Source organism: Diadema antillarum, unplaced genomic scaffold, assembly GCF_040938485.1.
Source record: "Diadema antillarum isolate AM-2024a unplaced genomic scaffold, OU_Dant_1.0 scf00000101, whole genome shotgun sequence".
In the NCBI taxonomy this organism is placed as follows: domain Eukaryota; kingdom Metazoa; phylum Echinodermata; class Echinoidea; order Diadematoida; family Diadematidae; genus Diadema; species Diadema antillarum.
This window is the reverse complement of record NW_027270990.1, coordinates 1,531,850-1,667,437: the sequence shown is the minus strand read 5'-3', so window position 1 is coordinate 1,667,437 and position 135,588 is coordinate 1,531,850. Positions and strand designations below refer to the sequence as shown.

The 135,588-nt window shown below is 37.5% G+C and overlaps 2 protein-coding genes across 2 annotated transcripts; both read left to right on the top strand.

The window, feature by feature from the left end:
* Nucleotides 1–4,235: 4,235 nt before the first annotated feature.
* On the top strand, nt 4,236–13,579 carry LOC139718890 (tetraspanin-4-like). Its single transcript, XM_071630333.1, has 6 exons — nt 4,236–4,298; nt 5,355–5,546; nt 7,165–7,344; nt 10,656–10,796; nt 12,297–12,380; nt 13,511–13,579. Exons 1-6 carry the CDS (start codon nt 4,236–4,238, stop codon nt 13,577–13,579), a joined length of 729 nt encoding a protein of 242 aa, XP_071486434.1.
* A 27,112-nt stretch (nt 13,580–40,691) lies between these two features.
* On the top strand, nt 40,692–59,131 carry LOC139718899 (uncharacterized). Its single transcript, XM_071630348.1, has 3 exons — nt 40,692–40,815; nt 56,022–56,165; nt 57,735–59,131. Exons 1-3 carry the CDS (start codon nt 40,764–40,766, stop codon nt 57,923–57,925), a joined length of 387 nt encoding a protein of 128 aa, XP_071486449.1. The 5' UTR covers nt 40,692–40,763; the 3' UTR covers nt 57,926–59,131.
* The last annotated feature ends 76,457 nt before the right edge of the window (nt 59,132–135,588 follow it).

Sequence of the window (135,588 nt, the reverse complement as noted above, 5' to 3'; positions counted from 1 at the left end):
CGGCTCTGGTAATAATAAAGTGCTTCCCTTGAAACAAACGAAATATTACCGCACACTTTTTTATATATTTCTTTGAACGCTAATAGTGTGTTCCGGATGAGCCATTATTGATCTCGAGCATGTCACGTTTTTCGATGAACCCGAAAAAACTACAATGGAATGTAAAACCTTTTTACGATGTTTTGTCAGGACCACTGGACACGTTAGGTGATAGTAAAGATACCAAAATCTAAAGAAATATCAGATATCTCATATGTTTTTATACTTCTTTTTTTCTCAATGTTCTCTCCATTTTGCCATTTTCGCTATAAAATGAAGCAATACACTGTATCACAAATGTTTTAGCAGTGATGAATGCAAAGGTTACGTCATTTCTCACAACATGGCCAATATCGTAATTCGATGCCTGCGCAATTCCATATGTGTGTGTGGTGTGTGTGTGTGTGTGTGTGTGTGTTGTGCATGCGTGTGTGTCCTTGTAACCATAGAAAAGGACACAATCCACCAATTTGCATATTAATATAAATGCAAAGCTCTCTCTCTCTCTCTCTCTCTCTCTCTGTATTCTAACCAGATCAGAGCGGTATACTCTATTACGTTGGCTAGAAATGGTCGATTTAAGTCATTTCAAAATGTTCATGAGTTCGATTGATAACATTATCTTGGTTTGATATCTTCTAAGTTAGCGTACGACTTTTCGTTTTCTATTTCTTTTTCCTTGTGATTGTTTTACGCATGCTTTTATATTATATCATATTTGTTTCACTTCTTGCTGGATGGGAAAAATAAAATTGAATTGAATTGAATTGAATTGAATTGAATTGAATTGAATTGAATTGAATTGAATTGAAAAAGTTGCACTTTTAAAGGTCGATACTGGTCTGAAAGGTGCAAAATTGCACCCGTAAAGGTGCTCTCAGTGTGACACTGGCAAAGGTCCAAAGGAGAACTTCTTATTTTTTTTTCAGAGTGTACCAGAACGGATGCCAGTATTATAGCATCACTATTAATTGTTTCAACCCTATACATGAAAGACAGGAAAACCTCATCATGCTCATGGTTTACCAAAGTCAGGGATTGATAAGGTTTAGACATGATTTTAAAGAAAATTAGTGGGCATTGTAGGGAAAAATATTGTAGTGTTTTATTCGAATAAAAGCATAACTAAGAAGCACACAGAACATGCAGAAGTGTCCATAATACGCACAAACATGCCGGTGGGGGAAGGGTATAATCATATTTCACAACTTCAGAATTAATGCTCTTGTGAAATCATTCACTTAACAAACTTTCAATTTAATTTTTCTTCTTCACTTCAGAAGCATAAATAACATAAATGTATTCACATCATTACAATTATATTTCACTTAAAGATAAGATTTTCTGCATGGAAGATTCATAGACTCAGTAAATTTTGTTCAGTTCAGAAGCATATAGACCGCATATTCACACCATCATACTTCACTTACAGATAAGAATTCTTATTTCTATACCATGTACACGTCAACAAATTCGAAGTTTGAAGAAAGAATGTATACGAACGTCCCTATATAAACCCCCAATACATCGAGCTGACGCCAGAAGCGGGATACATAAAGCTCGTTATAGCGGTAGCGGGAGATTTAGTTAGGCAGTCTATCACTTCCCACCCGGTGAGTCATAGGGTAGGGTTGGGTCCCGCTAACGTCGAAAACACAGCCCCCAGAGGAAGTTCGTCTCAAATCGAACTTCCCCCAACAAACAAGGCAGAACAAAAATTAAACAGTACAAAACAAAAACAAGAACAACATTAGGATTTCGCTAGTCGCTGAAATGTCAAGTTCATGCGCGATGAGTAACATTTTCAGTTCCGTGATGCGCCGTTTTTCTGGACTTTATTCATGTTTACATTTTTTTGCATTCTCCTTAGTGTATAAGTGTTCATAGATGTTCTCAATAGAACTGCAGGTACGCGCAAACGTTATCGTCATGATTATTTCACTACATATGGCAGCTATATATGTCAGTATGTAATATAGTTATAGTAGTATAGTATGTATGTATATATATAGTAGCAGGTTGTTGTTGTTGTTGTTGTTGTTGTTGTTGTTGTTGTTGTACCGGTCATAATTTTGTTGAAATCAATGATGCTTTGTCGATATCTTTTTGTCTGCGTATTACTTTATCATTATTGCCATGTCGTGATTTGATTGATTTGAGTTGATTTCATTTTTGCATTCGTTTTTCATAAGAATATAACAGAAAGCCAGTTGACAAAGTGTACATTGTTTCTTTTTCTATGACATCTTGTGCATATACTTTATATTGTATTCGAAAAAAAACCCCAAAAACTGTCCTTATCAGATGGATGAAAGACAAATCGACAACTTGTATCGCTTTGAATCGTGTTTTCTTTTTCTTTTTGGCGATGGAAATAAACTATTAAATTGAATTGAATTGAATTTCTTATACCATATTTGAAGAGTTAGTTACAGTTGTACATTGATACAGGTTGATGATTAACACAAATGAACAACACATTTTTTTTTATACGAAATGATTACGTGCGGGTGCCTTTTACGCATCAATTGAAAATAAAATGTCATGATCATCACCGTCATCGTTATCCTCAGCAATGTCGACATTCATAATAACATTGTCATCGTCGATAGCACTGCGAGCGTGCCTGTATAGCAACACTGAATTTGTCTCGACGTATAGGATGTAGACACTTAAGTTCTCATGACTTTACTTCTCAAACTTATGTCATAGGATAGCTGCTGACTGACACATGCGCTATTTGCACATTTTCCTGAAAGAGGTCATTAGTTTGTTATATCGTCCGTGTAATACAAGTTACACAACGGTCCTTAATGTGTGCGAAATGATATCTGTCAAATTATACTCATTTTGATCCCATGATAGTCATGTTTTACGGCTTTGTTGGCAGGAAGCGCAGAGAAAAAAATAAAACAATTAAATATGAAATGAGGCAAACGTATCTTGTGCAGAGATAGAAATATTGAGCCGGGTAGCCCTTGTATAACATGCATAACAAATCGCTACAATAGCCACCACTTCCCCCTCCCCCATGCAATATAAAGGACAAGTCCACCTTCCTAGACATGTGGATTGAGTGAATGCCGTAATACTAGTAGAACGCAACAGTGAGAGTTTGAGGAAAATCGTACAATCCATTCAAAAGTTCTGAATTTTTAAGTTTTTGCTCAGTCACTGCTGGACGACAAGACTACTATAGCTTGTGATGTCACGTGTGTACAACTATACTAAAGAAAACATAAGGAAATTCTGTCACTTTTCTCGGATAATAAAAGAACGCTGGACTTTCCTCCTTCAGAAGGCAGGGGGGGGGGGGGAATAATACCCATAACGTACGTCAGTGACAAGTCGAGGAAATGTGAACTTTTTTTTCAAAAAATAAAATTTTGTAAAATTCTCTTTATTTTTTCCTTTATATCGTTCTAACATCATACACTGCAGTAGTCTTCTCACCAAGCAGTGACTGCGCAGATACTTTAAAAATTCATAACTTTTGAACGGATTGTACGATTTTCCCCAAACTTCAGTGATGACCTGTGTTCTACTAAGTTTGCTGCATTCACTCAATTCACATGTGTATGAAGGTGAACTTATCCTTAATTACATTTCGTCATAATCATCATGGAGTACAGTTCTCAATCAGGCCTTCTCAGATGACTTTATCCGAATGGCTTCGTACAAGAGTTGTTTTAAACAGTTACTGTTGTTTGTCCTTAAAAAAAGACAAAAGAGAAAAAGAAAGAATGGAATAATATATAGATATTATTATATTCTTTCTTTTTTCTCTTTTTTCTTTTTTTTAAGAACATCAACTCCTGTTCTTAGGTTTTATCATTTGTTTTCATTTGCCTATTTCGATGTATGACCTGATTAAAAAGAGGGCACAAAATAAAGCAATGTTTTATCCTGTGACTGTAGGCTAGTGGCTGATTGGTCCTGCGCAAATCATACCAATATTTCAAACTCGAGCATTCATTGCATATCCGCTTTGGATGCTAAAAAGTTAGTTTTTTTGTGCAATGTTTTGTTTCCTTTTTTGTTTTTGTTTTTGTTTTCTGCTGCTGTTGCGTTTACACTTGTTGTTGTTGTTGTTGTCGTCATTGTTATGTTTTTGCTGTCAAATAAATGTTATTTTAATCCATCCTTTATTCTTACTGTATCGTATAGATTGTTGGAATTGAGGCAGAGAAACCAATATGGTGAGCGGGGACGGACAGTGTACGAAGTATCTACTCGTCGCCTTTAATGTCCTTTTCTTCGTAAGTAGACTTGGTTTAGTTAGTTAGTTAGTTAGTTAGTTAGCTCTGATCAGGACCATTAAGAGCTGTGTGTATTGGGTTCCTTTTTGAAGCAGATATTATGTTAAGAATGTTTCCATGTCTATTCAAAAACTTGCCAAAGAAATTGCTCCTGTAAGGATTTTCACAGATGTTTCAGGAAGCTCCCAAAAATGTGTCTGTTTCAATGAATACATGTGTTTGACGTACGTGGTACACGTGTATTTTTCTTTGTCATTAATACACTTTAAAGGGATCATATAGATTTGGTTAGACTTAACTTCAGGTTTTATCATTTTTTGGTGAAATAGTGAGAAACCTCTTATGAAAATATGAAAGAGCATGTAATTCCATGAGGATTTCAATGTTTATTTGATGAAATTTGATTTTGAAATGGCTGAAATATCCGAAACAGAGTGATCCTTATAAAGTGTGGGACCCACATTTTATTACAATTGTTTTGTTTAACTTTTTTTTTGGATGTTTCAGCTATTCCAAACCCAATTTCCATCAAATAAACTTTGAATTCCTCTTAAAATGGTATGCTCTGTACTATTTCATAAGTGTTTTCTTGGTATCTCGCAAAAAAAAGTTAAAGTCCAATTTTCCATCTCCACCAATACTGTACCATCCCTTTAAAGTACGATTATGTCAGATTTTGTTTTTTGTTTACATTGATGGTAGTTGCGTTCCAGATATTTGTGATCTGTCTTACATAACAGTAAAACTTTCTGTCTTTTCTTTCCGGGGTTTTTCCCTCTTCATTTTTAACCGTCACACCTTATTTCACCCTCTGAGGCAACCCTGAATTGTCGATGTAATGATATTCATCATAAAGAATAGCAGGATGATACATGTATGTGTCTGTGTATATGTGTGTGTGTTTGTGTGTGTTTGTGTGTGTGTGTGTGTGTGTGTGTGTGTGTGTGTGTGTGTGTGTTTATGCTTGTGAGCATGTGCATGATGATTATGATTGAAAGAATGACTATGTAATGTTCACATTGTGTATCATAATCTGCTTCGTTTTGATTTCGACAGCTGTGTGGAGCGGTGCTGTTGGGTACTGGGGCACACCTGCACATTAAGGAGGGGCCCTTCATGACCCTCCTTCCCAGCATGCCTTTCATGAACGCCGCCAACATACTCATCATCGTCGGAGTCATTGTCCTGGTCGTGTCTTTCGTCGGGGCCTACGGCGCGATCAAGGAGCACTCAAGTCTTCTTTTAGCGGTATAACACGCTACAAAAAAGAAACCTTCAAAACAAAGCTACACAAAAGCTCAACAGAACAAGATACACACTCGACCTCATGCAAACAACCGTGTACATAAGAAAAACACGCACAAAATACACTTCAACAGTATAGATGGACAATTAAAAGATGAATTAAAGACATGCTTGGCAATAAGAAGGAAGGAGAAAAAACAGAAAAATTAAGTTAAGTAGAGTATCTTGTATGGATCACGATGTTAACTATACAATCAAGACTGAGACATAATGACGTCTTAAGGAATGTTTCACGTATGCGTCTCGCAAACGATGTCGTCAGTGAAGTTGAGTGTGTTAATAATAATAATAATAATAATAATGATAATAATAATAGTAGTAGTAGTAATAATAATGATAATGTTAATAATAATAATGATGATGATAATAATGATAACGATAATAATAATGATAATAATAATAATAATAGTAATAATAATAATGATAACAATAATAATAACAATAATACGTTAAATTAGGTCTTATTTACCCAGGGTAGCCTCTTCAGTGTTGCCACTGCTCTACCAGTGGGCCCTGCCATTATTATTACCCTGGCATTGCTAGGAACCCATTTATACACCTGGGTCGAGAGGAACATGGAGGGTAAAAACATTTTGCACTGGGCGGGATTCGAATTCGAATCCTCCGATTGGGAGTCTAGAGTCTTATCCACTATGCCACAGTTAATAATAATAATGATAATAATAACAATGATAATAATGATTAATGATAGTATAGTAATAATAATAATATTACTACTAATAATAACAATAATAATAGTAATAGTAATGATGATAATAATAATAATAATAATAATAATAATAATAATATGAAATATTTATATAGCGCTTAATACAAACATGTTTCGAAGTGCTTTTTAGCCGCCATTTAGTTTACAGTACGAATTATGGGAGCACCACGCAAGCATGACGTGATATTCTGAAGTTTGAAACTTTTTAAATAAATTCCCAATGTAAAGTGCAATCACAACAGCCTCGAAACATGTTGCATGTATTTTGGAATAAAAAAAACACCACATATCGTATAAGCTAGAACGTGCACTGGCTGGATGACAAAACAGCTTTGGGATAAGATTGTGAAAATTATCTAGATCTATTGTCTGATAGAGGGGTTTTTTTTTTAAATAACTGTAATACACGAACGTCAGCTTGTCGACAGGGAGAAATTTCCCTTTAACAAGGGTCGAAAGTGTCAAGGTAAGGCAGACCGATACGAAACGTGAAAATAGGAAAAAGTCGAAGGATATAACACTTTGGTTTGCTCTTGTTGCAAACAAATGGTCTGAACTGAATTTTATATCGCATCACTGGAAGTTTCTCTAACCCGTTGCCCACGAAATCTTGAAATTTCTACAGGCTTTGAACAACACATATTCAGTTTCTATAGATAATGAATACATATAGGGGATGAAACATACAATAATGATACACAAACTGATAGGAAATAGCGTGATTAAAACTTTTTCAATCTGATAAGACATGTAAGAGAATGAGAAAGTATAATTAAGACGAATGCACAATCTAAATATTCCTTTTTGTGTTCCTTTTTTTTTTTCTCACAGTATTTCGTTGTCATGGTTGGGGTGTTCATCCTGGGGGTCACAGCTGGCGGTCTCGGCTTCGCTTACCGATGGCAGGTAGCTAAGTACGTGGCTAACGAGCTCCGAGCAGGCGGACTGAACAAGTACAACTCCCCGGGAGAGGCCGGTCTGACCAAGGCTTGGGATAGGATGCAGTCCACGGTAAGACGTACTGCAATCAGCAGTTCAGGATTTCAAGTATTCTATTCATCAAAACAAACTAACACTTAAAACTGAAACTGAAGAAAAGAGTCCAACCAAAGTCAAATCTAGGTTGTTAAAGGGATCGAATAGTTTTGGTCGAGACCTAACATCAGGTTTATAACATTTTTTTTTTTTGGTGAGATAAAGAGAAACATCTTATGAAATATGAAATAGCATGTAATTTTAAGAAGGATTCAACGTTTATTTAATGAAAATTGGTCTTGAAATGGCTGAGATATCCAAAAAAGGAATCCTAATTAAATTGACAGGCCACGACTTTTATGAGGATCTCTTTGTTTTACCTTGTTTTTAGATATCTCAGTCATTTCAAAACCGAAATTCATCAAATAAATTTTTGATTCCCCCTAGAATTGTATACTCTTTAACATTTCATAGAGTGTTTTTTACATATCTCGCAAAACGTTACAAGCTGAATCCTCACCTCAACCAGTACTGTACAGTCCCTATAAAGGGAGAACGAGATGTTGCACAGACTCACGCTGGCTGTTACGGTGTCATCCAATCCAATTGACACACATCTTTGAATTTACTAAATTACGCATTTTTCATGTTTTGAGCGTCCCGATAGAAGCGTTTCCGGTACGCCGAAAATGGTTAAAATAAAATCTTAGCCCGTCTCTTGAATAGGCCGGAATGTGAACTACGAATAATGAGGGAATTGTGAACGACCATTGAACCTATAAAAAAAAAGATCGTACGCACTATGGAATACGACCTTTGCAGACTTTGACTGACGGTTATCAAGTACTCGTATATCAGCTTTAATTACATCTTTGGTCTTTGTAAATGGAGATGGCACATTATGCAACAGCGCCCTCTTCAATCGCTAGTCCACGTTTTGTGCCATGGACTTTCGACAGTGTAGATAATCCATGGTAGTCCGCCATACACTCTACAACTCACGACTATACGACTGACAGACTTTGGATCCAAACTAAACAAGCACGTTAATTCTGAAGCCACTGTGATTCATTTCGGATCCAAAGCCTGCCAGTCGTACAGTCGTCCATGAAAGCGTGTTACCAAGACGCTTCGGTTACTCTCTACGAAAAAATAACTATCTTTGGTGTTACCGTTAGCTGGTTAGTGCGCAGCGGGCTTTACGTTCATCATGCGATCACCTCACCATCCGATACGTTTCTATGTCAGGGACTAAAAATGCACAAAGCAATGTTTTGTTCTTGTTGCTGTTGTTTTCTATAGGCCTACCAATTGGCACTGTAAGAACTCAAAGCATTAATCCAATTAAAGTATAGTGTCAAATGTATTGACAACACGATGAATAACCTTTCCACATAGATCAATTAATTTGTGAAATACATTCATAATAAAATGCGGAGTTATAAATTGCACCCGACTAGAAACAAATATAAAAGGATCTCCATTTTAAAGGACATTGCTTAGTCTTGATAGAAGCCTCTTCTGATGGAGAAGTTTTTACTTGAATATTTGAGTTTTACTCTTTTCGTATCACCTGGACCAAACACAGAAAGGAACGAGCAACAATATGTAGACAAATGGACCTATACATAGCATACTTTCAACATTAAATGCTTTTATAGGCTAATAAACGTGTACAAACTTTTTGCACAAGAGATTTGCAAACTACTTGTTTTGCGATATATTCTGTACAACTTCTCGTTGTATTCCGTTAACTTTACAAAAATCAAGCGGTTGGTTTGGCTGGCATTACTTGTGCAAAGTATTTGATCTATAACTAAACGGTTGTTGGTTTTAACATACAGATAAAACGTCAAGTGCATGTTGTCTACAATGACCAGTTAAGAAAAATGACGTAATTATGATTTATTTTACACTTGACAGGTGGTCATTAGAGCAGGTTTTACTGCATGTCTTTTTTTAGTCAAAACGTGATTAATTCAGGAGGCTAGTGCGTGACATTTTTAAAAAGTACGCAGTTGCAAACACGTTATCAAAAATACGGAACAAAGTCTCCATAAAATTATCATCCTACGTTCATTTCATTTTTTGCCTGTTTTCTCTTTCTGAAATGTCTTTCAAGGAAATGCACTTCGACTTTTATAGTTTCCACTCAAAACTTCAAGTAAAACAAAACCAAAAGTTGATGGTGGTTAATGTCTTTCTCCTTCAGTAACCTACACAATCCCCGAAAAAAAGTTTTAGCTAGCAATGTGACAAATCATACTTTCTTTTCTCTTTTTTTTTTGTCTTCATTTATCTGATTTATCACGGGACCTGCGGCTGTACAAGCTTGCTTTCACGCAGGCCCCATCATATTTCTCGCATTATGACCGTAGTTCAACTCTTATGTTTACAGACCTTGTGTTCATATCACCTCAAGACTTTTGTACATTCCAGTGAATTTTCATCTAATCTATGGTTTATATAATTTTCGTAGTAATATACTTTATTCCCTTCCCAACAATATTACAACAGCTCAATCTCTGAATTCCTTCAAGAATAAATTAAAATCATTTTTATTGAAATTTTATAATATCCAACCGAGTTAGTTTCCCTTTATATCTCAGTCAAGTCATCATTCTTTTTTACATAAGTCCTCCTTCTAATCAAGTCCCTGTCTGTGTTCTAAATATAACGATGTGTTAATTCTCTTTTTCTCCTGCATTCTTATCAACATAATTACGTAAAATAAAAAATGTTTTGCATTACATTAAATCCAGCTTGTATTTCATCACTTATTTTGAATTATGGAATCTAGATTGCCTGCGTCCACGATGGCACGTGCTGTAGTTTTTCCCCTTTCCCCTTTTTTTTCTCTTTTTGTTTCCCTTTTCTTTCTTTTTCCCTTCCCAATCATCTTGATGTCAGTTGACATCGGTTCGTTTATTTTGTTTTACATTGCTGTCTTGTGTATTTTCTGAGGGTCCCATATCGTAAAAGCTCTGCTTCTTAGTGGGACCCTCCACTTCCATCCTCATCCTTAGTTGACTTGTATAATACGCTTTATGTATATCAACAAAGATGTAATCGCATCTACTTCTCATTTTCATATTAATGTACCTTGTCAAATTATGTTCTGCAAGTATTACAAATATCCTGTACATATGCAATGTATATAGTTTCTTTGTTTATTTGATGGAAGTGAAAATGAAGTTGAATTGAATTGAATTGTAATATATGTGAGAAATACTAAAATAAATTGAAATGAAGTAAAATTGATATTATTTGATGTGGTTCTCAATAAAAAAAAAAAAGTGCCATAACTACCATGAACGTCTTTCTCCATTTTTCCATCAATGTTGCAGCTGGGATGCTGCGGCGTGTTCAACCACACGGACTGGTGGACGTCGACCGCAAACTACCGGCCGCAGCAGACCCCGGACTCTTGTTGTCTCTTCTACGCCCCAGAGTGCGGCCGAGACCTGGCGTCAGAGAAATTCGTCCGAGTAGGTTGCTCCCGTCTTTAGATCTCTGGATTCCCTCTATCTTCGTTTCCTTTTCTTCTGCCGTCCTCTTGTATGAAAACAGTCTCATGAAATCTACAAAAAGTCCATCAAGTTGGTTTACTGCAAGCCTTCATCTCCGCCTCATAAAGCCTATAGCCTAGTCGAGAGTTATTGAATTTATATTTTGTCAGTGAAAGGTGTCCTGGGTGTTACCAGTGCCGTATATTAATATACGGCACTGGGTGTTACTTGTCCTTGTGGTGATTGCATCCCAGGCAAGATTGTCCGGGCTTGACGGCGTAAACACAATTCCCTTTTCACTTAGCATATTGCGAAGATTATTCGTAACGTGAATTATAATCAATTATTGAATACGAAATGTCAGATCTCCCTCTCCCCCCCACCGAGTATCCCCTTTAATTAGGACTGGTTACTCACTTGTCTGCCCCCTCTTGTCGATGGTTGTAGTCTTTTTACGTCTTCTTTGTTCTCCTTGCTATTTTTCTTCTTCATTATTATTCTCTCTCCTCTCGATCTCTCGATCTCTTCATTTTCTTCTTTTTTAATCTGATCATATATCTTTTCTTTTTTGTGTGTGTCTTATGTCAAATTTTCTTTTGCCGCATTTTCTTCCATCTTCTTTTCCATTTTCAATGTTCTTGTCCGTGTTCTTTTCCTTTTGTTGCGTTCTTAGGCATCAGATTCTTCTTTATTGTAAACTAAGTCCTTGCGCTTTTAATCTTCCACTTCCTCTATCTATTTTTTCCTCATATTCCTTTCCAGCTTACAGTTTTCTAAATATTTGTCCTTCTTTTGGATTCTTTGGATTTCATCATTATCACCATCATCACCATCAACGATCATCATCACCATCATTATCACCACCACCACCATCACCATCATCACCATCACCATCACCACCACCATCACCATCAACGATCATCATCACCATCATCACCACCACCACCACCATCACCATCATCACCATCATCACCACCACCATCACCATCACCATCACCATCACCATCACCATCACCATCACCATCACCATCACCATCACCATCACCATCACCATCACCATCACCATCACCATCACCATCACCATCACCATCACCATCACCATCACCGTCACCATCACCGTCACCATTATCATCATTATCGTCACCATCATCATCACCATCACCATCATCATCATCATCGTCATCATCATCATCATCGTCGTCATCATCATCGCCATCACCATCACCATCACCATCACCATCATCATCATCGTCATCGTCATCATCATCATCATCATCATCATCGTCATCATCATCATCATATTATATAATTTTTTTCTTCAGCTATTCTATCTCCCCTCTTTCTTCTTTCTTTCTTCTCGTTCCTCCTCCTCAAATCCTGATAACATGCATGGGTTCATTAATGTTTTTATGCCAATCCATGAAATGAAAGGCACGTACCTACCGACATGATTATTTTGTGATTATCGTTTTTCTCAAGGGATGCAAAGGGGCGGTGATTATGGAGCTGGAATCCAAGGCACACATCATGGGCATCGTTGCCATCATCGTCGCTATTTTCCAGGTGAGACCAGAGGACTAGGGGTGGAATTAGCCATGTGGCTAAAGCACCATTTTAGCGGGTGCTGTTCGTTATTCCGAAGATTCGTTATTCCGAAGGTTCGTTAATCCGAAACACACATATTTCCTATACCTAGAGGTTCGTTAATCCGAAAATGAAAAAGGGTTCGTTAATAAGAACATTTGTGGCGTTATTCCGAAGGTTCGTTATTCCGAAGGTTCGTTAATCCGAAAATGAAATAGGGTTGTGTTCTCCGGACGTTGTCGCGACGTTGCCGCGGTAAGGTCCGTTGAAACGGGATTCTAGTCTCACAATGTGACTGACAGGCCAAGGGTGACAAGGGGTAAGAGCGTGGGAGCACCCGGTGGACGGTTCACCCGGGGAACCGTGATTTAAACTCTGCACACTGTGGGAACCCCTTCACTATCTTTATACAGAATTCACTGATGATGAGAATAATCATCAGCGCAAAATATACACGGACTATACTATTCTCTTCTTCTCCGCAAGTGCTTCTGATATACTTGATTTTCAAAAAGCTACTTGATATCTGAAACGGTGATCAGTAACAATGTTATTTGAAATATACTTTATTTATGGCAAACGTGCGATCTTCTGATTATACCTTTATTATGTGATGGGGTCTGTAGTAGCAGAAGTAACGCGTGTTGCGACCTACGGAGATCCTGAAGACCTTGAATACGGAGTATGAAGTAAATGGCTATATTTTATTATGATGATTTAGTAACAGCAATAGCTACACCAAGGGTAAATAACAATAGCGACGGCACTACCACTATGACTGCTACATTACTACCTCAGCAACTACTAGTAGTGGTAATGGTTATAAGAAGAATGATCATAACCTATAACAAGTACATGACTTCTTGTTGTTTTGACAACCACATTTTGCTCATTGATGTATCATTTTTGTTTTTGTTGTTGTAGCATTGTATTCAAGGACTCTATGAAAAACAGCCCTACTTAGATGATCGAAAACATTAATGTCCCGTGATCGCATAGAGTAGAATGAAACAAAAACAAAACAAAAAACAAAGAAATACATGAGGTATCATGTAAATTCTTTGTGGTCAGTTGAAATGATAACTCCTTTCTTTTTTATTGTATTTCAGCTTTTCGGCATTGGTCTAGCCTACTCGATGTGGAAGAGAACAAGTCAGGCAGGAGGGAACTTTGTCTAATACGCCTATATGTTTTCCTTTTTTACGAAAATGTACATAGAATATATTATATATGTCTTCACCCCTTGGCCATCGAGAATGATCAGCTTGTAGCACAGTTAGCAGCAATGATAGTAAATGGCGCCTTCTCTCACCCACTCCTTGTGAAGTTGGCGAAAGATTGCGAAATCGGTTTTATCGTCCACTATAGATTGTTCAGAAAAAATGATATACCGATATACCCACTTTGTAACCAGACAATGGTACGATTATCCTCCTTTCCAATAAAAGGGATGCGAATAGAAATGGTAGACGGTATTTCATGTACAATGTGTATACATATTTTCAATTTGTAGACCTTCCTTTAAAAAAAAATAATTTTAAGTTCCATCTATAATCGATAAATATGAACAGATATTGATTTGCTATTTTAATAGCAGGAACTATCGAGTGTTGCGTAAAACCTAGGTTTACAATCATAAGTCATCATAAAGTTGATTTAGTGCGAATTTGTTTCTAACTACATATTGTAGCGTGTTCTATGTATAAACCTGGATTTAGTTGATCGGTGGCATTGAAGTCACCCAGTTGTAACTTTGTCTAATAGTTCGACGTGTTGAAAAAATAGTGTCAGCTGTATTGGCAAAACGATTACATTATGAAAAGAATTAGATCAAGTTAATGTTAATCCATGGATAGGAGAAAGCAATGGTGGTGTGATAGAGCAAGCAACAGTGAAGTTTCCTGAAAAAAAAAACAATCATAGCGAAATAGTTATATAATACAATGTGGATTTTATCTAAAAGATAAAGTTTATCTAAATATCAGTCGCAGTGACATGCAAGAGGTAATAATGTTATGGCCTCGTATCTAAGTGTTGCGTTCACTTACATTCAGTCATTCATTTTACAATACGCTTCGTAAGAAACGAGAATCGAAATGAGATGATTGGCATTAGTATATCCCCCAACAGTTTTGAATGATTAATTTTGTCAATGATGATATACAGTGAAGGCTATGGACGGTGTAATGTCATGTTTTGGCGAACAAACCAGTGGTTGCGTCGAAAATGTGGGCGATCTATAAATGATATGGATCATTTTATGAAACAGTCATAAATTATTATGTATCATATCGGATGTCGTACATAATATGACTGTTTTCGTGAAAACATTTCAAGTTTAAAACACTACACCTTTTCCTTTTTTTGTGTGTGTCGTGTCTTAATATTTGATTTATGTCGTTTTCAATGTCCTGCTCCCTGCTAAAAGTACGCCTTTACTCTAACGATATCATATCAACCACGTACGTCCGTTTAAAAGGAGAGCGGATGCTTTAATTCACCACACTTTGCATGTCGTTGCTCATAAGCTGCATTGTTTGCAAGTTACTCAGACAGCCCGTTTATAAAATCGTGTAGATCATAATCTCAGTCAGTAATGAATAAAATTATTAAAAACACATCCGATGTGTTTCTCTTGTAAAGATAATTATGGTTCTGGTAATGACTGTGCTTGAACAATGGCATGTAATGTTTCAATTACGATCGCAACCAATATCGAACTGTGGTTTATTGTTTTATACTCAATGCATGTAGTTTGTTGATGTTAACACTGTTTCAGGTACCATACAAATTACCTGCCCACACGAACTGTTGACTTTGCTATTATTTCATCGCATTACTACTATGTTCTTACTACGATTTCCTTCGGATAAAGGAATATTTTGTTGGGCGATTGATTTGCATACTGTTGTTGTTGTTTTTTCCCCTCCTATTTATGTGGACGATCTTTTTCTGCAACCATTAATTGGCATGAATACAACAATTGAGTCATACAGACAACAGAGTTGGTTTCTTTCGTGTTGAAGTGCGGACGAATATGAAAGAAAGAAAGATGGCATATTCTATAATTCAGCGTGTCATATTCGTATGTAACAACATCGGCCGCCAATTATTATTCAGGTGTCATCGCGTCTCGACTTTCCTATTCGCTTTTGCACCTGCCTAGAACATTACAAATACGCCTCTTTCTGTCGATAATCGTCAGGAACCAGGACTTCTCTCCCAAACTATACCCGCTGGATCGTATACTAACACTTCCAACTGTCCAATGTAGGCCTATATTGTAAGCCCTTTTTACACTTGTGTTTCTTAACCCCGGACTTTCTCTGACCCAGGACTATCGTTAGTCCCGTACCAATTTTTCAGCTTTTTACACTGGCCAATTAGTCCCGTACTATCTCTTGTCCGGGGCTAAGGAGAAAACTGACCTTTTTTACACTCGTATTTCTTAGCTTCGGACTTTCCAAACCACATGAATATTCATGATTACGCTGTGTACTGTACACGTACACTCACGCACCGGCAGCACTTGATTACCTCGTTTCTGATTGGTCAGTGAGGGTGGGACTTCGTCTCCGTCGCTTAGCCCAGGATTATTGTATCCCCCGAACAGAGTTCGGAGGATACTATGGATTTGGCCTCGTCGCGCCGCGTCCGCGTCCGCCGCCGCCGCAGAGATTTCCTTATGAGCGCTCTACCAGCTGCATTTCTTTTCCGATCATCTTCAAAGTTGGCATGAAGGTGTATTATGGTTAGACGAAGTGTTTTTGGTGATGGCGCCCTCGCTGGTTCCGTCGTTATACATGAAAAGGTAAATCCAATAGGGTCTGCTTGTGAGCGCTCTACTGGCTGCAGTTCTTCTTCGATCATCTTCAAACTTGGCATGAAGGTGTATTATGGTTAGACGAAGACGCCTATCGTTTTTGGTGATGGCGCCCTCGCTTGTTCCGTCTTTATACATGTAAAGGTAAATCCAATAGGGTCTGCTTGTGAGCACTCTACTGGCTGCAGTTCTTCTTCGATCATCTTCAAATTTTGACATGAAGATGTATCATGGTAAGATGAAGAGGACTATTGTTTTTGGTGATGGCGCCCTCGCTTGTTCCGTCTTTATACATGAAAAGGTAAATCCAATAGCGTCTGCTTGTGAGCGCTCTACTGGCTGCAGTTCTTCTTCGATCATAGAGTGAGTGAGTGAGTGAGCGCCTAGGCAGCTCCTCATACTGCTCCATCTCTTTTTGCTTCTAAGTACTGTCCAGTGGATTTTTGTGGTATATGTTCATGACCAAGTTGTTGTGTATCGCGTCAGGATCCATCAAGACCGTCCTGAAGCTGTTAAATGGTCAAATATATGACTAAGTTGACCATATATTTTTCCCATGATGTGGCTCTACACACTTGACTGGGGTGCCATTTCTAAGAGACCTACTTGACTGAGCAACCATTGGGTCTTTTGAGAAACCACAAAGTCTATTCAGCTACCAAGTACAGTGCTCTTCAATGTATTGTCCGGGACAATAGTTGCAAGCCTCAGCAATGGAATTCCCTAATGCCTGCACAATTGCCCTGACACTGCTACTATTCTTTGGATCAACCCAAGCTTACAGGGAGCCATGCATGCTGTGTGCAAGAAGTACCTGCATGTACAGAAGCTATTGGAAATCTACAGATGGATGGAAATATGCATATACAAGGACCCCATACTATGCAAACTCAGTGTCTACGTTCCAGCTTTTACTTAAAGCAGGAGATGTGGATCCCAACCCTGGACCGGAATGAGAAAAAACACCTATGAGACCGAAAAATGTCATCCAAAAGGATGGTACACCACCCTACGTATCACAGCTGCCTAACTCGAGGATTATTCGTTATGACGCAACGTTTCTTCATAGTCTGAGCCCCCCTCAATATGTGTCACAGTCCCGGAGGCTGCCGTTGAGCATTTGGGAAACAATATCTACCCTTGGAATTGCAAAAACAAAAAAGACAAGACGAGGCAAAAAGAAAACCGGACGGTTATCTTCATCATCCATAAATTTGACTCATGAGTATATAAATCAGCCAGGTGAGCTATTACACATCGATAGGAAAGGATTAAAAGTGTCACATCTGAACATCTGCAGCTTACCAGCAAAATTAGATTATCTGAAAGATTTGCTTAAGAATCATGTTCTTGATATATTTACAATGTCTGAAACCCATCTGGATAATACAATTCTGGATTCTGAGTTAAATATAGATGGGTACAAGATAGAAAGAATTGACAGAAACCGAAGAGGAGGTGGGGTGGGAGTGTACATTGTCGACAGTGTCACATATGTGCGTAGATGTGATTTAGAATCATGTGAGTTAGAGGCTTTGTGGATAGAAGTCAAATGCACCAATGCTAAGCCCATTCTAATAGGAACGTTTTATCGTCCTCCAAGAGCTAATGTCGATTATCAAAATCATATTGATGAATGTGTATCCAGAGTAACAGAACTGAACTGTGAAGTCATTGTACTTGGCGATTTCAATTACAATATGTATTGTAAGAATGAGTCAAGGTCTGTTGATAAATTGTGCAGGGAAAATAATTTGAAGCAAATGATAAAAGATCCAACCCGTGTTACTGAGACCAGCAGAACTTTGATTGATATTGTAATGACAAACTTCCCAAACAATATTTGTCAGAACAGAGTTGTGACCCTTGGTGTCAGTGACCACAACCTGATATATGTTGTACGGAAATTGTATAGACCCAAGTTACCTCCCAAATTAATTACGTACCGATCAATGAAAAGGTTTGACCCGAATTCTTTTGTAACAGACTTGAATGCAAAGGATTGGGGTAACTGTCTAGTCCCAAGTGATCCTGATCAAGCGTGGTCAATCTGGAAACATTTGTTTTTGGATGAATGTGACAAACATGCCCCTCTCGTAACTCATAGAGTCAAAGGTAATCAAACACAGTGGGTCACTGAGGAATATGTATCTTTATCTTATTTGAGGGATAGGCTGAAGAAGAAAGCAGAAAACCAAGACCAAACGCAAAACTCATGTGTAATTTGGAGACAATACCGCAAAGTACGGAATCATCTGAATAATCTACGTAACACACTGAAACGTGATTATTATCGAATGAGTGTTGCACAAAACAGAAGAAATCACAGACAACTGTGGAATGTTTTAAGAGAGCTAACTCCAAGTAGAAAGTCAGTTGCTGAAAAGATCACAGGGTTGCAGATAAATGATACTCTTGATCATGACATTGGGAATATTGTAAATGAATTAAACAGTCATTTTGTGTCAATTGGTACAAATGTTTGTTGTAATGAAAAGTCCTTACGTACCCATGTCACATATAGCCGCGTACCCTATGTTGATTTCAAATTTGTTGAAATTACGGAACATTTTGTGTTAAACGCGCTACAGAAACTACAGACAAACAAAGCAACTGGTCTGGATATGATAGGAGCACAGCTGTTGAAAAGTGCTGCCCCGGCCATATACACACAGCTTACTCACTTATTTAATCTGACACTAAGAGCTGGTAAAGTACCTCGTGAGTGGAAAGAAGCTACATATGTAAAGTCTCCCCTATCTACAAAAGCGGGGATAGAACAGACAAAAATAACTACAGACCGATTTCTGTTATACCAATTGTTATGAAAATTCTGGAGCGTGCAGTACACGATCAACTGCAATCTTACCTGATAGAGCATGACTTACTTGCACCGCAACAATCTGGTTTCCGTAGGGGCCACAGCACTCATACAGTACTCACGTATTTTTCTGATTATTTGTTGAAACAGACGGATCAAGGGAAGTTAACGGGAGTAGTGTTTTTGGACTTTCGCAAGGCCATTGATTCCGTCAATCACAGCCTTCTCTTAGAAAAATTACATACGTATGGAGTGCAAGGTATTGAATTGGCCTGGTTTACTAACTACTTAGAGAATAGGAGACAGAAAACAGTGATTGGTAAAGTAGAATCCAGCTGGGGTGAACTTGACTCAGGTGTTCCCCAGGGTTCCATACTGGGACCCCTCCTTTTCTCTATTATGATAAATGACTTACCCAAGGTTACAACAAAATGTCAAATTATGCTGTATGCCGATGATGCTGTTCTCTTCTATAGCAGCTCAAATCCACAAGAAATAGAAGAGACTCTGAACTCAGCACTGCGATCAATACATGACTGGGTGACTGAAAATAAGCTGGCCCTGAACTTACAAAAAACCCAGTACATGATATTTGGTTCGCCACATAATTTGTCCAAAGTGTCTCACGGTATTTGCATCAGTGTAAATGAACATCAGCTTTCACAGGCTGACACTTTCAAATATCTTGGAGTCTGGTTAGACCCATCGCTCACATGGAAGGAACACATTCAAAATACCAGCAAAAAGATTGGCGCAAGAATTGCTCAACTGTGCCGCGTCAAAAAATACCTACCACGAAGTAGTTTGAAACTTCTTGCAAATTCACTCATTATGCCCCTCTTTGAATACTGCTGCAATGCCTGGTCAAATTGTACACAAAATACAAAGGATGTAATAATCAAACAGCACAAAAAGATGGCTAGAGTTATTACAGGAGCTGATGTTCGAACGCCGACTCAGGCAGTATTAGACGAATTGAGATGGGTACACATTGAAGAAAGGTGGAAGTTTCACAAATGCAAAATGGTATACCATGCTCTAAGTACTGAATCACCGTGCTATTTGTCAAACATGTTTGTCCAGTCTCAATCATTGCATAGTCACAGAACTAGAAGTGCTGTAAATTTGGGTCTAATCTTGCCAAAAACTCGTACACAGATGGGAAGACGCAGATTCTCCCATGAAGCAACAATAATCCGGAACCAACTCCCAAATCATATTAAACAGGCATCCTCAAAACAAGCTTTTACAAATCTGTACTGGAGGAGATGGTGAGACATACTTGAGAATGAGCGAAATAGCTGGGTTACTAAGTTATCATTTTTTGTAATATTATTATTATTTGACTTTCTCCTTTTCATTTTATTTTTTCATATGATATTAGTTTGTGTGCCAAATGTTTTGTAGTGAAACATTTTTTTTTCTAAAAGACAAGAGTAACAGGAATACTGTGTTATTCAAGTGTAAGAGACAAATAGTATGTTTTGTATAGTATTTTTTTTTGTGTGTTAAAACGGTGTTATTGAGAGTGATATATGGAATGATAGTAATTCCGACTGCAGATGTAATATTGAGAGTATTTCTTTATTCTTTTCTTCATATGAATTCTGTGATCTCTAGTGTTGTATTTCATATCATGTTGTACGTTTCATTATGCATAGATTGTGTACAAAATGATATCCAGTAATATATATATATATTTTTTTTTTTTGTTCAGAATAATGTGTGTATGAAATGATTTTTTGTTTATTTGTTTGACAGTGTTTCAATATACTTCTTTATTTCCTCAAACAATGTTACATATGGTTGGATATTACGAATTCTACACCATCAGATATGATACTGATCGAAACAGGATTTTTTTTTTTCTCTCTCTCTCTCATATGCTATAGTATTTCAGTAATTATATATAATGGATAATGAAAGAAAGGTTCTGTGAGCAGGAAATTTGTGTTAATTTAGCTAGCCTGTTTTTAAAGGCCCTGTTATCATATAATAATAAAGATAAATACATTTGTGTGTTGATTGTTTCCGAAAAAGATTACAATTATGTAATCCGAAGTGATATGAAGAATTTATGGATTATGCAATATATACATGTGCTGTAACCTAGACATTTTGATTTTTCTTAGATATGTCTCGGCATATCACTTTTCAGTGAACTGTAATGATAAAAATGATGTTATTTATTTATTTTCTACCATCCTCCGCAATGCTCAATTATTTGGCCATGTTGTAAGTGTACCGTAATTGTACATTATGTTATTTTTCTTGGTAAATGTGTCTACAATGTATTTCGTGATGTACGTTATTATATGTGTAGGGCCTCTGAGAATAACAGTGTTAAGCCACTGACAGAGCTACCCTACTGAAACAAAACAAATAAATAAAATAAAAATAAATCATCTTCATACTTGGCATGAAGGTGTATTATGGTTAGACGAAGACGCATATTGTTTTGGTGGTGGCGCCCTCGCTTGTTCCGTCTTTATACATGAAAAGGTAAATCCAATAGGGTCTGCTTGTGAGCGCTCTACTGGCTGCAGTTCTTCTTCGATCATTTTCAAATTTTGACATGAAGGTGTATTATGGTAAGATGAAGAGGACTATTGTTTTTGGTGATGGCGCCCTCGCTTGTTCCGTCTTTATACATGAAAAGGTAAATCCAATAGGGTCTGCTTGTGAGCGCTCTACTGGCTGCAGTTCTTCTTCGATCATCTTCAAACTTGGCATGAAGGTGTATTATGGTTAGACGAAGACGCATATTGTTTTTGGTGATGGCGCCTTTGCTTGTTCCGTCTCATATGAAAAGGTAAATTCAATAGGGTCTGTTTGTGAGCGCTCTACTGGCTGCAGTTCTTCGATCATCTTCAAACTTGGCATGAAGGTGTATTATGATAAGACAAAGATGCCTATGGTTTTTGGTGATGGCGCCCTCGCTTGTTCCGTCTTTATACATGAAAAGGTAAATCCAATAGGGTCTGCTTGTGAGCGCTCTACTGGCTGCAGTTCTTCTTCGCTCATCTTCAAATTTGGCGTGAATGTGTATTATGATAAGACAAAGATGCCTATGGTTTTTGGTGATGGCGCCCTCGCTTGTTCCGTCTTTATACATAAAAAAGTTAAATACAATAGGGTATGCTTCTTGATGCTGTGGGTTCGGGGGATACATGTGCTCGGCTGCGCGATCCGCCGAGCACGAAAATTTCTAGTTTTTTCGTTCTGTTTACACTCACTTGCTTGGCACCGCAATTGCGGTGCTAACCCTGCTATTTTGCAGGGCCAGATACTCGTAGTACCGGACTATCGGTGGGGCTAGCCCACTTTGGCAAAAACGAGTGTAAACAGAAAGTGGGCTAAGGATAGTCCCGTGCCAACGGTGGGGCTAAGGCCCGGCATATTTGGAATGAATATTTTTTGAATAAAAAAAGTTTGGCAAGGGCATTTTTCACACTTACGTAAATCGACTACTGTAAAATATAATTATTTTCGCGCGACTAATTTTTCTCGCTCAGCCGGGTAAGAAGAGTTTGGCGTGTTTTTAATTCCGTGGAATCAAGACATCAACTACTGGAACATAATATTATATAGCAAGCAGAAATATTTGCATGCTTTCATTTTCGCGCTCCTTTTGCGTTACGGATATTGGGTTTACGGTTCACCATGTGGTAGTCCTGAAAAGTACTGATTGGAAGAGGAGATAGTAGATAGTTGATGATGGAGAAGCGATAAAGAGAGTGAATGAGAGTAGAAATATATTCTTTCTTGGAAATGTGAGAGTCCTGAAACCATAAGTGAGAGGAAGAAGCGGAATACCACTTGTATGGTGAACCGCAAACCCAATATCCGTTATCGCACCACCATGCAAACTTCCTCTTTCTTTTGGGTTGCGCGAAATGCGCGAAAATTTCTACTTTTACAGTAACTACTTCCGTGTAAAATAAGAGTGGTATGCCGAATCATACATGAGTGAGCATACATTAAAGTAAAAAAACATGGTCACTCTTCAATACATCAAAAGAAGTCTTTTTTTGGGGGGGGGGGGGGTTGTGAAACATTGCTTGTCTGGCGAATGTTTAGGTGCTCTTGTTTTTTACGCCATACCAACATGAAAAATTGAGCGTGCTTACTCAACCACAGCACAAGGGTGACGAGCTCCCTCTGACGTTCAAACAGCGTGTAGTGTAACATGTTGGTAACAGTATTCCGATGTTTCTTTCAATAGACTGAATGGGTTTTGCAGTTATAAGAGTGTTGTACATGGCCATTTCTCCCAAAGAGTGTGTTGGACTATAAATCTCAAAAAATAAATAAATAAATGAATAAATAAGAGGGTTGCGATAGTTGTGATGGAGTCAAAGGATGGATGATAAAACAACAACAAGAGCACTTCAATTATCACCAGAAACAGAATGTTTCACAGACCCCCCCCCCAAAAAAAAAGGACTTTCTTCTTTAATTGTGAAAAGTGACCATTTGTCTTTATTAAAGTGTGTGTTCACTCATGCTTGCTCGGACTTAGAACATTCTCATATTCACACTGAAACCAGTCCCGACATATAGAAATAGCGCTGCAAACTTATTTTCGCTCAAAACGTATTCCTTCAAAAGTCACACCATTTTGTTTTAAGGGGGGTACGGGAGTAACTGTTTGTTGTGTATATTCTCATGGATAGATACATATATATAGAGAGGGGGGGGGGTAGAGAGACAGACAGATAGACACACGCAGAGACTCCAACCCCAACCACCTTCTGATCTGGAGATTCTCCCGCCCGAAACGGCCCCTAGCAAACGGGAGACTCCAAGTTGATGTGTGCGAAGCGCGAAGTTCCTAGGATTCTGTATGTTCTCTGGTGCTATCTAAGGCTTATGTTTTCAACATACGATAGAAATAAGTAAGAAATCCTTTCCACCGGGAGACACAGAGCCAGGGCGGGAGAAATCAAATCTCAAACGGGAGAACGGGAGATTGTGCAAAAATGGGCTTTCGGCGGGAGATCTCCCGTCGAAAACGGGAGAGTTGGAGTCTCTGCACACGTACACACAGACAGACAGACAACGAAAGAAAGAGAGTGAGAGTGAGAGGTTTTTAGGGGGCGACATGGGATGACAAGATTGCAGCTTAAAAAATATCGATGAAAATGGATTTTTCATGTTGTCTTGTGTTGCCAAACTCAGCAGAGAGTTTGAAGTTGCTGACATACAAGTTGTGAGATGATAATCAATATTGTCGTGATAATAAACTTTAAGAGATCCCACTTATTTATGTGTGTGTGAGAGAGAGAGAGAGAGAGAGTGATGGATTTATAACTACATACACGCACACACACACACACACACACACACACACGATAGATACCATCATTATAATTATCATAATTATTTTTTTTTTTTAGGCTTGTCACATGGACCTTGGATTGATCGTGGTGTCACTGCGCAACTGCTTTGCGCCGTTTGACCCGGGAAGTAAAGGTCAACTGCATACCACCAAACATGCCTCATCAGTCACACACAAATAATGGGCAGAGAGCACAACCGCAAACAGCTGGGATTTGACCTTGAGATAATTATAAACGCGTTTCAAAACGCCATTGCGTTTATCTACTCACAGAACGGCGATCGTGGTCTCAAACGTGTTTCAAAACGCCCTTTGAATGGCGTTTCAAAACGGCGTTTCAAAACGCGTTTGAAAACACAGTTGCGTTTATCTAACCCAAGAAAATGCCTCAAACGCGTTTAGGATCGTGATTATGCCTCAGAAAATTTTTAGATAAACGCAAGACCCATCACATTTTCTTGACGAACAAAATCTGGAGCAAATCGGAGAGAGTGATGGGGAGGGGGGGGGGGGGGTCATCGACACTTACCTATACAAGCCAGAAAAAAAAAGAGAAAAAGATATTACGTGTGTTTGTTGATGGCGAATCCCTGTCCAAAGTAAATCTCACTTGGAGGCTGAATAATAGAGGGACTAATAGTTGTTATGGCGTGGCTTCAAAATATAGATGGCAATTTTCTGTGGTTCAAAGTTCGAAGTTCAAGGTTCGAATTTATTTTTCCAGAATCACCAAAGAAAGAAAAAAATCATACAATGTATAAGCAGAATACATTTGTAATAATTGCAAAACGCAAAATAACAAAATACATATGACATGTTAAAATGTGTAACAAAAATTAAGAAAACATATGTTTTTTTTTTCAGTATAGGGCTACTTATCATATTCATTTTAAGAATTAAATAAGGATGAGACTTGAATTGATGAATCTTTCTTGAAGGACGTACAGCGCCGAGGAATTCGAGAAGAAGAAGAGGAAGAAGAAGGGGGGAAAACCTTCACAAATTTCAGAAATTTAGTGAAATGAATTGGTTCAGATAAATAATGCACGAAAGGAACTGCGTCTAAGTATTTCTAAGCAAATGTACAGATATTAAAACATGTAGCACATGTGTCTGTAAAACAAGGACAAAAAAACCCCCAAAGAATTCTCATTATTTACAAGTGCGATACAGTCACCTTGACGACTGATGGAAAGCACTGACTGCCTTTGAAGGACAAGTTCACCTTCATAGACATGCGGGTTGAGTGAATGCAGCAATATTAGTGGAACACATCAATGAGAGTTTGATGAAAATCGGACAATCCGTTCAAAGTTATGAATTTTTGAAGTTTCTGCTCACTCACGGCTGGATGAGAAGAATACTATAGCTTGTGATGTCATATGAGTGCAACTATATAAAACAAGTATAAAGAAAATTCAAGATATTCGCACTTTTCTCACATAATAAAAGATCACTCGACTTCTCTCTTTTAGAAGTCAGGGGGAATAATATTACAGTAGTAGTTTATAGTAGTCTATTCTTTAAAAATCACACCCGTCACACGGACGGCCGGCCTAAAAAGGCCATATTGCACGTTACATAAGTCACAAGTCGAGGAAATGTGCACTTTATTCAAAAGTCAAGTTTTGTGAAATTTTCTGTTTATTTTCCTTATATCGTTGTACGCATGTGACATCATACACTGTAGTAGTCTTCTCCTCCAGCAATGATTGCACATAATATTTCAAAAATTCATAATTTTTGAACGGATTGTTGGATTTTCCCCAAACTTTTACAGATGTGTTTTACTAACATTGCTGCCTTCCCTCAATCCACGAGTATTAGAAGGTGAACTTGTCCTTTAAAGACCGCATGGGGAGTGTAACAATACACCAAGACCAACACAGTGATGTCTCCATCTCGCCCAAGCAATCCCACAGTGCTGTTTACACATACAATATTACATACTGTACCGAGCCATACGTCATGGGTACGTGGCAAACGCCTCCAAGGTCTTGTAACCCTCATGTGCTTGATCTTTGCCCCCACCTCACCCTTCGGGTAACACGATCTTTCTTTGGTTTTCCCCAACAATTCCCTTACGTTATGTTTTAACGAACTTTCTGCTTTTTGTGTATATGTATGTTTTTGTATATATATATATATATATATATATATATATATATATATATATATATATATAATTATGTATATGCGTGTTTTGTTGCCTTGTGAAATCGCCACAGCGAGAAACCGTAGCCGGTAGCAGACAAGGCACCAAAACACAGGTACGCCTAATACGCTGCTCTGCTTTACAGCATTGTGCACTTTTTATCAATCGTCAACAAACTACATTGTATATTCCCGACGGATATACACCCTACGGATACATACAGACATGTGTGTTTGTGTGTGTGTGTGTGTGAGCACATACATACATACACGCATAATTATCTATGGACCCAGCTTTAGGAAGACATTATATTCATGATTACTATATGGATACACTCGAAGTTAGGGAGACAATTTGTGTTTCCTTAACATTTTTAACTAGGCCTACATGTGTAATCTGTTCTCCCGGTGTATAGGAAATGTGTGCTTAATAAGTACCTACACACTGTGGGAACTGACTACATGTATAGCTTTATTTGATAAAGCATCATGTTAATACAGCCACACTGTAAGTTGAATGCTTCAATCTTCTCCATTACCGTTAATACGCTTTTACTTCATCAACTAAGTTGCGACATCCACTCGTTTGTTTGCAATATATATATATATATATATATATATATATATATATATATATATATATATATAATTATTATTATCATTATTTTATTTTTTTTTTTTGGGGGGGGGGAGGGAGGAAGGGTCCCACGTCTCCTGCAAATGAATTACCGATGTGAATAGTTGTCAATTGAAACGGTTGATGTGCCTGTGACATCAATGTTAGTAGTCTACTGCATTGGCAGCGAAGTCATAAAAATTATTACCTTCTATACACTGTACTTTCTGCAATTGGTATCTCGCAGGAGCGAGGAAAGGAACATCTGTCTGGAGTTATTTTTCTTCTTTTTTCCCCCTTCTTTCGCAGACTTTGACTAGAGACCCTTCAGCCTAGACAAAAGCCACAAACCATTACAGAACGATGGAAGCTAATGCATGACATAATTTACTTTTCTGGAGTTTTTTCCTAGCTGTTACTGTGTTTGATGATTTTTTTTTTCTTTTCATTTCAGTTGGCTGTTCCGCGATCTTTGGGATAACATTGAAAGAGAAGTGGCAACGAGACTGTATTTTGATGGGGATTTCCAGACCTGATGAATGGATTTGTGTATAACAAGGGGGGGGGGGGGAGGGGGAGAGTAAAATCAATACTTTTCACAATTATACAATTCTATCGTGTGAATGCAGGAGAAACGGGCGTGCCATGATAGATAGGGTAGTTTGAATCGATATCCATGTGTCCTGGGTTTTCCCCACAGCTAAATCACTCTATATTCATCCATATAATGTGTGGTTTCTCAGTTATGGTGGTATACAGTTTCTTCATGTCTTTTTGAAGCCCTGGGCTAAATGGAAGTGATGTTCAGAACACAAAAAAACGCTGGCAAAAAGAACACACACACACAATAGCACACACACACACACACACACAAATAAGACACAAAAGATAATATCAACAAATTAATATTAGCTGTTAAATGGTACGCGTGTGCTCTTTTTGAGGTGTTACAGCACCAAACGAGACACGATATCATTTCTTTCTGTGCGTGTGTGTATTAAGCATGCTCTATGAAAAAAAAAAAACAAGTTTGAGGAACCTACTCGTGAAAAATTGACCTCATTGTGTTCTGTGCACAATTTAGCTAAAGCTGGAAAGGAGGTCTTTAGATAAGTACACAACAGTCTAAGTGTAAGCACTATTTTGACATTTCAGTTGTAAAAACTGTGCGGTAGCAAGTTATCACTTTGTATTGTTAGGTTTTGTTCCGTTTTGTCCCTACAGCTAAAAGGAAAAAAAAAACACCCTATTACAATGACATGTGATGAAATTATAGTCCTTTAGATTCGTTATATTCTTTTTTCAATCATTCAGTGTCGTACTACGGTCATCTATGAAAGAATTTCAGTTCAGTTGACCCATTTTATCTTTATATTTCCATCTGTTTTAAAGAAATTACAAAACCATTGGCAGTAATACAACAAGTGAGAATACAAAATGTATACAACCATGTATTTTGATATAAATATATGCCGAACACAACCAAATCGTGATATAAGGTGTCGCAAGGAAGAAACAGAAATACGAAGGGGCTTAACTATATACAAAAATGCTAGCTTGTGAAACTGTAAGTGCTAATTTAATTTAACATTTACATCATCGGAATACCAAATCAAGAGCATTCTCTATTGTCGGATTGAGTGGAAGAATCTTCTTAAGCATTCAACTTGACTCGTCATCATCTCAGTTCGGAGTAAGTTCATTGAATTTAGCGTTAATCATTGTAAATATCTTAAGTGTGTTTTTGCTTTTTGTTTTGTCGTGCCAGTTTAGCTATACATTTTCATTTCATTTCATTTCATTTCATTTTCATATTTCTCACATATATCACAATAAAGTATATTGATACGAAAATTATACAGAACATAATTCAAAATAGAACTTCACCGGAATATTCAAAAGTTTGTCTTGGTATAAACACAAGGTCTGTATTCATGCGAGTTAAACTGAGATCATATAAATGCGAAAAATGATGGGGCCTGCGAAAAAGCAAGCTTGCATAGAGCCGCAGGTCCCGTGATAAAATCAGATTAGGGGAAGTATAAGTGCAGATATTTTTTTTTTTGCCACACTATAACTGGGGGATCTGATTAAAACGAACAAAGATCAGATCAAATAAGACATTATCTCTATTATGGATGAAATAAACTACGTGATGGTTTTACCCACAAGAGTCTTTTTTTATCGCACCATTCATTGACTCGTCTGTATTAGTTTCATTTTGCATACCTTTCTCTAGAATACACAAGATTGTAATCATGGAACGACACTAAATTTAAGACATACATATGTATAGATATCGGACAAAGAATATAGGGCGAAGCTAATTGACTCCTTTAAAGGGGGTCATCTCACTAGACCGACACTCACGAGTTATACAGCCCACGAGTTCGGCATTGAAAACAGGTTCATGAGTCATACAGCTCACGAGTCTTACAGCCCATGAGTTCGACACTAGGCAAATAACCCCCATGAGTTCGACACTAGGCAAATAAACCCCATGAGTTCGACGGTAGGTAAAAACAGCCCACGAGTTCGCCAGATTCAACACGGGACGTAATGTGTCGGTCTCATGGGCCTAGTTGGCTTAGTGTCGAACTCATGCTCATGGGCTGTATGACTCGTGAGCTGTATAACTCATGGGCTGTATGACTTGTGAACTGTTTGACTCGTGATCTGTATTATGACTCGTGGGTGTCGGTCTCATGTCGTGCACCCCTTTAAAGAGCATCGAGCATGTTGGCTGCTATTAACACACATACTTGTCCTTCGCAATATAGGACTGCTCGACCCAGAGTATAGAAACCTCGCAGTTCTCAAACAAAAACAAGGAAAAAAAAAATATTCAGCTCCCTGCCTAATTTCATCGGCGTTGCTTTCGAATTCGTGCATATGTGTTCACTTTCAAAATGTTGTCGAACACACCTTCTCATTTTGAAAGGTAGAATTTTAAATAGCGTAAATGATATTTCTTTTAATTCTATGCTTTTCTCGTCGCATTTGCTGTGTTATCTCATATTCCAATTTTGCATTACTCTTTACTATGATATTTGTTTAATTAAGTGGTTGATTAGTGATATTCTATAGGATTTTTTTTTCATTGTCAGAGTTTCCATTTGAAAGTTCATCTTTGCCATATATTTCTAAATATTTCTTTTCATTTTAACATTTCCTGCAAATGTCACTTTATACTGGTAAAACACTTGCAGAACGGTTAAAACATTTCTGAAACCACCCCTTTATTGCTTATCGACCCCCCCCCCCATGTCCGCATTCGTTTCTATAATATCAACTTAGGCCTGTTCATTCCTATAATGTATAGAGCGTCGTCAGATCTCCTATAGACCGGTCTTGCTGTATATGATGAATGACTGTTTCATCCAACCTTGCTATGTCTATTTGCCATGGTTGCGAGATCAATATTCACATTAAAATCTCCCGGGGCCGCTCCGTAGTCGTGCATTTCCATAAATGAATATATTTTGTATGAAAGTTGGGTTAAACGGGGCCTTTCACAAGATCGAAACCCACAAGTCATAATATATGGTCTACGAGTTCGACATCGAAAAATGGTCCATCTCTCACGATATACAGCCCACGAATCATACAGCCAATGAGCTCAACACACGGTCAAGAACAATATTGTCAACAGCTGTAGACAAACAAGGCCCCCGAGTTCGACACCAGGCAAGAGAGGACCAGGAGTTCGACATTAAAATAAATCATAACTCTTCCGCAACAGAGTGTACAACATAATGCTATTCCTATGTTATAACGACTTCTAAATAATGAACAATCAAACTTATTAAGATTTCAGACTGGGGTATATGGTTATGTTTATACTCCCTAAAACTGGACATTTCAAAATGTTGTGTACGCCTACAAGCTATAAAAACTAGTTTTTGAAGCGATGTCATTCTGAACTCATTATTTGGATGTTCCTATCGACTGTCAAGAACTATTAATTTGTGAAAATTAGAGAAACCTATCACTTCCCACTACATTGATTCGATTTGATAATTTTTTTAGATATAGTGCTATAAAGATTTTACTCTTTTTCTTTCCAGACTAGGTTTTAATTGCTCAAAATTTTCTCCTTAATGGATACACAACGCTCTCTCATTTGCATATCGGAACTTTTTGACCGATTCAGCTAATTCTTGATGGCATGTGACCTCAAAATTCATAACAGCTAGATTTCGTTATATGTGTCAAATAAAACATTCACCATGCAATTCTTTAATGAGATTTCTCCACTTATCAATGTCGACTATTAAACATGGAGATTCTTAAAAGATTTCACAAAACTCTCCACTAAGATATGACAAGTAATAAAAACACACAACATCACTTTACATCGTACATAATTATGTTATCTAGGATAAACTAAATGTAATCTATAAACGTCGATTGCTTATACATATTGGACTACAATTCACAAACTATATTGTGTTTCTCAACCGCTATATACATGGAGTGTTCAATAGCTTCGCCGTTAAATAGCCAGATTAAACTTCTCTTTCGCGGACACGCAATTTCAGTTTCCATCTTATCTTGTCCTTACAATTTATTTTGGTCTCATAAAATTATGTGTCTGATTAATTGCTCGATATTTTTATACATTGAAGTACCATTAATCTGGTTCCAAATCTGATCTTTTTTTTTTTTGGTCCACTGTATTAGTTTTACTTTTCATTTCATTTCATCATATTCCTTGCAGGACTGAGGTGTCTTGTAGTGAACGTATCAAGGAATCATGTTGCAATGTGACCACAGAATGTCTTCTCAGAGACGTCTCTGTCATAGTCTGTCGCATGTTCTGTATTTTGAGGTTTTTGTTTGTAAAACACGGTTGAAAACAGTCAATTAAAGGGTATAACCATTCATGTTTGTTTTGAAAGTTCGAGAAAATTCACATACAAACTGAAAGCTTCTACTGTCTCACAGAATTTTTCGGATGTACAAAGCAGTCACAATTCAGCGACCGTTGGCGGGATTTCTTTGATGTAATGATCGTCGCCGACACATGATTATGCTGTGCATCTTAATGAGTACATTCAGGTGTCTGGACAATAACGATTGTGTGATCATGTATCGTCACTAACAAAAGAATCGTTTCCCTCATTTCAGTCTTGTTTCGCTGATGTGCCTTTTTTAGACGGAAATGTTTTTGAATAAATACAGATGATGAGGAGCAGCAAACCTGAAATCATGACAAATTTTATGTCAAACGATGGGTAATTGTTGATTCGCACATTTTCGCACACGCATAAGACCTTCAGTTGCCTAACACTCATGGCAAGATATACCTGTTCTCTACCATTACCGTCCATTTTTGCTCTGGAATAAGCTGCTTTATTGCTTATCGACCCCCCCCCCCCATGTCCGCATTCGTTTCTATAATATCAACTTAGGCCTGTTCATTCCTATAATGTATAGAGCGTCGTCAGATCTCCTATAGACCGGTCTTGCTGTATATGATGAATGACTGTTTCATCCAACCTTGCTATGTCTATTTGCCATGGTTGCGAGATCAATATTCACATTAAAATCTCCCGGGGCCGCTCCGTAGTCGTGCATTTCCATAAATGAATATATTTTGTATGAAAGTTGGGTTAAACGGGGCCTTTCACAAGATCGAAACCCACAAGTCATAATATATGGTCTACTAGTTCGACATCGAAAAATGGTCCATCTCTCACGATATACAGCCCACGAATCATACAGCCAATGAGCTCAACACACGGTCAAGAACAATATTGTCAACAGCTGTAGACAAACAAGGCCCCCGAGTTCGACACCAGGCAAGAGAGGACCAGGAGTTCGACATTAAAATAAATCATAACTCTTCCGCAACAGAGTGTACAACATAATGCTATTCCTATGCTATAACGACTTCTAAATAATGAACAATCAAACTTATTAAGATTTCAGACTGGGGTATATGGTTATGTTTATACTCCCTAAAACTGGACATTTCAAAATGTTGTGTACGCCTACAAGCTATAAAAACTAGTTTTTGAAGCGATGTCATTCTGAACTCATTATTTGGATGTTCCTATCGACTGTCAAGAACTATTAATTTGTGAAAATTAGAGAAACCTATCACTTCCCACTACATTGATTCGATTTGATAATTCTTTTAGATATAGTGCTATAAAGATTTTACTCTTTTTCTTTCCAGACTAGGTCTTAATTGCTCAAAATTTTCTCCTTAACGCTCTCTCATTTGCATATCGGAACTTTTTGACCGATTCAGCTAATTCTTGATGGCATGTGACCTCAAAATTCATAACAGCTAGATTTCGTTATATGTGTCAAATAAAACATTCACCATGCAATTCTTTAATGAGATTTCTCCACTTATCAATGTCGACTATTAAACATGGAGATTCTTAAAAGATTTCACAAAACTCACTACTAAGATATGACAAGTAATAAAAACACACAACATCACTTTACATCGTACATAATTATGTTATCTAGAATAAACTAAATGTAATCTATAAACGTCGATTGCTTATACATATTGGACTACAATTCACAAACTATATTGTGTTTCTCAACCGCTATATACATGGAGTGTTCAATAGCTTCGCCGTTAAATAGCCAGATTAAACGTCTCTTTCGCGGACACGCAATTTCAGTTTCCATCTTATCTTGTCCTTACAATTTATTTTGGTATCATAAAATTATGTGTCTGATTAATTGCTCGATATTTTTATACATTGAAGTACCATTAATCCGGTTCCAAATCTGATTTTTTTTTTGTCCAATGTATTAGTTTTACTTTTCATTTATTCATCATATTCCTTGCAGGACTGAGGTGTCTTGTAGTGAACGTATCAAGGAATCATGTTGCAATGTGACCACAGAATGTCTTCTCAGAGACGTCTCTGTCATAGTCTGTCGCATGTTCAGTATTTTGAGGTTTTTGTTTGTAAAACACGGTTGAAAACAGTCAATTAAAGGGTAAACCATTCATGTTTGTTTTGAAAGTTCGAGAAAATTCACATACAAACTGAAAGCTTCTACTGTCTCACAGAATTTTTTCGGATGTACAAAGCAGTCACAATTCAGCGACCGTTGGCGGGATTTCTTTGATGTAATGATCGTCGCCGACACATGATTATGCTGTGCATCTTAATGAGTACATTCAGGTGTCTGGACAATAACGATTGTGTGATCATGTATCGTCACTAACAAAAGAATCGTTTCCCTCATTTCAGTCTTGTTTCGCTGATGTGCCTTTTTTAGACGGAAATGTTTTTGAATAAATACAGATGATGAGGAGCAGCAAACCTGAAATCATTACAAATTTTATGTCAAACGATGGGTAATTGTTGATTCGCACATTTTCGCACACGCATAAGACCTTCAGTTGCCTAACACTCATGGCAAGATATACCTGTTCTCTACCATTACCGTCCATTTTTGCTCTGGAATAAGCTGCTTTATTGCTTATCGACCCCCCCCCCCCCCCCCCATGTCCGCATTCGTTTCTATAATATCAACTTAGGCCTGTTCATTCCTATAATGTATAGAGCGTCGTCAGATCTCCTATAGACCGGTCTTGCTGTATATGATGAATGACTGTTTCATCCAACCTTGCTATGTCTATTTGCCATGGTTGCGAGATCAATATTCACATTAAAATCTCCCGGGGCCGCTCCGTAGTCGTGCATTTCCATAAATGAATATATTTTGTATGAAAGTTGGGTTAAACGGGGCCTTTCACAAGATCGAAACCCACAAGTCATAATATATAGTCTACGAGTTCGACATCGAAAAATGGTCCATCTCTCACGATATACAGCCCACGAATCATACAGCCAATGAGCTCAACACACGGTCAAGAACAATATTGTCAACAGCTGTAGACAAACAAGGCCCCCGAGTTCGACACCAGGCAAGAGAGGACCAGGAGTTCGACATTAAAATAAATCATAACTCTTCCGCAACAGAGTGTACAACATAATGCTATTCCTATGCTATAACGACTTCTAAATAATGAACAATCAAACTTATTAAGATTTCAGACTGGGGTATATGGTTATGTTTATACTCCCTAAAACTGGACATTTCAAAATGTTGTGTACGCCTACAAGCTATAAAAACTAGTTTTTGAAGCGATGTCATTCTGAACTCATTATTTGGATGTTCCTATCGACTGTCAAGAACTATTAATTTGTGAAAATTAGAGAAACCTATCACTTCCCACTACATTGATTCGATTTGATAATTCTTTTAGATATAGTGCTATAAAGATTTTACTCTTTTTCTTTCCAGACTAGGTCTTAATTGCTCAAAATTTTCTCCTTAACGCTCTCTCATTTGCATATCGGAACTTTTTGACCGATTCAGCTAATTCTTGATGGCATGTGACCTCAAAATTCATAACAGCTAGATTTCGTTATATGTGTCAAATAAAACATTCACCATGCAATTCTTTAATGAGATTTCTCCACTTATCAATGTCGACTATTAAACATGGAGATTCTTAAAAGATTTCACAAAACTCACTACTAAGATATGACAAGTAATAAAAACACACAACATCACTTTACATCGTACATAATTATGTTATCTAGAATAAACTAAATGTAATCTATAAACGTCGATTGCTTATACATATTGGACTACAATTCACAAACTATATTGTGTTTCTCAACCGCTATATACATGGAGTGTTCAATAGCTTCGCCGTTAAATAGCCAGATTAAACGTCTCTTTCGCGGACACGCAATTTCAGTTTCCATCTTATCTTGTCCTTACAATTTATTTTGGTATCATAAAATTATGTGTCTGATTAATTGCTCGATATTTTTATACATTGAAGTACCATTAATCCGGTTCCAAATCTGATTTTTTTTTTTGTCCAATGTATTAGTTTTACTTTTCATTTATTCATCATATTCCTTGCAGGACTGAGGTGTCTTGTAGTGAACGTATCAAGGAATCATGTTGCAATGTGACCACAGAATGTCTTCTCAGAGACGTCTCTGTCATAGTCTGTCGCATGTTCAGTATTTTGAGGTTTTTGTTTGTAAAACACGGTTGAAAACAGTCAATTAAAGGGTAAACCATTCATGTTTGTTTTGAAAGTTCGAGAAAATTCACATACAAACTGAAAGCTTCTACTGTCTCACAGAATTTTTTCGGATGTACAAAGCAGTCACAATTCAGCGACCGTTGGCGGGATTTCTTTGATGTAATGATCGTCGCCGACACATGATTATGCTGTGCATCTTAATGAGTACATTCAGGTGTCTGGACAATAACGATTGTGTGATCATGTATCGTCACTAACAAAAGAATCGTTTCCCTCATTTCAGTCTTGTTTCGCTGATGTGCCTTTTTTAGACGGAAATGTTTTTGAATAAATACAGATGATGAGGAGCAGCAAACCTGAAATCATGACAAATTTTATGTCAAACGATGGGTAATTGTTGATTCGCACATTTTCGCACACGCATAAGACCTTCAGTTGCCTAACACTCATGGCAAGATATACCTGTTCTCTACCATTACCGTCCATTTTTGCTCTGGAATAAGCTGCTTTATTGCTTATCGACCCCCCCCCCCCCCATGTCCGCATTCGTTTCTATAATATCAACTTAGGCCTGTTCATTCCTATAATGTATAGAGCGTCGTCAGATCTCCTATAGACCGGTCTTGCTGTATATGATGAATGACTGTTTCATCCAACCTTGCTATGTCTATTTGCCATGGTTGCGAGATCAATATTCACATTAAAATCTCCCGGGGCCGCTCCGTAGTCGTGCATTTCCATAAATGAATATATTTTGTATGAAAGTTGGGTTAAACGGGGCCTTTCACAAGATCGAAACCCACAAGTCATAATATATAGTCTACGAGTTCGACATCGAAAAATGGTCCATCTCTCACGATATACAGCCCACGAATCATACAGCCAATGAGCTCAACACACGGTCAAGAACAATATTGTCAACAGCTGTAGACAAACAAGGCCCCCGAGTTCGACACCAGGCAAGAGAGGACCAGGAGTTCGACATTAAAATAAATCATAACTCTTCCGCAACAGAGTGTACAACATAATGCTATTCCTATGCTATAACGACTTCTAAATAATGAACAATCAAACTTATTAAGATTTCAGACTGGGGTATATGGTTATGTTTATACTCCCTAAAACTGGACATTTCAAAATGTTGTGTACGCCTACAAGCTATAAAAACTAGTTTTTGAAGCGATGTCATTCTGAACTCACTATTTGGATGTTCCTATCGACTGTCAAGAACTATTAATTTGTGAAAATTAGAGAAACCTATCACTTCCCACTACATTGATTCGATTTGATAATTTTTTTTAGATATAGTGCTATAAAGATTTTACTCTTTTTCTTTCCAGACTAGGTTTTAATTGCTCAAAATTTTCTCCTTAATGGATACACAACGCTCTCTCATTTGCATATCGGAACTTTTTGACCGATTCAGCTAATTCTTGATGGCATGTGACCTCAAAATTCATAACAGCTAGATTTCGTTATATGTGTCAAATAAAACATTCACCATGCAATTCTTTAATGAGATTTCTCCACTTATCAATGTCGACTATTAAACATGGAGATTCTTAAAAGATTTCACAAAACTCTCCACTAAGATATGACAAGTAATAAAAACACACAACATCACTTTACATCGTACATAATTATGTTATCTAGAATAAACTAGTAATCTATAAACGTCGATTGCTTATACATATTGGACTACAATTCACAAACTATATTGTGTTTCTCAACCGCTATATACATGGAGTGTTCAATAGCTTCGCCGTTAAATTAATAGCCAAATTAAACTTCTCTTTCGCGAACACGCAATTTCAGTTTCCATCTTATCTTGTCCTTACAATTTATTTTGGTATCATAAAATTATGTGTCTGATTAATTGCTCGATATTTTTATACATTGAAGTACCACCAATCTGGTTCCAAATCTGATCTTTTTTTTTTTTGGTCCAATGTATTAGTTTTACTTTTCATTTATTCATCATATTCCTTGCAGGACTGAGGTGTCTTGTAGTGAACGTATCAAGGAATCATGTTGCAATGTGACCACAGAATGTCTTCTCAGAGACGTCTCTGTCATAGTCTGTCGCATGTTCAGTATTTTGAGGTTTTTGTTTGTAAAACACGGTTGAAAACAGTCAATTAAAGGGTATAACCATTCATGTTTGTTTTGAAAGTTCGAGAAAATTCACATACAAACTGAAAGCTTCTACTGTCTCACAGAATTTTTCGGATGTACAAAGCAGTCACAATTCAGCGACCGTTGGCGGGATTTCTTTGATGTAATGATCGTCGCCGACACATGATTATGCTGTGCATCTTAATGAGTACATTCAGGTGTCTGGACAATAACGATTGTGTGATCATGTATCGTCACTAACAAAAGAATCGTTTCCCTCATTTCAGTCTTGTTTCGCTGATGTGCCTTTTTCAGACGGAAATGTCTTTGAATAAATACAGATGATGAGGAGCAGCAAACCTGAGATCATGACAAATTTTATGTCAAACGATGGGTAATTGTTGATTCGCACATTTTCGCACACGCATAAGACCTTGCCTAACACTCATGGCAAGATATACCTGTTCTCTATACCATTCCCGTCCCTTTTTGTTCTGGAATAAGCTGCGGAAAAGTGAAATATTGAGATCACAACTGACAATCATTCTGCCAAAATATTAGCTTTCTTCTAAAAACTGCCTGCTTCTCCCAAGCGAAATTGTTTGAGGTATGATTTCCTAACATAGACCACAACTGCACATTCACTTTACTTGATTTTGGTGAGTTATTTTCTTCTGCGCATAATAATTTTAGATTTCTCGAATCTCCGTCTTGTTCTTTTCCCCGGCTTGCTGGCGGTGACGATCATAGGTTCAAAGCAGTGAAGCATGCTAAAAATATCTTTGTGGCGCTTGAGATGTACCAGTGCATGAATTAATTAACGATACGATGAATGTCCATGTGCATTAGGTCCATATATCCGCCGAGTGGCCCGGGATTCCCCACACCCCCACTGACACACCCCACACTTTCCAGCAATAGACCGATTCTGCAATGTATTCAAATTTTATGCGTACAAGCTTTGTTCACAAAAGTTTTCCCTAACAACAACAAAGCTTGCCCGAGGATTCACTAGCAACAACTAAAGCGAATTCCTCCCTATGGAACTTAATGGAAGGGAGAAGGTGAATGAAAGGTTTCGTTACTATATAGCAGTGACTAAGCTGTTTAGGAAAAGACACATCCATTATCAATGGATGACAGATTTATTCTGTTTATGTCCTAACATTAACAAGAGTTCCAATCTGACAATCGCTAATTCCGATGCGTGGAACCCCAATACTCAAGCCAATGGTTCAAGCTAATGATCAATACAACTATGAGTTATCGGTTTTAATACAGATGTTGCTTTTTTATACAAATACCGTGAAATGAAGTGAAAATTTAAAGGGACTGTACAGTACTGGTTGAGGTGGGGATTCATGTTTTCAACATTCCTAAGTGAGATCATGGGAAACCTCTTATGAAATATGAAAGAGCATGTAATTTCAAAAAGGATCGAACGTTTATATGATGAAAATTGGTTTTCAAATGGCTGAGATATCCCAAAAAGTGCTAATAATAAAAGGCGACATGCCACAACTTTATTAGGATCTCTTTGTTTCACCTTGTTTTTGGATATCTCAGCCATTTCAAGACCGATTTTCATCAAATAAACTTTTGATACCCCTTAGAATTGCATGCTCTTTGACATCTCATAGAGTGGTTTCTGAATATCTTGCAAAACGTTAAATGCTAAATCTTCACCTCGACCAGAACTGTACACACCCTTTAATTTGCCTGAATGTACAAAAACATCCCGATATCAAAAATAACTGTAAGGGTCAATTTACAGTAGTATTGGCAAGGAGGCGGGTGAGGCACCTCTATAGCAGCTGTTGCCTGGTATTAGTAACTAAAATGCTGCCTACAAAATCAAGTCCCAATAATGATTAAAAAAAAAAATGGGTGAATGGAAATGCTGTATGGAGAATGGCGAACCATTTAGACATAGAGCTATAGATCCATGTTACATTACACCGGATCGAAAATTGAACGAAAAAAAAAGCACAGTAACGTGAGGTCTTGAAACCATGCAGCCAAATGAAAAAAAAAAAAAAATGTCGTTGAAATGGGGCAGAAATACTAAAGTTGTGAAATTCCAGAGTGTGACCTTTTAACACGATGCTGGGACAGTTATCAATCACTTTTTGACAATCATGGATTGCATAAAATCCCACTACGAATGTGACAAGGTGACTTGTCCCTTTAAATCGATGTACGAGTACAATGTACATGTATTATAGTACACAGTCTGGTTCTTCGCCTATAGTTCCAGACTGGGCAGTGCACAGCGGGAACGACAAATCCGCGCCGAATCAATCCTGAATGGACCGACAAAAGGAGCACGCATTACACCAGCGGGATTTCAGAGCACTTGCGCAGTATCGCCCTTGCCCACGACCGAGGAAGGTACGCACTAATAAAAGTCATAAGCTACGTCGACCATCAACGTCTCGCCATGGCTTCATACATCTCATTTATCGCCATTTTCTTGTCTCTGTGCCTTACAGGTAAGTGTAGGCCTTGTTTTTGACACGCCAGAGTCCATTTTACAGGTACTTTCAATTCTGTAGAGGTGAATTTGTTATATCTCGCGGGAGAACTGTAATCATTCATAGATGCGTCGTTACTACGTTTGTCCCCACGTACAGTACACCTGACACAATACATGGGTGCTTTGCGTTCGTCTCTTATTATATAATGTGCGCACTTTCTCCGGATGGTCAGGTGCTTGCAGTTTTGATCTGCTACAGCACTGTGTCGTGATAGAGAGTGTATTTTATCACTTTTTTGAAGGGTTGGGCCCCCGAGCCTAAGCATCTGCTAAGCTGTCCAATGTGGTGTACTATTCTGTTATTTTTGATCGTATAGACATCGTAAGCATGAACCACAGTCCCGTAGATCAAGTGGGATTGATATGAAATACAGAGCAGATGCCTGAGGAGGATATTAAAGGTGTTGGGTGCATGCAGGCTGTTCCATATTACGTTTTAGTTGTGTTGTGGTTGCACCTGTGTGATGGGTTTGTTTACAATCGGTCTACCAATACCATGTGCACCATGGCCATGTGAGCGAGCGAGCCCACTCTACGTACGTATCGTCAGCCACACCCCACGGCCCATTATATTAATGACGTCACTCGATCGAAAAAGCACGCGAGTGCCTTCATCTGGCCCCTGAGCTGCTGCGTTGAGCGATTGATATAATATCCAGCAGCTTCATCATGACATTACAATCCATCACTCATTTGGAGTTTGCGAGAAAGAAAATTCCGATTCAATATTTGTTAAGAGTATAAATTACCATGCCGGAAAAAAAGAAGCTTCCTTTAGTCTAAAGTACAAAAGGAAAACAGGATCGAGTGACAGAAAGTCACTGACCTCATCAGCATTTTTTTCTATGTTCCTGTTCCGCTTTTGCGACCTTTTGATTTTACACAGGCATCATCGTGCATACGCATGGATTTGCATTCAATTATACCAAGCTGTATTGTGACGTCACTTCCGCTGCAGTCACAACAGCCAGAGATATTGTTATCGCATTGCTAACATGAACAATGAAAGGTTGTGGATGAAAAGAATACCAAGCATTTTATGTATACCTCCATGTATTCCACAGTCTACCCGGGCGTAGTATACGAGTTGGAGATGGGGGGGGGGGGGGGGGAGTGACATTCCTATGAATGTTTAAGGTGATGAGCTTTGATGAATAGAATAACATCTGATAAACAGTAGTAGAAGTTTCATCACAATCGAGGAGAAACTGAGAATTCTAATGGAATTTCACGTTTTTATAAAACGTTTGATGATCAGATAGACCCTCCTTTTTCCTGTCTAGTTCATTTCAGCAATGTTCAGCGAGAGAGAAATTGAGTGACTACTTCTGTAGGATCCTATACACAGGTTAGTGAGGACAGTTGAATTGGGGTGATATTTATTATCGGCACTTACTTTCCCTCTACATGCCCTACGTGCATTTGTCTCTTAACATGACTGAAGGCCGCTGAAGGAATAAACGCGAACGTCGAGCGACTTTCGTAAAATCTGTGTCGGTCTACGATTCTGTTTGTCTTCAAAGTGGAGGGCATGATAACCTTGAACGTGTGAGAGTTGCCTTCTTTCATTGTATCCTTAGACAAGCATTGTTCTAGACCTGCAATACGGAATAAAAAAAAAAAGATGTCAAGTTTGTGTGTATGTATAGCCTACACTGTGTGTGTGTGTGTGTGTGTATGTGTGTATTATGTGTGTGTGTGTGTATGTTTCCGTTTATATCCATGAAACCACGCTATACATCCGCACAATGGGTACCACACCGGATAATAAAGGTCCTTTATACTGTGAAAGAAAGAAAAACTTTCGTTAACGATACAGAGCTGTACGCATTTGAACTTTGCGACACACACATCAAGCCTAAGTGTATAGTCTATTGACAATGACATGTAAGAATTTCGAGACACATGTACAACGTAAATGAGATACAAGTGAAGAGTTTGTTCGCAAAAACCGATAAGTCCATATTTGAAGATTTTGAAGTACGGTCTCTGTCATAAAGTACAAAATAATACCTTTTAAATGATTTATTGGTCACTACATATAAAGGTACATTTTTGAAGTTATGGTCAAAAGAAGCAAAAATTTTCTTATTATTCTCTTTATTTTTGTTGACCTTTAATCGCAAATATCTCCATTTGGCAAATGTGGATTTATCGGTTTTTGCAAACAAACTCTTCAAGTGGAATGTTAATTGAATAGGTTAATATCAACACCAAGGAGCTTTTATAAGGGTTCTCTTTGATCAACACCCATGGAACGAATTAGCTTGAGTTGATGAATGTTATTTTTTGTTTATTCATTGTTCAAAGGAAATTTTTGCCATTTGGTGGCTTGACTCGATTTTCTTTTAATTCTTCAATGGGGCTTTATTAAACCGTCGTCAGTGGTGGATGGGCGGGGGGCACACAAGCCAAGCCCCCCCCCCCCCCCTTTTTTTTTTTTTCTTGTCAGCTGATCAAACCAGGAAGTGGCACGAGAAACGAGGAAAAAAAAAGAAAATGCACCGGAGCCGTTTTGTTTGTTTTGTTTTGTTTTTGCTTTTGCTTTTTGCTTGTCAACTGATTAAACCCGAAAGTGGCACCAGAAATATTATTTGCCCCCCCCCCTTTCACAGAATTCCTGGATCCGCTCCTGACCGTAGATTTGCAAGGACTATTCACTTATACCTGCAATTAAAGGAAGTAATTAATTACCCATCCTACATACCCGCATCACCTTTCTATACACAGAATAATCATTTACGGGTCATCAAAGAAAACCAGCAGTGCTCGCTATGTGACAGTGAAATCCGCCTCTAACGGAGGAGGGATACGCTATCATTGAAATCTTCAGGGACTTGTGTTTGTCTTTTTTTTTCGCTGTAGATTAAAAAAAAAAAACACATGATTCTTGGGAGATGTGAAAACGTAGGCTTACATAATTACAGTCAGCCTCCCCTAAGTCGATGTCGCACAAGTCTAAGGATTAGCTAAGTCGTGGTTGTAAACAATCGTCATGTGCTAATTCTATTGGATGTAAGTCGAAAGTTACGTTAGTGGAAGGAATTTCTGCGGTTCCTTTGGATCCGACGTATAGGCGGGGTTGACTGTATATTTAAGAGTAGTACCAGCAACCACCCCCCCCCCCTCCCCCGCCATGTGAACATTATTTTAATCACTTGAACATATTTCAGGACTTAAATTCAGGACTTAGACGAAACAGTTTCCTTTACCGAAAAAAAAAGACACAGTGACAAAAGACATTGATCTTTCATGTATCAATTCCTTTGCGTTGTTCTTGATCTGGACTGTCATTGCGTAGCTATGGACAATTATTTGCTTTTTGTACTCCAGGGAGGCATTTCATGAAATGTTTTGGTCGGATATTTTTCTGACAAACTGTTACAAGCTACAGAAATTCTTGCATCTGATTGGCTGAGAGCAAATTTGTCCGACAACATTGTCGGACAAAATGCTTCATGAAATGCTCCCCCCCCCCCCGACCTATGCGCGAGCGCCCCCCCCCCCCCCCCCCCCCCCCTTCACGGAAATGTCAGGTGACGCAGGTAGACGTCATGTGATTGCTGTTTTGGCCACCTGCAGTGAGAGAGATATGAACTAGTCTTTACACAATGCTCCGTCGTGATTTATTCAGCCCTCGATTCTATTCCTTTCCATTTTAAAGGAAAAGCCCACCTTAATATATAGGTATGTGGATTGAGTGAATGCAGCAATATTAGTAGAACACATCAGTGAAAGTTTGGGGAAAATCGGACAATCCGTTCAAAAGTTGATTATTTACCCCCATGAGGATGTGGTGAAAAAAAAATAATTGAATCAATAAATAGTGTATCTTGTAGACACACGAACATTAGGTAAACGATCCTCAACATAATTGATTCCCACACTCTGGAATTCGCTGCTCCTGAGGGGAGTACCCCCTGAATTCTTTTATGAAGACTCTGAAAACTTCCCTGTTGAGACATTAATTATAGTATGTTTAAATGTCAAGCGCATAGTATACTAAAGATCATTATGATGCGCTTGTATAGTTGTGAATACGAAATTAAATTATCAGTATGCAATGATGACGTACAGTTGCGAATATAGAATTTGGTGAAAATTTTTGTAAACCCCCTCTTATTCGTGCGAAAACTTCCATGTGGAAGTACTATCGAAGTCAGCTTAAGCCTCGAGTAGATTTCACGTAAAAAGTTCCAAAGAAAAAACAACAAACCGAAAGAAAATAAAATCAAAGCCTGTTTCTTATAAACCAATGAATTTGTTTTCTCTCTCATTTTTTTTTTGGATGAACTAAATGAATAACTTTGTCGAAAATATTTGCAGATGTGAGACCTTCCAGTAAGAATCGTCCCAATCACCTATTATACCTCTCTGAGTCATACGCTCAGTTGGCACTGATTTATAGGTTGCTTAGCAGCAGCATAATATTGACGCAGTTATCATTATAATTATCAGTTTCAGAATCATTTTATTCCCCCTTCGAAAATGTTGAGGGAGTGGGGTAACACAATGATAGACTTGGCAAGAGCTTTGAAAGTACACGTGAAATTTCATGCGTTGCGGGACAGAGGAATTACATTGTATATAGTTCATCGAGTTCCGAGCCATAAACCGCGAGTGAAATGCGCTTGCTTCTCATAGCGATTTTTTTTTTTTGTTGTTGCTAAGAGGGTCTTTGATTGAAGACTAACATGAAAGAAGCTGTCATAACACTGTTCTCTCCACCCCCCCCCCCCCCAATATGTGTGTGGGTGTGTGTGTGTGTGGGGGGGGGGGAAGGGTCAGATAAGTATATGATAGAAATGTGCTCAGTATGGCAGGGGCCCTTTGTCAGAATTTATCCATTTATTATGTACAATAACATGTCCTCGGGGAAGAGTGGCTTATTTGAAGTATGATTCATGCCTACCCAACTGATGAGAAACAATTTATTTTTGTATTTATGTGTTTGATCTTTATAACGAATAGTGATTTTTATTTTCGTACGCCGCGGATCAAATTAAAGTTGGAAAAGTTAACGAATCCAAACGAAAAGCAAGTACGTTTTACTGAGACGGAGCCCAATCAACCTGTGTGGACAGTGATCTCTATGGCTCTAGTACAGGAATAAATGCATAATCATGTATACAAGTGCACATAAAAGAAAAGAAATGTTACTTTGACACGTCAATGTTAAAATCGGTAAATTCTGCCGATTTACTCATAGCAGAGGATGGAGAAATGTTCAAGCTTTAAAAAAAAAAGATGCAAGTTATGCTGACACCATTAGGATTGTAAATGAAAAGTAATATCACCATGAGATTAAGTAAAACCAGTTTTGAAATGTTCCCTTTCATGGGATTTACAGATTTTTTTATATCTTCACAATAATCACATTACTATCAGCTTTATGTATAGAACCATGTAGCTCAGTTTTGTTTTGTTTTGTTTTTTGTCATACAGTGGTACAATGGTAAATTCAACATTTGCAGTGTCACTCAAACTTATGTAAATGATGAATTTAAACACGCAATATGTTGGATTCAGCATTTCGTTTTTTAGAGTGCAGCTTGAAACATTATGAGGCGATCCTTTTAGATACTCTTGTGTTAGTACCGACTGATTAAATTCGACTGCTGAAACGTCGGCATCACTCCATCGTATCTGCCTCACCTTATAATGAATACTAGTACTGCAATATAAACGCGTCTGATTAATCAGTCGACATGTCGCCGCAAGGGAAAATGATGTGTTGTGTCGAGTGTACAGAAAGGAGCCCTGGTTCCAACAACGTTAAAGGGTTCTGACGCCAACTCACAGCACCCCCTCCCCCTTTTTTATATGTACAATGTTAATGTATAATGTTAAACTGGAAAGTGCGATGACCTATCCTGGCTTTAGACATGTTAGTCAGCAGATTTTTCCATTCGCGTTTAAGTGGTAAAGACAAAAAGATCGACTATTGATAAAATCTCAAGTAGAACTTGTCTGGACTTAAACATCCAACGGGGCAGACAATAATATCAAAACACACCACAGGTAAACAAAACCTCACCGAATATTTACGGAGATTCGATCCGTCACGCCTTTGGCACACATTCTCCATCCTTTTTCCTTTCTTCCTCTTCTTCTTCTTCTTCTCCCTCTTCTTCTTCTTCTTCTTCTTCTTCTTCTTGTTTTAGTTGTTATTTCGAGAACCATTGGATGTTTCACTTACCCATGTTTCACTTTAACGCAGTGCAAAACATAACTCTACGAACCTTACAGCAAAACTGGTATTCAGCAAAATCAACAGAAGAAAAAAATGATTGTAAATACTGTACATTCAATTAAAAAAGAAATGAAATTGATGCTTTCCAAAGTTTTGATTGATGGACCATTCTGGTCATCTGTTATTAACAAGTTCATCTTTTGCTTGACATGCGTGAACAATCCCATGATTGATAAATTCCATTATTATGTCGGACAAGCTTATATGCACTTTGTCGTTTTGGAAACTAGTGAAGTACGCGTGAGTACCATTAATTCGACTGTTGAAACTTCGACATCACACCCTCATATCGTCTGTTGAGAATGAGAAGGGCTTTAAGTCTTCTCGAACACTATGGGTTTTGTGGTCACTTAACGCCCTTATCATTCTCAACCGACGATATATGCCTTATAATCCTAATGAATACGAATATCATATAATATGACAATTACAGCCAAAATTTGTGCACATGATCTATTAAACTCCGAACTGCATGGCTTTATATACTAGTCATTCGCAGCGAATTCAGTTTGTATTAGTGACATCCAACACTGATGATGTAAATTTACCAGCAGAATTTATGTCGTAAATATTTTTACTCTCCCGGGTATACCCGTCCATATCTGAGACATCTGTATCCGAATTGCCAGTCTTTATCAATATGCATATCTTGTTACTAGTGCTCGAAATCGATCCCGACCTGAACATGCGCGGTACGTGTATGTCATGGGCAATTCCGCGAAAAATGTTACTTTTCCTAAAAATCCTAAATCTGCAATACTTTGAAAAATATATGAGCTACAGGGACAAATTTAGTATCAAATGCTAGAACTTGTCAAGTTCTTTCATTTAAGTGGTAATTTGATACAACTGAAGTGCATTTAGGCATTCTTTTCTTTAAAAAACCCATTTTGGGGCAAAATTTTTCATAATTTTTGTAAAAACACACAATCTTTGACTGTCATTATTCCATATTCAGCAACACTTCAGCATTTGTGTCAAAGTGGTTTATGGTTAAGAATGAACCAAAAAACACTATTAGCCTTGTATGAGATACGAACTGTGTTAGAATATGAATATTGGGACTTAAAAAAGTGGACAAAGTTGTAATGTCCGTAACGCTACATTTGTGAACCTGTTACCGCTAGAGTGAATGCTGAATGTGTTGTACACAATTACCAATCTACAACTTAAACAGGACCTGAGCATTCATTTCAGAAGAAAATTCCTTTCACTTGATGCTCTGATTCATAAATTTCTCAACATATCCACATGGAGGTAAATAATCGTGTCCGAAAAATGTAATGTCCGTAACGGCAAACATATTGTGTAATATCTACCGAATGATTTATAGTAACTGATCAAAACTTGGACTGTTAACATTTCAGGATGAATGGGTTAGAATAAACCATGAATGGATAAAGAATGATTATGCTGAGTTGTTGAAATAAGCCCACAAAGTCACAAAAAATTCTCTAAATGTAATGTACGTAACGCTGGAATTGCCCTTATGTTTCATAATAAGTGTATACTAGGTTTGAGTGCAACGTCGCGCGTCGGACTGAAATGCCGAGTCTTGCCCATTCTCAAACCTAATTTCTTTCCCATTTTTAATGTATAATTTGTGTGTGTGTGTGTGTGTGTGTGTGTGTGTGTGTGTTCGTTTGTGAGTATATCTTGATGTGCGAAATGCCAGGCATCTGCATTTTGAGCCCGATTTCATTTTCATGGAAGCAAATGTCGCAGGAGCAAATGTCATGGAATCTCAGAAAGCGGAATTCTTGTCATTACCATGACACTTTAAGGAATGGCATAGTATTTGTCGAGGTTAAAGGATTTAGCTTTTTTTAAAATCTTGTAATATAGGGTCCATGGTTTAACTGTTTGCGAGACACTTAGAAATTGCTGTATGAAATGATAAAGAGCATTTTATTACAATTCTACGATGACTTCCAAGTTTATTTGATGAAGATCAGTTTTAAAGTGGCTATGAAATAAAAAAACAAACAAAGTAAAACAAAGCAGTCCAGGGGGTGTTTCATAAAGCTGTTCGTAAAGTTGCGAACGACTTACGAGCAACTGGTGATCAGTTCTTGTGCTGAATTACTGAAATTCGGATAAGTGTAGCACTTCAGAACTGATCACCAGTCGCTCGTAAGTTGTTCGTCACTTTACGAACAGCTTTATGAAACAGGGCCCTGATTTTATTATAATCTTTTATTACTATCACTATGTCTTGGATATCTCAGCCATTTCAAAACCAATTTCCATCATAAACTTTGAATTCCTCTTTGAATTATATGCTTTTCCATACTTCGTAAGAGGTTTTTCATTAAATAAAAAAAAAGTCATCATAAAAAACGGAAACTGAACCCCCTTCTCAACATAAACTGTAAATCATCCCAAGGAGCTGCTATTAAATCGACAATTTATGATTCATGTGTGTCAGAAACTAAAATGTGCCGTCAAAACACTATACAGTTCCATGTTATTGTTCACGTACACCCATTGTAATTCCACGGAGACACTGCCAAAGACACACCCGTAAGCTCTATAGTCCATGGGCCAAGACCCGAAAAATGGGCTATTGGTACCACCTGAGGTGGCAAAACCTTTTTGGTGTCATTTTGTTTGTCGGACATAGATACGCTTATCAAGCTATGATAGCATTTCCATATGAGTAGCTTAGTCAGAATAAATGAATTTTTAACCAAGTTGGTCTCGTTTTATATCCCTATACTTTTGAATCGAAACTAACCGCTATACAAAGACGAGCACTGCCTTCTGTATGTCCACAGGTGTTCTGTTGTAAACGCGGTGCGCTTAGTCTTTATTGAAGGCAGCGAAGGGAATATCCAACGAGTTATGATGTCCACAGCTGTCACGCGGTGCGCTTAGTCTTTATCTAGAACAATGTACCGTTATCATATCTAAAGTTTCTAGTAAAAGGGATTATCTATACTGTTTTTATACCACCCTCTCAACAAATACATCAGTTTTAAACAAATATCACTCTGTTCATTTACAACATTATTAATTATAATGTATTGTAGTGTACCGGTACATTGTTTTTGCATAATCTTTCATTGTTGGATGGAAATAAAGCGACTTTGGCATGGTATTAGCGTTTTCACCGTAGCGTTTTCACCGGAAAATGATAAATAACTGAAAAATACTGTAAAACTCACGAGGAATTGCTTTGTTGTTGTTGTTTTTAGATAAAGGGATATACACTGTATTATAAGCTTTGGAGATTCCCTTCGCCGTCTTGAATATTAGACTAAGCGCTGTGGACATCATAACCCTTGGATATTCCCTTCGCTGCCTTAAATAAAGACTAAGCGCACCGCGTTTACAACAGAACACCTGTGAACATACAGAAGACAGTGCTCTTCTGTGTATAGCGGTTGGTCTCGATTCAGATGTACAGGGATATAACAACGAGACCAAATTGGTTTAAAATTGATTTATTATGACTAAGCTACTCATTTGGAAATGCTATCATAGCTTGATAAGCATATCTATGCCCGACAAACAAAATGACACCAAAAAGGTATTGCCACCTCATGTGGTACCAATATCTGGCCTGGCCTGTGGACTATCATGCTCCTAACTTGAAAGCCAACCTCTAGTTTGTTTGCAGAAGGGGAGGAACCACACAATACAATTTTCGCGATCCCCGAATGTTTTTCTTTTCTCTTCTTTCTGCTATACGGCATGACAATTCGATTTTACGCACAATGAACCAGTCTTTGTGTCAGGCGAACAAATGGAATTTCTAGACTATTGTGGCATATCGCTCCAGCATAATCTAAAAAGTCCCTCTGACATGAAAGCAAGGGTGCCCAGCCCCATACAGTGTAAGCTGCATTTCGTAGAAGGCAATTCACATTGATAACCACTAACCTTAAAGGGATGTACAGTATTGGTGGAGATGAGAATTTGGCTTTTAACTTTTTGCGAGATACCAAGAAAACACTTATGATAAAGTACAGAGCGTACCATTTTAAAAGGAATTTTAAGTTTATTTGATGAAAGTCGGGTTTGGAATTACTGAAACATCCAAAAACAAAGTAAAACAAAGCGATCGTAATAAAGTGTGGGTCCCACACTTTATTAGAATCGCTCTTTCTTTGATATCTCGGCCATTTCAAAACCAATTTTCGTAAAACGTGGAATTCCTCATAGAATTACTTACATGCTCTTTCATATTTCATAAGAGGTTTCTCATTATTTCACCAAAAATGTTAGAAACCTGAAATTAGATCTCAACCAAAACTGTACGATCCCTTTAAGCTCTTTTCTCACTGGTATTGTACTTTTTTTTGGGGGGGGGGGGGGTGAGGGTGGGGGAGGGGTCATGAAGGTTTCCTCTCAAGGATGTGGGTACGATAATAAGCCAGTTTACTGTTCCACTTTGCGCATGAGCAGAAAAAGGTCATTTGTACAATCAGGCACGTTGGTTTTTTAATTCACTGAGATGAGCATCCCTGATGTAATGATTATTCATGCAATCCTCATGAATGGCGCTTACTAGTACATCCACCTGACAGCAAGGCTGGTATTTAGCAATGTTGGCAGAAAGAGTTTATTTATGCATTCAACACAAAACGATCAAATGCATGCCTGCCGAAGGGACAATTGACAGACCATTCTTGTCTGCCGCTCTGCGTAATTTCATTCTTTGTTTAAACGTGAATTCCATAAGATTGTGGGCATGCTTATGCATCATGCTGCTTTGAAAACAAGTGAAGTGCCTAACCAAATGAGGAAAAAAAAGGTCATTTGTACAAATGTGCCCATGAGCTTTTATTTTTCATTGTATTGGGCCAGGCCAGATATTGGTACCACCTGAGGTGGCAAAACCTTTTTAGTGCCATTTTGTTTATCGGGCATAGATATGCTTATTAAGCTATGATAGCATTTCCAAATGAGTAGCTTAGTCATAATAAATGAATTTTGAACCAATTTGGTCTCGTTGTTATATCCCTATACTTCTGAATCGAAACTAACCGCTATACAGAGTAGAGCACTGTTTTCTGTATGTTCACAGGTGTTCTGTTGTAAACGCGGTGCGCTAAGTCTTTATTCAAGGCAGCGAAGGGAATATCCAAAGGTTATTATGTCCACAGCGCTTAGTCTTTATTCAAGACGGCGAAGGGAATATCCAAAGCTTATGATACAGTGTACAGTTGTATATCCTTTTATTTAAAAACAACAACAACAACAAAACAATTTCTGGTAAATTTTACCGTATTTTTCAATTATTTTTCATTTTCCGGCGAAAACGCTACGGTGAAAACGCTAACACCACGCCAATGTCGCTTTATTTCCATCCAACAATAAAAGATAATGCAAAAATAATGCACCGGTACACTACAATACATTATAATGAATAATATTGTAAATATACAGAGTGATTTTTGGTTAAAACTGATGTATTTGTTGAGAGGGTAGTATAAAATCAGTATAGATAATCCCTTTTTTGAGGAACTTTAGATATGATAACGGTACATGGGTCTAGATAAAGACTAAGCGCACCGCGTGACAGCCGTGGACATCATATCCCTTTGGATATTCCCTTCGCTGCCTTGAATAAAGACTTAGCGCACCGCGTTTACAACAGAACACCTGTGGACATATATACTAAAGTCACTGGGGAAAATCTCTTTGGGACATACGGAAGACAGTGCTCTTCTTTGTATAGCGGTTTAGTTTCGATTCAGAAGTATAGGGATAAAAAAATCGAGACCAAATTGGTTTAAAAAAAAAATCATTTATTATGACTAAGCTACTCATTTGGAAATGCTATCATAGCTTGATAAGTATATCTATGTCCGACAAACAAAATGACACCAAAAAGGTTTTGCCACCTCAGGTGGTACCAACAACCCATTTTTCGGGTCTTGGCCCATGGACTGTAAAGTGTGATATCCTCAAGGATGACCCATTCTAGTTACATGCGTGCAGAAACCGCCAATGCCATGACGTCACCAAGCTTCTCTATTGTTTGCCTTGTTTACGCCACTTTATAAACCAATCGGACCAGTCCTGGCAAAACACTCTCCATTAATTGCGTTGTCCCACGCGTATGCTAAATGCGTTTTGTTTGTGTCATCATTCTCGTTCATTTATGGTTGATCATGAATTTCTAAGACGTTCCTACGTGTTATCCCACACACACATAAATTCTGACACTCTGTCAAGCACTGTGTATAACCACTTTGTGAGTGTTTAATTTGAAAATCATCCGGAAGTCCCCTTTAAATGTAACCTCTGACTGCTTAGCTGGAATGAGGTCCCATTGATTATTTGCGATCTTGGTGTGTAAATACCCAGGCGTTTCGGATGTCTTGGGCATGGATAATTCCCCTTTTACAGATGCTATGTTTCAAAGCTATTTGAATAAAGTGCCCTTCTTTCTCCAAATTTGCCCGGTTGTATAATTTTGAAATGGGAGAAAATTCCATATTGATGAATCATGTTATCATATTCACCTCTTAAAAAAATGTCAAATACATTGCTTGCAGGCTGTTTCAGATTATCCATGGAGCTTGTAATGGCAGAGCTGATCGATTTTACATATACCACTCTTCATAGGTGTAGCAATATCTTTACAGATGATATTCCTGTACATTGCAATAATATCCTTCCCCTTCGTGATTTGAGTCATTTTTAATAATAGTAATAATAATAGTAATAATAATAGTAATAATAATAATAATAATAATAATAATAATAATAATAATAATAAAAATGATAATGGGGTACTTATAATGCGCCAATTCCACGTAACTAATGTGCTCAAGGCGCAGTAGAAAAAGTGAGTATAACGCAAACATGCACATGAAAATGAATGCCACAATGATGACGATGGAAAAAAATCATAACATTATTATAACAATAATTCTTCTGGAAAACGGTGACGTACAAATGAGTCTTGAGGGCAACTTTAAAGGAGTCAACATTCGAAATGTAACGGATAGCTTGAGGCAACTGATTCCACAGGTAAGGTCCAGCCTGTGCAAATGACCGATCCCCCATGATTTCTTCGTTTTTTGAACAACAAGCAATCTACAATCGGATGACCTTAAACATCTGGGAGGATTATAAAATGTCAGCAAATTAACATTATACACTGTACTCTGGGGCAGTTCCGTGTATGCAATGAAAAACAAGCAATAATGATTTAAATACAATTTTTATAATAAATAAATATAATTTTTAATTATTTCGTTTTGTTTTTGATTTTGTTTTTGTTTTTGTTTTGTTTTTTTGAATTTCTCAATAACATGAGGTAACACAGCTTGGTAGAGAGGATTTATCTGTCATATTTTCTCAATGCTCGGATGGTCAGAAGCTATAGCAGTGTGTTTGTGTGTGACACACACCCACACACTTAAACCTGGCATAAACCCGAAGGATAATTTGACTTGGGGATAAATGCGAGGGATCACCGAAGTGATGCAGCTTTTTGAGTATGTAACAGATAAAGACAGAATAAACTGACCAGAAAGAATATAAATTATTAGTGTTAAAAAAATGTTCAAATTATAAATGTTAAAAAACATACAATTCTATGAGGAATTCAAAGTTTATTTGCCAGAAGTCGGTTTTCAAATGGCTAGCATATCCAAAAACAATGAGGATTACTTTGTTTTACGTATCTCAGCCATTTTAAAACCATTTTTCATCAAATTAGCTTTTAATTCCTCTGTTATGTATACTCTCTTATATCTTATAAGAGGATTCTCATTATCTGAATATGTAGAATACGTACCATTAATCAAATTTTGCAAACCTCAAACCACATCTCAACCGAAACTGTACCATCCCTTTAACTCAAGCTTAACTGATGACCTGTGTTCGTCATGAACTGTTGACATTCTGCGATGGTGGTAGTGAAAAGTTAAAAATTGATATTTTTTTGAAGGATTTTCCGATTTAATTCATGCTTCACTGACCTGTTAATAACATTCTTTCAATCCCCATGCGTTGTGGGCACACTTGCTCTTTAAGCAGTGGCTGTGTAGTAAAATCTTGACAACACAGTGCCAGTCGCAAAGATGCTTTCATTGTGTATGCAGCGTGATATATTATGGTAGCTTACTCTGCATGCGTTCTTTTTCAGTGTATAGAGTGTAAAGGCATAAATGATTAAGATTTTCATGAGAACAAAACAAAATATAGCTTTTGTGTGACATGACGGGAAGGCACGATGGTAGCTTCAATCTATAGTGTGCCTCGACACTGCGTTTGTATTTACGGCAAAAGCTTGTTTTCATTGTCGGCGTTTATGTTGTTGGGAAAGAAACATGAACAGCAACAACTTCAGCAGCAGCAGTAATAATAACGACAACAGCAAGAACAATAAAATGAATACCATGAAGAAGTTTTGCACGTCGCCTCTATAATCTGCACCTCGCAGGCACCCCAACTTGTATGTTCCAATACAGTTACCACTACAACGTCTGTACAACGCTTTTCCCTGATATGTATTTGGATATTTATATCTGGGTATAGACCATGTTCCCTGTATAAGAGATTAATTCGTCTCCAGAGCACAAATTACTGTAACTTATTGCGCGGTTTCAAGGGGTTATGCAATGGACTTGGGTGCGTTGCTTTGTCAGTGCATAGTCCCCCCCCCCCCCCCCGTTAGAAAATAACCATAAAACTAGCACCCAAACGAAATTGATGTGTACAGCATGTTTACTTATTAATCTATTTTGTTCAATGTAGTACTTCTTCATTAACATGATGTAGAAATATATATATATATATATATATATAATATATATATATATATATATATATATATATATATAATATATATATATATATATATATATATATATGTTTCAGGTTTCAAGTTTATGTATGAATTATACATATTTATTATATTTCTCCTCTCTATATATTTCACGCAGTGTCTGCCCTGGACTGCTATCTCTGCAACGACTGTCGCAGTGCCACATCTTTCCTGTTTAACAGCGAAACGTGTCCGACCTCTATTCTGAACATCGGAGGGGCGAACGAAAACCGATGTAGCAAGCGGATTGAAGTAGATGGCAGTAAGTTTTAAAGAGAAACAAAATGGAAAGGCAGTCTTTCTAATATCAAGGTACACACTGGTCTGGCCGGGGTCATTCAGCGAAACCAACACCCACGAGTCATACGGCCCACGAACTCGATATTGGAAAATGGAAAGACCGTCTCTCTAAAAATGTCCTGATACGCTGGACCACGAGCTTGGCATCCAATGGTCCATGAGACATCATATGGGAAACGAGAAATTCAGCCCATAAGCTTGACACTTCGCAAATAAGGCCCACGAGTCCGATACTAGGCAAAAAAGGCCCACGAGCTTTCACCCCGTGCAGTACGACCTAAGCCCCGTGATGAAATGTCGATCTTGCGGACTTGTTTGCCTATAGAGTCAATCTCATCGGCCGTATTTTCCTAGTGTCGAGCTAATGGACCATAATTATATAGCTCATGGGCCTATTTGAGTTGATACTGAGCTTATCAATTTTTAAGCGCAAAACCTATGGACATAATTATAGTCTTCTGCGCTGGAAAAGCTTCTGATGGGCTTGATGATAATGAACAGTTATATGAAAAGATGTGTTTTGAGTCGTGATTTAAAGGGAAGGTAAACCCAAAGAGCAATGTGGATTGAGTGAAAGCGGCAAAATTAGTAGAACACATCAGTGAAAGTTTGAGGAAAATCGGACAATCGATGCAAAAGTTATGAATTTTTAAAGTTTTGGTGTTGGAACCGCTGGATGAGGAGACTACTAGAGGATATGACGTATGAGTGGACAACAATACAAAGAAAATAGAAAGGAAATTCAACAAAAATTCACTTTTCTAGAACTATGAAAGAGCAATGGACCAACCGCTTTCAGAAAGCAGGGGGAATAATTGCTACCCTTAACATATGTAAATATCAAGTTGATGGAATTTGTAATTTTCATGAAAAATGGATTTTTGTAGTATTTTCTTTATATTTTCTTGGTATTGTTGTCCACTCATACGTCATAACCTCTAGTAGTCTCCTCATCCAGCGGTCCTAACACCAAAACTTTAAAAATTCATAACTTTTGCATCGATTGTCCGATTTTGTTCAAACTTTCACTGATGTGTTCTACTAATGCTGCTGCTTTCACTCAATCCACATTGCTCTTGGGGTTCATCTTCCCTTTAAAGACTGTTATACAGTGGGGGATTTCCTGACTTCTAATGGTAAATCATTATCCAGAGTTTGGGAGCTGCACAGGCAAACTTGCTCTCTCTCTCTCCCAATGTTACTTTGGCTTACGTGTTTAAATTTGTAAGAGAAGAGTGTGTCCTTAAAACTGCGCAAATTATGCCTACTAGGTATGTCTATGAGATTTAAGTACTAATAATTCAGATATTGTAACTGGGGGCTTGACGGATGAGTGACGTATGTACAATCAACAAAATCTTAAACAATATTCGTTTACGAATCGGAAGCCAGTGTAGGTCTTTCAGAAGAAGAGTAATCCTTGGGAACTTGCCTTGGTTACACATAAGCCTTGCGCAGGAGTTTTTTTTTTTACTATTTATATTTCTTTTTCTTTTTTCTAACAACAACAACAACAACAACTACAAAATAGCGGTCAACCGAGGTTGCATGACCCAAGCCGAGTGCGTTGTCCAGGAGGGGATTAACAGGTGCCAAGATAGCGAAGTCGGTTGTACCATCTGTTGTAACGGCAACGACTGCAACGGTGCATCCATGACGACCGTCTCCATGGTTACTCTGCTCATCGCCGCATGTCACGCCCTCTACCGGCTGTTGCAATAAACAGAGCGAACTGTACTATGGTTTTGCCTTCTGGTGTTGTTGCTATGACTGTTGTTGTTCTTCCGTTACACTTTCATCACTTGTGGGTCTAGAGGTTAGAAGATGAACTGTAACCATGACGATATTTGCAAGGAAGTAGAGGTGATTTTAGACAATTTAAGTTCCTTTTCCTGGATACATTTTGTAAAACAATACTAAGATTTTTCATACAGTGAATATTGTGTAAATACGTTTACTTAGTGTACAGCCTTTGATTCCACGCTGATAACCTGTCAATGTGTGATTGTGCACTTTCTTCTTTATTTTTTTTTTCATTTACAGACGATGTCCCGGTAATTGTGGGTAGAAGAACACTGACACTTGCCCGTCATACCATATTATAAGAAGTCAACCAATAATTTCAATGATTTAGTACAATTACATTTGTAGAGCAATACCATTTCAGAAAAAACGGTTTTCGTAGAAGAGTTCCACGCATTGTTTATTGGTTTTCCCTTGAAATATCTGATGTCATCATTTATATATTGCCAAGGAATCGTAGAGGCTGCTTGTAAATAAGTTACTTCAACAAAGTGTACCTGTAAGCATGGCTGAAAACTATTTGGCGAGTTTCTACATGATAATCTTTACATCATTGTACAGTTCTTAGGCGTCGATTTTTAGGAAGGACAAATTACCACCTACTATGCACGTGTAACGTTCATGGACTACTTTGCCGCCATAACTGTATAGTGCACGGTGTTCAGTAGCTAAAGGGCAGTAGCAGGTATGATATTGCATGGGATATTGGTGCATACTATGTACTCAAATTTTGATACAACTAAATTTTGTAACTGTTTGTACTCATTATGGTTCCTGTTTTTATCGCTGTTAATTTTGAAAATGGAAAGGATTTCTATCTGTTTTGCCTTCACAAAGTTGCTTCCCTTCCTTGCAAACGTTGATGTATCATTGATAAAATGATTGACCTTGATGGATTTTTGTTTTTGTTTTTTCGGTATAGCTTCACATTTTTTTTAAAGGAAAGTTTGTGCATCATAGAATAGAGCATAGATGTGAGTGAAAATACTCTGACATGTTTTCAAGACTTAAGCCTGATAGCCACAGCACAGGGGAAACATGCACACCGCTACTTGTATAAATTGCAGTCGACTGAAATTGAGAAGGGATTTAAATTAAAAAGACTTGATTTCTATTAAACAATGATGGTTCTGTAATGCGTTTCTTTTGTGAAGTGAGGAGTACTGTAGTTAAGGAAGGATTTTAGGAAGTTGGATAAGAAGAATGATGTACATGTATGTATACATGTGTATAATATATATACATGTATACATAACAGAAACCAAGTTCAGCTGTTACTACCAACAATTTATTTCGGCCAACAAATTTTGGAGAGATTCGCCCATTCTCAAGTGTTCTTGAATCAAGAACACTAGCAACAAAAGCAAGTACAATGTATAATTATCTTTCCCGGTCACGTGATATGACATTTTATTCCGAAACAGTCAATAATATTTTTATATGACATGTTTCGTCTTGTGTGTGTATCATCTGAGCAGTGTAAGCGAGGGCATGGAGAATTGGGTATTGACTCACAGTGTACACTCTTCCTGTGACTCATAGATCGCATTTTTTTTTTAGTCGTTTTCTGTTTACTGGTTCGATGTTGTTGTTTGTTTGGTCGTGCGCGGAAGCGACAAGATCCGTTCCCGCGAATAAGTTGCGTGCGGATACTACTTCTGCGCCAACACTTGTTATGGTCGTCTGTTAAACTTTATGCGCAGTACCATTTTGCGCAGATATTACTGCGCACTTCATGTCGGCTGCCTGCTGAAATGGAGAAGCACGTGTTTGCTTCGGTAGGATATGTTGGGGGGGAGGGGGTGGTATATGAAGGAAACTGGGAGATAGGGTCAAGGTTTTCCATTTCTTGAATTTCTTTGAACATTGAATTTTACACTTCTACACGTTTTCAAAGTACAGCGACTATCGGTCATTGTTACAAATGCAAACTTGATTAAGTGATTTATGCCATTGCCATATAACTCCCTTTGTTTTTTTGACTGAATATGAATACACGTGTTAACAACGTTTGCACGTAGAAGAAATAACATCCCTTACGTTCTACTGTTGCGAAGTTGTAGCATTTTACCTACAGCCATCTTGTATGGTTTAAATTGGTTTGAAAGCCTTTCAAAATACCTCTGCTTTTTTTAATTTATAGTATACAATTTATAGGCCACCACGACGTCTAATTCGCATTTAGTGACAATGACTCATTCGCTTAATAGCAAGATAAACTGAAATTCGTTTCCCCCATGTGTTTCTAATTTTGTGTGAAATTGTCATTAAAATAATAATTGCCTGTGTTGCTGGGTTTTTTTTTTCTCTATGTAGAAATATGGCTGATGTATAAGAATTGTGAAATATGTGACTCATCGAAGAGATTTATATGACAGAATTTCATCTATAGAAACAATATATATATATATATATATATATATATATATATATATATAAACATATATGATAGTATATATATATATATATATATATATATATATATATACAAGTTTGTACAACCAGTTGAAAAAAAAAAATCGTTTTGATGATCTACCAGAGGACCCTGCTATTATTATACCCTGGCGTTGCCAGGTACCCATTTATGCACCTGCATCGAAAGGGACATAGTGGGTAACAACATTTTGTCCAAAGGCGTAAGCACTGGAGGGGATTCGTGCTCTGGTCCTCAGAATGGGAGTCGGGAGTCTAATATCCACCATGCCACAGCGCCCCCACGTAAGAGGATTGGTAGCATTTCCATGACACGGAAATACGGACACCATTAGTGGATGGGAATGCTATTAGCACAGGATGCTACCAAATCTACGAAGACAAAGCTTGGAAGTATTCTTGTACAGTTTTCCCTTTCACAATGGTAAAGTTACACCGAAAAGAGAATTCCACTAGCACAAACAACCAAGTTGTTGAGAAATTGTTTCCTCTATAAGCGAAAGTCCACTTATTTCTCGTTAATAGTAGAATCAACTTCACAAAACCGTTAAAGTACTCATAGCTATAAGATACGGGAGTATGGAGTTTCAAAGAGTGTCAAATGTCCTTACAAAACAGTCGTGCCAGTTCCGAAAAACAAAATATGTGCTCAGATCAGGAAACGGTGCCCTCGACCGACGACTTTCCGGTAGATATTAATTTTTATATCAAAAATTTGGTAATGATGATCGTGACACTTCATGCAACTGCGAGATATTTCCCTGAGAAGACTACGTCCACGAGAAGTTGTTGTTGATTAGTATATCGAATTTAATTTCTAGAAGAAGAAACTGAAGATCCTTTAAACAGACATGGTTCAGTTGTGTCTCTTCCTCTACTAATTCGGAGAAAACGTGTGACCGACTAAACCTGAAAATCACTTTCGCGAAACCACAAAGGATATCAAAATCCCAGGCTTTGCTTCGTTTCTTGTGTTGTAATGTTTTCATAAAAAGAATCATCCGCTTTGCTTAATCTTTTTATTTGTTATTTTAGTACACTTGAACATGGAGACAGATTCGCCTTGCTTTTCCGAGAACAATGTGATTTACAGCCTTTCCTGTAAGTTACTCTATTATCTTTTCAGCGACAGTTTACATTTTTGTTAACATCAGCGTCAGGTACACGCTCTTGATTTTATAGAAGTATCTCAGCAACATAGCTGATCATACACACACACACACACACACACACACACACACAAAATACCTCTACCTATTTTCAAGATCATAACAGAATGTTAATACAAACAAGACTCTCAAAATGTGCAGGGGCGATATATTTTGTTGATGCGCCATATTCTATTTCTACCCGTCAAGAACGTTTTCCCGTTTAGTCCAGTCAAAATACGACAAAGAGTGGGTTAACCCACAACTAATTGCAACAGAAACGATTCCACTTGCATTTGACCCGGAAGAGCTATTAAAATAACGTATTAAAAGTTCCCTAAAATTCGAGTGGTGGATCAGTGTCTAATTTGCATAAATTCAAAATGGCCGCCATACAACCTGTTTATGCCTATATCTCGGGATACGTAACTAATAGAAAGTAAATTCCGGTTTCTAAACCTATGTTTTTTAGGTCAAGGAATATAATTATGTTATCTGTAGCAACTTTCAAGCATCCCTTTATATAGTTTTTGCATATATTTGCATATAATTATATGCAAAATGGCCGCCATATTGCCTGTGCAAGCCCGTATCTTCGTATACCATTAATGAAGTACACTCAGGAATAAGTCGCTATATATCTGGACCTAAAACCCACAAAAAAATATATTCTAGTGTCTAAACCTATGTTTTTTTTAGGTCAGGGAATACAATTATGATATTAGCAGTAACTTTCAAGCTTCCCTCTATACATTTTTTGCATATATTTGCATTTAATAAATGCAAAATTGCCGCCATAATTCCTCTACAGGCTTATATCTCTATCTGTAAAAGGTACCCAGTGGTGGTGTCTATGGTCTTAATTTTGCTGCTGAAAGTCACTGTTGTAGAAAATGTTCCAATCAGGAATAATTACCTATATTTCACTAAAAATTTGCATATATTTATTCATAAATCTATTCAAATTAAGAGTAGCTTATATCCATAAGCTACTCTACAAAAGTTTCATGAGTTTGGACATTTGTTTAGAGAATGTTCTTGTCATATCAGGGTACCATGTCACTCACTCACTTTCTGAATAAAAGACCCAGGGGTCCAGCCCTCACTGAGTATCTCAAGTTCACCTTCCATCCATTCTTACAGACTTTTACTTGGGAGAGAGGAAATTGGAAGACTTTGGGAACCTCTAGGGCCATATCTACAAGCCTTTAGGGACCTCCATGGTCCAGGGAGGCATGATGTTCATATATTCATGACACTAGCAATAAATGCACCTACAGTACTAAGTTTGTTGAAAATTTGACCATATATGTTTTCAAAAAGAGGATCAAAAATCAAAAGTGGCCCCCAATAATTTGGTCTCAGCCCCAAGGCGTGCGCACCTATAAGTAATATTTAAGGTGCCTTTGGGCATCCTGTGGCCTGGGGTGGAGGGGGGGGGGGGGGTTGGAGTATATATATATATATATATATATATATATATATATATACAATAGATGACGAAGTATGGTGGTAATGCATTTCAGTTCAACAGTGCTATTTATTCAGACCAAATTTTCGACGGATACATTCGTCTTCCTCAGGATCGACAATGACAATTGTGAAGAAAGACGAATGTTTTCGTCGAAAATTTGGTCTGAATAAATAGCACTGTTGGACTGAAATGCATTACCACCCTAATTCGTCATCTTTTCTGTACTGGTACTAACACATGGATTACAAGTATCATATATATATATATATATATATATATATATATATATATATATATATATACATATATACAATGTGTAATATTTCGAAAACAAGTTAAACTGCGAAAGTAAACTTAAATCTATATGCAATCTCCAAGATATTCAACTTTGTACATTATACCTAGCTCTGTTACACTTGGTTCTACTTTTGTGTGTGTGTGTGCGTGTGTGTGTGTGAGGGTGTATGTGTGAGGGGAGTTTTTTTTATAATAGATTCCTTAATTTCGGGGTTCTGGGACCTTTTGGACATGGTGTCTATTTGAACACCTCGAAAGTCTATCATCCTTGGGATGCTACTTGCCTAGTCTGTTGAAAATCTGTCATTACATGGGTTTTTTAAAGAGAACCTGGAAATGGTTTTTGAAAATGTATGCATGACCGACGACCGGACAGTAGAATATAAATGATGGCTATTTCCAATATTAGCTTGAACCTTTTTTGCTGTCTTGAACCTTTGGCTAAGATGAGTTTAAAATCTAATGGATCAAAGTCACTTGATTTCAAGAAAACTTTCTTTCGTTTCCTGTACATTATTTTCATTTTCTAGCTTGTGATAATACAGATACTAAGGTATGTAATGTGATCTCTCAAAATAGAGATCAATGATAAAAGTGAAAAACGAGTATAGCTTACACTCACAGTGTTTTATGTGTTTACCACAAATTCTGGACTAGGATGGTGTGAAATTGCAGTTGATTAATTTAAAGCAAACAGGATCTCGGCTCCATTTCATACTGAAGCGAGGTAAGTCTCACGTTTGTTGCACACTGTGTCGATGTCTTTCGAGAATGCTTCTTATTCCTAGTCACCAATTAGAACAGCATAATCTCACTCCTCACATATTTTAGAAATACAACATTACAAGTGTCTGATATATGGCCCGCATCTGACACTGGTATGGGTTGTGTGCAGTCAAATCTGCTTGCCCTGCAACTATACACTGCCAGTTGCTAACATCCTGTCTTGCAGTTGCATCAGACTTTCTTCAGGAGTTCCTTAATAGCTGCAGCTTTGTCTGTAGTGATCAGAACATATTTGATTTTTTGATTAAACATCTTCCTCAAATCGTCCCAATTCCAATGATTGCATGTCATTTCCCTTCCACTGTTTAACTTGAAGAAAAGCTGCTACCGAGGTGGAGGGAAGGGACCTTTTGGAAGGGTTAGGAACAGAAAATGATGTTATGTATTTTCTTTTTTATCTGACTTAAGACTGCTTTTTCGCCAGCAAAACTGAATTCAGCCTTCATGCTGCTCGCATTTCTGAAAAACAACAACTGTGTGTTGGTGAAAATGTTATTAGTGCGAAGCCTCAATGCAATAGGAAACATTTCTTTTAATAAAGCTGCAGATACAACACGAAAAATGGTAAAAGTAAGACTTATAAGAATTTATATGTGTTGTATGAGCTTGAAGCCAATGAGAAGGATGCTGTTTGTATTGATCGACTGATGAATCCAGAGTACTAGTAATAGAACTGTTAAAGGGACATTCCAGACGATTTTCATAATTTCACATCATGTAGTACATAAATCGACAACTCCATGTATAGATTTGTGGAATTTATTGTGGTTCTTGATCAGAGAAACAAGACCTTAAATAAATTACACTGAACAAGGATGATGACATTGGAGGTTCACATATTTCAGAAATGTAGCAGTGTAATTCCATTACAATACCACCTGCTTGCGAGTTCACCTGTGTATAATCTATGCATGCCTTCTTCTTTTGTTCTGCTTCCTTGAGTCCCAATTAAAGCATTCTTATGGTGACTCTGCCATGTCATCATCCTTGTTCATTTCAATTTGTTCTAAATTTTGAAAATATTCTTATTCTTCAACCCAGTTATCATAAATTCTGAAACTCTGTCCTCTGTATAACTAATAGTTATTCAAATGTAAAAATCTGAAAGTCATCCGGAGGTCTCCTTTAAGGCATTTCCTTTTTTTTTTTCTTTTTCTTTGTATCTGGCTGTAAATCACAATGTTTTACATTTTCAGTGAGTCACTGGGTGAAACCGTGCAAGAATATGACAAAATCCACTTCCATACAAATTATCACGGTCATATGTTGCTCATTGATAAACATGCCTTTACCAAAAGTTTTGCAACAAAGGACACAAGTATCAACTAAACATGGATGTAAATCATCGCAGGTAAGAAAAAAGATGTTTGAAAAAAACCCTGCTGAATGATTTAAGACCAATTTTTGTGTACCGTAAGCACACTTTGAAAGCTATATGAGATATGTCCAAACTCATGAAACTTTTGTAGAGTAGCTTATGGATAATCATGAACTTGATGATATGCCCCCCCCCCCCCCCCCCCCCCTTTGGCAAAAAAAAAAAAAGAGAGAAGAAATAAAGAATTGCAACATAGACAAAAGTAATAAGCAGTAGACATGAGGGCAAATTACAAAACATAATACATTAAATATCATGCAATCATGAAATATTTTAACGATTCCTACTACATAATTTCAGACTTTAATATTTGTGTACCTATTGAGCACACTTTGGAAGATAAGTTGAATTTACAGTTAAATAAAGGTATGTTCTATTCGATGCTACTTACAGTTGTTTTCTGTTTTGAGGCTGTATCTCAAGAAAATGTGAGTACAATGTAATACAATACTTTTGATAAATGCAAGAATATACACACTAGGAGTAGGATAATCATCAAGGTTTTAAATGGTATTATAACAATTTTCCCTTGATATCTTGGATGAGACATTACAGTACAATTAACGTTCTGCAGCTTGTATTCGTATATCTGAAATCATATTCACAGTAGTAATTTGAATAGATTTATGTATAAACATATGCAAATTTTTAGTGAAATATAGGTAACTATTCCTGAGTGGAACGTATTCTACATCAGTGATTCTCAACAGTAAAATTAAGACCACAGACACCATCACTAGGTACCTTTTACAGATAGAAATATAAGCCTGTAGTGGCACTACGGCGGTCATTTTGCATTTAAGGGCAAGTCCAAGATAAGGTCCCCTCAGAAGGCAAAATGTTATCTTCGCTCAATATTGACATGTTTGGTATCATTTTGAAGCTTATGAGTTGAAGTTTTGATTTCCATGGAGGAAAAAAATGATATTATGTAAATTTATGCAAATTTCAAGGGCTTCATTTGCATAAATGTGAAACACAGCGTTACGTATGGGACATTTATAAAAATTCCTATCAATTCAAAGGAAAGCAAATGATATTTGATTTATATGTAGACATAAGAAGTTCATCACATAGTTTAACTTGGTATGAAAATTTAGGGATTATGCAAATGATAATGCAAATTAGCTCGTGTCCTATCATGAGATGTCCCATACGTAACAAAATGAGGTCATTTTTTTAGGTTTTTCCTGAAATTGCTAAGGTTATTTTAATGCCCTTTTGGAAAGTTCTAATTTATTGGTTAGAGAAATTAAATACCAGAGAAAAAAGAAAAAAAAAAGTAAAAGAAACATTTTTTATTAGGCATTGAAAAAATGTTACGTATTGGACAAATGCGTTACGTATGGGACATCCTCATACATATTGCATGTGAATGCATGTAGCTAGCTGGGAAGGTCTCTCAGTACACAAATGGTCAATCATCCCGAAGAAAGCATCCCAACATTGTAGCTACTTTTTGAGTTATAGACACTTGAAACAATACATGAACTTGACTGAACAATTTTCAGAAAGAGGGAGGGGAAAATGGCAAAATACACAATGAAAAATTAGCATTAAAGGGATGGTATAGTTTTTTGTAGAAATGAGGATTCAGTTTTCAACATTTAATGAGATGATTGGAAACCAATTATATGAATTACTTAAGAGCATACAATCTTAAGACTAGAGGAATTCAAAGTTTATGTATAGAGTTCCAATTTGAAATGGTTGTGATATAAAAAAAATAAAGTAAAATGATTTTTTATTTATTGCAAGTGATACACAAATTGTCCTTATTCAGTTTTCAATAGTAGCAACAACAAAATTCATGTCTGGGTATACATACTGAGGTGTGACTCGAATCAATGACCCGACTGCTAGACAGACATCATATATCTACTCGATCACTGGGGTTTCATGCAGCAGGTATTGCTTATTTATTAAACTAGATATTTCTTGTGTCAAGTTGATTTTTATTGAAACTGAATGGCAAACTGCCCTTCATCATAGGAAGTAAACACTTTAAATTATTCAATTTTTCAGTAGTAACTATCCTGATAAAAATAGGGCATACATACTAAGGTTGGTCATAAAAATATAGAATATGATTAAATGTGATTATGATGGTAAATATCTGGGGAATATTATTCCCAGTATTTGAGTAATTTCAACTGATTCCACCTCAATAATTATGCAAAAAAAATTTTATGGGTATTTTGCAAAATTATTTTGCAAAATACTCATAAACATGGTTCTCCACACACTAAACGAATGGGGGACAAAGGGCATGCATACCCAGGTTGGTCATAAATATATAAAAATATGATTGAATATGATTATGATGGTGAATATTTGGGGAATATTGTTTCCTTGACAATCTGGATCAGTATTTGAGTAGTTTCAACTGATTTTACTTCAATAATTATGCAAAATACCCATAAACATGGTTCTTCACACACTAAATGAATGGGGGACAAACTGTCCCATACGTAACGCGTCATGTCTGTCTTTAATTAGAACCTGTAATTAGAGCTTATTGCCTAATGACATGAAACTTACCTGTGATAATCTCGAGTGTTGTGACTTTCATCACAGTGAGTTACAAGTTGTAGAATGATATACTTTCAGAGAGTTTTGAGGTTGAAAAAAATGTTCAAAAAAACAAAATTTTTCTGGTCCCATACGTAACGGCACATATTTTCTCTTCTAGCATATAATTGTCAAGGTCGTTTTTCTCAATTTTTTACATGATTATACTTCTCCTAGATATCAATCACCATGATGAAGTTCAATATGATCAAAGGCCATTAACACTATTTTTCAGGTCATAAAAGTCTCTGAATGTCCCATACGTAACGTGCGCGTTATCTTGGACTTGCCCTTAATTGAATGCAAATATATGCAAAAACTGTATAAAGGGAAGTTTGAAAGTTACTGCTTATATCATAATTGTATTCCCTGACCTAAAAAAACAGCTATAGGTTTAGACACCAGAATCTATTTTCTGCGGGTTTTATGTCCAGATAGCGACTTATTCCTGAGTGTACTACATTAATGATATACGAAGATACGGGCTTGCGCAGGCAATATGGCGGCCATTTTGCATGTAATTATATGCAAATATATGCAAAAACTATATAAAAGGATGTTTGAAAGTTGCTATACATAACATAATTGTATTCCTTGACCTAAAAAACATAGGATTAGACATCGGAATTTACTTTCTGTGGGTTATATATCCCCAGATATAGGCATAAATAGGTTGTATGGCGGCCATTTTGAATTTATGCAAATTAGACACTGATCCACCACTCGAATTTTAGGGAACTTTTAATATGTTATTTTGATAGCTCTTCCGGGTCAAATGCAAGTGGAATCGTTTCTGTTGCAATTAGTTGTGGGTCATTTCATATTTTGACTGGACTAGTTGCAGCACGCTCTCTTTAATCTTCCCTACTCAGACGTCACAAGAGTTCGTCACCCTCAATGTTTCGGAAACTCAACTATGGGAAATGAGAGCGCTTTAACTGACTCACAACTTGGACAGCGTCCAGACCGCTTGTTAGTCTCAGTCCTGGATTTTTGGTCGTACATGTACTATCATATTCGTATTTCCGTCGTAACAGTGTGACATGCACGATATATTACGTCAAGCAGCGTCATGTCGGAGCGGCATCAGATTGTCTGGATTGCGCAGTCCCACTGATCGTCCCATTTTCCTTAAAGCAGAATACTAAAGGAAACGCATATTTTGTTGGATTATTCCCCCATTTCAAGCATAGAGCATGTTAAACACAGCGGCCTTTAATTCATCCATTTAGAAAATTGCGTTTTGGAGAACGGCTGCTTAGAAAAATTGTATCCTGAATCATGCTCAATCGGAAGATCCGTGGTTATTTTGGGGCGTGTCCATGACGTCATGGGATGAAAGGTAAATCCGGAAGTATCATACAACAGCCTAAGCTTACCTATGTATGCTCTCGATGAGAGCGTGATGTCGAGGCTCATACCCCGAAACCTCTCCGGGCATCCCCGCGACTCACCCGGAAAAAGTTTTGGTCATGCTCAAAACTTGGCTGCGGTTAAATCGGACTTGCGTTAGCACCTCCGGGCAACTACAGGCGAGATACGCGCTAGGTACTGTCAGGTGCGGACCAACTGCGGAGAGCTCCGGGTAGCAAATTTGTTTCCCCGCAAGTCAAGCCGCGAAACTTCCCCAGATACGGTATGACTTGTTCCGAGTGAGTCGTGGGGGTTCGCTCGCAGAGGTACACGCAGAACACCAGTAGGACACCCTTACCAGCAGCACCTCGCAGGCAACTCCAACGCAGGTACTTCTCAGTACCTATAAGTCGCTCGTAACAGAAAACGGATCGGTTTCAAAGTTCTCACGCAGGTCACACGGAATGCACGCAAGTAGAAGCTAAGTAGCACGTGTCTGCTAGGTAAAAAACAAGTGCGAAAATTGCAAACATTCTTGTTCGCCCGCGGAAAATCTTCTACGTGCTGGAAACTACCTTCTCGCCACAAGCCCGCTTAGCTTGCCCGGAAAGGTGTGACACGGCCTTTAGTCGGAACCCTGCTTAAGTTGATGGATATTAGAACGGAAAGCTATCCTGATACTGGAGCATTGATTCCCATAACCTTGCAGGAATGGAATCTGAAGAACGTAGGAGCTTTTGCTTTTCTTTCCTGATATTTGAAGACTTATTTTAAACGCTAATTTGTGAGATGTAGTAAAACGTTTAAATTCATGAGTTAAAACACTTCCCTGTTCAAAAGTCTCTTCGATAGCGTATCACTGAGTATTTGGAAATATTATGTTGTAATTATATATCTTTGGAAATGAAATAAATGAAATTGGTTCGGGGTTTCTTTCACTTTCGTGCATGCAAGTAAAAAAAAAAAAAATGAATAAACAAACCAAAGAGCGCACACGTGGCGCTCCTGACTGGCTACATTTTCCAGCTCTTTTTGGACCCATTTTACGATTCAATTCTTCATTTGTCAAAGTAATGGTGTTTGGGAATCGTCCATTATTTTTTCAGGTATGAGGCCTTCATTATCAATTTACCAATGTAAGCAAAACTCTGGAGGCTAATTTCCAGAATCACGACGACTGTTATCACATTATTTAAGCCTTTTCTTGTATTAAATTCTGATGTTCATAGCCATAGGCTCTACAAAGGGCCAACCACGTTTCCATCGACAATGGTTTATACCAGTTATTACAGGCGTAGCGCTACTTTCAATGTGCATCAAATTACCGATACATTATCCACTTGGCTTTAAGTACATAGCTTATTAAAAGTCAAACTATCAGAATGGAATACGGTACACAATTGAGTATATGAATATAAGAACGACCCAAGTCCATGGAAGACCATTTCGAGTAAACTGAAAAAAAAAAAAAAACTTCATATCTTTTTTATTTGTCCAGTAATATTCTATTTAACTGTGATGGGAAGGCAACATTGTGTATACAAATTAGAACATATAATATTATTATGACAATTAACATTTACATTAATTGTGCAGAGACTATTTTGTGTGGTGGACTTGGGTCGTTCTTTGATTCATATACAACTGTACATGTTATTCTGCTATAGAGATGAGAGAAGGATGAGAGAGGGCGCTATCATATGAATGTAAGAATGACCCAAGTCCTTCATTCTTACATTGATATAAGATTTAACTCATTCATTTCAGGCACTTCCGGGGGTAATTAGGATTTATCATTTATACACAAGATGAGTCCATGCATAAGCTACAATTTCCCATGTCAAACTGAATTTGGCCAAAAATTGGACTTGGGTCGTTCTTATATTCAGGTCTTCAATTTCCTTAATCAATTTACATGTATGTATATGCTGGGTTACGCCAGGAAAGATTCTCTTCCTTGCTCTGAGCTAATGCGCGGAGGAATAAAGACAACACCCTCGTGCAAAACGGTAGACATATAAAGCAGCGAGATTACAGTTTAGTGACATTATTGCCCTTGTCCACGAAGTAAGGACATAGTACAGATACCGGGGCAGTACCACAGAACTCTTACACATAGAAGAATCACACCCATTCACAACCCGCTGAGCTCGGTGTCGCCACCGCGCACCCCGGATGTGACGCCTCAGTGCACACGCCGCCATGTTGCTTAGCGGAACCTCCGCAGCTCCTCGATCGGACAGTATGACAGCCGCTATAGCCCTTGATATTTACTTGAACTTGTAAACTGTCAAATTGGTACTTCTCAATCCAGCGTTGACCACAGATTCATGTACTCATTTCTGTTATTTATTTCACACTCTTCCCTGAAAGCTGTTTGTATTGAAACAGGTGTTTTTTTTCCCCTTTTGGATAGATCTATTTGACTTCGGAGACGTGATCTGCTTTGGTATAAAATAATCTAAGACGCGCGCCTGTCCTTGTCTGTGTCCTGCCATTTTTCTGATACCCCTCTCAACCCTATGTCTTTCATTTTTTTTCCCTCCAATGATATTGTAAGAAGATGTGTGTTCGTGCTTTTGATTTTTCTCCCATTAAACAGGTCAAATTAAATTTCCAGTCAGTCCAGTTGTAAACATCAATGATTTGTGGATATGATCATGAATACATCTTCCCCATCTGACAATACTCGTTCAACATATTAGAAATTTGGAAGACAACATCACCTTAATTATCTATATTCCTGCTGTTATCATTATCATTAGTAGTGTGTAGTACAATGTAGTTATCACTATTGCACATATTGGAATAGGAAGCAATATGCCTATAGGCATATATACACTGTATATCTGTATACATGAAATAAAACAGAAATCGAGTTCATGCTAATCACTGACAATTTATTTCACCACACCAATTTTTGAGCGATTTGCAACAACACTTGAGAAAGAGCGAATCGCTCAAATATTTGTGTGCTGTAAATCAATTGTTGGTGATCAACATGAACTTGGTTCCTGTTTTACTTTCGATATCATGATATTGCTGCACCAACATGTAGACTACCCGGTACTCAATCAATCAATATATATATATATATATATATATATATATATATATATATATATAATTATCTATGTATATATATATATATATATATATAATTATCTATGTATAATTATCTATGTGCGTATATATATATATATATTATATATATATATATATGTATATATATATATTCACACACTCACACACACACACACACATTACAAGCATGAACTCCTTTCAAGATTGTCTTCCCACAAAAAAAAACATTAAGTGAAGTTGGACAGAGTTAATTTTCCTGATTTTTTACAATTTATTTGACATTTATCAAGGTCAAAGTTGATTGCTGAGAATCAACCACAGTACAGCGATATACCATTTGCCTGAAGTACACGTACCATTATCATACCTAATACGGCGGCTATAATCACAGGCAGGACATGCGTCGGGAACATATTATGCAAATGATAGGCAAGACCACCAGTGTCGCAAATTTGTGACAACTATTGTAATCACAAAAGCAAATGCATATACATCTATAATGGACATGCAATAGGGCAACAACATAAAATTCATGAATAATGAACACTGTCTGGCAAGATTATCTAAGGCAATACATCAATATAGTGCACAATTTCACTTGCCCTTGATAGCTTCAAGCGTGCTTCAAAAAGAAAATCCTAATGAGTGTAAAAACGCACTATGGTATAGTATGAAAGCATATTGTGTTGATCCGCATGCACTATGGCAATATAAATCTACAAATTATGGACACTGAAAAGGACACCAAAGGCATTCCTGGCAACAGTATTAAAGGCAATACATTTGTAAATGTAAGATTTCACTTGTACTTGTTAGCTCAGCATGATTCAAAATTAAATCCTTAGTAATGAGTTTAACAAAAACTATCCCATACACTGTGTAGTATGAAAACATAATTTGGTAACAACATGTAAGCAAAACAAGTATCACAGATATACAACAAATGTTGTATATCACGAAAGCAAATGCCTGTATAATCAACTATCATGCAATATAGCAACAACATAAAATCCATAAATAATGAACACTGTCGGGCAAGAATATCAAATGCATTCTTGGCATAACAATATCAACTAAAGGCAATACATGAACATCTGTATAATGCAAGATTTCACACGCACCCGTTTGCTTCAAACGAAATTCAAAGTGAAATCTAAAGAGTGTGAAAACATACTACACTGTATCTCAAAGTATGTACATGTAGGCAAAACAAGTGTCACAAATATGACAACTACATGTATTGTATATCATGAAAGCAAATGCATGTACAATCACTTAGCATACAATATGGCAGCAAAATAAAACCATGAATAATGGACACTGGCAAGAATATAAAAAAAAATATCAAAGGCAATACTGTATAATCCAAGATTTCACTTGCACTTGTTTGCTTCAAGCACAATTCAAAATGAAATCCTTATGAGTGTGAAAACATACTATGGTATAGTACGAAATGTTAACGTGGCAACAATATGTAGGCAAGACAAGTCTTGCAAATACATGTATGACAAATATTGCATATTGCGAAAGCAATGTTTCATGAACATGCATTAAATTGGCAATGTGGCAACAACATAAAAATAAATGGTCCATGGAAAGCTCCTGATAAGATTAATAACAAGGCACTGGCAGCTGACAGTTTATATCCAATAATTACCCCTAACTTTGCTGTAAGAAGAGACTTACATGTCAGCGCAATAACAGTTAGTGAGTTACGCATCAGTCAGGTCTAGCTAATTCAGACAGAAGTAAAAATAAACAGATAAAGGTTACCAGAAATTGGGCAGAAACTAGAATCTACAGACTCCGTACTGACGTGACACTGACATTACCTAGTATAAAGTAAGTAGTTTGAGTAATATACTAGAATAGTTGAATTTATTCAGTATTATCAATATCATTGGAACTTCAGTCTACCCTACAACTGTTTGTACACTGTACTACTAGCTAGACAAGAACAAATCTACGTGTGAAGTTTACACCTGAGCTCAAATTTACATAAATAGATAGTACTTTTTTCATGTACAAAGCTGTTTGCTCCAACACACAACGTACAGAGTGTAATATAGCCCCAGGGCCTAAATTAGGCCTACTTGATCTTTTTTTATTTTGCATAGACACTTAGTAGTACAGTAGTTGGTGGTAAACAGATATGTCGACGGCAAACACAAAATCCAGTGCCTGGGACTACCTTTGCTACTGCGCTCACAAGAAAGCCAACATACGACCGATCCGCCTAATTGTAACGTTACTTGGGGAATTAATTACTTGTTATTCTCATCATGCCTTGGTGTCAAACTTACCTGTTTCCAAATTCTTTTGTCGAGTGATTTGTGCAGTTTACAGCCGCACAATACGGCATTTTAATGCCTCGCTCAGGGTCTCGGAACGTCAGAAAAACACGGTACTACATGCAGTCACTGTATGTGGATAGCGTCTGCTGGGATTTGCACGCAAAAAAGTTCCGCCAAGCAAAATGGCGGACGTCACGTGACAATGAGTCGAGCGACGGCGACAAAACGGGTTGCGAGTGATTCTTCTATGTGTAAGAGTTCTGTGGGCAGTACTTACGTCCAGCAGTCTTCGCCCAGCCATGGCGTCTCGCATCTCGACCCTCGTTATTGTCTTGTCTGTATGCCTTACAGGTAAGTGTCGGCGTTTTTCACACATCAGCTGCGTCCATCAGCGCTTAGATAGTTTAAACTCAGTCGCGATACCCTTCGTTATCTGAAAAAATATATATAATTATCATCATACACATCTACCAGTATTATACAAATATATTGACGAATAGTTATCTGTGGATCCAACACAAAATTTCAACGCACCTACTTCTGTACACGTACAACACTCACTCACATCTTTTCCCCCTCTGAAGCGTAATATTGCAAAGAAAAAAAAAACTACTTTTCGTGAGAGGCAATTAAACCTGAGATATATTCCCAATGAGGCCATTAGCCCAGTCAAGCTGTGATCATGCTGATGGTCTCCTGCTTTCTTATTGAATCAATATGCTGCTGCCAATACCATTTGTACAAATATAGATTGTCATGGTGTATGTGATCTTACTTCCTTATAAAATCTATATCTGGTTTTCGCCCCAAAACTTCAGGATGAATCGTATCCATTTTAACATTGGTTCCCTCACAATAAAGGAGGCTTGGATCACATTAGAATTCGAGGAGCAAACGGGAAGTGGTTGAGGTGATTTATCAAACCGAGAGGCACAGAAAAAGCCCTCTTCCCTTTTTTGATGAAAGAGGAAATCTACTCCCCCCCCCCCAAAAAAAAAAGAAGAAGAAGAATAATAACTTCAAAAGAAAGAGAAAAGCATTCCCTACAGAACAGTATAAAATGACAAGATTCGGATAAGAAATCAAAAAGATAAAAGCATGTTGAGATTTCAAACCTTTTGTCCAAAAACATTTCTATTCAAATCAGCAAGTTGATGATGTCGTGCTCTCACAATTTCTTGTTCATTTTATATACGGAAATTGCACAAATCTCATATTTCATCTGTTTAAATATAAAACTTGTCTTGAAACCACCTGAAATAAAAAAAGAACAAATGTTAAGTCTGATGTATATTTGTATATATGGGCACATGCTTTTACAAGTATTAACTAAAAAAAAAATCTGAGTTTCATATTCAACATATGGAAAATTGTGAGGGTACGACATCATCAACTCGCCCATTTGAATATTCAGAAGGACTGGCCAAGAAGTGGTTTGAAAACGTGAAATTTCAAACTGTCATATCTTCCTTAATTATTTCTTATCGAATTTTTGCCATTTTTGTATCATTCTGTGGGAGAATTGTTTTGTTTTGTTTTGAAGTTTATTCATTTTTGCAGTGGATTTCTTCTAATAGACATTGTTTTGATACCTTATTACTTATAGTATAGATTTTCCCTTTCAATCTTAGTTAGGCAATAAGCTTTTTGACTTATTTAGACCGGTGCACGTCACGAGACCGACACCCACGAGTCATACAGCCCAAGAGTCATACAGCTCACAAGTCATACAACCCATGAGTTATACAGCTCACGAGTCATATACAGCCCATCAGTTCGACACTAAGCCAACAAGGCCCACGAGACCGACACATTACGCGCCGTGTTGTATCTGTCGAACTCGTGGGATTTTTTCACTAAGTGTCGGTCTCATGGGCTCTATTTGCCTAGTGTCGAACTCATGGGCTGCATGACTCGTGAGCTGTATGACTCATGGACCTGAATTTGATTTTTTTTTTGATTTTTTAGAATCAAATTAGATTCTAAAGTTAGAGGAAGTCGTCAGATGATTTGTATTATCTTACTCAAGTCCCACTGTGTAATTATGTTTAACATTATTATGAATCATTTTTAAAGCGTTTTTGGGTGATACTCTTTCATTGATACATTTGAAGATAGGAAGTATAAATAAGCATTTCAAAGAATTACATTAGATACAAGATCACCCACACAACCATTTATTTTCTGATTCGACTCACGAGAACGTGGCTATCCTCATGCCCCAAACGATCTTTTGCTGTTGATGTGTATGACATTTTATTTAAAAAAAAAACCTGATTATTTTTGCGGTGGTGTTGCATAATCTTTTTGAAAAGTAGTTTTGAATGCACTCTTTGTGAAGAGCTGAGTAAAATAGATGGCATTTGCTTAGTCACTTTTAATTTGGATTACTAATCCTGGTGATACAAACGTTGCGGTATATATCATCAATTGTTATGGGCCCACTATCAATTACACAAGAGACGGAAAAAAAAAACCACACATCTCCAGATATGTACTTTGGTGTCATTTATTCTTGGCATTTGATCAATTCAAAAAAATAAAATCTCTTGCTTGGGAGGGGGATACTCCCTTCCAAACCCTTCCTATCTGTGCCATTTTCCCTAGTTTAGTATATACACTTTTCATATTTACTAAAAAAATCCGAATAATTGTGAGTGCACAATACTTATCACTGTACACTGTAAAAACATCGGTGTTAGATTTAACACCATGGGTGTTAAATCTAACACCGATCAAACTTCAATAGAGGACCACACCCAGAGGTGTAGAAAATGCACTGTGATGGTGTTGAAAAGTGTTCACCTGACACTTCGTGGTGTTAATTTGACACTGTACCTGGTGTTATTTTGACACTGTACTGGTGTTAATTCAAAAATGACACCACATGGTGTTGATTTGATATTTGTTGGTGTTAATATCAATGGTTTAACACCCGTCTAGCTTCAATAAGAGACCACACCAGCTGGTGTTACTGTGATGTAAATTTATTTGCACATTTTTTTTCAAAAATCTAGTATTTTAAAGTAAAATTCTTGATCGTCTTTTTTAAATTAAAAATCAACAAGAAGTGCAATTACTAAGAAACTCTTTAAAAAAACAGTTTTATATATGGAAATGACACCCGGAGGTGTTAATTTAACACCATAAATGAGCATCGAAAATTTAACACCAGCTCGGTGTTCACTATTTAACACCGGACTTTTTTTTCAGTGTAATATTCCGGAAACTCAAAAAGTTCCCTTATGTACAAGGGGAGTACAAGGGGAGTATCCCCTTTTCAATTAACCCTTTCCTCGCTCAATTCCTCCAGATCAGTTTTTTTCATAATTTCCCAAATATTCCATCGAATATGCGTATACGAAATATCTCAATTTCAACTTTTAAAAGGCAAAAGCTCTTTCGTACGGGAAGGATGGTGATAGCACTCGCCCACGCCTTCTCCCTGCCATGCTCCCCCCCCCCCCCCCCATGCATACAAGTAGACTGTGGATACACTCTATACATATAATAGACAGTTTTCATAATATGCCACAAAATGCGTGTACCAAAACGTTTAACTGCAATCAGAAAATACAGAATCTCCCTTCCCTTGTGTAAGAGGTGAAATAGGGTCAATCCCTTCCCGCATCCTCGTGCTTTGTCTCCTTCTACAGACTTGCTACACTTCTCGGCCGTGATAAGGCAAAGGAACGTAACTAAAAATTTGGGCATTTTGAGTTATGAGCATATGGCTCCTAAATACGCTCTTTTTAATGGTGAATGTCTCAATTCTCAAATGTTTACCATTTCAGAGATAAAAAGCGTATCTTACACACCTTTTTCACAACTTTGCCGCTTCCAGCAAGGCAAAACAACGTAACCTGAGATACGTATAGAAATGACAAAGAAAGCATTTTCGCTGTTACGGCAAATGAACGTATCTTTACATACACTGTTTTTTCATGGTAATTTCTCAAGGAAAAAGAAGGAAATTTCGACGCCAAAAGAACGTATGTCATCATACAGCGCTTTGCTGTATAAAATCAGGGCTATGCGCGCTACAGTCAGCACGGCAAAACAACATATCAACATCTTGGCCATCACAACACACGCTACACTGCATAACTCTATGTCTAAGACCTACGGCTACGCCGTGCTGCAGATCCATTTCAGCCGCGGCAGTGAGTGTATGTAGTGCCGCCGGCAGCTGCCGCGCCGCTTGCGACAACAGAAGCAGAGTTACACTGGCTGACTGGCAGGCAAACTTTGCTGCAGTGTGAACCATGAAGTCATGCCTGTTGTTCTGTTTTGCAGTCATGGAATGGATATTCTCCTGACCAGTTAATGCTACCACAAAGAAAATCAGCGGTAACACCGGTAAGTTTTATGTTTTGTTTTGTTTTTGTTTTTGTTTTTTTGTCAGGTCTAAGTTTGATCTAGCCCGACCAGACGCCGTGCGAAGTACGGCGATTGGGCTGTACAGACTGGACGACAGTACGCTTTGCTAGTAGGGTCCAGTACTTTCGATAATAGTTTTCACTAAGATTTAAGAAAACGATGAGTAAAAAATATAAACAAAAAACACAGCCAGCTATGAAAATAAAGAGCAACTTAGAGCTATGAGTATGACAGCCTTTCCTTTCGGTGGGCTTGGCAAAATGTGGCTCATTGGTGTGGTTGTGGTTGTGGTTGTACTAATGTAATATGGACTATGTTAATGTAGGATACTTATACTACTACTAGTGGTCTAATAGATCAAGTAGTGACTCTCAAAAGAAATTTACCTATGCGCAAATGAATTAAGTGGACCCCAATATACTGTACTATGATCATCGACTTGACGTCTTCTACCTCAAATTCAGTTTTCGTCTAAAAGTCTAAAAAAGTAACAGCTTTATAGTAAACAGTAGACTCGACTTCAAGCTAATGACAACAAAGCTTGATACTGGTGAATTCCATTTAGTCTTCAGTGTCAACATGAACTGATGGAAGACGATATGTTGTAATAATGACATTAACATCATTACTTTGGCAAGAAAAGTAAGGACAACCAATAATGTTTGGTCTACATCTTTGGTTAAACACAAGTAACCTTAGATCTTGTTTGTTATTTCTTGAAAGGATGAAGAATGTGATTGTGGTGTTTTCATACATACAGGAATTCACCCACTTAAAATTAGCCTAAAAAAATAAAGTCATATTTAATGGTACTCTGCACCTGCTAACTATAGAGGCCTGATTTTTTTTTTTCATTCTTTGTGCAATTTTAGTCAGCTGTACATATTCTTTAAAACATTTTTTTTTTTCATTTCGATACAAAATAATGCATTGTAGCCATAGTGGAACGTATAATATGTATACATATTATACGTTCCACCCCTCCTCAAAAAAAAAAAATAAAATAAAATAAAAAATGAGGGCAAAATCTCATGGAATTCAAATATCTATTCTTAAGTTAGATGGTTTTAAATACTATGGAAAGTTCAAATATTCAGACCCCATCGTCTACTTTAGATGATATTAACATTCGTGTTGAAATACGTATTTGCTTGTCTCTCTTTTCAGTGTCCACACCAACCGCCAGCCTAGACCAGCACAGAAAAGGAATGCAGTGTATCAAGTACAATAAAAGGTACAAGTTGAATAATCACCTATTAATTCATACAAAAAAAAAAAGCAGAAGAAGGGGGAAGAAATGAATCCCACCTTAGTCATTATCACTGGCGACACAAGCCGGCATTAGGAAAATTTATAAAAGAAAAAATACAAGAAGGCAGAATCCATGATAATGACTCTCTGATAATTAGAGAATACCACATTTCACAGTTCATTTCTTAGCGATAAAAAATATAATATGAAATGAAAACTGATGAAATAGTCACAATTCTCTCTCAAAAACAAACATTCAGCCTTGTACATCCTCAAGGGGTATTTGTATGATGTTGAATAATAGATATTGTGAGTGTATTTCAATATTTGAAGAGTTTGTTTTCAAAAAACGATAAGTCCATATTTGCCAAATGGAGACATTTGCGATTAAAGGTCAAGAAAAATAAAGAGAATGATAAGAATTTTTTTGCTTCTTTTGACCATAACTTAAAAAATGTTCCTTTTTATGGACTGACCAGTATATCATTTAAAAGATAGTATTTTGCACTATATGAGAGAGACTGTACTTCAAAATCTTCAAAAATGGACTTATCGGTTTTTGCGAATAAACTCTTCATAAATACTCATTCTCATTTCCTTTGCTTTTTTTTTTTGGAGGGGGAGGGGGTCTGTGAGAGAGGATTTGTTACACACAACCATGTCTAATGAAGAATTTAATCACATAATGTAACTAAAGCAGAGTTGAAATTCACTATCTGTCTTTTATGGAAAATACAGAGTGCCTTATTTTGTGTTAATTGTTCTCTTCCGTTTCTTTTACATTTTCCTGCAGTGGTCTACCGAGCAGTTCGAAAGCAGAGAAAGGAGCAACTATATACATTTCAGAACAACTGTGCACGCCCGTCAGAATCTCATGAAAGATGGAGTGGATTGTGCACTAGATCAGTCAACTCTAGAAGAAAAATAATAACACTCGGATTGCTTATATAGGATCGGGTAAATCTTTCACAGTTAAATTAAGAACTCGCAAAACTCAACTGTGAAGTGTTAATGACTATTCTCACGCTATGAAGGCACAAGAAAGATTTGTTTTTAATTGAAATGAAACTAAAGGCTCTATTTCGAACAAAAAATATGATGAGGGCTTATTGCCCTTTGAAATGATGACTATCAACTTTAGGTAAAACTATCACTTGTTCATATGAAATATTGTTGTAAATGCTTACCCTCAAAATCAATATCATGTCGATTGAAATATGTCAACATATTTTAGAAAACCAGGAAAATAGTAACCTTATTTCCTGCATAATTTTGATTTATTTTGAGGCTAATCCCTCCGGGAGCTCTCCGATAACGCAGATGTATTGCAGCACAGCAAATCGCTGTTGTGATAAGACGTTTATTGAAATGTGTTTAAAGAGAATACTGTTGCAAATTTTCCCTTCGTTTAAGCTGCCTAATAATTGTTCTTTACCGAAGTATTTACTTCTTACTACACTTGATCTTCCACAACAGTAAGGATTAAAAATGTTATGTGTGCTATTTATAATTTGTAATTTGTAGATGTTCTGATCTTCCAAGGTAAAAGTTGATGCGAAGGTCTGATGTGGTAATAGTATAACTAATCTCCAGAAGAAAAAAAAAATTATGTTCTGTTCTATTGAAATTGAAAATTTTGTTCCCAGGGTTTTGTTCAACTGTGGTACGTATGTAAGCTACTTTACTCGGGAAGTAAATTACATTTTTTTTTTTCTATTTCTTATCAACCATCATGATAATGACGATTGTTTAGTTACTGCTGATTTGCTTTCAATGTGATAAAAACATAATGCATATCAAACTATCTTCTAAATTGTAAGAAGATAGCGTAGATATCTATGTCATACTTTTAAGACTTGCAAATAATCGAATGATTTCTGTAATGCTGTTGTCTTTGAGAAACAGATGTACACACATTTTTTTCCCTATAAACCTTTCAGAAGATGTAATTCAGTCTCTGCATCTACGTTTCTGTCATGTCTTTCTCAAAGTATTCTACTGAGAGAATGCTTGCACCTCTGACAAGTCTGAGGTGTGTGTGTGTGTGTGTGTGTTTGCTTGTGTGTGTGTGTGTGTGTGAGTGGTCAAGTTACACCTAAAAACATTAAAACCTGGATTCATGATTACCTGATAAATCATTGTTATTATTGTCGTTGTTCAAAGAATTGAGGCATATTATCATTAGAAGTTTTAACCTTACGGATACAATTCATGCAATCAACCTAACATTAACAACTTATAACGATAAACAAAGTACACAATATCATTCTTTCTGTTCAAATCCTTTCATCTCAGTGGAAATCGTTAAATAAATCAAACAAAAGATAGATATTGAAATAGGAGTCTCAATATTAACACATTAAATGTGTGTATGTGCCTTTGAAACGAAGTGTATGTACAGATGTCTATACAATTTTTTTTTATATCCATTTTATTTTTATTTTTTTTTTGGCCAGTTCTCATACAGTCATAATAGTTGCCACTCATGCATTGTCATACTAAAAATCATACATATTTCAAGTTCATCTTAATTGTAACACACGGCATAAGAATTGTAATGAAATCCATTTTACAGACATTACCCAAACTCGTAGTTTAGTTGTAAATATTAATCCAAATCCATGTTTTTGTTAAAACAACATGAATGATAAACCAAAATAATATAATTATGTTCCCAATGAAAAATCTTACATCAAGGGATAAAAAACATACACTTAAAGATAATAAAAAAGAATGGACATCTCAATAAACTATAAACTGTATATGCAAATGAAGTGAAACAAAAATTTACGGTAATTGGTAGATAACAACTAATTACATTTTAGCATATACTCGGTTTTCAGAAAAAAATGAAAATGTTCTCTTGCATCGATAATTTTGCAAGCTACATGTACTGTGTTTTACTATTCTTAATATGTATTAAAAAAAACATATATCGGGACTTTTATCATCCAGTTAACAAAATTGTCAAAGTAAATAAATGATAGAGATTGTTGCCATTGAGTCGGGATACGTCATTCTGCCTAATTACATTGATGAAAGGGTTAAGGCGCAGATATTTGTAAGTCAAGATACGTTCTTTTGGCATACTGAAGTGGCTTCGCGGGAGAATGCCTACGCGCCGTAAGTCAGGATACGTTCTTTTGCCTAATTGATATGTTGCCGCGTGAGGATTCTCGCATAACGGAAGCAAGGATACGCTCTTTTGGCAAGCTGGAATTACTCATCAGCACAGTGCTGTGATTCGGTAAAATGCTGTATCTATTCTAAACATGGCAATTACTCTAAAACGGGAAGTCCTATTTTACTGAAATTTTCCCGAGATATTCTTTATTGATGCCTAAGAAATTTCGCTGCTTCAAAAGTGTTTTACTCATATGACGGAAAAATTTTCAAACTCTTTTTTCTTAAAACATGATATTCTGAGTTACGTTGTTTTGCCTTATTACGGCCGTTCTCCGATTGACAAATATCCAAATCTTCCAACAAAAGTGTGCGCCAGATTGTTGAATTTCAGTTCGAAAAAACGTCATCAACAACGTGGCCATGTTGAAGGTTATGAACCATATAACGTTATAGAAGAAATCCTAAAACACGAATCTGCAGTCGTGCAGGCTGGACTGATGATTCAATTTGAATTCAATTCAATTCAATTCAATTCAATTCAATTCATTTATTTTCATTCTTCTCTTCTTCTTTTTTTCCGGCAGAACACAACACAATATGACTTAGGAATTATATCACAAACGTAAACATACAACTTTGCCAATGATTTCAAATGATACAAATAAAGTTATGTATATAATGCATGCATACTTGCAAAAATAATATAAGGTTATGTTTCAGTTCTGGAAAAAAAAAGAATTGAGAGGTCCACTAAAAAGAAAGCTTGTAGATTGTGAACCACTCAAGGAAAATGTATTGAAATACTTATTTGCATACACTTAGCACAAACATAATTTAAGACAAGACGGAACAAAACAGGAAACACACAGTAACATGACACGAATAGGCAGAATGGATGGATAATGGAAGGAAAGAAGGATAAAAAGAGAATGCCAACACGCTGATCAAGGAAACGAAAGAGGGAATTGAAGAGGTGCTTCAAACAGCTGGTGGCTGCACACAGCCATTCAAAAATTATGATGGCTATTTCATTATAATGAATGAATTTGAGAGATATTGATTGATGATTGGATGATGAACTTTGTGGTTGATGAGATTATAGCTAACGAAAACGAAACATCAAAGAGGGTTTAACAGAAAGGATGTCATCGTCCGCTTAAAAGAATGTATTCTGAGCCAATTAAGTTCTCAAGAGGGGTAAATGAAACTCCTTAGTTTCCCTAGTGGGATAATTATTTTTAAAAAAATGGTTCCGCGTAAACGTTGAATTATATATACAGGGAAGCGCATTTGCGTTGAAATTAAACATAAACTGACCAGGTTAAAAAAAACACTTTTATCTTTAAAATCTTTATATGTGGTAAAAATGGATCTGTGTGGGAACGTGGCTGGACGCCACAAATAACACGAAGTGCTTTTTTTGTAGTAACAGTAGTGTATCTGATAAACTTTGACGAGCCCTACCCCAGGCTAAAAGTCCGTAATTAAGATAATATTAAGATAGAGAAAAATACAACGTCAGCAAAGAAAACACTTTTTGACCGCTTTCATTGGCAGATCTCATCCATGCAATGAGACATCCATTGTTCCTTTGCAATAACATGCAAACTTGGAAAAAGCTCTCTCGAATATGGGAGAGGTATCTTACCACCCTCCTATTGCTTGGTTCCCGCTGTACACTTTGAGGAATGACAATTTCCGAGTTTTCCACAAAACGTGTGCTTCAAATCGCTTTATTTCAATTCTGAAAACGCAAATGCAGGAGGGGGAACCCCCTCCGACACCCTCTCCCTAAGCTCAACCTCACTAGACTTTGTACATACACAGAGCGTACATAATTATACAGAGATGATGTATACTCTGAATAAGAGCTGAATTCCGTGATTTCAACACTTTCCTGAAAAAGCCCTGATTATTTACATACAATTCAATTTATATGTACTATATTATTATATATTCTTATATTTCTAAGTATTGCACCAAAAGTTGCACCAGATCGCTGAATTTCAGGTCCGAAAATGCAAAATCACCTTCGTGTGGGAGGAGAAATGCGCCTCATCTACACCCTTGTGTGCATGCTCTTTCTGTTAGATTGCTTATCAGACAACGTTCATGATATTCATTGTAGGAATTAATACGACGAGAAGTTTATGTCTACCACCTATTCCTAGTCACTGGACTGATGATGCCTGTTGCTACTTATACCCGGAAAATATTGTAATGCTTCATGGCATGGTCACTAAACTAGGCCACAGTTCTGTGAGAAACCCGATTGATTATGAAAATATGTCTCCAAAACGCAAGTTCAGATTAGTTCGAATAAGATGAGAACATAATGTTCAATTTCTGGCACAGTTTAAGTCTTAACCCAGCATATTGTAATTATCAATGTTTTCCACATTTTCACTAGTTTTTGCATATTAGATTCAATCTTATGAATATTCATGATGGATACTGTAACGAATCATATGACGTCCCCTGCCACCCCCCCCCCTTCACTCGCTCCGCTCCCTCGCATACTATAAAACTGCCCCCCCCCCCCAAGATTAGGGAGTTTTCGCTACACGACGGGAAAACCGAGAAAACGCAGAAGCAATCAGCTGTCACAGTCCCCGTACTCGGAATCCCGTCCTCAGACATGTATCTAAGCAGTTTCGCTTTCCTGTATAGGATGGGAGAGTATGGACAAGATCGCTGATTGGCTGGCTGGCTGGCTGGCTGGCTGGCTGGCTGGCTGGCTGGCTCACTCGCTGCCTATAGCATCGCAACCGAACGCTATTTTGGCCGAGTGCCGTACTTGTTTTCCCCAGGACGGGACGCGATATTTTTTTTTTTCGTAGGATGGGAAAGGCATTTATTTGTCTTGGTGACTTGGATAGAGAATAACTATCAAGTCTTTGACTTTATTACTCTCTCTAGTCTTAAGCCTGACGGAATAAACCGTTAAAAACTTAATATACTTTAGAAATTAAGAGCAAAAAAGAAAATAAGATGTTGAGCAAGACCCCGAATTGGAGTCGAACCAAGGACCTTCTGATTATCAGTTAAAGCCCTATAACACACCGTGCCAAAGCGAGGCGATGACAAGGGCTGTGGGTCATTGTAGTTAAGAAGTATGCGAACACAATTTGTCTTAGGCAGAGTCCCTATAGTCTTAGTTTTCAGACCTATTTTGTCAGTATACTGCCGTAGACTTTACACACACTATATAGTGACTCCAAATAGAAATATAGCGGATGGGACGTTTCTCGGCTTTGATTATGCGCAGAAGCAAATTTTGTTTATAAACTTCCTATCAAATCCTGGCTGCGCCGCAGCCCTGAACACAAATCCTAAACACAAACCTGCATTCGTACAGGCTGGCCTATTCGGCATTTTTCACTAGGAGTTTTCACATCAGCCCGATGTTTCGAAATAGCGCGCTATTTTCTGACTTGGGAAATTTTCCCGATAGCGAAATAGCGCGCTAGTTGATAATGTGAACACAAATTAACGCGCTAATTGTATCGCTCTGATCGAGAAAATTTCTCGAGTCCAACTCGGGAAATTTCTGAAATAGCGGGATAGTAGCGCGCTATTTGATAATGTGAAATCGACTCGAGAAATTAGCGCGATGCATCCCATTATGCCTAGCGTGTGTGACCCGATCGATCGAGGCAAACTGCACACAAATCACGAGGAATTTTTGAGAGGGCACACACATTACTTATGCTGTTTGCACATACTCAGCTGTCGAATTAGCTCGACAAAAATTCGGGCTGATTCTCTTCGGGCTGATGTGAATAAGAAATTAAATAGCGCCCTAACTCGCAATCGCGAAAAATTTCTCGAGCTTGGATTTTTATCGGGCTGATTAGATGTGAAAACGCCTATAACAGATCTCATCCATGCAGTGAGACATGCTTTGTTCCTTCACAATGGACCGGATGCATTTAAACGCTGGCAATTGCTTGTGTTAGCCTTTTACTCCAATCCTTATGCATGAAAGCAAGCAATTGCTTGAGAGCAGAAGCTTTTGCTAGCGAACACAAGCAATTGCTTGCTGCCCGCAAGCAATTTCTTAGAGACCAAGCATTTGCTCGAAAAGATATGCATAAAACATACCTTTTGCTTATTCTGGGTAGCATTTGCTTACGTTTTTCCAAGCTCTGTGAAATGAGCTTGAGCTTTTGTTTAACTGGAACGTTCCCTTTTAAGTATCATATTTAGACTAAAAGAAAAACCACACTTGTGTAGGAGTGGTATAAATCTACAAGAAATTACTCCTAAGTAGTGTAAGAAACTTTTCGTTTCAGCAACGGGAATGTCCAGTGGTTAGCACGCAAAATGTGATAAAACACAAGTAGGATGTCTGACTTCGGTGGAGAGCAAGGAAACCTCTCTGCACGTGCGATCTGGCACATCCGGGCTACTATAAAGCAGTGATGGGAATAATCCAGTACGTGCCTGTGTGCATAAATGTGTGTGTGCATTTATGAGTGTCATTTCATTGCTCTTCTGCTATGTCAGGAAATGTTTTCGCACACACACGCCCTATCAAATACATGCTATCACACTCGACTTTGTTTTGTGCTCGGACAGACGTGACGTCCCGTTTGTTGAAAACGCAAGCAATTAATTGCTTGTGCGGGACAAGCAAAAGGTATCAGCACAAGCAAGAGGTTATGCATATCGATTAAAGCAATTACTTGAGCTAGACCTTTTGTTGTCTTTAAAGTGAGGCAGTCCTGACGAATTTTAAAAGAATAGGCCTATGTTGTTGGTACCTCCAATGAACTACTTTCACCAAAAACAAACTTTCAAATCACCAAATAAGCTCGTAAATTTTGGTTGAAAAAGTGTGAATCTGCATGGTGAATATGCTAATGAGCAAGTCCTGGCGGAGAGTCAGACGTCACCGAGACACAACTCTTCCCAGCCGTGTTCTGCTCGTTATCCGTACGCTCCCTAGTTACCCGGATGCATGAAGAAGTCGGTGGCTACTAGTAATTGACATTGTTTCTACGTACTGTGTGTGTGTGTGTGTGTGTGTGTGTGTGTGTGTATGTATTGTGTATTGTATATTCGCACAGTACACGTGTGGACGGTACAACTAGATCTACGGTAGATACCCCGTATCGTACGCGGTTTGCATGCCCTTCGCACTTTTCCAGTCTATCACAAGCGCAGCTGCAGCCCTGTCGCCGCGCATGCATGTTCTAGTATACGTACAGATTGTAGGTAGAAACGGTTCTACACAGGCCGACTAGTACACTAGAGGGGCGACCGCATTCAGCGTAGTCTGGTCGGGCTATCTTACATCATGCCGATGTGTCAAGCAGTAGTTTTGCTCGAATCGTGCAGAAAATTTCCCAGGAAAATCCTTTTTTCCGTCCCAGACCCACAAAACAATCGTAAAAGGTGAGCTGCATAGCTGAGAATCTCGGTACAACGAAGCCGAACATAAAAAACTTAGGGCCTACAAAATCTCGATATCGTGTTGTGACCTACCAGTGCGTGGACCATTTGAGAAGCAATGTTTTTACGTGGACCGGCAGGCGGTTATAAACTAGAAAACTCGTGAAGCCAGATGCAATCCCGACCATATTTGCTCACATGAGTTATAAAACAGAAACACCTCGAGCATCGACTTCGAAGAGAACCGAGGGGAAAAAAGTGTAGAGAGGTAAGGAAAGTGGCTAGCTATGTTTCGTTTACGGTGGGGCTGCAACCGGGGTTGGACTGCAGTCATAGATGCCAAGTTCAAAAATTTTTTATGAGTGAGATTTTCATAAGTCGTCATTTTGGCGCGCGCGCATGTGCATGAGCGAGGGAGCGAAGCGACTGAGCGAGGGGAGGGTGTGGGAGGGGGGTGTCCACCCTCCCATGGTTGGGAGCTTTTTCAATTTTTAGCTCTTAATGGTACAAGTTGGTGCATATCTAAGTGACTATTTTTTACTTATTTTGAAAGACAAAAGGGAAATATGCCTGCAATTGCATCTCTTACTTTAATCCTTTAAGCTATGCTCCCAATGCGTGAGAAAAATGGGTGTCATGCGTGAGATCGTGAGACAGACCCTAAATGCTTGAGTCTCACTCACAATGCGTGAGACTTGGTAGCTCTGTGCAGTACAGTGCCACTGAGCTAGCTGCTGCCAGTGCCGACTGGACATGCACGGCAAAGTGGAGCGAAATCATATCCCTACGGCCCCCTGTGTTTACCCTGCCCGGCAGACGTCATATATTTTCTTTTTCGAGGAAAGGCGATATCTGAGTACTTACAGAAATATCGAGATACAAACAATATTTTCTTTGAAGAATTCGACTCTCTTATGCACAGGTTATCTTCGGTTTGAACGTCAAACTCAGCTAGACGGATTATTGTGTACATTAGCATGGTAAGAATTCGCGCGCGAGAGTGGTTTGTACGCAAAGAAGTATGCAACACGGACGGAAGCTAGAAAAGGACCTTGCCTATTTGATTTCAAGTTCATGGTTTATTTGATGTAAAAATACATATAAATTTATGTTAACAATATCAATTTTTCACGAATTATATTTGTTTGAAATAGTAAAATCACATACTTTCACATTTTATGATAAAATTACAACTGATCATTTGAACACTTAAATTGGTTTTTAGAGGCACGGCTGTCAACTTGGTGAGTAGGGCATGCATGACGTAGCATCTTTTTGCAGGCTCTTACACGATCGCTTGCAGGAATTATTTTTCAAAAATCGCGTACGAAGACAGTTTTTCATTTCCACGCGTATAAACTGGTGAAAGGTTATATTTTTTTTTACTCTTCTTAATTATCATTACAGTGAAAATCTCAGGACTGCCTCCCTTTGATAGTTCATGTGGTCAGTCATGCATGACGTCTGTAAACATAATCAGATGTCAATGGAAAGAGGAAGAGTTCCCCTTCTCTCCCAAGTAATACTGTGCTCTTTATAGCTGACAATTTAGAAATGGTAGCCCTCCAAATTTGGATTTCCTTTTTTTTGATACGCTCTGCAGACATATTTATATATATACAGGGCGTATTAAAAAAAAACACGTTACACTTTTGAATAAAATGTCTAAATTATATTTCAAAATATTTGGAAGATTTTTTCATATTTCCGGATGCCCAATAATCTCATCTATCAAGTGCAATCAACAAAACAAATTTTTGTTCACGCTTGGCTGAACACTGACGCTCTTTGTCCAGGGTGTGAAAAATGACTTGCGCCAAATTGAAAGAAGATGGAAAATTCAGCCAGCAGTCCAAATAAGTGCTCCCATTCAAACAAATTACTCTTTTGCTAATGGTAGAAACAACAAGGGAAGAGAGCAGTGACCATTTTGGATGAACAAAATACCGAAAACCTAAACAAAACAAAAAAACCGAGCCTTTAAGCCACGGGGGGGGGGGGGGGGGGGAGGGGTGACATTCCCTATGCCTATGTCGATCTACCACTTTAAACATGCAACAATTGTGACTGAGTGATTGATTGATTGATTGATTGATTAAATGAATGATCGATTGATTGATTGATTGTATTGATTGATTGTATTGATTGGATGATTGAAAGGTGATATTCCCTATGTCGAACTGCCACTTTACATGCCTACAATAATTATTGTGACTGGCTGATTGATTGATTGATTGATTGATTAAATGAATGATCGATTGATTGATTGATTGTATTGATTGATTGTATTGATTGGATGATTGAAAGGTGATATTCCCTATGTCGAACTGCCACTTTACACGCCTACAATAATTATTGTGACTGGCTGATTGATTAATTGATTGATTGAATGATTTTCCAAGAGAGGGTGCAAATTTTCTGATTCCGATAGCAGTTCTGGGCGTATCGCAATCCTCGGGTGTCACGCCCTCATACGCCTTGTCGCGTACACTGAATCACGGCTACGAGTAAAAAGAGTCCAGAAGCTAGACTAGCCTCTGATATGAAACGGTGCTGTGAACGCACGTCGCGCTTACTTAGGCCCCAGTCACATAATGCTCTGCGTCCGGAGTTACGTTCAAAAAAGTCATTTTTCATGCGGACTCTCGCGGATCTCTTACCGTCACAAGATTTTTTAATAAAAAAGTACGGGGAAAAATGCAGGCGACACGAACAGATACGATCAGATACGGACACCTGCGTCCACTTGCGGATAATCTTACGAATAATTGACACTTTATTGTTTTTTCGACTTGCGTAAACTTCCGAATACTTCTGAATACTTGCGGAGAGTTACGGATAGTTACAGATTGTTATGAATAATTATGGACAATGTGGTTTTCTCTGACGATCCCTGCTCAGTTAGTGTATTATGACGACAGGGTTATCACATATCGGACTGTCTTATATTGTACACTAGGGAAAAGCTGAAATTATGTCACGTACAACTTGTGAAGACTTTTCGCATTCCTTTAATTTTTTTACAGCAATAGAAGAAAAATTAAAGTTTGAACTCTGAGTTTCAATTGATTTTGTGCAACTCAAATATGAATACACGTCATCAATGTCCAGTATACATAGCATAATTATACCACAAATAAGATATTGTATAGATCGATAAGTTAAACAATAGAGTAAGAAAAATCAAATCACAGTCATGGAATAGAAAAAAAAATACCTTTGATTTAGCTGTAATTGTGCATCGATAGTCATGACTTACTGGGTTATGTTAAAGGAGACTGATATGATAAAGTTACCGTAATGATTGATAAGTTTCCAGATATTAAAAATAAATATCTGGACGTTGAATAGAACGGTTACAGCTCGCTATTCCGAAGGTTCGTTATTCCGAAGGTTCTTTGGTCCGAAGGGTCGTTATTCCGAAAGTTCGTTATTCCGAAGATTCTTTATTCCGAAGGTTCGTTAATACGAAAATGTGATGAGGTTTGTTATTCCGAAGGTTCATTAATCCGAAAATGAAATAAGGTTCGTTATTCCTAAGGTTCGTTAATCCGAAAATTAAACAGATCTCGTTGTTCCGATGGTTCGTTACGTACCCTATATCGCTTCGGATCAACGAACCTTCGGAATAACGAACCCTATTTCATTTTCGGATTAACGAACCTTCGGATCAGCGAACCTTCGGAATAACGCCACAAATGTTTGGATTAACGAACCCTTTTTCATTTTCGGATTAACGAACCCCTAGGTATAAGGAATTTGTGTGTTTCGGATTAACGAACCTTAGGAATAACGAACCTTCGGAATAACGAACCTTCGGAATAATGAACAGCACCCGAATAGAACACCCCTCCATTTCCAAAATAAAAAATAAAAAATGTAATACACATTCCATGGAGTGTAAAGTGGTTAAGACTTTATAGAAATACTTTCGTCCTCATTTTATATAGTTTATCGCTGCCCCACATCGTCCCCGGCCAGAAAAGTGAATGAAATGATGTAACCTCATTCCCTACCCAAAATATGATTCGAATAACATACATTCAGAGAATGCAAGAAAAATAAGTTCAGCACCATGGGTCAACAATGTCATCTGTATATGATGGGTGCCACTTAAAATGACCATGTGGGAGAAATTTCATAACCATGTATCGGTTCTACCACTCCACCGCTCTGTCTGTGTTGTAGTATTCCTTCAGATACAATACGCTGCAGCTTAGCTATGTTAGCAACACGGGTGGTGTAGTTTACCATGAGTCTCTATTCCTATGGGAGAGGAAAATGGAAAACGCCAAAGGACGCACTTAACCGCAGCATCCGCAACTGCCCGTAAACGTCCGTAAGCGGTCGTAAGTGTTGTGATACGTTAACTTGCGGTTAATTTCGGATACTTACGGTGGACGGGAATAAACGCAAATGGACGGGAGGTAAACTGATTTGCGGATGGTCTGCGTCTAAGTTACGGATAGTTACGTTTAGTTACGGTTACTTGCGTAAGTCTGCATCCGTGGAGTCCCTCTGCAAAATTTTGAACATTTCAAAATTTCGCAGGCTTGGCGCCGTCATTTTGCGTTTCTTTACGGATTAGTTACGGACAGTTACGCCTACATACGACCCTGCGGATGTCTGCGTCCACGCTGCGTCCTCCTGCGTCCACTTATCCGTATCTATCCGCGGCGGACGTAACCCATCGTTAGGCACTGTGTGACTGGGACATCCGAATCACACCCAGACGTGCGTCTCGAGTGCACTCGGGTGACGTCTGGAGAAGTTTGGGATGAAAGGGATATTACATTCCTTTGGAGTAAGACAATTGATTAGTTGCGTTATGTTTTGCCACATGTAAAGAAGCACATCATTGAATTGTATTGAATTGAAAGGGTATGAATGTCCATTGCAGCCCGCAGGCTGGATTGCAGACATTTTACAGAAATAAGCACGACTACTATAAAATATGTACAAGATTGTATAAATACATAGAATGAAAAAAAAAAACATATTCGTTACACAATATTAACATTAAAAACGAAACAAACACATATTATACATGTACAATTTCTAACATCACTATTCCCATTACCGCAAATCAAGTCAAGTTTCAAGTTTGTATAACATTTATTTTCCATCTTTTTTTTTCATGTAGGAAATCACATGCATGAAATTATTGTACAGGAAGGCAGAACCTCAAAAAAGCAAAGCTTGTGGTGAGCTGCCTTACAAAATACATTACATCACAAACACAAACACAAAAAACAACGAAAACATGATAATAGTTCCCATGACAATATTGAAATGAGATATTCCTCAAAGGGAGTTGTAAAGAGAGGCAACAATGAGTATGAAAATATGTGACAAGCTACAGGCTATGGCAAATGTTGCATATTAGTCCATGGGCCAAGACCCGAAAAATGGGTTGTTGGTACCACCTGAGGTGGCAACCCCCCCCCCCCTCTCTCTCTCTCCTTTTTTATAGCTTTACATTATCCAGCTTTCACCTTTTTTTTTTACTTCAACCTCATTTTATTCACTAACAATATCCAAAATTACTTATCATTATCATAACCACACAAAAGTTGCAATAGATGACCAAAATTAAATGTTGTTTGCTTTTTCTTTGTACCATGCACTGTCATATTTTTCTCAGTTCGCATGCATGCGCTTTGTCGTTTCGCTCTGTACGTGAAATGCGATTTAGTTTTCTTGGATGCTATGTTTGACTGATTTTACTTGATAAATTACTGAATTCAATTATTTCTTTTCCAGCATCCGCCCTTGAATGCTATATCTGCACCGACTGTGAAGGTTTCTTTTCGTACATTTTCACGAGCAAGACCTGTGCGACCGATTTTTTAAACTTTGGAGGACTGAACGCAAACCGATGCAGCAAGCAGATTGCATTGGACGGAAGTAAGTTTTGATTTTGAACAATATACTACTACTACTGCTACTACTATACTACTACTACTAATACTACTACTAATAATAGTGATGATTATAATGATAAGATTATATACATATATTAATAAAATAATGATAATAACAATAATGATGATAATAATAATAATAATAATAATAATAATGATAATGATAATAATAATAATAATAATAATAATATGAATCTATTCTGCGCCAAATCCACTCTGTAATTGTTCAAAGCGTACACATAGAAGTTTTAAGCACGGAGGTTTTTGAGCGGTAACTGCAACAGCAGGAATCAAATTTGATAAACAAACGAACAAACAAGTAGTAGTAGTATCTCTACCAGCACAATGCACTGGTCAGACTTATAAGGATCCCGATGATAGTAATGCCACTTCCTATAAAATAAGTAAATTAACCAATTGTACCTGCCACATACTTTGACATCAATGCACTGATATTATCCCCTAACTTATTACAATGTATTACGGTCTTTCTGCAAAGATTATTGTTTCATAAAAGAAGTGAAAAATGCATCCACTTAGAAAATGTCAAGCTCTTTCTAACAACACTTCTAAATGATTTTCAAAAATGATATCTTCCTATCTAATCTAAGAGTAATCTACTCATTAATTTGCTATTGCCGCCATCCGCAATTAAAGGCATTTAGACATACTTTACCATTTGCAGATGAAGCAAAAACCCAGCATTAGTGCTTTAAAATTGTTCTAAATGTGAGTTAGGGACAGCACAACCAACGTGAAAATTTGAACCAGCACAATCGATGTTAAGTATTGTTAGATATACAATAGTTAATGTGAACAATTGTCATAACATAAAAATAAAAGTTTCCTCACTAAACCGTCTACAGTTATGGTTTAATGAGAAAAATGGTGATATCTCCTTATATTTTAGGCTTTAATTATCGCAAAATGTTTATATGGTAGGACGTTTTGTAATACAAATAACTGATACATATGCATCAAATGTGATATCTTGACATTTCTTTAAAGGACAAGTTCACCTTCATAAACATAAGGATTGAGAAAATGCAACAATATTAGTAGAACACATCAGTGAAAGTTTGAGGAAAATTGGACAATCGATGCAAAAGTTATGAATTTTTTAAATTTTTGTGTTGGAACCGCTGGATGAGGAGACTACTACAGCTTGTGAGTCATATGCGTACAACAGTATAAAGATAATATAAAAGAAAATTCAACATATTTTCACTTTTTTCGCATAATAAAAGAGCAATTGACTTGCCTCTTTCTAAAGGCAGGGGGAATAATATTACCCATAACATTTATCGGTAACGAGTCAGGGGAATGTGTACTTTTTTCAAAAGATGGAATTTTGTGAAATTCTCTTTATATTTTCCTTATATTGTTGTACGCATGTGACATCTAAGTTATTCATACACTGCAGTAGTCTTCTCATCCAGCGGGTACTGCACAAAAACTTCAAAAATTCATAACTTTTGAACGGATTGTCTAATTTTCCTCAAACTTTCAATGATGTGTTCTACTCATATTGCTACATTCTCTCAATCCTTATGTTTATGAAGGTGAACTTGTCCTTTAAAGCACTGCTCCCAAAGGTAAGCAAGACTATTAATAGTCCAGTCAAAATATGAAATGACCCACAACTAATTGCAACAGAAACGATTCCACTTGCATTTGACCCGGAGGAGCTATTAAAATAACATATTAAAAGTTCCCTAAAATTCGAGTGGTGGATCAGTGTCTAATTTGCATAAATTCAAAATGGCCGCCATACAACCTATTTATGCCTATATCTCGGGACATATAACCCACAGAAAGTAAATTCCGGTGTCTAAACCTATGTATTTTAGGTCAAGGAATAGAAATATGTTATCTTTAGCAACTTTCAAGCATCCCTTTATATAGTTTTTGCATATATTTGCATATAATTACATACAAAATAGCCGCCATATTGCCTGTGCAAGCCCGTATCTTCGTATATCATTAATGTATTACGCTCAAGAATAAGTCGCTATATATCTGGACATAAAACACGTAGAAAATAGATTCTGGTGTCTAATCCTATGTTTTTTAGGTCAGGGATTACAATTATGATATAATCAGTAACTTTCAAGCTTCCCTTTATACATTTTCTGCATATATTTGCATTTAATTAAATGCAAATTGGCCGCCACAATGCCTCTACAGGCTTATATCTCTATCTGTAAAAGGTACCGAGTGATGGTGTCTGTGGTCTTAATTTTACTGCTGAGAATCACTGATGTAGAATACGTTCCACTCAGGAATAATTACCTATATTTCACTAAAAATTTGCATAGCTATATTTATGCATAAATCCATTTAAATTTTTATCGTGAATATAGGTTCAGATATACGAATACGAGCTACAGAACTTTAATTGTACTGTAATTTCTACATCCAATATTTCAAGGGCAAAGTTGTTAGAATTCCATTCACAACCTTAATGATTATCCTTACATCCAGTTTTATATTCTTGCATTGATTAAAAGTATTGTGTTACATTAAACTCACATTTTCTTTAGATAAAACCTCACAACAGAAAACAACTGTAAGGAGCATCGAATAGAACATATCTTTATTTAACTGTAATTTCAACTTAGCTTCCAAAGTGTGCTCAATAGGTACACAACAGCAAAGTCTCAAATTATGTAGTAGGAATCGTTAAAAAGATTTTTATGATTGCATGATATTTAATGTATTATATCGTGTAATTTGCCCTCATGTTTACTGCTTATACTTGTGTCTATATTGCAATACTTTTCTTTTTTTTTGGGGGGGGGGGGGGGGCAAAGGGAGGGGGAGGGGGAAAGTCATCAAGATCATGATTATCCATAAGCTACTCTACAAAAGTTTCATGAGTTTGGACATTTGTTTAGAGGATGTTCTTGTCATATTATCTCATATATATCAAAAATTGGTCTTAAATCATTCAGCAGATTTTTTCAAACATCTTTTTCCTTACCTGCGATGATTTGCATCCATGTTTAGTTGATACTTGTGTCTTTTGTTGCAAAACCTTTGGCAAAGGCATGTTAATCAATGAGCAACATATGACCGTGATGATTTGTATGGAAGTGGATTTTGTCATAATTATTTTTGCGCGGTTTCACCCAATGACTTACAGAAAACAGCCAGATACAACAAAAAAAAAAGAAAAGAAAAAGGAAATGCCTTAACATTTGTATTCCTAGTACTCTGTATTCATCAGTCGATCAATACAAACAGCATCCTTCTCATTGGCTTCAAGCTCATAAAATGCTTATAAATTCAGATAAGTGTTACTTTTACCATTTTTCAAATGTTTTTCGTGTTGTATCTGCACCTTTATTAAAAGAAATGTTTCCTATTACATTGAGGCTTCGCATTAATAACATTTTCATCAACACACAATTTTTTCGGAAATGCGAGCAGCATGAAGGCTGAATTCAATTTTGCAGGCAAAAAAGCAGCCAGAAGTCAGATAAAAAACAAAATACATAACATCATTTTCTGTTCCTAACACTTCCAAAAGGTCCCTTATCTCCACTTCAGCAGCAGCTTTTCTCCGAGTTAAACAGTGGAAGGGAAATTATACAATCATTGGAATTGGGACGATTTGAGGAAGATGTTTAGTCAAAAATATGTTCTGATCACTACAGACAAAGCTGCAGCTATTAAGGAACTCCTGAAGGAAGTCTGATGCAACTGCAAGACAGGCTGTTAGCAACTGGTAGTGTATAGTTGCAGGACAAACAGATTTGACTGCACACAACCCATATCAGTGGCAGATGCGGGCCATTATAGATCAGACACCGTCTTGTAATGTTGTATTTCTTAAATATGTGAGGAGTCAGATGATGCTGTTCTAATTGGTGACTAGGAATAAATAGCATTCTTGAAAGACATCAACACAGTTTAAAACATATGTGAGACTTACCACTCTTCTTTTTGTCAGTATGAAATGAAGCCAGGATCCTATTTGCTTTAAATTAATCAACTGCAATTTCACACTATCCTAGTCCACAGTTTGTGGTAAACGCATAGAACACTTTGAGTGTAGGTGAGTTTACATGTTTTACACTTTTATCATTGATCTATATTTTCAGAGATCACATTACATACCTATAATAAGTATGTGTATTATCGCAAGCCAGAAAATGAAAATGATGTACTTGAAACGGAAGAAAGTTTTCTTGAAATCCAATGACTGTGATTCAGTAGATTTTAAATTCATCTTAGGATAGGTTCAAGACAGCAAAAAAGGTTCAAGCTAATATTGCAAATAGCCATCATTTATCTTCTGGCGTCCACCGACAGTCATGCATGCATTTTCAAAAACCATTTTCAGATTGATTTTCTTTGACAGATTTTCACCAAACTAGGCAAGTAGCATTCCAAGGATGACAGACTACTCGTATCAAGTTGTTTAAATAGACACCATGTCCAAAAGGTCCCAGAACCCCCAAATTAAGGAATCTATCATTAAAAAAAAATCTCTCTCAAACACACACGCACACACACACACAAAGTAGAACCAGTTATAACAGAGCTAGGTAAAAAGTACACAGATGAATATCTTGGAGACTGCACAGTTTTAAGTTTCGAATTTTTATCTTCTTTTCGAAATATTACTAGTACACATTATAATCTCTCTCTCTCTCTCTATATATATATATATATAATACTTGTAGTCCGCGTGTTGGTACCAGTACAGAAAAGATGACGAAGTAGGGTGGTAATGCATGTCAGTCCAACAGTGCTATTTAGTGCGACCAAATTTTCGACGGATACATTCGTCTTTCTTCAGAATTGCCATTGTCGACCTTCAGGAAGATAAATGTATTCGTCGAAAATTTGGTCTGAATAAATGGCACTGTTGGACTGAAATGCATTACCAGCCTACGTCGTCATATATATATATATATATATATATATATATATATATATATATGTGTGTGTGTGTGTGTGTGTGTGTGTGTGTGTGTGTGTGTGTGTGACCCGCTACAGCAAAAGGATCCTAAAGTCGCTGACGGGTGAGCCGAGAAAATCGAGTTTGAAGTCAGATCACCAAAATCTGTCAAAACGTTTGGATTTCTGTTTTTAACATAATTTTGTAGTCTAATGTATCTTCTATCATCTGCCGAAATTTCGAAGCTAAATGATCAAAGGAAAGGCCTGAAAATAGCATTTTTCTAGGCCATGATTGGCTCGCCTGTCAGCGACTTTAGGATCCTTTTGTTGTAGCGGGTCACTATATATATATATATATATATATATATATATATATATATATATATATATATATATACATGTATATATTTCTTTTTTTATGTGTGGGCACTAATGTCCCCCTTTCTATCTAGAGTTGCTGCTTTTATAAAACCAGAAGAGCATTGAGTAAATACATCAGTGAGTGTATTGGCATACTTTCAAGATTATTGTGACAGATGCTGGGGTGACCGCCTTGGGGCTAGTGCCAAATAGGGACCAATTTTCACTCTTTCATCTTCAAAAAAAAAGCTAGTAGAATATTGGTAAAATGGGAACCATCCCCCCCCCCCCCCCCCCGGCCACAGGATGCCCAAAGGCACCTCAAATCTGATCTAGGTGTGGCCGCCTTTGGGCTGGGACCAAATTATTGGAGGCCATTTTTGATTTTTGATCCTCCTTTTGAAAACACATGGTCAAATTTACAACAAACTTAGTACTGTAGGTGCATTTATCGCTAGTGTTATGCATATATGGACATCATGCCTCCCTGGACCCTGGAGGTCCCTAAAGGCTTCCAAATATGGCCCTACAGGTTCCCAAAGTCTTCCAATTTCCTTTCTGCCAAGTAATAGTCTGTAAACATGCAAGAAAAGGAAACTTGAGATACTCGGATGAGGGCTGGACTTTAGAAAGTGAGTGAGTGACATGGTACCCTGATATGACAAGATCGTCATCTACAATAATGTCCAAACTCATGAAACTTTTGTAGAGTAGCTTATGGATATAAGCTACTCTTTACTTGAATAGATTTATGTATAAATATATGCAATTTTTTAGTGAAATATAGGTAATCATTCCTGAGTGGAACGTATTCTACATCAGTGATTCTCAGCAGTAAAATTAAGACCACAGACACCATCACTGGGTACCTTTTACAGGTAGAGATATAAGCCTGTAGAGGCATTGTGGCGGCCATTTTGCATTTAATTAAATGCAAATATATGCAGAAAATGTATAAAGGGAAGCTTGAAAGTAACTGCTTACATCATAATTGTATTCCTTGACCTAAAAAAAACAAAGGTTTAGACACCAGAATCTATTTTCTGCGGGTTTTATGTCCAGATATAAAGCGACTTATTTCTGAGTGTACTACATTAATGATATACGAAGATACGGGCTTGCATAGGCAATATGGCGGCCTTTTTGTATGTAATTATATGCAAATATAAGCAAAAAATATATAAAGGGATGCTTGAAAGTTGCTAAAGATAACATATTTGTATTCCTTGACCTAAAAAACATAGGTTTAGACACCGGAATTTACTTTCTGTGGGTTATATATCCCGAGATATAGGCATAAATAGGTTGTATGGCGGCCATTTTGAATTTATGCAAATTAGACACTGATCCACCACTCGAATTTTAGGGAACTTTTAATATGTTATTTTAATGGCTCTTCCGGGTAAAATGCAAGTGGAATCGTTTCTGTTGTAATTAGTTGTGGGTTAACCCACTTTTTGTCGTATTTTGACTGGACTATAAGTTGATGGTGATTAAGTTGATAAGCTATTGGCAATTGGAGACAAGTGTTTTGTTTCACCCGTTCTCACTGAGGGACATTACGGTTACGTCACTGTCACATTGGAACCGGATTCATGAAAAAAAAGTAGTTTTGATTAATTAGATTCAAAGACCGCAGACTAAAATAAGAACAACATTTATTTTCCTACTCGGTGTCATCAGCAATGTGGTGTACTCTCAATAACTTTCCACAACTTTGAGCTGTAACATCTAAACTCACATTACCCATATTCGACATTTTGGGGTTATGTGTACATGATATACTGGAACACATAGCGGTTTGGGGGGGGGGAGGTAGTGTACTTTCTGAGTTTTGAGTTGTTTGAGTAAAGGATTGGTATGAGCTAAATAGGCAGAATATGTTCAAGTCGGATGTCTCTTTTTTCTGTAAATGAAATAACAAATCAATTTTAGATTTGTTACAGTAATTTTTTACTCCATATAATTTTACATTATCTAAGGTGTGGTTAACACATCAACTAACAGAAGATTAAAAGAACTGTAGTCAAAATAGTCAAATATTAATGCATGAAAACAATCATGAAAAATAAAAAAGAAACATATTGAAGCGTGAATAAAGTAAATCTTTGTTTCCATGAAAGCCGGTTATACTCGTCTTGTTAAAAGATAATAGTATATATAGAAATGTAACACATTGCACTGCTGCATGTAGGACATTTGTTGAATAGACAAATCTCATCAATTCATTCCTTCGTTTCTTCCCCCCCCCCCCCCCCCCGGTCATTCCGGTAACGTCGCAATGCATCCACAAGTCGTGCCGTGTTATTCAATATTTTGATGTAAAATGAATCAATTGAGGGGAATTACAGCTTTTCTTATATTTAATTTTGTCTTTTTGTTCTCTCCGTCAGTCTGTCATTCATTCTTTTTCTTTTCCTTCTTCTTCACAACAAAAACAACAACGAAATAGCGGTAAACCGAGGTTGCTTGAAGTCAGGCGATTGCGATGCCCGGGAATTTTTCAATAGATGCGAAGACAACGACTCCCTTTGTACGCTCTGTTGCGATGGCAAAAACTGCAACGGAGCATCCGTGACGACTGTCTCCATGGTTACTCCGCTCATCGTCTTGTGCCACGCCCTCTACCGGCTGTTTTAATGAAGATAACTGCAATAAGTTTCGGCTTTTCTGTTCCCCTTCTATTTACTCTTAAGAACAAAGGCTATTGAATGATGACCATCTTCATCTATCTTTCATTCAGTGAATATGAACATGTATGTAGTTTACGACTTTTGATCACGAGATCGTGACGTGTTCATATACGATTTATGCAAGTTCCATTATTGATTTCATTAAAGGAATTTCATTACGTTCATTAATTTCATTGATGATTTACCTTGTAATAAGCCAGTTCGGAGTCAGCTGATGGGCACATTGGTACGAATGACCTTTCTTCTTTCTCAGTCGGCTAGGGGCACTTCATTAGTTTTCAGAGTGACATAATGCGTAAGTTTTTACGTAGCAATTAATGAGATTCATCAATCCTGTTCAAACAAAGAATGAACTTGCGTAGACCAGATGACCAGAATGATCCGTCAATTAACACCTGGGAAAGCATCCATTTCATTATTTTGCATTGAGTATATTAACAGTCTCTTTTATTGATATTGCCAAATACCACTTTTACTGTCAGGCGGACGTGCTGACAAGCAGCATTTATAAGTATCTCATGAATAATCATTACATCACAGATGCTTATCCCAGTGAATCTAAAAACCAACATGCCTGGTGGTACGAATGACCTTTTTCTGCTCATGCGCAAAGTAGAACTCCGAACTGGCTTATAGTGGGAGAAAGACTTGCCCGCCAATTCATAAGCATCAACCAATGATTTTTGTCTCTTAGATTTGTTACACAACATCTTTTAAAAGAAGGGTTTTAGTAGTCAGCAAAATAAGATCTAGCGTATTGTGTAGGAAGTTTCCCTCGAAATGTCTGATAACATGTCATAGAACCGTAAAGCAACGTGTAAATAAAAGAACGAAACAATTGTATTTGTCCTGTAGCATGGCTGAAAAGTACTCGGCTGGTACATACATGATATTCTGTTATGCATAGAATCAACTGCACTTTTGTTTTGTACATTGTATTGCTCTTTTGTCATTTGGTTATATTTGGTTTGAATTTGTCACATTGATGTTATTCATTTTTTATTTGATTTGATTGAGAAGCAAATAAAATACGAACGAACGAACGAACGAACGAAATACTCATCAATAGTACTGAAGATGTTCACCATCGTGGTAGATGATAGGGGAAGATGGGGCAAGATGGGACACGGGGCAGGATGGGACAATGCGATAACTATCTAAGTAAGCATCAGAGGGCACTATAATCTGCACTGATAAAAAGCACGCTGTCAGGAAACCATCTTTACGCTCTGTGAAGCTGAGATTCTCCTGAGCTTTGGAGGACAAACGCAAAAATTGATATCGATGACGGCAGAATTTCTGCAGTTAAGAAATGTATAGTATCCCTGGCATAATATGAAGAAAGGTAGAACGTTGATATCGTGTGGTTTTTATAGTATATACATCAAATTTATTTCACAAAATGTAGACAGACTGTATGTCATTGCATGTATTGTGTAGAGCTTAGAAGACATGGTAGTGTGTGTGTGCATGGGGCAGGATGGGACATCCACCTCGGGGCAGATTGGGCGGGTGTCCCATCTTGCCCCATCATATTTGATAAGGTTAATGTATATGTTTTATTCTTTTTTCAGTTTCAGAATGGTCCGGAATTACAAAAGAAAGAGCGACCGTTTCAAGTGGAACACGGAAATATGCGTCTTCATTATTGGTCCCATCGTGCCCCACGTATGTGGGGCAGGATGGGACAGATTTGGCTATTTTGAGATGGCTATTACGTAAAATGAAAGTAGGCAATTAAGATGGTATTACGTGTGATAGTGTTGCCTTACACAATCTTTGTAAATCCTGTTTCATGTGGAAGTTTGTGACGTAGTATTTGAAATAAAGCACATTTAGTGAAATGTGGCCCATCTTGCCCCACGTTCCCCTACTTATTATATCCCTGTACGATTTGATTTGGAGGAAGGCAATGTTTTCACCAACTTTCTTCAGGTGTAAAGCTCGAGGACCAACAGCACTGCTTGGCCAGGAACACTTGCGTGCAGTCAGTGTGTGTGTGTGTGTGTGTGTGTGTGTGTGTGTGTGTGTATGTGTGAGTATGTGTGTGTATGTGTGTGTGTGTGTGTGTGTGTGTGTGTGTGTGTGTGTGTGTGTGTGTGTGAGTGTGTAATCGATTGTGTTTGACCTTTTTTTTTTATTCTGGGGACCTACTTCCACAAGCATTTGCTTCTATGTGCTTTTCCCCGCACATCGTCTTAATAATCCAAAATGAATGTAGCGTACTTTTTACTAATCTATATTTCATTCTGTGTTGTGTGATATTATTATTGTCTTTACGTACTTAATAAAAAAATGTGCTACCTTTCATTGTCATGGATGTATGTTACAAATACAACACTGTATAATTTGTGTGGAAACTTGATAGATGCAATGAAAAGCACTGTGCCCAGTAGCGGAAATGCTGTTGTAAGAGTGATAGTTTATAGTTTAAAGGTGTTAAATTTTTGATACAGCAACATTTTGCTTATCGTCGCTGGCGTGACAAGACCTTGTATCTGCAATTTTGGTGAAAATGACTTTTTTAGATTAATGGTAAAATAAAACGTTATGTTTTCAATCATCATGATAGGTATTTCTATTTTTTTATCTGTTAAGGTTCTAAGCGAAAAGGATTTTTGGCAATTTTGCTTTAATCACTTGCTCCCTTTTCTTACATTTGCTATTGATAGCTTATCAGTGGGGTGCTGTTCGTTATTCCGAAGGTTCGTTACTCCGAGGGTTTGTTGTTCCGAAGGTTCGTTAATCCGAAACACACAAATTCCCTATACCTAGAGGTTCGTTAATCCGAAAAAGACAAAGGGTTCTTTTATCCGAACATTTGTGGCGTTATTCCTAAGGTTCGTTATTCCGAAGGTACGTTAATGAGAAAATTAAATAGGGTTCGTTATTCCGAAGGTTCGTTGATCCGAAGTGAAAAAGGGTCCGTAACGAATCTTCGGAATAACGAGCTTTGTTCCCTTTCGGATTAACGAACCTTCGGAATAACAAACCCCATCACATTTTCGGATTAACGAACCTTCGGAATAACGATACTTCGGAATAACGAACCTTCGGAACAACGAACCTTCGGAATAACGAACCTCCGGAATAACGAGCTGTAACTTATCAATGACATGGTACTTAGTAATCCTTGAATTCTGTCATGTAATTTGCTTTTTTGGTAACATTTCACAGCCATTTTTTTTTAATCATATGCAGTAACAAGGAGTAATAGATGTCAATTAAAATAATCTGACATGTTTCCAGGTCTAATGGGTTGTCTGATTGTCATAGCACAAGCTTAACGTGCTCACTGTTCAACTGTTTCAACTGTTTTTATTTGGAATTACTATTAAGTTGATAGAGTTGAAAGTCTTAGAAATGAGGAAAACATGCGTTTTATCAAACAAAGGATAGTTCTGTCATAACTGTATTTAATCTGTTTGCTATGCATATTGTTTACACACACGCGCGCATACACGCACACACACACACACACCTATACACACACACACACATATATATATATATATATATATATATATATATATATGGAGAGAGAGAGAGAGAGAGAGAGAGAGTGTGTGTGTGTGTGTGTGTGTGTGTGTGTGTGTGTGTGTGTGTGTGTGTGTGTGAGTCGTGTATCTTCAGCTGCTAAGCCCCTGGGCCGTCGCATCTTTTAGTAGTGTGTATAACGAGAGTAAAGAAGAGGCGGTAGACGTTGCGTTTGAATCCTCACAATTTGATTTTACTTCGAGCTTTCGGACTCTGGCCTTTGTCAAGAGATGTGAGATGCACAGTTCACATTTGGCCTGGTTGCATGCCGGCAGTCAAATGGCAGCCGGTTGTTAGAAACCGAAACATTTGTGATGTCTGAAATTGTGAGGATTCAAAAGCAACGTCTACCGCCTCTTCTTTACTCGGAATCGGACAATCCGTTCAACAGTTTTACATTTTCAAGTTTGGTAACGCAATCACTCGATTAGACTACAATAGTTAATGACGTCATATAACGAGACTTCAGAAGAATTCAACCTCACTGAATGACATATTTAGAGAGCAATATCAGACAGCAGGGGGAATGTTGCCCTCGTGATATCAGTTAAAGAGGGTTAAACGAATAGTTTTCAGTAAAAAAGGGGGCAATTTGTGGATTTCTCTTTATATTTCTTTACTTCGTTCCACAGTGACGTCATGAACTGTTGTAGACTCCTCTTAAACAGTGCATGGTAACTTTCAAAGCTATTTAAAATAAATCATACATTTTGAACAGTTCGTCCGTTTAATTCTCAAACATTATTGTTGTGCTCTACTAACTATATTGCTGCATTCATTCAATCGACATGCAGGCCTACAAGGGAACTTCCCCTTCAATTTAGTACAGTACTGTGTATTGATGAGTATGATTGTTAAAACGGGAAACAAGAATACATTTACAAAAGGTTAGCTTGGTTTTCTTTTTTTATTGTTTGAAAGGATATCTTGTCTTGGTGCCTTGGCTCTCTATGGAATCTGTACACATTGGTAGATATGGGTGCACATCACGAGACCGTCTCCACCAGGTTATCCCCTCAAGGCCATATCATCATTGCTATTCTTCACGCTGTAGAATTGCAGGGGGATTTTATTTTCATTGGTCAATATGACAGATAAATCCTCTTTACCAAGCTGTGTTACCTAATGTTATTGAGAAATTCAAACACACACACACACACACACACACACAAAACAATACAAAAAAAAAACCCCGACTCAAATCGTGAAGGGGAAGGACATTATTGTATAAAAGTGCAAAGGAATATCGTCTTTAAAGATACTGGCACCACATGAAGAGTGGTAAGTGTGAAATTGTTCTACTCTGCCTTTACAAGCTACCATGGATAATCTGAAACCCCCTGCAAGAAACGTAAAGTCAACTTCGGATACCTCGAATTCGTCGAGACTGAAGAAAATGGTTCGACGTACTCGAACTTCGAGGTACGCGTACGTCGAATTTTCTTCGACTTATCCGACATTTTGTCGATGTTCAACCTGGTATCTGTTATAGTGCCTACTGATTGTTTGCATGCTTGTCAATAGGAATTGAATCGACTTTTATATGAATGCATTGAATGAAAATCGGAATTGAAATCAAAATTTCAGAAATAAAGATTTTGGTGGCCCGATCGCGCCACCAAAAAAAGTCGGATGTTTGCCTTTACCTTTGAAAATGAACTGCGGTAACAATCGGCTCCGTAAGATGCTAAAATAAATGTCAGATGCTTACTTTTATTTTTGGAAATGAATAATGGTAATATTTGACTCGGTATGATACTAAAATAAATGTCGGATGTTAGTTCATACTTTTGGAAATGAATAACGATAAGACTCAGCTCCTTATGGGGCTAAAACTAATGTCAGATATTTGATTTTGCGTTCGGAAATGAATAAGGATAACATTCGGCTCCGGAAGACGCTGAAATAAATGTCGAATACTTGCTTTGACGTTTGGAAATGAAAAACAATAATAATTAAATCCGTACGATGGTTACATAAATGTCGGATGTTTTCTTATACTTTCGAAAGGAAATAGCAATAACATTCGGCTCCGGAAGATGCTAGAATAGATGACAAGATGATCGCTTTTATGTTCGGAAGTGAATAGCAGTAATATTCTGCTCCATACGATGCTGAAATAACTGTCTGATGTTTGCTTTTAAATTTCGAAATGAATAACAGTAACGTTCAGCTGAGTTCAATGGTAAAATTAATGTTTGATGTTTGCTTTGACGTTCGGAAATGAGTAACAATAATATGAAACTCCTTAATCTGATAAAATAAATGCTGGATGTTTGCTTTTTACGTTCGAAAGTAAATTGCAATAACATCTAGCTCCGGGAGATGCTAAAATAAATGTCGAATGATTGCTCTGATGTTCTGAAATGAACAACAATAACATTCAACTCCATACGATGATAAAATAAATGCCGGATGTTTGCTTTTACGTTCAAAAGTAAATGGCAATAACATTCAGCTCCGGAAGATGCTGAAATACATGTCGAATGATTGCTTTTACGTTTGGCATGTTTGGAAGTGAATAGCAGTAACATTCTGCCCCATACGATGCTAAAAAATATTGGATATTTGCTCTTACATTTCGAAATGAATAACAGTAACATTCAGCTACGTTTGATGGTAAAATAAATGTCTGATGTTTGCCTTGACGTTCAAAAATGAAAAACTGTAGTACAATGTATTCGGCTCCGGACGATGATAAAATAATTGTCAGATGATTCATTTCACTTTGGGAAGTGGACGGCAGTAACATTCGCCTCCGTACGATAATAAAACAAGTGTCGGATGTTTGAAATGAATAACGGTAGTGTTCTGCTCCGTACGATGCAAAAATAAATAACAGATTGTTGCTTTTACATTTGGAAATGATTAACGGTATTAATCCGCTCAGTTAGATGCTAAAACATATAGCGGATTTTTGCTTTCACGTTTGGAAATGGATAAGGATAGCATTCAGCTTAAATAATGCTAAAATGAATGTCGGTTGTTTGCTTTTACATTTAAAAATAATTAACGGTAATATTCGGCTCCGTAAGGTGCTAAACAGAGTAATACAGTACTCTCCGATTAAGCGAAGTACCCGATAAACAGAAGAACACGTCTCATTCACAATTGACACACAATGTGTATGTACATCAGGGGCGGATCCAGGAATTCCGTAAAGAGGGGGCGTGTTTACACAATTAAAGGGGGGGGGGGCGTGCGCCGGTTGCAGTCCTCCCTGGATCCGCCCCTGTACATGCATTGTACACCTATTAATACACTGTATGCTTGACACGCGTGCTTGCACGGCACATTATACATGTACATACCTTACGCTTGCTCAGTCACGAGCAATAATCTACACTCTTTTAAAGAACTGATATCATATCTCTATAGTCTTTGACTATAGACTCCTCGCTGACACGCATGCGTTTTCCGAAATGAACACGTCTCTTTGCGTGTACTAGTCACGTAGAACGTCGGGTTACTTTTCGAGAAGTGACTGGGGAAAAGCAAAATTATGGAGCTGGTGCATGGCCTGATTGTCGTTGCAAACTTCTCGTATCGTGAATGTTGTTGCGGAGCAAGGGAGGAGCGCAAGTGTGTTCAACTCCCATCTGTCCTGTCTTTGCAATTGTGAGTGCCAACTACATGGGTAATGTTCGTTTACGTGTGGCAAGTCGGTACTGGTACATGTATTTTCATGTTTAATCACTCCCAAAATGATCGGTCTTCTTTGCAAATTAAGCAGGGAATGTGATTAGCTGTGGAAAATTTGACATTCATGATTTCTTAAAGTGTTATATCTGCGATAAAATGTGGGTGAAAATTAGATTAGAAGAAAATCATTTACCCATTTATGCGGAGAGGCAACCCGATTATCAGGTAATTTTAATGTACATTGGAACTGATTTTGACATTTACTACCCAATTAAACGGAGTACCCGTTTAATATAGGCGATACCCGATTACGCGGAGAGTACTGTAATTGTTGGATGATTGCTTTTACAGTAAGAAATGGATAACAGTAACTTTCGGCTCTTTACAGTGGTAAAACAAATGTCGGATGCTAACAAATCTCAGCAAATGCTCCCACTTTCTCATTTCAAACGTAAGTTTTGACCTACTAAATATATAGGCATCATTTTTTATAATAATCTCTACGCCTATTTGCTAAATCTTAAAACACAGAAAAAGATGATTGAATTTTATATTCATTTGTTTTAGACATGGGCATCTGTATCACTTCAATAATGCTTAATATTAATTTTTCTATGTTTAGTAGGACTGATTTAGTTTTTCTAATATTTTTCTAATATTTTTCTTGATTTTTATCGATTTTTTGCGTCACCAGATTTCACTTTCGACCACCAAAAAATAAAAATCAATGATATTGGTGGTCCGATAAAAGTTAATGTGGAGCCCTGTCTATTCTATTCTTTATTATGCTCGGCCTATACTTCCAGATCATATACCACACTATTTTCATAATCGCATTGCTGGAAAAAAAAAAAATCAGTGTTTGCCTTCTCGGGGAAGAATAAATGAAACAAACTAATTCGTGAATGGCAAAAAAAATAATAATAATAAATGAATAAATAAATAAGGCAATACTCAGAAGATTCATGTTTGGACAGTGGACCGTGATTACTGACAAAGACATAAATGTCAGCACCTGAGCAGGTGCGCCGCGACGGTTTACATAAGAAATCTGCGCGCAAGGTATGACTATCACGATCAAAAATCAGAACACAGTGGTTAATAGACCGGGGGCAGCTCAGAAGATTTATTCAGCTGAAAAGTGTCACACTTTTTGATGGTCTCATCATACTAGGATATGGCCAATGGTCAATAAAATGAATTGCTGGCAAGCCACATCCTGTACCGTAAGCCTAGGGGCCACAAAAGGGGCCCCGAAAAATTCATTTTTTTTTCAGCCGAAGGGGGTCACGGACAAAAGTTGGTGGATATTTTTCCTTTGGGTGTACCTATCATGAAAACAGCAATGCCAGCTATTTCATCCTGTACGGGGCCCCCAGCCAGTAGCCCCAAAGGGCCCCACCCATATGGTGTTATTCAGCTGAAAAGGGTCACGGCTAATTTCTTTTGCAATGGAAGAAGTACCCATCAGAGATATCCGAAACACCAATGCCAGCTATTTTGTCCTGTACGGGGCCCCAGACAGTAGCCCCAAAGGGTGCACGTCACGAGACCGACACCCACGAGTCATACAGCCCACAAGTTATACAGCTCACAAGTCATACAGTCCACGAGTCATACAGCTCACAAGTCATACAGCCCACCAGTTATACAGCCCACGAGTTCGACACTGAATAAATAAAGCCCACGGGTTCGACATCAAGTAAAATAAGCCTAGGAGTTATACGGCTCACGAGACCGACACTACGCACAAAATGCTCATGAGACCGACACTATAGTAAACAAAGCCCACGAGACCGACACTACACTTAAAAGGCCCACGAGACCGACGCTACGCATACAAGGCTCACGAGACCGACATTACGCAAAAGAGGTTCACGAGACCGACACTAAGCAAAGAAGGCCCACGAGACCGACAGGGCCACCTATAGACCAATAAATTGTATAGGGTGTCCTGATAATGGCATAAGAAGATATGAGAGATGGAAAAGAAGAGTTGCCAGGGTGTAACCCCATCAGTTGCCCCCCCCCCCCCCCCCCCCACCCCCTGAAATAATCAGGATCTTTGATTGTGTTTGCGTGGGTGTGTGTTTGTGAAAATAAAATGAACAAAATAAATCTTGCAGTGCTAATCTGTTCTTCATAAGATGAATACGTAGATGCAGGCAGTTATCCTTGATTATGGGGGTGTCATCATCACCTTATTGCCTACAAAGTACTTGAAAAGACGTTGTTTTGTCAAACAGACTAACTTTATGTATGTTGAGCTGTTTCAGTCGTAGCCAAAACATAGAAATACATTAAAATAACACAGTCATTCAAAGTTGTGTGATACTGATGACTCATGTACTAAGATCTAGTACCACAAGAACATAATAAGAAAACAAATTGTAGCCAAGCAGAGTGGGGGGGGGGGGGGAGTAGAGGAGAGGGGTAGGGGGGGGGAGGGAGGAGAAGGGGGAGGGAGGAAGAGATCTGACACAATAGATCAACATAAACCATTTCCTGTATGAAATTCTAATGTTCATAGCCATAGGCTCTACAAAGGGCCAACCACGTTTCCATCGACAATGGTTTATACCAGTAATTACAGGCGTGGCGCTACTTTCAATGTGCATCAAATTACCGATACATTATCCACTTGGCTTTAAGTATATAACTTATTAAAAGTCAAACTATCAGAATGGAAAACGCTACACAATTTCCTTAATCAATTTTTATATACAATGTACCTATGCTTGGTTACGCCGGTAAAGATTCTCTTCCTTGCTCTGAGCTAATGCGCGGAGGAATAAAGACAACAACCTCGTGCAAAACGATAGACATAAGGCAGCGGGATTACTGTTTAGTGATATTTTAGCGCCCTAGTGAGCGAAGAAAGAACATACACACGTCCAGTCTTCGCCCAGCCATGGCGTCTCGCATCTCGACCCTAGTCAATGTCTTATCAGTATGCCTTACAGGTAAGTGTCGGCATTTTTCACACATCAGCTGCATCCATCAGCGCTTAGATAGTTTAAACTCAGTCGAAATACCAGTCGATATCTGAAAATATTATACACATCTTTATTATATTGACGAATAGTTATCATATGGCCCCAACACAAACTTTCAACGCACCTACTAGGCCTATACAGTATGTCCCCCAAAAAAATTACAATCAGATTTTCGCATTGATAACACCCAAAATGATTAAACTGTCTAAATGCTACTTCAGGGTCTTAAAATATAACATCTTAGCTCAGTTTTGCAGAAAACCCCATTCAATTTGGTTAAGCGGTCACAGAGAAATGTAGAATGTTGGAAAGCATGAAAATGAGTCTGATTCTTCCAAGTTTAGCACTTCGATGCTTTTGTGTGTGAATACAAAAGACAGAACTTGGAGGGAAGAGATTCTTGACATCCTCTACAAAATACCTCCTTTCTCTTTGACCACTAAAACAAATCGAATGGGGTTTTCTGTAAGATGTGGGCAATGAGTTATAGATTCACACTCTGAATTTGTATTCGGATTGATTCACTATTTTCAAAGATATTATTGCGGAGGTTCCCGTTGTATTTTTCTTTTTGGCGGGGGACATACGGTACTGTACACGTGCAGCACTCACTCACGTCTTATTTCCCTTCTGAAATGTAATACTGCAATAGAAAATAGAGAAAAGCACTTTTCGTGAGAGGCGATTAAGCCTGAGTTATATTCTCAATGAGGCTATCAGCCCAGTCAAGCTATGATTATGCTGACGGTCTCCTGCTTTCTTATTGAATAGATCTGCCGCTGCCAATACATGAACCACATGTACAAAATACACATCGTCATCGTGTATGTAGTCTGACTTCTTTACAGCAAAATCTATATCTGGTTTTCGCCCCAAAACTTCAGGATGAATTCTATCTATTTAAACATTGGTTCTCTCACAAAGGAGGCGAATTGGTTCATATTAGAAATTCGAGGAGCCAACGGAAGGTGGTTGAAGTAATTTATCAAACCGAGAGGCACAGGAAAGCTCTCTTCCCTTTCTTGTTTAAAGAAGAAATCTACTCCCCCCCCCCCCCCCCCCATACACACACACACACAAAATAACTTCAAAAGAAAGAGAGCAAATTTTCCCCTATATTAGAACGGTATAAAATGAAAACAAAAATCGGATAAGAAATCAGGAAGATAAAAGCATGTTGAAATTTCACATTTATTTTTCGGAAAACATTTCTTGACCAGTCCTTATGAATATTCAAATCAGCAAGTTGATGATGTCGTGATTTCACAATTTCTAGTTCATTTTATAAAGAGAAATTACAAAAATCTAAATATTTCAGCCGTCTAAATATAAAACTTGTCTTGAAACCACCCAAAATAAAAAAGAACAAATGTTAGCTCTGATATATATTGGTATGGGAACATGCTTTTACAAGTACTAACTAAAAACAAAATCTGAATTTCATGTAACATACATGACGAATTCTGAGGGTATGACATCATCAACTCGCCCATTTGAATATTCAGGACTGGTCAAGAAGTGTTTTCTATAAAACGTGAAATTTCGAAATGTCATATCTTCCTTGATCATTTCTTGTCGAATTTTTGTCATTTTTGTATAATTATGTGGGAGAATATTTTTCTTCTTGTTTTGAAGTTTATTTATTTTTGCAGTGGATTTCTTCTTTAATAGACATTGTTTTGATACCTAACTACTTATGATATAGATTTTCCCTTTCAATCTTAGTTAGGCAATAAGCTTTTTGACTTAATTACACCTGCTACACCAGAATTTGATTCTGTAGATATGTTAGAGGAAGTCGTTCCATATACACTCACCAGATGATTTTTATGATCTTACTCAAGTCCCACTCACTGTTTAATTGTCTTTAACATTATTATGAACCGATTTAAAGATATGACAAGGTGTTTTGTTGATAATACTCTTTCATTGATACATTTGAATATAAGAAGTATGAATAAGCATTTCGAAGAATTACAATAGATACTAGATATACCAGGTAACCCACACAACCATTTATTTTCCGATTCGACTCACGGATACGTGGTTATCCTCATGCCACCAACGATCTTTCGCTGTTGATGTCTATGACATAATTATTATCAATAACAGACCTGATTGTTTTTGCGGTGGTGTTACCTATATTCCTTTTGAAAAGTAGTTTTGAATGCACTCTTTGTGAAGCGCTGAGTGAAATAGATGACATTTGTTCAGTCACTTTTAATTGGGATGACTAATCCTGGTGATAGAAACATTGCAGTAGACATTATCTATTGTTATGGGCCCACTCTCGATTACACAAGATACTTGGAAAAAAAAAACCCCACACACATCTCCAGATATGTACTTTGGAGTCATTTATTCTTGGTATTTGATCTCGGTCTCCCATCACTTATGGGCAGCCAGCTCTGATATTATTGCCATCACATTTTCCGCTCGTTCCCTATATACGATGTAACACAATACAATCAGTGACTATGGAACGCTATTACAAGTGCTCATAACACCGTCACTGACTATAGAGCTCCGAATTCCAATAAAGATATTTTTTTATCATACCTTATGGACTTGCTAAGTAACCGTTAATCTATTAATACAGACTCTTTATTATTGGGTGATTTTTAAATATATTCTTGCTGAAACACACAACGGAAAAATACCTCAGACGAATTTCTTGAGATATTTGATGTTCTTCTTTCTTACAGCTTATTAATAAACAACTAAGCCTTGATTGATACGTTGTTGAAGGGCTACTATCTAAAAATTGTCAGCTATGGAGAGCGCAATGTTAGTTGTAAGGAAAGGTAAACTCTTCCTCTTGCCATTGATCCCTAATTACATTGACAAATGATCATGCATGACTGAGCATACGAACTTTAAAAGCTTAATCTAATTTTGCAGATGAAACAAAAACCCAGCATTATATCTTTAAAATATTTCTAAAATGTGAGTTAGGCATAGAAACAACCACTGTAAAAATTGGCATCCGTATAATCGGTGGTAAGTATTGTTAAGTACACAAAATCTGAACAATAGCTATGATAAGTATGAATCCAGACTTAACCGTCTACAGTAATGGTTTATTGAGAAAAATGCTGATATCTCCTTATATTTTAGGCTTTATTGCACAAATGTTATATGGTAGGATGTTCTGTGATACAACAGACATACACATATGCATCAAAATATAATGTGATATCTTGAACATTTTTTTTTAAATCTCTGCTCCCAAAGATAAACAGGACCATTAAAGACAGCAATGACGAATTGCACTTTTTTCCAAGTTTGCATGTTATTGCGAAGGAACAATGTATGTCTCACTGCATGAATGACATCTGTCAGTGAAAGTGGTCAAATCATCAGGCCAGCCTGCACGACTGCAGATTCGTGTTTGTCTTTTAACGTTTTATGGTTCATAACCTCTAACATGTCCACGTTGTTGATGATTTGGGATTGTATTTTGAAATCCTTCCTAGGAGGAAATTTGTTCCTAAGCCCATGTTACTCTTCATATTCAAGACATAAGTTTGTCATAGGGAGTTATGTGTTGAAAATGCACAGAGAAAAATGGACTGTGTGGGTTGGCCTCTGTGGGATCGACCAACTTATCGAACAAAAGGCCATGTTAACGATTATGGACCATAAAAATGTTAGGAGAAAACCTAAACACAAACCCTGAACACAAATCCTAAGCACAAATCCTAAACACAACCTGCATTCGTACAGGCTAGCCTATTTGGCAACTTTTATTTACAGATCTCATCCATGCAGAGAGACAAGCATTGTTCCTACGCAATAACACGCTAAACTTGGAAAAAGAGCAATTTGTCATTGTTGTCTTTAAAGTTCATGTGCTCAGTCATGCATGGTGTCTGTCAGTTCCCCTTTCCTCACAGCTAATATTGTGCTCTTCATAGCTGACAATTAAGAAATGGTAGCCCTCCAAAGTTGGATTACCCTTTTTTTATACGCTCTGCAGGTATATACACTGGACAGCAAAAAAAAGTACCCACTTCTGTCAAAGGCCGCACACAAAAATTCACCCCCTAGAAATAAAAAAAAAAAATCTGTACACAGGTATGCTGCAATATCCATCAGTAATCACATACCCCATAGCAAGTGATTATCTTTATTACAAAGGAAAAAAATGACATGCACAGCATCTTGGTCACTGTATCAAAAGTCACAAAATGTAACAGAATGAGCCTTACAAGTTTTACGCAAAAATCATTGTCACAGGACGAAAAATGCAGTCACAAACATCCATTTTAAATAATGTGTATGTCCTCCTCGTGCCTGGACACATTCCAGGCATCTCTGACGCATGCTCTGGACAAGCTGTGTGGCGTAGTCCTGGGGAAGTTGTGTCCATTCCTCTAGCAGAGCTTGGATCAATGTTGGTTGTTTAAAAATGTTGTCCATTCAGTGGCCATTTTTGCGTGGTGGAAAGTGCTTTGGGGGGGGACTTCTGATTCAGTGACCAAGATGCTGTGCATGTCAAGTTCTTCTTTGTTATGAAGACATTCACTTGCTTATATAGTGCATGTGATTAGTAAGGGGCATTGTAGCACACCTGTGTACAAAAATTGTTTATTTCTAGGGGGTGAATTTTTGTGTGTGGCCTTTGACAGAAGTGGGTACTTTCTTTTGCTGTCCAGTGTATATATACATATGGAAATGTTTAAACTCCTGGCAGATTTTTTTTTTATAGAATTTCTGATATGACTGACCACTTTAAGTGATAACGTGCTTCAAACTCAAAGATATATAATAAAGGAGCGATCCTCTTCAGTGTCATGCGAGGCGTAGAGTAACTTGGGAGGGAAATTTGCCTTCCCTTTGTGCTTCTGTCAATAATGCCAACTGGGAAATTGTTTTTGATATTGAAGATATTACGTTGCCTTTGATTTTTTTGTCTTCTTTTGGATTTCTTGAAAAGCATTTGGATAAGTATGGTTTGGAAATGTATGGTGAAAATCCGTCATGGAGTTTTCAAGAAGAAGAAGATGAAAATGTATAAAATGTTTTTGCATGATCGACGCATGATGGACGACGTACACCTTGACGCCGGGGGATGAAAAAAGCACGCCTCAGCTTAAAATCATATTCCTTTGGAATAAAACAGTTGATTAGTTGCGTGATGTTTTGCCAGATGTATAGAAGCACATCATTTTTGGCAAAAAATGACCAAAATTTTATGTTAGTGTTGTAGGTTTTTTTTTTCTTTGTACCATGCACTGTCATATTTTTCTCAGTTCATGACATGCGCTTTGTCGGTTCGCTCCGTACATGAAATGCGATTTAGTTTTCTTGGATGCTATGTTTGACTGATCTTACTTGATCTAATGCTGAATTCAATTATTTTTTTCAAGCGTCCGCCCTTGACTGCTATACCTGCATCGACTGTGAAGGTTTCTAGTCGTACACTACCAAGAGCAAGACCTGTAAGACCAATATTTTGAACTTGGGGACCGAAAACCGGTGCAGCAAGCAGATTGAAGTGGACGGAAGTAAGTTTTGATAATAATAAACCACTACTACTACTACTACTACTACTACTTCTAATAATAATAATAATACTGATAATAATAGTATAAATCTGCATTGTGCCAAATCCGCTCTGTAATTGTTTAAAGCGCACACATACTATTACGTTTTAAGCACACACATAGATTTTTGAGCGGCAACGGCAACAACGGGAGTCGAAATAAATAAATAAATAAATAACCAAACGAACAAACAAAAAGAGGTAGTGGGCCGGATGCAATTGCTTGTGCTAGCCTTTCACTCGAATCTGTATGCATAAAAACAAGCATTGCTTGAGAGCAGAAGCTTTTGCTAGCAAGCACAAGCAATTATTTGCTGCCCGCAAGCTATTGCTTAGACACCAAGCATTTGCTTAAAAACATATGCGTAAAACACATCTTTTGCTTGCTCTTGCTAGCAATTGCGATTTTCCAAGCTCTGTAAAATGAGCTTGAGCTTTTGCTTAACCAGGATGTTCCCTTTTAAGTATCATTTTCATATCCACAAAAGAGAGACCAAACTTGTGCAGGAGTGGTAAAAATGGACAAGAAATTACTCCTCGGTAGTGTAAGGAACTTTTTCGTTTCAACAACGGGAATGCCCAATGTGGTCAAAAACAAGTATGATGTCTGACTTCGGTAGAGAGCAAGGAGTCCTCTATCCACGTGCAACCTGGCAGATCCGGGCTATAGCCTATACTTATAAGCAGTGATGGGAATCAGCCAGTTGGCATGTGTGTGTATAGATTTGTGTGTATATCTGTCTGTGCCTTTGTGAATATCATTTTATAGCTCATTTGCTATGTCAGGAAGTGTTTCCGCACACACACGCCCTTTCAAATACATGCTGTCACACCCGCCTTTGTTCTTGTGTTCGCACAGGCGAAAACAAGAACTTTTGTTGAAAACGCAAGCAATATTGCTTGTGCGGGACAAGCAAAAGGTATAAGCACAAGCAAAAGGTTATTCATAAGGATTTAAGCAATTGCTTGAGCTAGACCTTTTGCTAGACGAACTGGTGCTTTTGCTTGAAGCAATTGCTTGTTTTATGCATTCATCCACCGTGCTGGTAGAGACACTGGGCCGAATGCATAAAACAAGCAATTGCTTGTAAGCAATTGCTTCAAGCAAAAGCACAAGCTCGTCTAGTAAAAGGTGTAGCTCAAGCAATTGGTTAAATACATATGCATAATCTTTTGCTTGTGCACATACCTTTTGCTTGCATTCAGCAAGCAATTGCTTAGGGTTCGAACAATAGCGTCACGCTTGTGCGAACACTGTACGTCAGAGAACAAAGGCGTGTTTCGTATTAGGTATTTCATAGGGGCATGTGTGAGCTGGAACCTGACATAGCAGTATAGTGATCATAACAACGCTCATATGAAATACACACACACACACACACACACACACACACACACACACACACGCTTATACTTTTTGCTTGCCCCGCACAAGCAATTGCTTGCGTTTTCAACAAAAGGGACGTCACGCCTGTGCGAACACAAGAACAAAGGCTAGTGTGGCAGCATGCATTTGAAAGGGCATGTGTGTGCAGAAACATTTCCTGACATAGCAGAAGAGCTATGAAATGACACTCATAAATGCACACACAGACGCACACACACACACAACTATACACACACTCGTATTACTGGCTGATTCCCATCACTGTTTACAATAGCCCGCATCTGCCAGATCGCACGTGGAGAGACGTCTCCTTGCTCTCCACCGAAGTGAGACATCCTACCTGTTTTTCATCAAATTTTGCGTGCTAACCACTGGACATTCCCGTTGTTCAAGAAATGAAAAATTTCTTACTCTACTTAAGAGTAATTTCTTGTAGATTTATACCACTCCTTCACAATTGTTGTCTTTCTTCCATGAATATGAAAATGATACTTAAAAGGGAACGTCCCAGATAAGCAAAAGCTCAAGCTCATTTTACAGAGCTTGGAAAATCGTAAGCAATTGCTAGCAAGAACTAGCAAAAGGTATGTTTTATGCATACGTTTTTAAGCAAATGCTTGGTCTCTAAGCAATTGCTTGCGGACAGCAAGCAATTGCTTGTACTTGCTAGCAAGAGCTTCTGCTCGCAAGCAATTGCTTGTTTTTATGCATATGGATTCGAGTAAAAGGCTAGCACAAGCAATTGCTTCAAGCAAAAGTACAAGCTCGTCAAGCAAAAGTTCTAGCTTATGCCCCAGTCACAGAGTGCCTTACGATGGGTTACGTCCGCCGCGGATAGATACGGATGAGTGGACGCAGGGGGACGCAGCGTGGACGCAGTCATCCGCAGGGTCGTATGTAGACGTAACTGTCCCTAACTAATCCGTAAAGAAACGCAAAATGACGGCGCCAAGCCTGCGAAATTTTGAAATGTTCAAAATTTCGCAGAGGGACACCACGGATGCAACCTTACGCAAGTAACCGTAACTAAACGTAAGTATCCGTAAATGAATGAACTATCGGTAATAGCTTGGAAGCAGACCATCCGCAAAAATTTTTACCTCCCGTCCATTTGCGTTCATTTGCGTCCACAGTAAGTATCCGAAATCAACCGCAAGTTAACGCATCACAACACTTACGTCCGCTTAGGACATTTACGGACAGTTACGGATGCTGCGGGTGATTGCGTCCCTTGACGTTTTCCGTTTTCCACCCCCATGGGATCAGAGAGTCGTGGAAAACCACACCACATGTACCCGAATATATATATATATATATATATATATATATATATATAACAGATAAAAAAGAGATATAAGAGGGTAAAAATTTATAGCAAAAAAGAAACGTGCCATAAAAACTGAACATTTGGCCCTTAAAGTTCGTTGACCTCTGCCTGTGACCTTTGACCTTGTGGTGACCATCCACTCCCCATGGGACATCTATCATCCAAGTTTGATCAAAAACGGACCTATGGATCAAAAGTTATGACCCATAATAGAAACGCGCCATAAAAACTTAACATTGGGCTCTTAAAGTTCGTTAACCCCTGCTTGTGACCTTTGACCTTGTGGTGATCATCCACTCCCCAAGGGACATCTACCATCCAAGTTTAGTCACAAATGGAACCATGGATAAAAAGTTATGACCCATACTAGAAACGCGCCAAAAAAACTTAACATTGGGCAATAAAGTTCATTGACCCCTGCCTGTGACCTTTGACCTTGAGGTGGCCTTCATATTATGGTAAAATGTGAAACTTTGAATGACCCCTCTTCCCTCGAAGTTTGATTGCAATTGAAGCCTAGAGTAAAGAGTTATTGAAGTTTTTGTATAGCGTTACGGACAGACAATGGACGACGGACGGACGGACGGACGACGGACGGACGACGGACGGACGGACAGACGACGGATGGACGGACGGACGGACGGACGACGGTCGGACAGACGCCGCAGGCGATCCCTTAGCCTCCCCTCACCTCCGGTGGGCTCGACAATGAAATGAGAACGAATTTAATATTTCTCTACAATCTTAGCCACTTTACACTACTGAATGTAGATTACATTCATTTTTATATTGTATGTTGATAGGAGAGGGGGTGTTCTAAAGTTTATTTTCTTTTAATCTGGAAATTTATCAAGCATGACTTTATATGACAGTCTCCTTAACATAACTCATTAAATCATGAATATCGATGAACAATTACAACCTAACCAAAGTTTGTCTATTCCATGACTGTCAATTGTATTTTCTTCCTCTATTGTTTAACTTATCGATCAATATTGTATTTCATTTGTGGTATAATTGTATTATGTATTATGCACATATATATATATACATATATCAATATTTGAGTTGAACAAATAAAATTCAAACTTCAAGTTCAAAATTTTATTTTTCTTTAATTGTTATAAAACATATTTAATGAATACCAATTGTCCTCACAACTTGTTCGTAATATAATTTCAGTTTTTCCCACTGTACATGAGACAGTCCAACATGTGATAACCTTGCTGTCATCAATACACTGACTGAGCAGGGATCGGCACAGAAAACCACATTGTCCATAATTATTCGTAACAATCTGTACCTATCCGTAACTATCCGAAAATATCCGGAACTCTCCGTAAATATTCGCAACTTTCGCAAGTGTTCAGAAGTATTCGGAAGTTAACGTAAGTCGAAAAAACAAATTACGTGTCAATTCGTAAGATTATTCGCAAGTGGACGCAAGTATCCGTATCTGTCCGTATCGCCTGCATTTTTTTCCCCGTATGTTTTGTAAAATTTTCTGGTGACGGCAAGGAATCCGCGGGAGTCCACAGAAAAATTGACTTTTTTGGACGTAACGGCGGACGCAGAGCATTATGTGACTGGGGTCTTAAGCAATTGTTTAAATCCATATGTATAACCTTTTGCTTGTGCTTATACCTAGTGTCCCGCACAATCGTGCTTGCGTTTTCAACATAAGGGACGTCACGCCTGCACGAACACAAGAACAAAGGCGAGTGTGGCAACATATATTTGAAAGGGTATTTGTGTGTGGAAACATTTCCTGACATAGCAGAGGAGTAATGAAATGGCACTCATAAATGCTCATATTCAGAATTTCCTTGCAACGAATTTTTGCCCACTTTTTTTTTCAACAAAACTGTAAACAATCATGAACACTGAATGAACATTGGAATGCAAAATGTTTGCGTGATTGTATGAAAACGGTAATAGATTATGTCACATGGACGTAATTAACTTTTCAGCAAACAAAGGAATTCATAAGACTGTGTGATTTTTACCTGGGTAAACGACAAAAACAGATCTAAGCAATTATTGCTGCTCTTGACTGCTATACAAAGTTTCGTCATATCCCCTACCCCCTGACCTTTTGCCCGATATTCTGCATTGTTTACACTCTCTATAATGAGGTGTATTAAATTTAGGGTCGTAATTACATTGAGCGTTAAAATGTATTACATTTGATAGGGTTGACATGAATTACATTGAGGATTGTTATTACATTTAGGGTTGAAATGTATTACATTTAGGGTCGATATTACATTTAGGGTTGAAATGTATTACATTTACGGTTGTTATTACATTTAGGGTTAAGGTGTAATACATTTAGGGTCGATATTACATTGAGGATCGATTTTAAATTCAGGGTTAAAAAGTATTACATTTAGGGTCGATATTACATTTAGGGTTGACATGTATTACATTTAGGGTTGTTATCACATTTAGGGTTGACACGTATTACATTTAGGGTTGTCTCCGGTTATTACATTTAGGATTAAAATGTATTACATTTTTAGGGTTGACTCGATTATTACATTTAGCGTTAAAATGTATTACATTTAGGTTTGTTATTACATTTAGGGTTAAGGTTTATTACATTTAGGGTCGATATTACATTTAGCGTTGATATTACATTTAGGGGTGATACAACAGGTAGGATGTCTGACTTCGAGGGAGACCTCTCTCCACGTGCGATCTGGCAGATCCGGGCTACTGTAAGCGATGATGGGAATCAGCTAGTGTATGTGTGTGTGTGTGTGTGTGTGTGTGTGTGTGTGTATAAATGTGTGTGTGCGTCTGTGTGTGCATTTATGAGTGTCATTTCATAGCTCTTCTACTATGTCAGGAAATGTTTCCGCACACACATGCCCTTTCAAATACTAGTGCATGCTGCCACACTCGCCTTTGTTCTTGAGTTCGCACAGGCGTGACGTCCCTTTTGTTGAAAACGCAAGCAATTTCTTGTGCGGGCCAAGCAAAAGGTATAAGCACGAGCAAAAGTTAATGCATATGGATTTAAGCAATTGCTTGAGCTAGACTTTGTGCTAGACGAGCTTGTGCTTTTGCTTGAAGCAATTGCTTACAAGCAATTGCTTGTTTTATGCATTCGGCCCAATATCCCCCTAATTTATTACAATGGATTATATATCTTTCAGTAAAGATAATTATCACTTAAAAGAAACGAGAAATACATCCACTTAAAAATGTCATGTCCTTTCTAACAACACTTGTGATTTAGATCAAAGGGTTTCTTCCTAATCTACGAGTAATCTACACATAGATTAATAACTTTGCACAAATTTAAGCTACTCATAGATCAATAACTTTCCACAACTTTAAGCTATGACATCTAGGCTCACATTACCCATATTCGAACTCGACCGACGTTTTGAGGTTATGTGTAGGACCTACATAATGTACTGGAACACAGAAATAGCGATTTTATGGGTGTGAAGGTAGTGTACTTTTTTTAGTTTTGAGTTATTTGCATAAAGGATTGGTATGAGGTCAATAGGCAGAGTGTGTTCAAGTCGGATGTCCTTTTTTTTCTGTAAATGAAATAACAAATCTATTTTAGATTACAGGTACCCCATATAATTTTACAGTATTTAAGGTGGGGTTAACACAACAACTTATAGAAGATTAAAAGAACTTTAGTCAAAATAGTCAAATATTAATGCATGAAAACAATCATGAAAAGAAAAAATGATAAGTGCAGCGTGAATAAAGTAAATCTTTGTTTCCATGACAGTCGGTTATAATAGCATATATGAGAATATAACACATTGCACGTAGGAAGTTTTGTTGATCTATTTATTCCTTTGTTCATTTTTACCCCGTAATTTCGGCATCGTCGCAATGCATCCACAAGTCGTGTCGTGTCGTGTCATTCACTATTTTGATGTTAAAAGAGTCAAATGAAAGGGAATTGTAGTTTTTCTTACATTTTGTTTTGCCTTTTGTTCTCTCCGTCATTCTGTAATTCATTCTTATTTTATGTTTTCTTTTCCTCCTTCACAACAACAACAACAATAACAACAACAATAACAACTACAACAACAACAGCAAATACAACAACAACAAAATAGCGGTAAACCGAGGTTGCTTGACCTCAGCCGAATGCAGTGTCCGTGAATATGTCAATAGATGCGATGACGACGACGACATCCTTTGTACGATCTGTTGCGATGCCAACAAATGCAACGGAGCATCCGTGACGACTGTCTCCATGGTTACTCTGCTCATTGCCTCTTGCCACGCCCTCTACCGGCTGTTTTAGTAAAGACAACTGCAATACATTCCGGCTTTTCTGTCCCCCACCCCCATTTACTCTTAAGACCAAGGTTACTGAATGATGACCAAACAATTCATCTTTCAGTAAATATGAACGTGTATGTAGTATATGACTTTTAATCACGTGATCGTGACGTGTCCATGTAAGATTTATGCAAGTTCAATCATTAATTTCATTAAAGGAATTACATTCCTGTCATCCATTTCATTGATGATTTCCCGTGCAATATGGGAGAAGGACTTGCCCGCCAATTCATAAGCATCAACCAATGATTATTGTCTCTTAAATTTGTGACACATCTTTTTTGAAGAAGGGTTGTGGTAGATAAGATCCAGCGTATTGTACAGTAAGTTCCCCTCGAAATGTCTGACAACATGTCATAGAATCGTAAAGGTTGCGCGTAGATAAAATAATAATAATGATAATAATAATAATAACAATGATAATTACAGCATTTTTAATGCGCCATCGATCTAGTAGCCTATTCTTAGGCGCAGAGAGACATAATTATAAAGAGAATAACATACATGTACATTACAATCATAGTGGTACATACGAAGGTTATGAAGAAAAAAAGAGGTTGAAACATATACCCGAGGAACAATTCAATGAATATTCAACCAGAACAAGATGCGAGCGAACATATATGACTTCAGAAGCTTTTTAAATATTTCAATAATTTCTGCTGATAGGATCCTCAGTGGAAGAGCGTTCCAGAGAGATGGGGCTGCAGAAGCAAAGGCTTTTTCTCCGAGAGTCGAGATTGTTCTTTTAACTGTTAATTGTTTACTATTACATGAACGGAGATTTCTGCCAGGGACGTATTCTGAAACAAGGTTTTGCAAATATTTTGGAGCTGAAGAATGTATTGCTTTCCATGTATGAAGATAAATTTTAAACTCTATTCTCTTGGATACTGGTAGCCAATGAAGATTTTTAAGAACTGGGGTAATGCTGGAGAAGCGAGATGTTCCACAGAGGACCCGAGCAGCAGAGTTTTGAGCACGCTGTAGTTTGGCAAGTTGGTAAGATAGTCAATACGTGACAAAACATACGAATGAATAACAGAGGCTACAACTTTGTGTTATAATGATTTCCTGATACTGTGAATATTGCGTAGTTGCAAATATACAGATCGACATATGTTTGTAATGTGTGTCGCCATTGACATTTCAGGATCCCAGATTCCTACAATTTGATACAAATTGTACACTGACACATCCAGTTCGTAATGATTGACTACGGACCATAGTTGCTAGATGTTTTGAGGCAATTATCATAAATTCACTTTTGTTATCATTCAGTTTGAGTTTGTTCTGTGTCATCCAAGCCCTCATATCATCAATACATGATTCAAGTCTATGTCTGGTAGAGGCCTGACTTAAAGGATCAGATGGATCGAACGAGGTGTACAGCTGGGTGTCATCAGCATGAAGATGTATATGGATGCCATGGGTCCTTGCGATCTCTGCGAGAGGACTTGCATAAATGCTGAAGAATGACTGACCCAAGACAGATCCTTGGGGGACACCATACAGAAGTTCAGCGGAGGATGAAATGCACTCATTGATCCTGACTGCCTGCGAATGGTTACACAAATAGGAAGATATCCATGCAAGAGAATCCTTTCACATCTATTGAATGAAACCTTGTGATAAGAATATCCTTGTCAATGGTGTCGAAGGCTGCTGACATATCAAGGAGCACCAAGAAAACAGCTTGCCTCTTGTCAAGTGCTTTACGTGTGTCATTATGGACTTTAATCAGGGCAGACTCGGTGCTATGATGCCTCTTATAAGAAGATTGAAGTGGTTCACTTAAATCATTCAGTTCCAAATATTCTTGAAGACGCTGGGCTAAATAAAAGAACGAAACAACTGTATCATGTCCTGTAGCATGGCTGAAAAGTACTTGACTGGTATACATACATGATATAATCACCATAGTTCTGTACAATATTTCTAAATGTTGAATTGGAGGAAGGGAATGTTTTCACCAACTTTCTTCAGGTGTAAAGCTCAAGGACTAACTGCGCTGCTTGGCCAGGGGCACTTGCGTGCAGTGTGTGTATGTGTGTGTGTATGTGTGTGTGTGTGTGTGTGTGTGTGTGTAATTGATTGTGTGTGACCTTTTTTTTTTCTGGGGACCTACAGTACTTCCACAAGCATTTACTCTTATGTGGGTTCCCCGAACATCTTCTTAATAATTCAAAATGAATTTAGCGAACTTTTTACTAATCTATAACCCATTTTGTGTGTCATGTAATATCATTATTTTCTTTATGTAATGAATTCAAAAAAAAATGTGCTACCTTTCATTGTCATGGATGTATGTTACAAAATCAACACTGTATAATTTGTGTGGAAACTTGATAAATGAAATGAAATGCACTGTGCCCAGTAGCGGAAATGCTGTTGTAAGAATGATATTTCATTGTTGAAAGATGTTTAAATTTTTGATACCACGACATTTTGTTATGTTTTCAATCAACATGATTTATATTTATATATTTTCTATGTTAAGTTTCGAATGATCTTGTAATCTTTGCATTTGATGCAGGGTTTCCTTGCAAAGCAGGCCATGGGGCTCTGAACGGGACAACCCTGCTTTTAAAGAAAACATGAATAGATAAATAAATAAATAAACAGAGAAGGGTTTCTGACAATTTTGCTTTAATCACTGTCTTGTTTCCCTTGCTTGCAATTTGCTGTTCATCAATGAAAAATAAAGATGGTAATCCTTGAACTCTGCCACGTGATTTGCTTTTTGGTAACATTTCACAGCCATTTTTTTCCATCATATGCAGTAACAAAGAGTGATGGATGTGAATGAAAATAATCTAGCGTGTTTTCAGGTCTAATGGGTTGTCTGATTGATAGCACAAGCTTAACGTGCGCACTGACTGTTTTTTTTTTTTGGAGTTATTGCTATTAAAAGTTAATAAAAGCGAAAATCTTAGAAATTAGGAAGACATGTGTTTTATAAATCCAAGGATGGTTCTGTTTTATTTAATCTGTTTGCTATGTATATTGTTTACACGCACACGCGCGCACACACACACACCCACACACACACACACACACACACACATAAGAGCTTGTCACGACTTAGGAATATATATATATATATATATATATATATATATATATATATATATGATTCCCCTTTACATAGTTGAATACTCACACATGCTGTCTTATACTGTTACCCATAAAATCACCATGTCCGTTTTTCTTGATTACACTATGTATTTGTATTTTGCTTTTCTGAGAACAACCCAACTCCACTATTTGGTAGATTGAAGGAAAATCTCTAAGTGACCTGGTCTTTTCATCCTACATTCTTTCATGCCTGTTGTAAGAACAGTTTTACTCACAAATGTGTTTTTGCTCAATCCGTTTGCCGAATAAGGCTAACGTTAACAAGAGAATGTAAAATTGCTCATTAAAACCATACAAGAAGATTGAAGGTCCTTTTTCCGTTTGGGAGCAGTGATTTAGAAAAAAAAATATTCGAGATATCACTTTTGATGCATAATGTGTAGGTCAGCTGTGTCACAAAATATTCTGCCATATAAAATTGTTGCAATAAAGACTAAAATATATCAACAAGATATCACTATTTTTCTCATTAAACCATAACTGTGGACGGCTTAGTCTGGAAACATTTCTATCATAATTATTGTTCCATTTTGGTATATTTAACAATACTTAACATAGATTACACTGGTTCTAATATTTACATTGGGCGTTTCTATCCTTAAATCACATTTTAGAACTATTTGAAGAACCACTGCTGGGTTTTTGTTTCATCTGTAAATGACAAATCATGCCTTAAATGCTGTTACCATGGCAACGGCAAGGTAGACACCAACGGTTAATGAGAACATGACCTCAGGTCACCACGAAATCTGCCAAGACAAAGATTAGAAGAATGACGCTGTACTCCCTATAAACACTTTTGTGAAACACAAATGAAATTCGACCAGCACATTAATTTACAGATAAGATTGATAGTTTTCTCGAAGCAAAAATTCACATTATTTCTCGTCGACTAAATAGACAAAATTGCTGAATTAATATTATTACTAGGCAAATGCTAGGTACCTATTTGCGATGGGTTAACAAATGAGGTAAAAGGGTTTGGTTGGAATTTTATTAGGGGACAGGTAAAAGATATAATATATTAGTTTGATATTATAGAAATATATTTATCGATTGCATAAAGATGATGCGGGAGGGGAAGGGGTGATTAGTATGCACTAGCTGATTTCAGTCAATATCAATTGTTTTGGTTTGCTTTGTTAGAGTATTTTGCATGTTTTTTGTTTGTTACAACTTCAAGTTATATGAAATATATGAAGGAATTGATTTTTGTGGATGTATCATAATATGTTTTACGTGTATTTCAACTATGTGTTCATTGGCCTATTTGCTTTATATAGTGTTGTGCTGGTGCCTTTATTTAGGGGGGCGGGAAAGGGGCAGGGTCGAGCTCGTGGGTTTTATGACTTACAAATATTTTTTTTTTTTAAGTTGAGCTCGTGGTCTGTATCACTCGTTGGTGTCGACCTCGCGGGATGACTCCTAGATGTCAAAAGCGCCAGCAGTGGCCAGGGGTCACAATGTAAAGGGCAAACATATTAGAGCTGAAATAAAAGAGAACGAAAACAAAATGAGTCAAACATCCCAGGAGTCCGACATTGAAATGAATTCCATGAGTCCTACAGCCCACGAGTCATACAGCCCACGAGTCATACAGCCCACGAGTCATACAGCCCACGAGTCATACAGCCCATGAGTTTGACACTAGACAAATAAGGCCTATATATGACTTCGACACTAAGCAAGCTCGACGAGTTCGCCATTACATCGTGTCGGGCTCACTGTATAACCTTGTTTGCTAAGTGTCGAAATCGTAAGCCTTGTTTGCCTTGTTTGCGTAAGGGGACTCCTGGGCTGTATGATTCGTGGGTGTCGAACTCGTGACGTGCACCCGTTTAAAGTATATCTCACAGATCCGTTTTGATTTTCTCAGTCAACCTTTATAATATGAACGTAAAGGTATGAAAGTAATACGGTTAACTATTTACCAACACCAGGATAAGCAGTAAACTAAATAAACTAATAAGAGAACATCAGACAAAGGACTGACAGACAATCAAGTGAACGTATTTCTTCTTATATTTCATTCTGATGTGCACACTTTATGTCAGAAGTAGTTAAAGAAAAAGTTCACCTTTATAGACATGGGGATTGAGTGAATGCATCAATATTGATAGAACACATCTGCAACAGTTTGAGGAAAATCGGACAATCCATTTAAAAGTTATTAATTTTGAAGTTTCTGGTTAGTCACTGCTGGATGAGAAGACTTCTACAGCTTGTGATGTCATATGTGTACAACAATATAAAGAAAAATATATATTCACTTTTCTTGTATAATAAAAGAACACTTGACTTCCCTCTTTCAGAAGGCAAGGGGGAAGAATATTACCCTTAACATACGTCAGGGACAAGTCGAGGAAATGTGCGCCTTTTTCAAAAAGTAAGATTTTGTGAGATTCTCTTTTTATTGTCCTTACATTGTTGTACACATGTGACATCATACACTGTAGTAGTCTTCTCATCCAGCAGTGACTGTGCAGAAACTTTAAACATTCATAACTTTTGAACAGAATGTGCGATTTTCCCCAAACTTTCAGTCATGTGTTCTTCTTATATAATTGCTGCCTTCACTCAATCCACATGTATGTAAAGGTGGACTTGCCCTTTAATGAAAAACAACTTCAGCAATTTATATCGTATAAGAATGTTCAGAGAGAATACTGGCGAAAGATATAAAGGCCAATGAAGGCCTGTTAGCCAAAAGATGTACAAAATTCAGGAGTAATAATTGTTGAATGAAGATTATACATATGGTAGATAAAATTCACATACAAGTAATTGAGATTAGTCTATAGCCAAAGAATTTCAAGAACCAAATGATTCCGGATATTTTCCCTTTGTCAACCGTGGGTGCTCTCCTTCGCCCGACAAGAGTTTTACCTTCGACATTTATTTTTTACCCCTGATATTCCTCTTTTTTACATCCTCCGACGTTTTACTCTTCATGTTTTACCCCGAGACATTTGCTTTTACATTTTTTCCTTTAACATTTTCCCTTGAAGCCTTTTTTTTCAGCTGGTCCAATATCTTTTTTTTTTTTTTTTTTTTTTTTACTCCAGAATATATTAACCGTCACATTTATACCTTTGACATTAATATTTTTCTTCGGATATATCTTATTACTTTTCAGTTGGACCCGGGAGCAGAATATGGGGTGTCACGTGAGAGCAATTAAGCCTGGCTGACATCGTCACGGCAACGAGTAGGCATTGCAAACTTAGAAAGTGAATTCAGATTAAATCTGAATGTGGCGAATGCAATTTCGCTTTCCCCTACTAATCATTGACGTACATATTTCGACAGGAATTTGTGGGTCACGCCGCAACACGGTTTATAGGCTACTTATTTACAGCCTCAGGAGAAATCCCTCGGAAATCGGAAAAGATTTCCCATTAACTTCCTGTGAACATGGAAGCCGTCTTTCTGAAGTATGTTAATTGAAATTCAGCAGAGCCTGTATGATAGTATACTCTTCCTTTCAGCGTAAGAATAGCGCCCCCTTCTAACTACAGTACATGAACATGGTATTGTATTTTCATCTCGAACTCCATGTATACACGAGGATGGATACCCGGAGTGAATGGATATCCCAGGAGAGTATAACACTGTGACAAGTCATGTATACTGGGATGTATCCCTTGAAATTCCGGTCTCAATTTCCCGCAGTAAGCACCTCCGAAGGCTGATCACTCGGTTTGTTTGCACCACGTGACCTGTCTGCCATGTCTGCCATGTCTGCTGCATGACGATCGCGGAATGGCTGCTGAGGATAAGTTTACCTCATGATCATAAAGCGCGGCTATCATACATTGACATTATATTGTATCATAGAGGCTCTGTTGATGTTTGCTCAGAATGAGTGTCACCTGTGATGGGGATGGTGGGATGGGGGATTGGGGAGATGTTCTCAAATTCAGTTTAGATAACGGGGTCAGGATACCTTTGGCCTATGTTGACAAGGAATTGACATCACTGTGCAGGTCAATGGAGGGCGTTGGGATGACGCCATCAAACTTACTTTATATTGGTTACCGAACATATCTCTTTTATGGTGAAAACTCATGGAACTTTAATAGTCCGTGCAGACCTTTCTGAATTTATGTAAAATTTCGTTCTTTATAAAGTGCAAAGTAACTGTCACAGAACCAAAATAAATCCCAGATGCATTAAAAGCCTGTATCACCTCTTAATGTAATAAAACGCTATACTGTAGACCCTTAATGTCATACAGCTCATCCAAAAATATAGGCCTAATTATCAAGTCAACCCTGAATGTAATACATCCTAATGTTAAATGTGATATCGACCCTAAATGAATTAGTTCTATAATTTGCATTAGGGATAGACACAACCTTGAATGTAAAAAATGTTAATCAGTATGATTATTGTGGAGTACTTTTGAATAAACAAAATGTGAACAATAATTACAATTACATTGTTCTAGGATAAACCGTCTACAGTTATGGTGTATTGAGAAAAATAGTGCTATCTCTTTATATTTTAGACTTTACTCCGAGATTTTTATATGGCAGGATGTTTTGTGATACAACTGACCTACACATACGCATCAAATGGGATAACCCGAACATTTTTTTTTTTATTTTTTGTTCCCAATAGTGAACAATACCTTTAAAAGATAGAAGTTAGCTTATTTGACGACAGTCTTCACGCATTTACACTCCCAATACATGTACCATAGTTCAGTCTGATCATTTGATTTTCTTTATTCCGAGTGGTTCCCAATCGACATGTTCTCTTACTCTTTTTTTAAAAAAAAATCTGTACACGTATATCTCAGTTTTATATTCGGATGTACACACTCTGTGTTCCATTGTCTTTTAAACAAAAAGAAATGACTGTATTTCATTTTTGTAATGATATTCGATGCAGAAAATTCCTACTAAATTCATTTGAATTTGAATTTGAAATTTAAAAAGATAGAAGTGATAAAGCTGTATACACACTTGGTAACAGGATTCTCGAATACATCCGAGCCGAGTCAGCACTCCTACTCCATGATAACCCAATGTCACTGGGGATTTAATAACAAGCATTACATTAAGGTTTGTCCCCATTAAGATCTTCAGAATTTGTACACCTAGGTGATATTGCACTTAGGGTTGTTATTCCATAGTATCAAAGTGTATATCACAGTTATGGTCGATATTTCATTTAGGTTGAAAAAGTATTACATAGGGTTGATGTTACATTTATGGATAACATAAACATTTAGGGTTGACATTTCATAATAAGGCTTATATGTGTGTATCAATGTTGGTATTACATTGAGTGGATAACATACATGACATTTTGGGTTGACATACGGTACTTGTATGTTTTAGGGTTAAAAAACTATTACATTCGAGTTGATATTGCATTAATTACAGTAGAAAGTTGTGATATTTAGGATCGATAGTGCAGTTAGTGTTGAAATACATTATATTTAGGGTTGATATTACACTTACTGATGTTAAATCAGTAATCATATTTGATCCGTCATTACTTCATGAAATACCTGCGCCACTTCACTTTCTCTTTTATCCAGATTACGTTGATTTTCCTTAGAGCTATAGTTACTCGTCTTGAATCCCTATAATATTTTGAGGAAATCGACTCTCTTTGAGGTTAGCTGATATCGTCAACTGTCAGTAAACTTCACCCAAACAAACCTACTTGTGATTAACACATTTTGAAGGTTTTCGTACGCCTGCCAAATTCTCCAAGAATTCTGTGTATTATATGACTATATTTTCTGTACATCTATCCCCCCCCCCCCCCCCCCGTTCCTCCAAGGACGGGAAGATGACCTCGTTAGATGCTGAATAGTCATGCTACTTGGCAAGTTCTTGACTTTTGGCGGGAAACCAACGTGACGTGGGCTCGCGAAATCACTGGCTCAGATCTGAAGGGTAAGGGGAGGAAGGGGAAGTGATCCCCCCCCATTACCTCCCCCCCTAACAACATATTCTTTGACGTTGGCTAGCTTTCGTTATTGTGCCCCCCCCCCCCCTCCACCCTGAAATAAGATTGGCGGCGGAACCGTCACACACGCACATACACACACACACACACACACACATACACACACATGGACAATGTACACAGATGCACACACACCCACACACACACAGAAAATTGTACCTCTAAAAAAAGTGGAGTTACTTCTTTACCCCAACAGGCACGCCAGGAGTCGTCAGTCGCCCTACCCCACCCCAACACACATTCACACCTTAAAATACTTTTCATGTCCTCTGAATAATGAGGGAAATATTAGGGATGGCAGTGCATGGTGATATGATAATGAATGTGAAATTAAAGCGATGATATTGCTCACAATGAGTATATATAATGAAGAGAATTAGGATTTTGCTGTTAAAGATCCATCTCATAACCTTGAACAAGCCACGATATTACATGTATTATACAAATACAAACACTTGTCCATGCACAACATGAAACTATGCAGAGGAATCAACGCCGAGTATTCTCTAGTTCAAGGTAATGAACGGATGCGGTGTACCATAAAAAGCTCTTGACATATTTGCGGCTGTTTTCATCGACGACGACTCCCTACCGCACTCGATTGATAAAGTGACGTATGATTCACAAAAAGACTATGACAGCCAATATCAAATAGGTCATGAGGGCCTGTAGTGTGTGTGAGGTGTTGTCAATCTGTAGCGAATCCAGAGGGGGCGCACCGGATACGCGCCCCTCTTTATTTGTTGTTAAAACAAAGGAAATAAAAAGAAAAAAATGAGATGAAACCCGGATGTAGCACCAAAAATATTACTTGCGCTCCCCCCCCCCCCCCCCCA

What these genes read in the sequence shown, in the direction of transcription:
- LOC139718890 (XM_071630333.1), top strand. Translation starts at nt 4,236, where the DNA reads ATGGTGAGCGGGGACGGACAGTGTACGAAGTATCTACTCGTCGCCTTT. An exon ending in CCTTTAATGTCCTTTTCTTC is followed by an intron (nt 4,299 to 5,354) that starts GTAAGTAGACTT and finishes TGATTTCGACAG; the next exon opens with CTGTGTGGAGCGGTGCTGTT. An exon ending in GGGATAGGATGCAGTCCACG is followed by an intron (nt 7,345 to 10,655) that starts GTAAGACGTACT and finishes TCAATGTTGCAG; the next exon opens with CTGGGATGCTGCGGCGTGTT.
- LOC139718899 (XM_071630348.1), top strand. Translation starts at nt 40,764, where the DNA reads ATGGCTTCATACATCTCATTTATCGCCATTTTCTTGTCTCTGTGCCTT. An exon ending in CTTGTCTCTGTGCCTTACAG is followed by an intron (nt 40,816 to 56,021) that starts GTAAGTGTAGGC and finishes TATTTCACGCAG; the next exon opens with TGTCTGCCCTGGACTGCTAT. An exon ending in GCGGATTGAAGTAGATGGCA is followed by an intron (nt 56,166 to 57,734) that starts GTAAGTTTTAAA and finishes ACTACAAAATAG; the next exon opens with CGGTCAACCGAGGTTGCATG.